The sequence below is a fragment of the Anolis carolinensis genome, chromosome 3, assembly GCF_035594765.1.
Source record: "Anolis carolinensis isolate JA03-04 chromosome 3, rAnoCar3.1.pri, whole genome shotgun sequence".
Lineage (NCBI taxonomy): Eukaryota > Metazoa > Chordata > Lepidosauria > Squamata > Dactyloidae > Anolis > Anolis carolinensis.
This window is the reverse complement of record NC_085843.1, coordinates 34506422-34650600: the sequence shown is the minus strand read 5'-3', so window position 1 is coordinate 34650600 and position 144179 is coordinate 34506422. Positions and strand designations below refer to the sequence as shown.

General features: G+C 41.2%; 1 long non-coding RNA gene across 1 annotated transcript; it reads left to right on the top strand.

Annotated features, from left to right (window-relative positions):
* Window positions 1–66296: 66296 nt before the first annotated feature.
* Window positions 66297–125745, top strand: LOC134298053 (uncharacterized). The gene is made up of 3 exons (XR_010005035.1): window positions 66297–66571; window positions 94414–94560; window positions 125381–125745. It is a non-coding gene; the product is annotated as an uncharacterized LOC134298053 (long non-coding RNA).
* Window positions 125746–144179: the final 18434 nt, after the last annotated feature.

Below are 144179 nucleotides of genomic sequence, written 5' to 3'. Positions count from 1 at the left end.
CAACATGCCAGGATTGACTGTCAAAGCAGTGGGCTGTTCTGCTTTGTGGGGGATGACTTTTTGATCCTTCCCCTTTTCATTTTGTTTGTTTTAATTTTGATATTTGACCATTACTCTCCTTAGTGATTATGTGAAGGTTTTCTCTCGGATAGGCTGACATTTCCCTTTTCCCTAACAGAAACAGGACTATGGATATTCTGAACATTTTGTTTCGAGAAAAACTGGAGAGTCAAAAACACACTGTAATAATCTATGCTGGAGGCTTTATTGTCACAAGTGCAACACAGTGCTTATGATGCAGCCAGTGTATACAATCACTGATAGTTGGTTCTGTTAAGAAGTGTCTATGGACTTTATTGCATTAAGTTGTTATCCCACAGCAGTCATACTATCATGGATAGTGGCCACATACTGGGATGAACATCTTTGCTATCACAGCTTTTGGCATTTATGGAACTGTACTGATTTGCCCATCTGTGGTCCTCCATCTGTACTTCTGCTTAGCCTCATAATTTCACCCACCTACAATTCCACTGCTCTATAATATTGCTTACGTAATTTTAGAAAAGCAATCTTGCAAACCTCTTTGTATTTGTGTTTTCATTTTGTTTCATTTTCTACATTTTTATTGTTAAAAAAATTAGCAACAGTTACAGATAAGATTCTTAATGGAGCTTGAACTGTGGACTCAAAACTGTAGCATTCCAATGCATTTGTGTTGCTAGACCTATATGGTTAATAACCCCCACCTCCACCCCCCCCCCCCAGCCCGGAATATTCCAGATTCCTCCCAATATGTCATTCTTGATTAGAATAATCTGAGAGCTGTAGTCCACTTTTTCCAGGTTCTTGAAGGATCTCAGAATTTCTTGGATTTGTCTTGCATCTTGAATTTTATAAAGAACATGTAAAGAAGGAGAGATGTCCTCTGTGCCTTTATGAATTCCTCATGGGTGAACTCAAACTTCTCAATAATTAAAATGCTATCTATTTATTATTTGTTTATTTCATACATTTGTATCCCGTCCTTTTCACCCCCAGGGGCGGGGACGGGGGCCGGAGGGGGGGAATGGGACGGACCTCAGGACAGTTTCACAACTGGCAGTATTATAAAAACATCATTAAAAAATTTCACAAGTCTAAATCATAGTCCAGGTCTGTTCATTATCAGTCACATAAATTGTTATTATTATTGTTGCGTTTGCTGCTTGAATACCTGTCCCACAGCCATGTTTTGAGTTTTTTCCAAAAGGATAAAAGGGAGGGGGCTGACCTGATTTCATTAGGGAGGGAGTTCCACAGATGAAAGGCCACCATTGAAAATGCCCTGTCTCTCATCCCCTCCAATCTGGCTTGTGATGGTGGTGGGATTGAGAGCAGGGCCTCCCTTGACGATCTTAACCTCCGATGTGGATCATAGAGGGAGATATATTCGGACAAGTAAGCTGGGCTGGAACCATTTAGGGCTTTATAGGCTAAAACCAGCACTTTGAATTGTGCTTGGGAGCAGACTAACAGCCAGTGGAGCTGGTGTAAAGGGGGGGGGGTGTTACGCTCCAGTGAGCAATTTGGATGCCGCCCATTGAACAAATTGAAGCTTCTGAACAGTCTTCAAAGGCAACCCCACATAGAGCGCGTTGCAGTAGTCTATTCGGGATGTAACAAGAGCATGGACCACCATGACCAAGTCAGGCTTCCCAAGGTATGGGTGCAACTGGAGCACAAGTTTTAATGGTGAGACCTGTGGTTCCAGGCTCAGCGATGAATCTAGGATCACTCCCAAACTGTGAACTTGTGTCTTCAGGGGGAGTATAACCCCATTCAGCACAGGCTGTAACCCTATGCCCTGTTCAGCCTTACGACTGACCAGCAGGACCTCTGTCTTGTCTGGATTCAATTTCAATTTGTTCACTCTCATCCAGTACCACACAGCTGCCAAGCACACTGTCAGCATATTTTTTTTAGTCTGTAGAGACATGAAAGCTACAACCAGCCATGGGCCCTTTTCACACTAGCTCCCTCCAAACCAGGAATGGATGTGATAACAGGGAAAGAGCTTTTAAAAAATAATTGTTGTCCTATCTCCTATTTGGGGGGATTCTTAACACCTTTGATTATCACAATTCATGAGTGTTAAATACAATGAATATTTGATGAGCTATAAACTGCCCAGTGAAACAATTTCCCACCTTAGAATAAAGAGTTAAACTGCTCCCTGTTCACTCATACACCCATGCACCAAGTAAAACCTGGCAACATGCGATAACAGACTGTCATGGTGACTTGTGATTTCGCGTAATTAAAACACCCATAACGAAACTGCTAAACATAATGACATATTGATAGTGGGATCTTCTTCTGTATATTTTCCTACCACACCGGAGAGCATCTCTAGTGCTGCAAAGAAGCATGAGAAAATAATTAGCAACAGATTTGCATCACTGAGTTCATTTCAGCAATGTCCCTTGCCCTCATTTGTATGTGAGCTGGTGAGGCCTCAGGAGAAAGCGAGTAGACACGTCTATTCTTGAACCACTCTTTCTGTTTTCTTCATTTGTCACTGGCAGCTACAGAAAGTGTTAAAAGGTTGGTTGTCCAATGTGTGGGAAAAGCTTGTGTTATAAGAGTCTCTGAGAAGGTGGATGGAGAAAAGCAGCTGTGATCAGACCTGGGACTTACAGCTCATCATAAGGAACTAAAGTAGGCAACATATGTGGTCTAGCCCTGGTCATCCATGGAGTCAGTTGGATTCCAACAGACAATGTCATGCTGGCTCCATGGGTGAAGGAGGGTGGAACTGGTACGTTGTCACTTCTCGTGTTGCTATTAAATCTACGGTGGGAAGCTGCGTGCTCCACGTGCAGTCACGCTTCCCTCATGTGAGCAGCCTCCCATAGATATGGGTGATGTGAGGTGTGGGGTGGATTCTCCATGTCCTACAGCAAAGTGGAGGACTACTGATTCCTGCCGCTTGCCATCTGATGATATAGTTAATCTCATGAGGCAGGCAAATTGGCATTGCAGTTGGGCCATCACTTTGGTGATGGTGCCTATCACAGAATGACATATGTGTCACACTGTCAGACTGCCTCCCCGCCTAGGTGAGTCTCATCTCTAGCTATTAACTGGTAAAACCCATCTATAATTCCCAATCATGCTATGTTCCCATCACCTACCTTGGTGCAATGGGTTCCTTCTGCATGTCAGATGTAATGTGATGTCAGGGGTAGTGGTTATTCCACTTTTCTTTCCCTCTCTGCCCTCTCTCTTGCTATTCCCAAACTGTCTGTTTTCCTTTTATATTCTATTTTACATTTATCTTTGGAATTGTACAATTGCATTAAAATACAAATATAACAAATAAGGAACAACAGTAATGTGGGAAGGTGGAGTGACGATAGTTTGCAGAAGTATAATTACAAGACCATGAATTAGTTAACTGGAGCAATGATAATGCGACTAATGTTTTTCAATAAACCTTATTGATTGACCTAACCTGATTCAAGACATTTTGTTGCCTGATGTACGTATGCCTTTCCCCTTTAAATACATACAGTTCCATTCAGATACAAGTTCTTGCCATCATATTTTCTCAATCCACTTCACTGGAGGATCACTTCAGAGACAGAAATAGAGCCCATGAAGGGCAGTTATCTCTCCTGGAGATAGGAGGAGTGCTTCTTGAATTAAACCACCAAGTGTTTCTTTTTATCTTGTAAAGAAAAATTATGACAGTGAAAGAAGTGATATAGATTTGTTAGGTCACTAACATTTTGGAGTTGCTGCAACATGTAGATTGTTACCTAGTAGCAGTTTTGAAATGGGCAATCTCTAGAGAGCCAGCATGATTCAGTGTTGGATAAGAAGAACCCTGGGAGACCAGGGTTCAAATCCCCCCATAGTCACAAAAATTCAGGTCATATTCTTTGAGCAAGTCACATTCTTTCAGTGTAGGAAGAAGGCAGTGGAAAGCCTCCCCTGAGCAAAATTTCTTTCTTTGAATTTTCTTTAAGCTATAATTGAATCATAGAGTTGGAAAAGACCTTGTTGATCATCTATCCCAACCCCCTATCAAGAAGCAGGAAAGTCTCATTCAAAGCACCCCCAACAGGTGGCCATCCAGCCTCTGTTTAAAAGCCTCCAAAGAAGGAGCCTCCACCATACTTTATGGCAGAGAGTTCCACTGCCGAACTGCTCTCACAGTTCTTCCTAATATTCAAGTGGAATCTCTTGTGAAACAGTAAACCACTCCAGAATTTAGTATAAATTTTAAGAGTACTATACAAGATGATCAACTGCCCCCACTAAATAGGTTCAGCACCTTGGATAGTGCCTTGAAATTAGGAGTAAATCCTGGAGTAAATTCACCACCCAATTGACATTGGCACCACTAACTTCCATTGACCAAAGCCATTAATTATCCTTAAATTATAATCTGTTACTTACTTATATTAGATTAAGCCAATGTCATTTGTCTAGCTAAGAGAAATGCCTGCCTCTTGAACCCTGCCATCCACAGTTTAACAGGCATTAGTCTCTAGCTATATAACAGCTAAATCCTTTCTTTCTTAACTTAGAGTAAGTACAGAAGATCTGAGTCTGATCACAACTCTTGCATGGGTGGTAGAGGAAGATGTACACCCTCCACCACATGCAGTGCACTTAATGTGACTTGAGAACACTGCACCTTCAATTTATGTCGAAAAATAGCGAGTGATGGAGAAATGTTTTGCAATATAAACTGCAAGCATGACAGAGATAGAATCCAGATCAGAGCCACAGCAAAGAGCAAAGTGTTAAAGCTCCTATGCACCTTTCCCAGTCTGGATTGGGCTCCAGTATTTAATCTAGATAAAAATGCAGGGAGAGGGGAAAATAGCTGTTTGCTAGCAGTTCAAGCCTAACTAAAATATATACTGGCTGTAGGGAAATGGGGGTATGCAGAAACTGCTTCTGCCCACTGAACTGGCCTTCTGTTGTCTGAACTGACCTGAAGCCAGCACAACCCTCTTTGGCTGGCTGAACTGAAAGATGGGCCAACAGAGCATACCAGTGCCCAGAATATCATGAATCCATTTCTCACCATAGCTGCCTTCTTACATGTGAATTTTGTTGTATCAGAAGTAGCCTCAAGAAAACATATTTATATTTAATAGTATTCAGTGATTTTGGGAGAGTGTGGGTTCTTTGTGGATGAGCATATTTATTTCGGTGAGTTAGCTTGTCCTTTGGAAATAACACAATAACACAAAAGGTTAGTAATTTCAGAGATTTCATACATTTAGGAAAGCATTAGGTGTATAGATCTTTACTACTGCGAATTCTTTAAATGAAAGATGGCAGCTGAAACTTTTTATGCAGCTTCTCTCCGCAGTGTGGCTGCATAAAAATTAGGGTAATGAAATTTAGCCTTAAGCATGTTTTATACATGAAGGATACTAAGAATAAGGACTACACCACACTAATTCCCATAACTGCTATATGATTTGTATATAAGAAGATATACCAGTAGGATAATGAATTCTGGGCAAATGAATTTTAGTGTGTAACAAGTTCAGGTGTAATTATTTTTATTTTGTGTTTTCTCATGTATTTTAGACTCAAATAAAAATGGCTATCTGCAAAATGAACTCTGGCATCATAAACAGGCAATAACCAAGATTTACCAGGGGCAGAATAGTACATTGTCATACCATAAAATGACTGTTAATGCAATAAAAGAGGGGAGTAATAATACTTTCTGAAACATAAGAAGGTCGAGAAACAGTTGCCCCCTTTTCAGGATGTCCGTATAATGAACCACCAAGGGTGCTAGAGCATGTCTGTATGAAGAAACTGCTTCCACCAGCAGACTTTTCAGGGACCTAACGACCTCATCAAATGGGGTTAGATTTGGTGGCAAACGTCACCCATGGAGCTGTCTGGCTCCATTCACACGACATCATGCCAGCTCCGTGGGTGCAGAGGGGCTGAATCGGCATGCTGCCACCGCTGCCCAGGCAAAACAGGAGGCTTACCGTGTTGCCAAGTTTAAGGGGGGAAGCCACGCACACCACACATGCTCTACGCTTCCCCCATGTGATCACCTTCAAGGTGGGTGAGGCAAGGTGAGGCGAGAAGTGGGTCTCTGGATTTACCACACCCCATGGCGAAGAGGAGTGCCGCCGCTGGCTGCTGCCGGATGTGTGAAGAGGTCCTTAGACAGCTACTGCTAATCAGAGTAGCTGTTAATAAGCTAGATAGAGAGAGAAATGTTCTTTCAGGTCAAAGCGAGTTGCATTCCTGTCCTCTTTCCTTCTGACATTGAGATGGGGAACCAAAGGGTCTATTCCAAGGTTCAAATGTGACCTACAATGCTGGGCTAAATTTTTTGCAGAATCTTGTCTCTTCTCAGGGGAGTGGCTGTAGCAGTGTGGACCAGTTGCCTTTCTCAATGCAAACAAAATGAAGATCTGACTGTAGAAGTAGCAGACAGTCCAAGGCACCATTTAAAACCTGATCTTATGATTAATTTAGTTCAGTGGTTCCCACTTTTTTTTTAACCAGGGCCCATTTGACCAGGGCCCACTTTGAACAGGGACCACTCTTCAACATTAGTACCAAAAGGGTTACAAAACAGTTTTTGGTCAACTTTAGATTTGGTTTGGTTATTTGGGGTGCTGCTTCAGAAAATTGCATTGCATAGAGCACATCAGCTATAGTTTCTGATACAGAACATATGCCATCCAGTAGTCGCCATCTGCTCACCCACAGAAAATCATCTATATATATAAAAGAGTGATGGCATCACGGCAATTCACAAAACAACAAAAGTACAGGCCCCCCAACCTCAAAATTTGACAACACAACCCATCATCCACGCCTCAAGGTTGATACAACAAAAAGAAAAGAAAAATAAAGTCCTAATTAGAGGGAGAGCAATAATTTTTTTATCCAATTGCTGCCAGTTTAGAGGGCTAATCTCTGCCCACTTGGTTGCCTAGCAACCAGCCAAGGGACAACCAGGTTTCAGTTAGGGGACAGGCAGATTTAGGCCTCACTGAGTCTTCTTCCACAGATTATCTAATTTGCACTGGATTATATGGCAGTGTAGACTCAAGGCCCTTCCACACAGCTATATAACCCATTTATAATCTTATATTATCTGCTTTAACTGGATTATCTTGACTCCGCACTACCATATAATCCACTTCAGTGTGCATTTTATACAGCTGTGAAGAAGGGGCCTCATATAATCCAGATCTAAGCAGATAATATAAGATTAGAAATATACAGTAGAGTCTCACTTATCCAACGTAAACAGGCCGGCAGGATAAGTGAATATGTTGGATAATAAGAAGGGGTTCAGGAAAAGCCAATTAAACATCAAATTAGGTAATCGTTATACAAATTAAGCACCAAAACATCATATTATACAACAAATTTGACAGAAAAAGTAGTTCCATGCGCAGTAATGCTATGTAGTATTTACAGTAGAGTCTCACTTATCCAACATTCGCTTATCCAACGTTCTGGATTATCCAACGCATTTTTGTAGTCAATGCTTTCAATATATTGTGATATTTTGGTGCTAAATTCATAAATCCAGTAATTTCTACATAGAATTACTGTGTATTGAACTACTTTTTCTTCCAAATTTGTTGTCTAACATGATGTTTTGGTGTTTCATTTGTGAAATCATAACTTAATTTGATGTTTAATAGGCTTATCCTTAATCCCTCCTTATTATCCAACATATTCGCTTATCCAACATTCTGCCGGCCCGTTTATGTTGGATAAGTGAGACTCTACTGTACTGTATTTACAAATTTACCATTAAAATATCACAATGAATTTAAAACACTGACTACAAAAACATTGATTATGAAAAGGCAGACTGCGTTGGATAATCCTGAATATAAGCGAATGTTGGATAAGTGAGATTCTTCTTTAATATGAAATAATTACTGGGATAGAATAATGCAGAACAATATAATCTCTAAAACCAGGACAGTAAATAAACAGGGGAATTCCACACAGGAAACAATCAGGGCCAGCTAACACCTCCCAACAAAGTATTCCCATCATCAAAGTCTGGCAAATCCTGTTTTCTCAGGGCCACAGACAGTAGAAGCACATAAAATATCGCAAACAACACCACTCTGAAAACAAGGGAATTCCAGACAGGAAACAATCAGGGCCAGCTAACACCTCCCAACAAAAAATTCACCCAGGGAGGAAACAGCCGGGCTTTAAAGCTGCATGGCCATTACATCCTAATCATTTTTCCTAATTGCAGCATTCATACTTGCCTCCAACAAACAAAAAAAACCAATCAGAAATACTGTATATTCACAACCTTTAGGAAATAATATCCCCTGATGGCGCAGCGTGTTAAAGCGCTGAGCTGCTGAACTTCTGGACTGAAAGGCCGCAGGTTTGAATTGGGGGAGCGGAGAGAGCCCCCACTGTTAGCTCCAGCTTCTGCCAACCCAGAAGTTCAAAAACATGCAAATGTGAGTGCATCAATAGGTACTGCTCCGGCGGGAAGGTAACGCCGCTCCATGTAGTCATCCCACATGACCTTGGAGGAGTCTACGGACAACGCTGGCTCTTCGGCTTAGAAATGGAGATGAGCACCAACCCCCAGAATTAGACATGACTGGACTTAATGTCAGGGGAAAACCTTTACCCTTGACCTTAACTACCACCAATTCCTCAATACTTTATTTCCCATACCACCAGACTTCGCCACAGCAACGCGTGGCCGGGCACAGCTAGTATTTAATAATAAAGAGCCAGTGTGGTCTATCCAATGCCATGATCAGCTCTGTGGAAAGGAGAGGAAACAAAATAAATAAAATAAAATGAATAAAAAGGAAGGAGGTTCACAGACTGGATTTTCATTCTCGCAGCCCACTGGTTGAGAACCATTTATTTAGTTCCTCAAACCATTATGGAGTTTGCATTATCCTTTATTTCCATGGTGGCGTGGAGGAGTCAAAGTAGGAGTGAAGCTTCCATGATAAAAGTGGTGACTAGAGGAGTCCCAGAGAGTACTTCACACAGGGTCCCAACAATTTCAGAAAGTGAACCCACATCCTGACTTGTCATCTGGCCATGTGGTCCCAGCCTTTCCTAAGCTTCCTACTCAGGCTAAAATGAAACAGCACACTGAAATATTATGCTAGATCTGCAGATTGTCATTGTAAGTCCCCACATGTACTTGGGGCATTCCATCTTACACTATGCCCCTTCAGTGATCTTTGCACACTCTATATAGATATTTGGATTATCTTAGACTTTTCTATGCTGATTGCATCCCTATTTTTCTCATACAGGAACTATGGGAACTGTCTGTGTGGAAAGAAGACTTGATGCTCTGGCTTTTTACATTAGGTTCATTTCATCATCTTCATTGTAGTGACTACTGTGAATTTGAGGCAGTTACTAAAACTCTGAAGGCATCAATCCATATATCTTTGATATGACCTGCAGCCATGATCCTATTGACCAATGCACATTCAGAATATATATTTATTTATTTACTTCACTTCTATCCCGCTCTTCTCACCCCGAAGGGGACTCGGAGCGGCGTACAACATATATTTAGACAAAAATGCAATGCCACATTATACAATGCAAATAAAACATAACAAAAAATCAATAGAAACAAATAAAATATAAATATAATTTAAAACCATTAACATTAAGATATTAAAACATAAAACATTGACTCTCTTGGATGCAGTGGGCCCTTGCCAGCATCCTCCTTTTATGCCCCAGCCTCAGGAGGCAGCAGGTGTTTCTGCTGGGCCTTTCTTCAGCCAGGCAGTCAGGGCCAGAGTCTGCAAGGAGCCAGTCACCAGGAGCTGAGGTCAAAGGCAGCCTGCAGCAAACAAACACTGCCCTTTCCTCCAAGCTCCTCGTTGTTGATGTTCCATGGCTGTCTAAGATGGTGCTGGGTGGTCCACTCTTTGGAGTTGCCCCTGAAATTCACAAGGGTGACTCTTCAACTGTTGCTGTGTCTGCCACCTTAAAGAGGGACAGAAGGTTTCTGCTGAAGTGGATACAAAACGGTAGGGGGATCAGGTGCTCCATGGGTTATGGACTGTTCATCCCTGGCATACTCCTTGAACCACTTCAAAGTTACAAATGGGGGATTCTTATGTCTGTTGTAAAATAGTTTTCAAGAGTCCATTTCCTTGCTGCAACGGCATACTGAAGACAAATGAGAAACTGTTTGTATCTGTAAAAGAGCAAGCTAAGCATGTTAGAAGTTATCAGATTTATAAGAGCAAACATCAGTACCCCAACCCTGCATCAGATTCTCACAAAAAAGCATCCTCCTATTCCAAGCACATATCCAGATTTCATTAACTCCAGCTAAATCGCCTAGTTTTCTTACTCTTTCTCTGCCTAAATTGCTTCTTTTTGTGCCACACATGAACCCATAAATACTCAGGACCACTGCATGCACACACAACCAGAGTAGATTGCTCACCGAGAAAACATCCTCTGATATTATCTTCTAGTAACAAAAGACCAAACAACAACCCCTGACCATTCAGAAGCAAACAAGGAAACGAAAGATAATTACTCAGTTGTCCTTGCAGTTTAGTCACTACTAATGGCCTTAAAACAGAAAGATAAGGAACCAAAGCTAATGCAGTTCCAGAGTTATTGTCTGATCTCTATAGCACCAGAATACATGTGCTTGTGAACCATTTTAAAAATGAGAATATTCTTCAAACAGTGCTTATGCCTAGTATTAGTTTGATTTTTCATTATGGATTTCAATGTTGTCAGCATTTCTAAGAAACTCTATTGAACAATGCATATTTTTCTTTTAATGGGTGAAATTCCTTTGATGGCTAGATGAATTCCTAGATCCATTAATTAAGATTCAGTTGTGACTTTGTAGTGTTTAGATGACAAGACAAGGACAACCCAAAAATGTGGCTAGCACCCCTCTATACTGTAGTGTTCACTACGAAATACCTGCTTAGAACATTTTGTGAATGAAAACCAGGGAGGTATGCAGCCAAAGAACATCAGAATGTGTCAAAATGGGGAAAGTGACTGATGAAAAAGAAGTCACAATCTAATAGTGGAATCTTGTCCTTCCCAGTAGGCTCACACAAAAAGTAAAAGACTTGGCCTGAGCCTGTTGGGAGGACAATATTCCACCACCCCCATATAAACCCGTGATAAGGTAAAGGTAAAGGTTTCCCCTGACGTTAAGTCCAGTCATGACCGACTCTGGGGGTTGGTGCTCATCTCCATTTCTAAGCCGAAGAGCCGGCGTTGTCCATAGACATCTCCAAGGTCATGTGGCCGGCATGACTGCATGGAGCGCCGTTACCTTCCCGCCGTTGCGGTACCTATTGATCTACTCACATTGGCATGTTTTCGAACTGCTAGGTTGGCAGGAGCTGGAGCTAACAGCGGCCACTCACGCCACTCCCGGGGTTTGAACCTGGGACCTTTTGGTCTCCATCTCAGTGCTTTAAATGCACTTTGCCACCGGGGCTCAAAAAGTTAACGACGAGGATATAGATGTTAACCCGTGATATAGAGGTATTATTTGGATTCCCTTATACTTTTCCATATGTCTGTATGGAAAAAAACTGATGCTCTTGATTGTTTTATTAAGGTTATTTCATCATTTTCATTGTAGTTATATCAGTTACCAAAATCTGAAGTCATCAAACGGTACATCTGTACTGTGGCCTGCAATCATGATCCCATTACCTCTTATGCACATTCAAGGTATTTATTTATTTATCATGTCAGAAGCTAATTGAAGGTACAGTTATCATGTATTTAAAAACACAAACAAAGTTAAAAACTTGGAATTATATTAAATGTCCTTTGATCAGAAGCTGGCCACTTAGAGTGCCTCTGGTGTTGCTGTAAGAAGGTCCTCCATTGTGCATGTGGCAGGGCTCAGGCTGCATTGTAATAGGTGGTCTGTGGTTTGCTCTTCTCCACACTTGCATGTCGTGGACTCCACTTTGTAGCCCTATTTCTGAAGATTGGCTCTGCACCTCGTAGTGCCAAAGAGCAGTCTGTTCAGCACCTTCCAAGTCACTCAGTCTTCTGTGTGCCCAGGGGGAGTCTCTCATCCCATATCAGCCATGGATTGAGGTTGCGGGTTTTAGCCTGCCACTTTTGGACTCTCACTTGTTTAAGTGTTCCAGTGAGTATCACACATTCATGGTAAAAGAATGAATCACTCTTTTGGGAACTCACTAGGACCACACCTTTTTATGGCTGCTGTGTCTGCCACCTTAACTGGAAACAGCATCTATGATGAACTGGGTGCAGAAAGATAGGGTGTCCAAGTGTCTCATAGCCATTTAAGTTGTTGCATAAGGACTGAATAGTTCAGTAATAATAATAAAACTTTATTTATACCCTGCCCCATCTCCCAAAAAAGGACTTGGAGTGGCTTGCAATAATAAAATAAAATATAGTCAATAATATAAACAAGGTAAATAACATATCAAATTAAAACAAAAATATACAAGACAACCAAAACATCAGTAAACAATTATATATATAAACAGTTTTAACAGCATTAAAAGTCCCAACTATTGCTCTGGCAAAGATAAACCATAAAACTTCTCAGTGCTCTGTAATGTCTGTTTATATCCCTAAACATCGGAAGACCAGTCACATTAAGATTTGGTGATGGCTCTTGCATGGAGCCAAATTCAACTGGACTACATCATTTATATTTGCAAATCTACCAGTAGTCTGTGTGCCTAGAAGGGATGGGGTTGTCCAAACACTATAGAATGAGGCCATTAATCACTATTGCTCAGAGCATATATAGATTTCTGGCTGGTTTCACAAATGAAACCTCCTCCTCTTTTAGGACTGTTAAACAATATGAGAAAGAAATATTCACATCCTTCTATTCTTCTATCCCAGCCCCCCTCCTTTGTTGCATTTGAGGCTTGGATTGCTCTCATCTGGAGTACTGGTTGCTATTTGTGAGGGCAATTTGTGTGCCTCATATCAAACATTAGGACGAAAAATGATCCATTTTGAAACCCAATTTTTGCTTTTTATCTGTTGTGGAATTACCTAACAGTTGTTATAATACTGTGAGTGACTCAGTCAGCAAGGCCCAGGTGCCTTTATAGAATCCATAATAATGATAATTATATGTGTGTGTCAGGCACACAGTACTGCAGCTTCAGCAAGGCAGAGCCAGACAGATCTGCGAACAGAAGTAGATTATAGGATACAAGAGCTGAGAGAATTTCAGAACACAATGGTATTGCTTAGCAGAGGTATGAGGGGCCTTTGGTGTTGGAGACATTCAGACGTACAGCTCCCACCATCCTGATTCAGCATGATCAATGGCAAGTGGCAGGGGGAGTAATAAGGCAAAATATCTTGGGCTCAGAAGTTTCCACCATTAGCCCAGCAACTTCTCTAGATGGCATTAAAATCTCTTGAGAGTTGTAGAAAAAGAAGAGTGAGATGACTGGCTCTTTTACACCCCCAACTTCCTGGAAAAGAAGTCAATCCTAAAATTGTTGTTGTTGCGTGCCTTCAAGTCAGATGCTCATTGCCCTCCTTTCAGAATGAGAGAAGAAAACTTGCTCCAGAGGACTCAATGTGGTTCCATGGTTGATCAGAGCTTTAAACCCTGGTCTCTTGGAGTTCTATCCTAACAAACTACTATGGTTTACTAGCTCTTCAACAAGGACGGTGAATGTATGGACTTCCAGCTGTTGTTGGAATGCTTCTCACAACATTTCTCACTATAGGATACGTTGGCCAGGGGAGACACACTTTACCAAATGAATGAATTCTGCCAGATTTTGTCTACTGCCTTGAAAGGTTTGAAAATCCCACTTCTCTTCTTCACTTTCCTAACTACAGCAGTGGTGTCACTGGGAAATTGTGTGTGTGTAATATGTGCACACGTGCAAGCTTCACTCCTTTTGTCTCATAGAATCATAGAATAGTAGAGTTGGAAGAGAACTCATGGGCCATCCAGTCCAACCCCCTGCCAAGAAGCAGGAAATCGCATTCAAAGCACCCCCGACAGATGGACATCCAGCCTCTGCTTAAAAACCTCCAAAGAAGGAGCCTCCACCACACTCTGGGGCAGAGAGTTCCACTGCCAAACAGCTCTCACAGTGATGAAGTTCTTCCTGATGTTCAGGTGGAATCTCCTTTCCTGTAGTTTGAAGCCATTGTTCCGCATCCTAGTCTCCAGGGCAGCATAAAACAATCTTGCTCCCTCCTCCCTATGACTTCCCCTCACATATTTCTACATGGCTATCATGTCTCCTTTCAGCCTTCTCTTCTGCAGGCTAAACATGCCTAGTTCTCTAAGCCGCTCCTCATAGGACATGTTCTCCAGACCCTTGATCATTTCAGTTGCCCTCCTCTGGACACATTCCAGCTTGTCAACATCTCCCTTCAATTGTAGTGCCCAGAATTGGACACAGTATTCCAGGTGTGGCCTGACCAAGGCAGAATAGAGGGGGAGCATGGCTTCCCTGGATCTAGACACTATACTCCTATTTATGCAGGGCAAAATCCCATTGGCTTTTTTTAGCAGCCACATCACATTGCTGGCTCATGTTTAACTTGTTGTCCACAAGGACTCCAAGATCTTTTTCACATGTACTGTTGTCGAGCCAGGCATCCCCCATTCTGTATCTTTGATTTCCATTTTTTCCACCTAAGTGGAGTATCTTTCACTTGTCCTTGTTGAACTTCATTTTGTTAGTTTTGGCCCATCTCTCTAGTCTGTCAAGATCGTTTTGGATTCTGCTCCTGTCTTCTGGAGTGTTGGCTATCCCTCCCAGTTTGGTGTCATCTGCAAACTTGATGATCGTGCCTTCTATCCCTTCGTCTAAGTCGTTAATAAAGATGTTGAACAGAACCGGGCCCAGGACGGAACCCTGCGGCACTCCACTTGTCACTTCTTTCCAAGATGAAGAAGATGCATTGGTGAGTACCCTTTGGGTTCGTTCGCTTAGCCAATTGCAGATCCACCTAACTGTAGTTTTGTCTAGCCCTCATTTTACTAGTTTTTTTGCCAGAAGGTCGTGGGGGACTTTGTCGAAGGCCTTACTGAAATCCAGGTACGCTACATCCACAGCGTTCCCTGTATCAACCCAACTCGTAACTCTGTCGAAAAAAGAGATCAGATTAGTTTGGCATGACTAGTTTTTGGTGAATCCGTGTTGACTATTAGCAATGACCGCATTTGTTTCTAAGTGTTCGCAGACCACTTCCTTAATGATCTTTTCCAGAATCTTGCCTGGTATCGACGTGAGGCTGACCAGACGGTAATTGTTTGGGTCATTCTTTTTTCCCTTCTTGAAGATAGGGACCACATTCAACCTCCTCCAATATGCTGAGACTTTTCCTGTTCTCTAAGAACTCTCAAAGATGATTGCCAGTGGTTCTGAAATAACCTCAGCTAGTTCCTTCAATACTCTTGGATGTAGATGATCTGGCCCTGGGGACTTGAATTCGTTTAGAGTGGCCAGGTGTTCCTGGACAACTTGTTTCCCTATTTGGGGTTGAATTTCCCCTACTATGTCCATTCCATGTTGCTGAAGTTGAAGACAGCTTTCTTTTTGTGAGAAGACCAAGGCAAAGAAGGCATTCAATAGTTCTGCCTTTTCTCTGTCCCCTGTCACCATCATCCCACCTTCTCCTCACAGAGGCCCTATCACCTCCTTGTTCTTCCTTTTTCTACCAACGTAAGCAAAAAAGCCTTTTTTGTTGTTTTTAATGTCCCTGGCAAGCCTGAGCTGATTTTGCGCTTTAGCCTTGCAAACGTTTTCCCTACAGGAGATGGCTATACATTTGAATTCTTCTTTGCTGGTTTCTCCCCTTTTCCACTTCTTGTGCATGTCTCTTTTGAGTCTTAGCCTGGTAAGAAGTTCTTTGGACATCTATTCTGGCTTCTTCGCACTTGTCTTATTTTTTTTCTTTGTTGGCACTGTTTGCATTTGTGCCTTGAGTATTTCACTTTTTAAAAACTCCCATCCATCCTTAACTCCCTTGTCATCAATGGAATCAATGTGGCATCAATGGAATGCTGCTCAGTAGCTGATCCCCTTGTTGCCTCTTCTACCTTCTGGACCATAAAATTGTCTGCAAGGCAAGTGAGGAATTTGTTGGACTTTGTACTCTTGGCCGAGTTTGTTTTCCAGCAGATTTCAGGATAGTTGAAATTGCCCATGACTACTATATCTCTTCTTTGTGCCTGTTTGGTCAACTTCATCAAGTCATGACTTCATCAAGTCATTCATCCTGGCTCGGATGTCTGTAGTATACACCCACAACAAGATCTTTTTGACTCCCGGTTCCCTTGATTCTTATCCAGATGCTTTCAAGCTGGTTTACAGTCTTGCATTTCTTCTGCAATGTAACTGCTTTTGACATATAAAGCTACTCCCCTTCCTCTCCTCTTTGTTCTATTTCTCAATGGCTACATCCCAGAATGTTTCCATGCAATCTCCTAGCTTGAGGCCTTTGGAAATGACATCAGTGGTGGGAGGAGGGGAGCGAGGTGTGGGGATGAATGCCATGTTTTTTGCAGAAATGTGTTTCACAATGTGCCACCTGCTCAGTTGGCAGGAGAGTAACACCATGAGTTACCACACTGGGTGACACCAACCCTAATGATACCACTGTCACACCGTTAGTATATTATGGGAATTTCAGCTTTGTAACTTTTGAATAAATACATCAGTTTGTCAAATCTGCTGTACCAATGTCGATTTCATTCGTAGGCTGGTTTGAGTGTTGGACTAGAAGTCTTTGGAGTTTGCATCCTTACTCAGCCATTGAAATCACAATCTCTCGACCTCAGAGAAAAGCAATGGTAAATGTCTTCTGAACAAATCTTGTGAAGAAAACCCTATGATAGGTATGTCTTAGGGCTATCATAGTAGGAAATGACTTGAAGGCACATTACGAGATACTCAAGATGGCTTACATAGAAGTGCCTAATCTGCAATACAAAAAGTCCCAGAAACAATTCATCTGAATATGTTGGCCATAGTCTAGTTGGCCAGCACAGCTATTCTTGTATGACAGCAAAAACATAGTTGGCAGAATGTGGGTGCCATAAAATGACTGTGGGTAATGTGATTGTATTGACATGGCAGTGAAAATCAGCTGTATGTAGATAGAAAGTTGCCCTGTTGGAGCTATGTGGCAGCTTTCTCTGCTATTGGAGATGCTTTTCTTTGTCATCCTCACATTGCCATTATGTGTGTGTGTGCCTCAACACACACACATGCCTTTATGCCTTATGCCTGTACATTGGCATAACATATCATTAGACTGACATACATTATCAAAATGATTCAGGTCACTGAGTACAACTCTTTAGGTCATAAGTAAATATCATTAATATATTTTTATTTTAGGACACACAATATCAAATGTTAAATAATTAAAATCCCTTAAATAATTAATCAAAATATAGCTAAGCACAGGATCAATAAAACCAATGATGTATGCCAATTCAGTTTCTGGGTCATAACCTTAAACAAATTGTTGTTTTAAGGCTGGGTGTTATCCATTTGCAGTTGACAGTCAACTCTTGTGATACCTTTGATTCAGACAAATTGGCAGGAGTGGGACATTGTGAGCTGGAGGCTCATTTGTTGGTTTGTGGTTCATATATTCACTGCAGTATCATTCAATGTTTGCCAAATCTCACTAAAGCAGAGATGGGGAAATATTTTTAGTTTTAGTTTAGCCTAAATTTCAAATTGAAATGTCTGTTGGTGAGCACCTATCAGATAAAACCATGCTTTTAACATTCCTTCGACTAGATTAGAAATCTGGGGTGTCTAGAAAAGTTGGTGTTCATAAAACAGCTTTTTTTTGCGGGGGGGGGGGGGGGTGTATAAGCTAAGCATGATGTGAGTTTTAAACTAGAATTGGACAAGTCACTCTTGGACAAATCTCATTCTGTCATCCTCAGAGGGAGGCAATGGCAGATCCCTTCTGAATGTTTCTCCCGCCCCCCAGGAAACCCCTGAAATGATTTTAAGCCACAGAACAATAACAATGGCCCCAAGGCCACACTTTGCTCATCCTTGAGTAAAGGAAGGTCTGAATATGGAGAAACTGATACCAACAAAGAATATGTCTTAAGGATTAACAGAAGGTTAGAAAGATCAGATTAGATAAAAGACAATCTAGGGAAGCTGAGCCTCTTTGCATCTCCTCGTGTTTAATTTGCACCATAGATGTAAATTTATATTCCTACAATAGAAGAGGCTAAATTAGTCAAAGGTGTAAACAGACTTTTTCCCTTCCCTGGTGGAGACCAATGTTTCATTCATTTGAGAATAATAAGTCTGCATATTCTTTTAAAATGCAGCAGAAAAAAGGGTCTATTGCCTTCCTAAAATGATTGCTCTTTATCTTCAGTTTTTAAATAACATTAGAATTGCTTAATGCATAATTTTACATTTCACATCCTTGGGTTGAAAAGAATATCTCTGATAGAGAAGAACGATTAAAAACATGTTAGCGACGATTAGGTATTCAGCTGTGTACAATAGAGCTGACAGACAAATATATCAGAGACACAGAAAATTGTGGGATAAAAAGAGAAAAAAATAAATCCGCATTATGCATTATCATTATCATTCAAAACATCCTGGGGCCATATTCAGCCCTGGTATAAATTGAAAGCAGTGTTCTCTGTGGGCTGACTTTGGTTAAGCTTCAGTATGCAATTACAAATTGAAAATATAAATTAAATTTGCTACTTAAATTTCAAAGTCAAGGGTTCAAACTTGAGGAAATGACACTCTGAAAGTGCATGTATAAATTCAAAAGCAGACGAAAGGAGAGAAAAATCTTTGAAATATCAGATTCCGTCTCACCTAATCTAAAAAACTGTCTCAGAAACTCTGGAGGTTCTATTGATTGGATTCTTCTCTGACCATGTCAACAATCTGAATATTATTTTTATCATCTTTATATTTGTACCTCCTGCCTTAGATTAGGGATCACATGCAGCACTCCAACACATTGGGAATCCCCAGGTCCACCTTTTTGTAGTCAACAAAGGAAAGTACATTGCTGCTTTCAGAATCTTCAATATGCAATTGTTAACTTTTAAATAAATTGGGGTAAAGACAAAGCTGTTGGACTCTAGGTCACATCATCCTAATCATATCAATTGGATATAGCTAAAATTAGACAATATATTGCTCACCCCTCTTTAAGAGTTTCAATAACAGATTAGGTGAAATGCTGAAATAAGGAGAACTCTTGTAAATATGAACTCAAACATTACTTCCCTTGAGTACCTTATAAACTGAACCAAAACTCTGATTCATGACTGATCACTATAGTATCATTATGCCCTTTGTCTTGAAAGTGACCAGATATATTTCCTAACACAAGGCCTCTCTTCAAGGCCTCCATTTGTCACAGGTGTCTGGAACACTCAATTGGCAACATCCTAGCTGACAGAAACCATAATGATTTTCCAGACTGCCCAAGCACCTTCAGGCTGCCCTGAAAAATGTCCACCCTAAGGCTCCGTGCCTGTGGAACGGTGTTGTATATATACACAGCTGTGTCCCCCACCTTAACACCTGCGGAACCGTGAAGCCAACAGGAAATTGAAAGTTACTTGGGAAGGCCAAGAGCTCGAACACTGTTTCCATCCTAAATATCTTGGTGTCACCTTGCTAACTGTGAGAGAAATAAGGTTTAACACTGTGAATGGCATCTACTACATGACTATCAGCCTCCTCCCAGTAGACTCAAATCAAGGAAAAGCTTCTTGAGGACCACCACTTCTCCTAATGTTTCCCCAGCAACAGCAGCTAAGCCAGGAAATCCCAAATGGATGCCTCCCCCCAAATGTGGGTCTGGTGCCAGGGGCAAACCAAAAATGGGCAACTTGGAAGTCCCTGAACAGACTCAGAAGTGGAGTGGGCAGATCAAAAGACAGCCTGGCAAAATGGCACTACCTAGAAGAATCCTCCACCGTGTTTAACTGTGGAACAGAACAAACAACTCAGCATCTGTATGCTTGCCCAAAATACCCTGCCTCATGTACAGAGGAAGAATTGTTTAAAGCTATAGACAATGCGGTCACTGTTGCCCACTTTTGGTGTAAAACTGTTCAGCTGCTTATGATCCTTTTATTTTATCAGCTTTAAACTTATTTATTATGTAATGCTTTTGACACGAAATAAATAAATTTACAAGAAGTGGGGAAAATATGGTGTGACCCCCATACCCACAGCAGATTTATTCTTGAACGTACTATAAGAACTGTAGATGACTGTGAATCCTACTGAAATGAACAACTTCAGCTAGAAGTAATCATAGCTATGCTTGAGGACCCAGAAAATTTCTAGAAAGGTACCTTTCTAGGAATTTTCTAGGTTCCCACAGGCAATTCTATGTAACTTCCAGTAGAAACATACCATAGAATTGCCTGGAGGACTTCAAAAAATTCCTAAAAAGGACATGGTTCATTGGGTACAAGCAGCTAAAACTACTGGTGCTGGTCACACAGGTACAGACTTTGCACTGTGTATTTAGATCACGTTGTGCACTTTTGTTTACAGATTACCAGGCAAAGATGAAGATGAAATGAAAGTTTTCCACTTTTAGCAGCCTATAGGAATCAGCTCCAGTGACATCTATTCCCAGATTTAAGGCAGGCATAAGCCTCCTACAATAACTTGTTCACAAGGCAGTCATATGTGAAGGCCCATTCAGATCTTAAGCCTTTTTTTGGCTTCCCATTTATGTTTCTTTGGTCATGATATTAAACTCTTTGTTATGGTTCATTACCTCTCCTAAGGGCAACTGTGCTTTTAGGGTGAAAATAGAAAGGAAGAGTTCTTCCTTTCTTTTCCTCTTTCAGAGCGAGAATGAACTGTTCCCCACTGCTATCTCTTTGCATGCGGCTGAAATCACTGGGCAGACGTGTTGCCACTGGAGATAACTATTAGCAGAAGTCCAGACAGGATGATATTTTCTTGAGGGAATTGAAAGACATATTATTCTACAAGATCTGTATCTTGTTACACTGGGTCAGGATTTTTCTTACTGTTTTTTGTCTTTAAGCCTCGAGTTCATGAAAATGTAAATGGGAAAGTAAGAAGAGGTGAGTTAGCTGAAGCTCTATGAAGAAAAAGCTGTATTATCACCATCTCTTGTGAAGGAAGGATAAAGGTGAAACTTGTTAAGAGTCTTATCAATCTGCCCTCCTGGAGACAATGCAATTTCTTTTAGCCAACATCCAGGAGTTGCACAGAATATTTTCTGCCTGAGGTAAAAGACATGGAACCTCTCCCTGCTCTATTCTACATATGGAAAGAAACTGGACTTGCAGCTGAATCTTATTTCAACAGAAGCAAAATGTGACAGTGTCCTGAATATAACTCTACCTTTCAAAGCAGGGAACAGACTAAGATACTCAATGGTTGAGCCTTGTAGATAGTACATAACATTTCCCCTCTGTTTCCTTTTTGGTTCCCAATCTCACCAACCTGGGTTTTTTTTTTTCATGTCAGGAGTGACTTGAGAAACTGCAAGTCACTTCTGGTGTGAGAGAATTGGCCATCTGCAATGACGTTGCCCAGAGGACGCCCAGATGTCTGATGTTTTACCATCCTTGTGGGAGGCTTCTTTCATGTCCCCGCATGGGGAGCTGGAGCTGACAGAGGAGGCTCACCCGCTCTCCTCGGATTCAAATCACTCACCTGTCAGTCTGCAGTCCTGCCAGCACAAGGATTCTTTAACACATTGTGCCACCGTGGGCTCCACCTACCTGGGTGATTCCCATATCAGTGTGAGTTGGTGAATCTGCTCTGAATTCTACTCTGAATTTTAAAGGAGCTCTCCAAGGTATTGAAGCAATTTCAGGGGTGGGGTGCAACACCTCAAATAGTTGTTTTAAAGTTCAGATTAAACCTGACATAAATGCCATTGATATCCACTGACTGGTGGATTGCCACTCTTGCTGGAGAGCATCTTATGTAGGACACAAATATTTCCTTCTGCCTAATGTCCGGGCTTGTCTTTTCTTAAGCAATGGGTAAGATTCTGATCCATCCCCATATCCAAGCAGAGATTAACAGTTCCTAGTTCTTGAAGCTTATTTCAACACCAATAATGGGGAAACAAACATCTTTCACTACACCAGGAAGAAAAGTAATGTAGGGGAGCCTAAGATAGGTGAACAGAGATGTCTGTCCAAAGAATTTGCTACTGTTCTTCTCCATCCCAGCCCAGCCACCTGAAACAATCATTTTGCTTTATCTAATGGTAAGGTTGGGTTTGATTTCTTAAGTACCTCTGGATCGAGTCTGGAATATATGCTTTCCTTGTCATACCTATTAAAGTGATATACTTGATTCACATGAGACATTCCCCAAAATTGTATCTTGATTTTGGTCACTGGGTCTGAGAGTCCTAGCTTAGCTCTGAGCTAAACCCACCTCAAGTATGTATAAAGTGACCGTCCTTGATCTATTATTATTATTATTATTATTATTATTATTATTATTATTATTATTATGCAGTTTTCTCTATTCTATTAGCACAACACACCCACACACTGTGTTAGAGTACATGTTAGAAGAAAGAGCACAGAGCAGCTGCATTTCCATCTCTCTTTTTAGATCTGTGAATTATGAATTAGGAACTAGGCTGAAGGGTGGACCCCATGTGCTTAGATGTATTTTAAGTGATAATCTTCTGAGTATAGGGTGGAACAACTGAAACATACATGAATGCACTCTGCACTTGCAACTTTGCATTCTCATTACTGTATGTTGGAGTCACATCAGGCACCAGCTTCCGCCATTTTGCATTTTAGATTAATGTTATTCACTAGGATTCTTTAAAATATGCTTGGCATTATACATGATAGTGCTGCTGTGGAGAGTTTATTGAATCTCACCATGCAATTATTTTGGAAAGTTCCCCAAATGTGGCTGTGCATTACAAAAGCATTTGTGGGAAGGGGCGTGCTGTGTGATAATGCTAGAATTCTACTTAACACAGTATCTGCAGCTGTTTGAAAGTCATACACAAAGAGATTATTTCCTTAGCTGGTTTTTTCTCTACCTGTATTCTTGACATCCTCTAATCAGTGACTAATTCTTTTAGCAATATCTGTAGCATGAACAAGGGTGACAAATGCTAGTGAGCATTTGCCAAGGAATTAAAGAATGTAATGTCTGTCTGCATGGGGTGTTTATTATACCTGATGCATTGCATCATGTTATGGTTTCAGGTTCAATTAGAGAGACGGAGGAGCAATTCTGAGAGTCACTGAGGACAAATAATTGCTGCAGCAGTCATGTTGCCCCTTTTACTGGAGCAATGTCATAGAAACATGTATTAGTGCATTTCGTTATGAACGTTTACCATTTACAGCAATGAAAATTAAGGGAAAAGGTTAAAGTTGGAATACAAATTGCTTAGCAAATATTTACATATTTTTAAATGATTTTTATCATTTTAATAAAGCAGGATTTCCAGGCTGGAATGCATAGGCACTTATTTCCATTTAATATGAAAAGCTTGGTAAGCCCCAAAAGCTTGCACCTTGCGTGTTAACCCAGAATGACTTTGTGAAATATATAACATGAACTGCCTATCATCAAGACAAGTTGCTAACAGATCTGACAAGACCTTAATTAGGACAATTTTAGAAATGGAAGGCTTTAAACTGTAAATCGTGAAGAACATAATATCTTCAAAGCTCTGTTAATTATGAGTAGTATTTATTTATTTATGTATACCTCATCAAATCAATCTGAAGGACTGAGTAATGTGTCAGGATGATAACTAGGTTGAAATAGAATCAAAGAATCATAGAATCTTAGACTTGAAAGAGACCACAAAGAGCCATGGTGGACCTCATCACATTGAGATCCTTGATGCAGGGGACAGCGGGGCAAATTGTGGGGCAGTGGGATGAATTTGTTGCCCAGTGCCCCACATTGCTCATATTGTTTGCTTGCCCATCATATGTCGGAAGACATACCTTTCCGGTGTGCACCCACACTGTCCCCATAATTTCCTATCTGAACACGGGTAGGCTCCTATGTTCAGAATTCCCTCTCTTAACACACTTTGCCAACTCAGCCAGCAAAGAGCCTCATCAGAAGTAGACGTGTACCATGTGATGTGTGTTCTAGGACAGGGAATCTTCCCCATGTGATGAGGTCCTTAGTCTACACCTCTGTCTTGCAGAAATACACAACAAATACCTCCTGCACAATGGCCATCAAACTTCTGTTTAAAGACTTCCAAAAATGAAGAGTCCATTACACACCAAGGCAGTCTATTCCAGTGTTGAAAAGTTCTTATAATAAAGAGGTTCTTCCTAATGTTTAGGTGGAATCTTTTGTCTTGATGTTTGAATCCATTGTGTTATGTCCTAGCCTCTGGAGCTGCAGAAAACAAGATGGCTCCATATTCGATATGACATCCTTTTAGTTTTTTAAAGATAGCTACCATATCTTTAAGGGGCCGGGCTGTGGTGCAGCTGGCTAGTAACCAGTTGCTATAAATCACTACTGACCAAGAGGTCATGAGTTCGAAGCCCGGGTCGGGTTAAGCCTCCGACCATTAATAGCCACGGCTTGCTGTTGACCTATGCAGCCCCGAAAGACAGTTGCACCTGTCAATTAGGGAAATTTAGGGACGCTTTATGCGGGAGGCTAATTTACAACACCATAAAACTGCCAGCAAAACACGAGGAAAGGAATGAGGAAGTACAACCACTTCTGGACGGTGAAGCAACAGCTCCCCCTGTGGCCGGAATCGTGAAGCTGGAAAAATGTTAAAAATGCCTCTGAGTCTGTCTAATGTATGTTGTTTGTCTGTTGGCATTGAATGTTTGCCATATATGTGTTCATTGTAATCCGCCCTGAGTCCCCTTCGGGGTGAGAAAGGTGGAATATAAATACTGTAAATAAATAAATAAATAAAAATGGTAGGCAAAGTGCGTTAAAGCTCTGAGCTGGAGACCGAAAGGTCCCAGGTTCAAACCCCGGGAGTGGCGTGAGCGGCCGCTGTTAGCTCCAGCTCCTGCCAACCTAGCAGTTCGAAAACATGCCAATGTGAGTAGATCAATAGGTACCACTCCGGTGGGAAGGTAACGGCGCTCCATGCAGTCATCCCGCCACATGACCTTGGAGGTGTCTATGGACAACGCCGGCTCTTCGGCTTAGAAATGGAGATGAGCACCAACCCCCAGAGTCAGACATGACTGGACTTAACGTCAGGGGAAACCTTTACCTTTACCTTTTACCATATCATCTTTTAGTCTTCTCTAAGGTAAACATATCCAGTTCCCTCAGGAATTCTTCACAAGGTTTGTAATGAAGGATAGGCAAAACAGGAACATAATTTTTACAATGGGTTTTGTACATTTAATGTAAACATTGACTGTTCCCTTGAAGAAGAGCGACCAAAATGATAAAAAAATATCTGGAAGCCAATTCCTATGAGGAGTGGCTTAGGGAGCTGGCTATGTTTATCCTGGAGAAGAGATGGTTTGATAGAGCAGTGAGTCACATTTTGTTATACTATTCTCACAGAACTACATATACACTGTAGGAATTCTTTGGGATGCCTAATTGAAGCAATGTAAAAAGAAAAACATTCCCTAACTGTTGCATGCGGTTGACCCCATTGACAGAGACACAGACATTATTTTGTGAGGAGCAGAAAATATATGCAATAACATTAAATCTTAACCCAGACCTTAGATCAGTGGTTCTCAACCTGTGGGTCCCCAGATGTTTTGGACTTCAACTCCCAGAAATCCTTACAGCTGGTAAACTGGCTGGGATTTTTGGGAGTTGTGGGCCAAAACACCTGGGGACCCACTGGTTGAGAATCATTGCTTTAGATCTAATTGTAACCCTCAATACACTGGAATTATCACTGTGACAAAAGTACTCCAAACTCACATAGTATAAGTTGTTTAAAAAAATCATTGCATCTAAGCATTTTCAGTATAAAGCTAGATATCCAAACCTATGAATTTCTTCTGTCAGGCGCCCCACCACATCAAAAAATCATAATAAAAAGGACAAGATACGGGAAGGAACTTTATAACAGAGTGGTACTGTTGAAGATTTTCATGGCCAGAATCACTTGGATGTTGTGATGATCTGATCCTCTGAAGATGCCAGCCACAAATGTAGGTGAAATGTCAGAAGAAAATGCTGCTAGAACACTGTCATACAGCCCGGAAACCACACAACACCCAGAGTGGTACTGTTTGTTCTCCAGGTGGCATTCTGGACAAAGTCACAAAGTCATATGAGCTCCAACCGTCAAACATGGGAGGCAAGGCCTTGAAAAACTATGAAGTCTTGTGAAAATATATTTTAAAAAACATTTTGTGGCTAGGAGCGAATTACAGGGAGCGGTCTACACCCCTGTTCAAGGAGCTCCACTGGCTGCCGTTCACCTTCCGGACCCAATTCAAGGTGCAGGTGCTGACCTACAAAGCCCTGAACGGTTTGGGACCCACTTACCTTTCTGACCGCATCTCCCCCTACGAACCCGCACGATCTCTTCGTTCATCGGGAGAGGCCCTCCTCTCGCTTCCACCTCCGTCACAAGCGCGGTTGGTGGGGACGAGGGAGAGGGCCTTCTCCGTGGCGGCCCCCGGCTCTGGAATGCGCTCCCCAGGGAAATTAGGCAAGCTGCCACCTTGGAAGTGTTCAGGAAGAGCCTGAAAACCTGGCTCTTCAAATAGGCCTTTGAAGAAGTACCGCCCAATGTTTGCTAAACCCTCGTACTAGCAGTCTCTTCTGACCAGTTGTACCTGTTGGTTAACTCCTTGACATAGCCTCAGTGTTCACCCCAGTTTAAGGCTCTTCCCATGACCTTGTAGCACCTTAACTTCATTCTTGTTTACAAGTTCCACTCAGTGCACTTTACCCAGCACATTTTATGTTTTTATTGCTGTGTTTCTCAAGTGTTTTATAATGATTGTGATTTTTAATGCCTTTTAAATTTATTTGTGTGTTTTTGTATTTGATATTATTGTATGCTGGTTTTATACAGTAGAGTCTCACTTATCCAACATAAATGGGCCGGCAGAATGTTGGATAAGCGAATATGTTGGATAATAAGGAGGCATTAAGGAAAAGCCTATTAAACATCAAATTAGGTTATGATTTTACAAATGAAGCACCAAAACATCATGTTAGACAACAATTTTGGTAGAAAAAGTAGTTCAATACGCAGTAATGCTATGTAGTAATTACTGTATTTATGAATTTAGCACCAAAATATCACGATATATTGAAAACATTGACTCCAAAAATGTGTTGGATAATCCAGAACGTTGGATAAGCGAGTGTTGGATAAGTGAGACTCTACTGTATCTGTAAGCTGCCCCGAGTCCCTCTGGGGAGATGGTGGCGGGGTACAAAAATAAAATTATTATTATTATTATTATTATTATTATTATTATTATTATTATTATTATGTAATGTATCAAAGCATCACAATTTACTAAAAAACAATCACTTTTATTCTTCAGTATATTCCCATCATAAATACTTAGCCTTTATTTCCCCTGAAGGATAGACTTTAACCTAACCAATTTCTAACCCTCCCTCATGAAGCTAGCATGGAACTAAAATGTGTCGGGATTTTTAAAAGCAAAGATTCCACTCCTAAATTTAATATGCATGAGAAAAAAGCCAATCAATAGTCACAGTTCCTTCACCAATTCTAGTGCTTTTAAAAGTAATGGTTATAAAATGTGTTCTCCTCTTCTGTGCTATCTTTATAGCATCATCCTTTCCGTCTTCCTTCTTCTTCTCATTTTCTTGGGCTAGTGTGGTAGTAAAGCTCCAAGCAAAAGATTTAAGCAAGCGAGAAAATGTGGAGGTGCAATGTGAATAAAATGGGCAAAACAGTTAAACAGTAATGGACTCTATATACAATGTGGGCATACTGATCAATAGTTTTAATTATAAAGCACTAGCTTTGCTTTCAGCTGGAAGGAGACAAGCAAACCAGCACAAAGCCAGTTTGCACAGGCAGATCAAAGCCATAAATTTTGTTTTAGGCACAGGCTACTTCCACATCTCGTGGCAGTCTTTTAATATAAGCAAGTAGTTTCACTGGGGCAAACATTTATACTGGGAATTGTAATCTTGCTAAGAGTGATCATGCCTCATGTGTAAGAGCGAACATTCATTCTGCTTTAGAGAGGATGAGTTTTTGTTTGAAGAGCACTTTTATCTTTTCTGAGTACCCTTCATTTGAAGAACTGTCCAGTCCAAAGATCTCACAGAATCAGAGAGATGGAAGAGACCATAAGGACTATCCAATCCAACCCCCTGCCATGCAGGAATACACAATCAAAGCAACCCCAATGGATGGTCATCCGGTCTCTGCTTAAAAACCTCCAGAGAAAGATACTCCACTATGCGCCAAGGCAGAAACATATTTTTACTGTCAGGAAATTCTTCCTATTGTTTAGGTTGAATCTTTTTTACTGCAGTTTGTGATGTCTGAAAAAAACAACATGGTGAGCAGGAACCAACAATATTAACATCTCTCAGCTGTATGAACAAGCAGATAGGTGACACAGGGTTTATTCATGACCATTCATCATTCACTGCACCCTCACAGTGAAGTTGACCAGCTATATCTGCCTAGAAGATCTGGTGGCAGAGGACTCTTACAAGTAAAACAAGCAGTCAAAGAAGAAGAACATGCCCTGGCCCATTCTGGAGAGTCATCCCAGAAGGATACCATGATCAATGGCATTGAAAGCCGCTGAGATGTCCAGGAGAACCAGCAGGGTCACACTCCCTATCTAGTTCTTTGTGGAGGTCATTCACCAAGGCAACCAAAGCTGTCTCAGTACTGTACCCAGGTCTGAAGCCAGACTGCAATTGGTCCAGAAAATCAGTGTCCTCCAAGAATCCCTGGAGCTGAAAGGCAACCACCAGCTCCAGAACCTTGCCCAGGAAACGGAGGTTAGAGATTGGTCTGAAGTTACTTAGAACGGTGGAATCAAGGGAGGCCTTCTTCAGAACTGGCCTCACTATAGCTTGTTTAAGGTATGATGGAAATTTGCCCTTATTTGATTATCCTCACAAACCAATCTACTAACCCACCGCTGGCCTGTTTTTTAGAAGGGCAAGGATCAAGGGCACAGGTGGTCACCCTCACAGCTCCGAGGATCTTGTCCACGTCATCGGGTTGCACAAGCTAAAATGAATCCCAAAAGAGCAAACAGACAGACACCTCAGTTACCTCCTCTGGCATTGCATCAAGACCAGCGTCCAAGACAGGGCGAATCTGAGCGACATTGCCTGCAAAACGGTGAGCGAACTCGCTACACCGAGTTGCTGAGTCCTCGGGTGCCCCTCCAACCTCGGGAGGGTGGAGGAGCTTCCCAACGACCCAAAACAACTCTGAAGATCTATTCGTTGCAGACATGATGTGGGCAGTTGAGAAAGTCTTCCTGGCTGCCTGCAGCGCCATGGAGTAGGACTTAATTGCGGCTCTAGCCCGTGCACGATCAGAGACACCATGAGATTTCCGCCAGGAGCGCTCTAGTCTCCTTCTCAAGCATTTCATCTCTGCCAACTCCACAGAAAACCAGGGCGATGGAGTGACTCTACGCAGTGATAAAGGACGTTTGGGGGAGATCGTGTCTATTGCCCTGGTCATCTCACTGTTATAGTGATCCACCAAGGCATCAACAGGATCGTCAGCCTCCAAGACAGGCAGATCCCCAAGAGACCTCAGGAATCGATCAGGATCCATAAGCCTCCTGGGGCGGACCATCTTAATAGGTCCACCATCCCTGCAGAGGTTTGAGGTCACGGTGAGTCTTAAACTGATCAGATAATGGTCGGACCGTGACAATGGAAGAATAGTTTGCTCTTCCACTCTGACTAAACTGTCACTCGCTAGATCAAGTGTATGTCCAGCTTGATGAGTGGGACCCGATATTACTGGGGACAGCCCCATGGTCATCATGGTGGCCATGAATTCTTGAGCTGCACCTGTTAAGGTAGCCTCAGTGTGGATGTTAAAGTCCCCTAGCACTATTTATTTATTTATTTATTTATTTTTCAAACTTATATGCCGCCACTCCCCTAGGGCTCGGAGCGGCTATCAGTCACTGGGAAACCAACACCATGCCGGAGACCACTTCTGCTAGCTGCTGGTGCACCCCGAAATCCGGAGGACACAGCTGAATGAGATTTACCCTCCCAGCTCATCTAACCAGGTCTCAGTGATGCAGAATTAATATAGTCTAACCCCACTTCACCAAGCTACGTCTCCCATGATTCTATATCATAGAACCATGGCAATTAAAGTGGCATCAAATTACAATAATTCTACAATGTAGATTTGTATATGCTGAAATGGATTATATTACAGTAATATTGTCCAAATCTGAATCCACACACATATATTAACATGTGCGAATATAGTATCTGTGTCATATTATTGGTGATGTGTAATTGTCCATCCAATTAGTTTATTGCATTATTTGCCAAACTGCATTAAATGTGAGTCAACATTTGAAAATAGTTCAGAAGCTACAGCCAGATGACGCAGTAGGAATACAGTTGTCAAATGAGAGAGGTTGCAGGAGGCACATGAAAGCTATTCTGCCTCTATTGCTTTGTGGTTAACTGCAGTCAAGTTGACTTCAATTTATGACAACCCCATGCTTCCTGCTGGGAAGCTTTTCTCATGTCCCCGCAAGCTAGAGCTGACAGACAGGAGCTCACCCCTTCTTGCGGATTCGAACCAGCAACCTTCAGGTCAGCAACGCAGCTTTCAGATCAGCAGTCCAGCCAGCACAAAGGTTTAACCTATTGCGCCACCACAGCTCACCCTCTTAATGTTTGGATGGAACATATTTTCTGGTAAATTGAATCCATTTGTTCGTGTTCTAGCTTCTGCAGCAGCAGAAGATAAGTTGGCTCCATCTTCTATGTGACATTCCTTCATATATTGAAAGATTCATATCATGCCACATTTCAGTCTTCTCTACTCTGTACTAAACCATTCATTCAAAGGGGTTGGTTTTCAGACTTTTTATCATGCTGGTTGCCCTGCTCTGGCCTGATTCTGGGTGTTAGTTATGGTATTGAAATAGTCTGGCAATGAATTAATATTTTTGGAGTCTTTTTCAGTAAGATGCTTTGTACTTTTAAATGTGCTAGAACCAAAAGCTGTAGCTCAGAGGGAAAGGATGTGTTCTGGAGAAAAAGATCCCAGGTTCAATCCAAGAGTAGTGCTAGAAAACCAAGAACAGATTCTTTAGCCCAGGGGTTCTCAAACTTTTTCAACAGTTGAGCCCTTTTTGAAGCAAAAGTTTCTTGTGGAACCCCAATAAATGTTTATATATTATATAACAGGGTTGCTGTGAGTTTTCCGGGCTGTATGGCCATGTTTCAGAAGCATTCTCTCCTGAAGTTTCATCCACATCTATGGTAAGTATTCTCAGATGTTGTGAGGTCTGTTGGAAACTAGGCAAGTGAGGTTTATATCTGTGGAAGGTCCAGGATGGGAGAAAGAACTCTTGTCTGTTTGGGGCAAGTATGAAGGATGCAATTGGCCACCTTGATTAGCATTGAAAAGCCTTGCAGCTATATAAGATATAATGTATATATATCAGGCATGGGCTGGGCCAGTGGCAAATGGATGGAGAGAATTCACACAGTCCAAAAAATAGAAAAGAAATAACAGTACAATGTTTAAAATGAAGAACAATCTTAACCAAGATAAACTTAACAGTATTTCAATGGAAGACCCCAGGGATCATCCAGCTCAACCCCCTTCTGCCATAAAGGAAAAACACAATCAAAACACCTCCAACAAATGGTCATCCAGCCTTTGTAATAATGCTGCTGCTTCTGCTGCTGCTGCTACTACTACTACTACTACTACTAATAATAATAATAATAATAATAATAATAATAATAATAATAACAACAACAGAAACCCCAGAGGCCATCCAGTCTAACCCTCCTTCTGCTATGCAGTTAAAACACAATCAAAGCACTCTCAGAACGGTGGGAGAGAAATAGGGTTTTGGAAGCAAAAAAACCAGGGGTGGGGATCTGGGTGGCAAGGAAAAGAGTCTGAACAGAGCGGGAGTGGGAGGGTCTGTGCTCCTGCTGTTGTTTCCAGCATCTCAAAACTTTAATTTCCCTGCATTTCTCAGGAGGAGGAAAGAGGAGAAGATGTGAAGCAGCATGGTGCCATGGAGCCCCTCAGTATCACCCGTGGAGCCTCAAGGGATCCTACACCTTAACCCCTGTGAATGTGAAGGGCCGACTGTAAATTATTATTATTATATATATATACATTAAATTGTGTAAATGAATACAACACAGTTCCAGTTAGAGATGTTTATGGCATGTGATAATACTGGTGAGGCAGAGAAGAATGGAAAGCAAATGGAATCAATAGTAAAAGAAAATGGAAGCCGTCTTGTTACTGATCGGTCATGTTGATTGTGTGACTTGCTTCTTGCGGAAAGGTAAGTGAGGGTTATTCCCAGGGCTGAGACCACTTCATGCTTTCCATATACTCTCCTCAAATGAAGTAATATGGAGTGCCTAAGTGGGAATAGCTGTGAGAGCAACTGTGGAATCTTAATGGCATCTCTTAATCCTCACCTCATCTCTTGGTATTTATTTTGCAGGCATGTGGTTCTTTTTGCTCTCTGAATAGTTTCTAGAAGCTGTTGTATTCCCCATTCCCCAGGTGTTTCTGGGGTTAAAAAAAATCTCAGGCCAACCATGAATCTCTCAAAATATAAGAATACTCACCAGCTCTGTTTTTTTTTCCTGTTAGAAAAAAACCCCCCAAAATTAGTTATTTCTTTATCGTATCAGAAGCGAATCTAGGATACAGTTGTAATGTATTTTAAAACACAAACACAGTTAAAAACTTGGAAATGTTCTAAATGTGCTTTGACCAGTAGCTGGCCACTTGGAGTGCCTCTGGTGTCGCTGTAAGAAGGTCCTCCATTGTGCATGTGACAGGGCTCAGACTGAATTGTAGTAGGTGGTCTGTGGTTTACTCTTCTCCACACTCACATGTTGTGGACCTCCACTTTGTGGCCCCATTTTTAAAGATTGGCTCTGCACCTCGTGGTGCCAGAGAACAGTCTGTTCAGTGCTTTCCAAGTTGCCCAGTCTTCTGTGTGCCCAGCGGGGAATCTCTCATCCAGTATCAGCCATGGATTGAGGTACCGGGTTTTAGCCTGCCACTTTTGGACTCTCACTTGCTGAAGTGTTCCTGCGAGTATCTTTGTAGATCTTAGAAAACTATTTCTTTATTTAAGGCATTGGTGTGCTGGCTGATAGCCACATAGGAGATGGGCCAGAGATGTCACTACCTTAGTTCTTTCATTATTGGCTGCTACTTCCCGGCGGATGTCAGATGGTACAATACTGGCTAAACAGTATAATTTCTGCAGTGGTATAAGGCGTAGACATCCTGTGATAGTGTGGCATGTCTCATTAAGATGTGTTCCACACTGGGCATATATACTCATGAGTAGAATAGCAAAGCACAAGGGCAGATGTCTTGACTGTATCTGGTTGTGATGCCCAGGCGTTCCCTGGGCAACATCTTTGTAGATTGCTAATTCTTTCACATTAGAAGCGACTTGCAGCATGCAACCAAATCAGTGATATATTAAAAGAAAGAACCAAGGAGTGCCATTTTTGTGACTGTATGGCCATGTTTTCACCTCTCCATCTTTAGTTTAGCCAGTTGGAATGGGGGATATGAATGCATATCAGATTGTACATCCTAATTAAATAATGGATGGGCATACTGTATCCAGATGTATATCTGATGCAGAGGTTGCCAATTTGAACTTCCACTTAGATGTGTATTTGAATGCTCATCCCCATCCATATCCTGTCGTTAATAATAATATTAAAAATAATATTATTTCTTACCTGCTAGTCATTGTAAAAATACCACATATACACATGTTAAAATGTATTTCTATAAAACAACAAAATTTCTGTAAAAACATACAACTGAAGCATGGAGCAGTTGTGCTGTACAGGATTAGTAGGCAATGAAGCAGAAAGTGCAAAAGGGAAAGTCAGCCAAGGCAATGGGGGTGCGTAACATGAGAACAATGGGCAAGCATCATTTATCTTTAAAAATTACATTAGCTAGTATTTCATATTTATCTTCGTTCTGCCTCATGTAGTACATTAATAAATCAGCAAGGGAAATGGATTTGAAATGATGAATTGTTTCCAGCTCTACCTCTACAATCAATCAGCTTGCCTGTTGTCGTTGTTATTGTTATTATATTTATTTATTTATGTAAGTACTCCACATTTCTCCAAAAATTGGAAGTCAAGAAAGTTTACAATCTAAAAACAAGAAGAAAGTTCTGTGTGGATCTTTAAACCTGTTCTGTACCACCTAAACTGACTGGCTCCCCTCTCATTTGGTGAAAATATATCCCAACACTGGCACTGAATTAATATTTGCTGGAGTTAGTGTGCCTATACTCAGTAGGTGCTAGTTTATATGTCTTAAATAGGTTAGGTAGATTTTTTTTTTAGTGTTAGCCGCTTTGGGTCTCTTTTTAGAGAGATAAAGCAGGATTATTATTATTATTATTATTATTATTATTATTATTATTATTATTATTATTATTATTATTATTATTCATGTTTGTTGGTCTAGTCTTTCATTAGTCCACAGTTCTATTTCTCTTCCATTTTTCAACAAAACAAAACAAAAACAAACCCATGAGATGTTATGAATCCTTCAATATCTGTATGTAAATCTGCTTCATATATTATTAACAAGAAGACTAGAACTACTTTATTACTCTATGTGATGTGGTGAGAGACTAGTTGTTATTCACTTTCTGCTTGTAAATACAAAGTAATCTGTTGGTGAGGTACACTAGTGTCTCCTATATTCCCCAACAGTGCTGGTGCTGAATCAGTCTGTAATGCAGTGAGGATGGAGTACCATCTTTCCTTCACTTTAGGCATTAGAAGCTAGCTCATGGGCTAGCCAGTAAAGTCAAACAAGCATATACTTTGCTTGCCTTTGCTGCATTCTTGTATCATGTTTTTGAGAAGTTACGTTATTTTCCTGTGGTTTGAAAATTCCTGCTGTGAAATAGAGGGACCCAGCAATGTATACGGAGTTCTCTAGTAGTGTTGACTCAGGTACAACCACTTTGTCTGACCAATTATAAAAGTGGTTCAAGAATGTCCTGTCTAATGGGTAAGCAACAACGACAGGTCAGAACCAGAGAATACTGCTGGGATTACCCAGCCTGTACTTCACATTAATTTTCTCTGACAAGAGTTTCTGAGATATCTTGCCTTCTATGCCTTCTAGTTACTGCCAACGATGTGAGCCCCAACAATTTGAGAGGGCAAAGTGATGACTGCCAAGTAACTACAGCATGGCAAATTAGGGACTAATGAGGAAAGAGAAGTTGACTTTGTTAGTGGGACTGGGATAACTGTTTTTGTGTTGTCTGGCAAGCTGCCTCTCTGTCATAGAGAAGGGAACTTTTGATTGTAATTGGGATAAATAAATTACAGAGAGTTGGAAAGTAAATTGTGAAATAAAGAAAGGCATGTTGTTAGCAGCAGCAAGAACCACAGGCTGAGAAACTGTCTGCCATGACCTCCCAACAAGTAGCAAGTGAAGAGAGGTGGGAGCCGGCCAGCAATCATTCAAACAACAAAGACGGGATTCAGAGCCACATGAAACAAATACAGTGATTGTTAAAGGAAGCAAAGCTGAACTTCCAAACTGGACAACTGTAAGGATCACAGATTAGAAAAAGCCTTTTTTTATTACAGCTCTCAGAATCCCCTAAACAAGCAAGGATCAGAATGCAGAATTTCACACAGGTGTTCATACTGGAAGAGGACATTACAGGAGACATGTTGTTGACACTGAAAATCATAGTAATGCAATAGTCTGGTTTAGGTTACAAATAATTAGTAGCATCATTTAGCTACTAATTGAAGAAGAGTGGCAGCATTTAGTTGACTTTTCAAAAATCAGAGAAGAAAATGAAAACATTGGGTTTTACGTGATCATAAGAGGTAGTCACTATTACAGAGATGTAAGATTAACAAGAAAAGAAAAAGGGGAGTTAGCGGCAAGAATAGTAGGATCCCCAATGATATCCATGGGTTCCTGAAAAGTCAGTCCACCAGAAGGAAGAAGATAGAAGACAAAAACAATGGATATTTTGATTTTGAAGGGCAGGAAGTGTTAGACAGAGCTTTCTGTTTTCTATTTCTTAACTTTCCTATCTTCTATATTTCTAATACTCTATTTTCTTTTGTTTTAGACTAGGTAAGAATTTATTTTCTTCTTTTTTTGCTTCTTTTTTCTTCTCCTTTTTAAAAACATCCTTCATCTCCCTCTCTGATATGCAAAATCCGCACAATGATATCACTGGGTGAATAATTTTTCTGCCCCATAAATAACAACCCCATAAGCAGGTTCGCAGCTTGGGATTTCTCCTGGACTCATCGCTAAGCCTGGAACTCCAGGTTTCAGCTGTGGCTAGGGGAGCATTCGCACAATTAAAACTTGTGTGCCAGTTGTGCCCGTACCTTGGGAAGTCAGACTTGGCCATGATAGTCCATGCTCTTGTTACATCTTGAATAGACTACTACAGCACACTCTACGTGGGGTTGTATTTGAAGACTGTTCAGAAGCTTCAAATGGTCCAATGGGCAGCAACCAGATTGATCATCGGAGCGGCATACAGGAAGCACACCATGTCCCTGTTACGTCAGCTCCACTGGCTGCCAGTCTGCTACCGAGCACAATTCAAAGTGTTGGCTTTAGCCTATAAAGCCCTAAACAGTTCTAGCCTAGCTTACCTGTCTGAACGTATTTCCCTCTATGAACCATTTCAGAGTTTGGGATCATCTGGGGAGGCCCTGCTCTCGATCCCACCTCCTTTGCAGGAGCGTTTGGCGGGGATGAGAGACAGGGTCTTCTCAGTGGTGGCCCCTTGGCTATGGAATTCCCTCCCCAGGGATATTACTTTTGTAAGAGAGTAAAAACATGGCTTTGTGACCAAGCCTTTGGAGAACTTGTGCAATAGATATATATAGAATAACGTGCAATGAATATAGGAACTGCCTGAATTACGCTTGTGGATTAAGTGATCAATTGTGATTGTATTGTTTTAAATGTTTTAAATATTTTTAAGGCATCAAATAGTTACCTATGTGTAAAGCCACCTTGAGTCCCCTTCGGGGTAGAAAAAGGTGGGGTAGAAATGTCATAAATAAATAAATAAACAAACAAACAAACAAGCAGACTGGAGGTGGTAAAACCTGCTGTGTGATGTTGTCATTTGTGGTGCATTTTGTGTGCCAAGATGAGATGTGCAGCTTTTATTTTCAATTTCATCCATATATCTTGATGTCTAGTTCTGGATCCAGAATTCTAGTGACATTTCACTGGATTGGAAACATGCTAAGTGATCAGTCATCCCATCTAGTATTGACTATATTGTTTTCTATTCATAGCTGGCCCATGAGAGATGTTTTAATTTCCAAGGTAAATATTGAAAATAAAGAAGCAGTCATTCTTGCTGGTCTTTGATCAATGAAACTAGAGCAATAACTCAAATAATAGATACTGACAGATTCAAGGATGGCCTTTGGAGAGGGACGATGGAGGAAATCATTTACTCAAAAGAGTGTTTGCAGCCATTTTCTAGAATAGCTGGGCAGCAAAATTAATTGCTCCAGGAATATCTGATCTTTCTTTTAAAAAGGAAGATGATGAATAAGAAATAAACACTAAGTTTAACCACTGTCCTTCTCTGTTTGTATCACATGTTGTGCAAAGCCAGGGTTGAGAAGCATGTGGTCCCTATATTGAGCTCATCCAGACTGATGACTCACCCTGATTTGTGCCACCTGATTAAATGTCACAGCATGTTGTTTTGGAGTGAGCTTTGCTTTTCCAAACATTGTTCTTTCTTTTTAAAAGTACAATCTGTGGATTGCAAAAAACCAACCCCCCTCCCCCCCCCCAAAAAAAAACAGTAAATGAGGTGAGGGGGCTGAACGTACCTACACTGAATATCACAAGTCACTTGCTGCCTACAAATATACTGGAAAGTACTGGTTTTGAAAAATATTCATTCAGTTAGTAGGCATAAAAAGAATGAGAAAAGGAGATGGGAAAACTGAAAACATCCTGTAATTAGCAAAACATCACTGGAAAATACAGCAGTAAAAACTGCTACCTTCAGACATATTTGACCAGTTTGAATGGTTGCATTGTTGAACTTTAACTCACAGCAGCCATAGCCAGCATAGCAAATGGTAAGGAATGCTATGAGATGTAATCCAGTTAACACTGTTTCCAATCTCTGTCTGCACCTGAACTACCCCAGATTTCTAGGGGTTATCATATAGCACTTCTTGAAAATCCTGGAAGCATGGGGCAGTATCACATTGTACAATTACAATGCTATGATTCCACTTTGGCTGACACAACTGCATCTTATGGAATTCTGAAGTTTGTATTTTGGTGAGGCATTGGAGTTCACTCTCTGGGAATTTTCTCTCTCAAAATCGCAAATCCCAGGATTTCATAATATGGAATAAGGGCAGTTAAAATTTAACCATAGTGCTATAATTGCATAGTATGAACGGGCACCAGTGCAAAGAATGTATAAAGAAACTGGAAGTGTCACAGTCTCACACTACTCTTTCAGAAATATCAAGTAGCAAAAATATAATAAAATGAAAAATTGCAATGGTGGAGAAGCACTGAGCTTTACATTTTGTATATATCTTACTTTGTTGTTCATGTTTGAAAGCGTCTCAGTTTTAAGCAGGGTATCATGAGATGCAAAATCTCTATGTAGAAGCACTATTGAAATTATTTAAAGCATAAAAAACACCATTTGCCTCCAACCCAGTTACTATATCATATGAGGCTTGTTTTACACAGTGTTCCTTCACATGAATTCTTTCTTGCCTAATTTGGTCTAGTTCATTGGGCCCTTCATTTGGGAGAGTGAGAATCAGTACATTTAAGTCTCAATAGAAAGGCTAGACAGACACATCTATGCCTAATGCCCCTTGTCTAGATATCTTTAATTTTCACAGAAAGATATTTCCGCAAAATATCCTGAACAAAACAAATGATGTGCTTCATATTTTGTGAGGACTATTTTTCTAGTTTGAATCATTTGTCAGACACCCATACGACGCTTTAAAATAAAGTAACTTTTTTATACCTAGGTCTATAACAAGGGGCTAAGAATTCCAGTTACTGAATTGCAAAGCTGTGTAATGGGACATTGGCAAAGGTTCCCGGTGTGCATTGGTGACTAATTCCCATTAGTGATACAATACACATCAGAATCAATGCAACACATAGTAATATCACTGTACATCAACACCATTGGGCATTGGGCACCCAACACACACCAGGAACTGCTGGTTCTGCTATGGGGTAATGTAAGAGTATGCTGCAAGAGCTATCTAACCCAACACCCTGCCACACAGGGATCCACAGTACAACACTCCTGAAATATACCTATCCAACCTTTCTTTGAAGGCCTCACCCTATCCAAGAGTATTGAACATGGTTACACTAGGATTCTTTTTAATGTTTAAGTAGATTTTTTTCTTCTTGATGTTTGAATCTATTGATTCATGCTTCTAGTCTCTGGAGCAACAGAAAACAAGCTTGGTCCATCTTCTAAAGAACGTATCTTCAGATATTCAGAAATGGCTATCATGTCTCTTCTCAGTCATGTCTTCTCCAAGCTGAACATATCCAACACTTAAGCTATTCTTTACAAGGCTTGATTTCCAGACTTGCTTGCCCTTCTTCTTATACAAGCAAGCTTGTTGACATCCTTCCTGACGTGTGGTGTCCAGAACTGGACCCAGAATTCTGTGAGCTAAGTCACATTAAAAGAATCCTCAAAGGTAGTGTAACAATATTGCATCCCAATTAAACAGCATAACAACAAGGAATGATGAAGTTGTATCTATTAGTGGCTTATGTGGGGTGGTATACCTCCTCTATGGCACTTGAATTGTACTCCACCTTCATAGCTTCAGCTTTCAAAGGCAAGCACCCACTTTATCATATCCCTGTAGTGGACACTATTTATACAAGTGCCAAGTAACTGAAATCAAGCTGAAATAATCACATGAGTCAATGAGCTCAATAATAGCACCAGACACTTCCATTTCTTGCATAATGCTATTGGATAAAACCACCAGGGAAATTATCACTGACAGAACCTCATGTTCTCCTTTTGAAGAGCACTGACAAATGCTGATGTGTAATTCAGCAGTCTCACACAGTCTGTCCTCCTCAAGGATCTTTTGCCTTAAGTTAGATAGCATTTCTCCTGAGGTTGAAATACTTGACTGTGACGTGCCGTGCATTGTCTTTTGTGTGTGTTTTTGTCTTTATGTAGAAACCTGCCTTGTGATTAGTTTCTGGCCTTTGGTATGGGTCTGGAGAGTAGAAACAGTGACTCCATTCAGGACTGACTCTGCGACGGCTAATTTTTTTCATGCCACACAGGTGCTAAAGGCACAGGATTCTGGCCAGTACAAAACAGCTGGTAATACTATAGGCCAGTGGTTCTAAATCTGGGGGCTCCAGATGTTTTTGGCCTTCATCTGCAAGAAATCCTAATAGATGGTAAACTGGCTGGGATTTCTGGGTGTTGTAGGCCAAAAACATATGGGGACCCACAGGATGAGAACCACTGCTATAGGCAGTTTGTTACAAAGAGAGATCTGACTCATAAATACTCAAAGGACTGAATAATGTCTATAAATATTCATTATTTGCTTGGTATTTCAAATGTGGGAGAAATCGCTACAAAGCCCAAAACACTTGAGATTTTCAGTTGCGAGAATATTCCGATTCTGGCCAGAAAATGTGGATATTTGTACGTTCCTACACTCAGAAAATACAGGATTTTTATGTTGGTTTGCTTCTGGGTTATCAGTGTCAGTTCCTGGTTAGTTGTATCCTAAAAACATGGCAACAGTTGACTAGAGGGTGAAAACTTTATCCTGGCAAAAGAAACTTCATCCGCCACAGGTTTAACGGAGTTTGTGACACACAAACAAAGGTTTTGCCATGTAATCAACATTCCCCATGTTTTTATGATAAAAGCAATAGAGAACAGACATGTATAACCCAGGAACATCACCCCGTAGTTCCCAGGCACAAGTACACGGCCAAACCTGTCTGCACAGATGGCCATGCAGCCTCTATAACCCAGAAACGGAGCTTATACAATGATTTGCATATTCACATCTTAGGTTTTGGTCATGCAAAAGATCAGTATTCATTCCTATGAATTTTTGTTCTTACTATGTCATCTGCACTTTGTGAGAACTATGCCTATAGTTTATGAAACTGATCTATCTGTGGCATGTTTATTAAGTACATTGTGCAACAGACAAGTAAATGTGACTGACTTGAAATGCCATCAAAACCCACCACGGAATTCAGTAGGAGCAAATATATCCTGTTCAAAAGGGATGGTATCATTGCAATGTTGAGTCACCTTTCCTTCACATAATCTGTGGCTGGTCGGGAAATACCTACACCCTTGAAATTTAGGCGGATATTAACCTAAATATGTGTGGAAAATATTGCATTAATTTGGACCAAGAATTATGAAAGCGATGCAAATCAAGAGACGGAAGAAGAAAGTTTTTGTCTATACAAATGCATACAAGGTCCATTTGCAACTGACAAGCAAAGCCTAGCTGGGGGGGTGGGATATAAAGACCCCCTTGAAGGATGCCAGACTTGGTGGTGCTGGTTAGCTTCACCGGCTCCAATCATGTGACAAAGGCAGAGATACAGGCTCCTCACTCCTTGTAGGAAAAGGTGTATTATTTTTGCACATAATTTTCCACCCAAAAGCTACTAACATATTTTAAAAAAACAACTAGGAGGAATGTTTTGTATATAACAAGGGTGATGAGACCACCTGGTCTGCTGAAATATGTAAAGACAGATTATATTTGTTTTGTTCTTCACTGTCAGTAGTATTGAAATTATCCCAAAATGAGGCATTTCACCACTTCCCAGCTTACATATTTTCAAACTGGATCAGATTGTGACCTTTCATGACCACAAAAAAAACCCTGATAAAAAGTCTTTCCTTTGCAAATTAAAAAAATCAATGACATTCACATTCACATCAATGACTACTATCTAGTGTGATAGTACGAGTGAGAGAAAAGTGGTATCAAGCCTTTTCACTTTGGCAGCTCTGAGCAGAAGTGGGGAGGTGATAGAAATAGTATGTTATATATAACTCTGTGCCATGACTTAGCAATGATGGATGAGCAGAACATCCAGTATGTACAACTAAATATCAGTGGCACCCTGAACAAGAGCAGAGTGGCTCCTGTCTTTTCTTCTATGAAATACTGTCAGCACCACTTGCAGCAAGAAATAGCACAGAATGTTGCCCTGAGGAACAAAACAGAAAAAAAAAACTTGTTTGGAAATGCTTCATGCAGGAACAACACTTTAGAGCCAAGAAGATTGCATGCTCAGATTTTATTTTGGAATTTTACTGCATCGAGAGGAACTAATGCTTCTGGATTCCTTTGATTTACATGTGCGGGTGTGTTTACATTCTAGCATAGAATAGAGGAGTGGTTCTCAATCTGTGGATCCCCAGATGTTTTGGCCTTCAACTCCCAGAAATCCTAACAGCTGCTAAACTGGCTGGGATTTCTGAGAGTTGTAGTCCAAAATACCTGGGGACCTATAGGTTGAGAACCACTGGAATAGAGAGAAGAAATTTATTTCCGCATAGAAGCTGTCACACTTTAAGTGATGTATGCAGGCATAAATCCAGCATATTCTTGTGGTGTGTCTCTTTTGGGTCTTAGTGAAGGAGGTTGCTATTCTCTTCATCCCACTGCAATGACCAATGTCCCCAAGACTCATCATTATGCTGTGAACTCCTTCCCTTCAATTGCTGAAGGAAACTGGAGAGGGTCAGACAAGCATATGGCCATGTCCTCATAGCCAGATGCAGATATCAACTGCTGAGACCTCTGGAAAAAGGATACAGCTGATCTTGGTGGAAGATGTCCTTGACCTGTGTCAGGCTATGGAAATAGAGGCAGTACCTCCTGTTCTCCACCAGCAAAGGAACTACCAGAAGTGGGACCGTCACAGAACAGTTTTCAGTCCTGGGTGTGGTAACGAATTCTGCCTATGGGGAAGCAAAGTTCCCCATAGGCAGAATATTACACTATGTTTGGACATATTAAATCTTTGTATAATTATTAGCATGTATTACTGCTCTTGTGTTGCAAAGTAAAAGGTTGCTGCTATGGTGTGGAGCGTGACTCTTTGGTGGAAATAAGAAAATCAATAAATCATGATTAAAGAGCATTACACGTGCCTTATCAGTTCTCCCAATACATCTATATATTGGGGAGGATGCTATAAGAAAGGGGAGAGCCTACAGTCCATATGGAAACCCTCAAAGGCAGGGATCTCCAAGCCTTTAAAGTGGAGGGCTGGTTCACGGTCAGACAGTTGTTTGTGTGTGTGGACTTGCATTGTGTGTGTGTTGGCCATGCCACACACTCATCACCACACACACACACACTTACTGCCACCACTGCCACACACCTGTCACCGCTGCTCACACTCACTCACCCTCATTGCACACCTGCCACTGCTGCCATCACTCACGTGCACTAACTGCTGCCTCCAGCACACACCTGCTACCACTGCTACCACTCACATTCACTCACCACTGCCATACACATACATTTGCTACCACCGTGAGCATGTATGCATGCATGGGCACATGGCAGTAGTGGTGGGGGGGGGGACCTTGGCAGGCTGGATTTGGCCCATGAGTCTTAGTTTAGGGACCCTGATCAAAGAGCTCAATGCAACACTTTACCATGGGGACAAGTTTGGAGAACTCTTGGGATGTTTTAGACCTAGGATGTCTTCTTTTAAAATTGGAAGCGGCTTCTGGTCACTTCTATTTTCAAAGAGAAAAAATAAGTACAGATTTTTTTCAAGTAAAAGACCTTGAAAATCCCACACATAGCATTTTTCAGGAAAAAACCAAATTGGGTGAAGGCATGAGAAGAAGCACATTCCTCTGAGGTCTGCAGAGGGAAATGTGCAGTCACCTGGCCTTGGGAAGTTGCTTATGTCTGTCCTAAGCTTGATTAGACACCCCCTGCTTTTATTTTCAGGAATGTGTCTGTCATTCATTATAAGGAAAGTAATTCTTTAATATATCTATATTATAACTTAGGCTCCAAAAGAGCTTTTGGTGGTACCAAATGGGCTGCCCTGGGAATTTTGCATCAACGCATTTAGAGAACCTAAGTCACCATAAGTCAACAAGCGACTTGACAGCGTAAACACACATGCCCTAGATGGGCTAGTCTACAGAAGCTTTACACATTGGCCAACATTATCAACATTGAAGGAAAAGTTCAAACATAACACAATGTGGAGTTTATTAATTTTTAAGAATTTATTTAATGTACATTTAATCTCAACAGTCCATCTCAACACCCATAATAAGAGAACCAGACAATTAATTTCCTTTATTTCTATCCTGCTGTTCTCAACCTGCAGGGAACTCAGAACGATGTCAAGACACTGCAAAGGAGGTGATCTCTCCATCCCATTAAGCATCTAACAGCAACAGGAGATTCCCATGAAGTTAAGAAAGATTTAAGAAAGATAACTCTGTTTTGAAAGTTTTGATTCCCTTACAGCTCCTGTGGATCTTGAAGTATTTCTTTCCAGTATTGATTCAAGTTCAGCCTTCAACATTTTCCCAAAACAGATTCACATCTTTACTGAATGTAGTGAAAATAATGTTCATTTTTTAAATGTAAAATGAGAGAGAAAAACACATATGAGTATCATAATCTTTCAGTCTGAGCTTCCATTTTAGATCTGTTACACTCAGATTGTGAACTGAAAAGTTTGCTTTGAACTTCAAACATCTGCTGTCCTATTGCTGGAATTCAAACTGTAGATTTCAGAATTCTCTTAACTCTCATTTTGAGTTTTTGCCTTAAAAAACCCTAAGGATTGCTTTGAAATTGTCCACTGAGGAAAGAGTGTGGGGCTTTAAATATTTTTATCTTGTGTGAACAAAAGAAGTTAGATTGCCCTCATACAACTAGAGTTTAAGACATAAAGTAATTAAAAATTAATTTATTCTAGCAAAGGTCTGAGCTAGGAAATCTCAGAAAGAAAAATATACAATTCTAGAAAAGAATGAACAAGAGGGATTTGCAAAGGAAGTAGCTTTCAGTAGGTTGTGAAATCTTTTTTATTTTAAGGCAAAAATGGTATTACTTTATAATAAGCTAGAAGGGCTGTAGGAAGCTTTTACCTTAACAGTGCGCTCAAGATTAATGTCATTTTCGCATGGTTTTTATTGCACACATAAAGAAGCTACGGAAAACAATGGAAACAGCAATATTAAAGCCAGTTTTCCAGCAGTTCCTCTTTCTGAAAGTTTCTCTGCAAAGAAATAGGCTGCAAAAATCTGCTGAAGTTAACTCTTCTTTTTTCATTATTGGAGGGCTGAGAGATGGCATTGTTAAAGGGATTAGCACTTGGTTTAGGACTCAACAACAAGAAAAGAAATGAGTTTTCAGGCATAAGGCTGATAAGAGTCAAAATTCAGGTAGGAGAGTAATGCAGGGCATCTCACCACACAACCTGAAATCAGTTTATAGGCTCTCCTATGATGATAAGCTCAGTGTCAGGAAGTATGAGGGGGACCGAAGAGCATGAAGGTTTTAGCCTTAGGACTTGTATGGCTAATCTTCCTCTATTTTTTAAGCATTTGAAACAACTTTTTTTTTGGTAATACAGTGCTGCTATCTTTATGCAGGATATGGTTTCATATTACAGTGGAAGAAGGTTGCAAAATATAACAAAATACAAAACCCACAAAACAGTGATAACTTTATTGGCCCACCTAATGCATCATGCAAGCTTTCGATGCTTCACTGGCTTCTTCATCAAGCAAAGATATAACAAATCATACAGGAGAAGAAAAGTAGGATGGTAGAATCACAGGCCTACATTTTTGCTACATTTGTAGTCTGGTGAGGAAACAGCACTCTTGGGCAGAGAAGTCTAAAAAGATTGTAAAGCTACAATTTCTAAGATTCCATAGCATTGAGCTATAACAATTGAAATGGTGTCAAACTGCAATAATTCTACAGTTAATTAATTAAACTGCTGAGCTGTAGAATTTGCTGCCCGAAAGATCAGCAGTTTGAATCCGGGGAGCAGGGTGAGCTTCTGCTGTTAGCCCTAGCTTCTGCCAACCTAGCAGTTTGAAAACATGCAAATATGAGTAGATCAATAGGTACCGCTCTGGCGGAAAGGTAACAATGCTCCATGCCGTATTGTTAGCCACATGACCTTGGAAGTGTCTACTGACAACACCGACTCTTCAGCTTAGAAATGGAGATGAGCACCAAACCCCAGAGTCGGACACGATTGGACTTAACATCAGGGGAAAACCTTTACCTTTATCTAGATGCACCCTTTGTCACTGATCAAACTTCTGCCATCACTTAAGAAGGTCTGAAGGGAACTCAATGCAGGCAGAGGCCACTACTGTTCTTGGCCACATGGGAACTGGACATAATAAGCAGTAAAACTCAGAGAATAAATTGTCAAATCCATTAGTAGCAGCAATGTAACTTCCACTGAAACCCAAGCCTATGCAAGGCTAACTGCTCCTTTCTATAGCAGAGAAAACTGGATTTCTCAAGAAGTCTCTTTATTGTTACATCTGGAAAAATTAATTTAAGTGCTGCATAGGTAATTGGGACTGTCCCTAACTCACATCAGACATGGATCCCATCATTTTTCAACATCTGTTACCATCTTGTAGAGTCAATATTGGGTACATTTTTGGGGATAAGCTGCCTATTCAAACTTGCTTCCCTGCCAGCTCTTTGAATGAAGTTAAGATCTAAATAGAATTATTTCATATCTTTCTTTCATAACTGTGTTTGATCTTAAGATACTAAATACATGGAAGTTTTGTATCTAATACCATTACTTATCTTTCTGTACAATTTTAGTTCCAAACTCAGGAAGAATTATATAAGTTGAGCGATTTCAGCACTGATTCATAATGAACAGTCACTTTGGGTGTACTTAGTAGAAAACGATGTGATGTGAATTCTAAGGATCAAGGCTGCAGACTAGTTGCATGGGGCTTCTGTAGTATAGCACTCAGTCACTTCTGAGGACTGTAAATGTCTTAGATCAAAGGAAAAATAAACACACACAGAGAGGGAGGGCCATCCATGCATATAGCCATACTTCTTTCTAAAATATACTTGTCCTGGTCAGATCTTGATTCTTGGTTTGGATGATGGAATTGTGCCCAGAAATGGGGTGGCAGCTGGTGAAGCCATTATACTGGCAAGATTTGTTGAGAGGACTTATAAATAATAATAATAATAATAATAATAATAATAATAATAACAACAACAACAACAACAACAACAACAACAACAACAACAACAACTTTATTTTTATCCCACCACCATCTCCCAGAGGGACTCGGGGCGGCTCACAAAACACTCAAAGTGTGACACAAAATACAAAATACAACAAGTGCAGAACAAGACATAGGCAATAAAGAGTCAACACAACATCATAAATTCACTTGCACTTCTTGCACTTCTCTGAGGGTAAAAGAATATGACTTGCTCAAGGTCACACAGTGGTGCAGTGGGTTAAACCCTCGTGCTGGCAGAACTGATGACTTGAAGGCTGGGTTGTTGACCTGAAGGTTGCCAGTTCGAATCCAACCTGGGAGGGTGTGGATGAACTCCCTCTATCAGCTCCAGCTCCATGCAGGGACATGAGAGAAGCCTCCCACAAGGATGGTAAAAACATCAAAATATCTGGGCATCCCCTGGACAATGTCCTTGCAGACGACCAACTCTTTCACACAAGAAGTGACCTACAGTTTCTCAAGTCACTCTTGACATGAAAAAAAAACCCAAGTGGATTTTCATGGTCAAGTGGAAAATTGAACCCTGATCTCCAGAGACCCAGTCCAGCACTCAAAACACTATGCCATGCTGTCTGCCCAATATCAAGATGTTACCACAAAGTGCTTGGATTCCAGAATAATTTCCGTCCCTCCAGAGAAACAGTGGATATGATTTTTACTGCCCAACAGCTCGAAGAAAAATCCAAAGAACAAGATCAATCTTTGTACATGGCATTAATCAATCTTGCAGAGGTCTTTGACACTGAATTGTAATACTCTCTGGACCATCTTTTTGAAAATCAGATGCCTTGATAAATTTGTGAACATCATGACATGACAGCAACAGTCTTGGACAGCAATGGTTCCCAAAGTGACCCATTTATGATGGGATCAGATGTCAAACAGGGAAGCGTTATTGCTCCAGAACATATTTTCCATCTACAAACACCACTCTTGAATTCTGGAAAGATACCACCAGCACTGAAGCGATGATCCTCCATCATCAACTTCGCTGGATTGGCCACATTGTCCAAATGACTGATCACTGACTCCCCAAGCAGTTACTTTACTCTCAGCTGAAGAACAGAAAACACAGTTTCAGTGGACAGCAAAAGAGATTTCAAGATGGGCTTGAAACTAACTTTAAAATGTGGAATAAACAATGAGAACTAGAAATCCCTGACCCTCGAGCATTCTAACTGGAGGTTAGCTGTTACCAACTATGCTATGGATTTTGAAGAGGCACGAATCAAAAGTGAGAAACATGCAAGAAGAAGGTGCATCAAACAAATCCCTGCTGGGACCACCTTCCATCTGGAAATGTATATTATCATTGTAAAAGATCATGTGGATCCAGAATAATGGCCTCATTACATTAAGGCTTTAATGTGTACAGTCCCATTCTTCTTGTACGAACACAATTCTGAAATGTAGTTTGGGAAGGCGAGGACCCCTGTGGCAGAAAATTCAAAAGGCCCCTTCTTAAACTACATTTCCCAGAATTCTGCTCACTTCAGGAGACTGAGGCTGCCTGTGTTAAAACCCCAACATAATGTGGCTGAATGTCTCTACAGTCACTTCCAAACCCACCACCAAGACTCTATCCTTGGAAAAAATCAAACTCGACCTCAAGTTCTCATCTCTGAAGATGATGATATTACCCTGCACATACAAACCCAATGTAAAAGAGAGTCTCGGGATTTTTTTTTCAGGCACATCTCTTGGAAGTCTGCTTTGAGTCATTCACAGCCTAATATGCATTCCTTATGACAAACCATTCTAGACAATACTGATATTGTTTATTAGTTATTTTTAAAATCTCATCATAAGCAAGATGTGAGTCAATTGTTATTCCCAGAATTTCTTAGCAGTAGTGACGTGGAACTGGATGAACTACAGGAACCCAGACTATGGCAATTAGTGAGTTTGAGAGAGATGCAGCCATAAGTCTAAACTGGAAAGCTTTGAGGGAGATGTCTTTAAAGGTAATTAGAAGCCTCTCAATGATGTTAATAGGTGTACATCCAGATTAGTGACTCATTAGACAACAGAATAAATAACGGGAAATTAAGTTTAGGAGACAGGATCTCCGAGTAAATTATTTTAAACATGAAACAATCTGAGGTAACTCATAAGAAAGATTGCGCATGTAGAGCTATTTCAGAAATGGTAATTCATGCTTCAGTTGGATAGTGAACTGGGCATTATGCGCTCTAAGACATCTAAATGATAGAACACCCACACTTTACCAGGTAGATGCATTCAAAACTTTTGCTCTTCTTCCTCTACATCCACCCCCTATATTGCAATAGCTCTTTATAATTTAGAAAAGACTTTTCCTCTTCCCTTTTAGGGACCTCATCCCAAAAGGGGGAAAGTGTTTGGAATTGCCTTCTTTTAAAGGAATTCCATGACATTCCATCTTTAAAGGAACCAGAGAATTTACTCACCTTCAACACACAGTATCATATCCTCCCATTTCTAGATTAACCATAAATTTAACGGATTGAAGATAGAGAAATACAACACTTTCCATGTTAAATTACCCACTTTTACCCATTTCTATGCACATAGGGACCACTAGAGTCAATTCCTGCCCATCTTAAAAACCTCCAATTTCTATATCCTTAAAAATTAAGTCAACTGAGCAACTCACCTAATGATCTTGCATCGTCTGATGGGCTCCGTGGGAGTCTGTTTTTTAAGTGTATAGAAACAGAGGAAACACAGGGCTTCATCACACTAGAGCTTGAATCCACTATAAATCCACTTTAGAGGGGGCTTTTAAACAGCTCAGCCAGACAGGTCCTGGGCCTTACCAAACTACAAACCCCAGAATTCTGCAGGAGGCAGAAACCAGATTTAAAGTGGATAAAATGCTCAGGTGTGATGAAGCCTACAGAGCCTGATGAGGTCCTATGACAGATTTCCAAAGATTGTCATTTCTTGAATTTTTCCTAACGACGTTATGATACAAGGAAGGCAAACTGATAATGATTATTGTCCCTATTGCATGATGTCACACACATCCCATTGCTGATCTGTCTCCTTCCCATGATTGATCCATCCTCCATAATTGACAGACAAACTTGTTGATAGCTGTCAAGCTCATCATGTTCCTGTCATTTACCTTGTGTGAGTGGACAATTTTACTTCTGTGCCAGCATGCCAGCAGTAAAGGGACATCAAGAGGCACAATTCTTCTACTTTTCCACACTTCCTTTCTACAGAGCTTTTAAAAAAATCAACAGTATTTTTAATTAACCACTACTGGAACTAAATAATTGCTTTAAAAACAGATAAAATTACAGAGCAGTGAAAGTGCAGATTATGAGGGTGACTGCAACAGAATAGCAGCTTTGTGTGATAAAGTCCTAGGTCTTTCATTTCAATGCGCCCATGCCAGAACAAAGCCCACCACTCATTCTTTTCCTCCACTCATTCTTGACCCCTTATTCTGGTTCAGCCTTCAATTTTGAAGTTTTTGCACTTTTCCTCCACCTTTTATCCTATTCAGCAGGCTTGTGTGTACAATTCCCACACTACCATATTTGGTGGGAAGAGAGTGCAGCTATGTTGAACTATTTGATGTACTGTAAATGAATGTACTAATTGAAGACATGCAAACTTAAGGTTTTTATGCATAATCAAAATAACATCATTTGATATCTCAAGATTGTTACCATAAAGTACTTCTTTTTCTGCAAACAGGATCCTTATAAACAAGGAAGACTTAATAGTTGTTTTTCAGTCATATCTCCTGGAAGCCTATTCTGAGTGAATATATATTCCTTATTGCACAACAGACCATGCAAGACAGCCCTGATATTATTTTTTTTTGTTATTTCTAAAGTTATTCAACTCATTTAGATTTTCAAAGACAGAAGTAGCTGGGTTATGAGTACATATGATTTCATTACACTGATTTACATATATGTCATTAATTTATTGTGGCCCATTTTAGAATCTGTCTCAAAATTATTATAACATGTATTTAACTCACTTTAATTGAAACATTAGCCTCTTTGGGTGGGTGGACAACGCACAACCTTGACACAAACAAAATACCCTGTTGCCCCGAAGTGGGGGGAAATGTCAGTTTTGAGAAAACGCAAGTCTTGTGTTTGCAACTGTATTCCTAAAATGTATAGTTGGTGGCTATGTATTCTTGTGTGCATTCGACCGATCTACACAGTGGTTGGACAGTATCCATTTAATGTACATGGTACTAACTGCTTTGTACTCCCATAGAAAGGAATTATTGGGATGTGTTAGATTTCAAAACTAAAGAGAATTCTTATGGTTTTGAATACATGTAATTCACATCTGTCAATCTACTGACATCAGAATCAGTAAATACATGGACTGGCATCTGATTAGCAGTACGTGCTGATATAACACCAGTGGTGGGAGTCATTGTGAAGGGAAGAATTCATCACTTGCCTCACACAACAAGATCCAACCCAAAGAGCTCAGTTGTTGGATGCAGCCCCCACATACTCACCCATTGATGGATGGAAAGTAAGGGCAGTGGAGAAACATCTCGCTATGACTCTAAAGCTAGACAAACAGTGATAATGTCATTCTCTTGGACTGCCAGAGGATTCCCAGGAGGTACCAGAAAATGCTTTTGTCATTGTGTGTCTAGCTCTAGGAACATAATTTACATTTCTCTTCTGCCTCTCACCACTAAATGGCTATGTTTAAGGCCCTCCTGGAAGCATCAGGGAAGACCCATGGGAGAGAGAAGCAAAATGAAGCAGAATTCATTTGAGTAAGATTTTAGATAATGTTCTCCCATGCAGGCTCTCAGCCATAGTTTAATTAAAATTAACATGTTTACTTAGAATACAGAGTTAAAGTAAAGACAGAATGCCAAAGACTACAAAGGATTTAAGACAATGCAAGAATACAGAAGGAGTACGTCTGAAAGAACATACAGATTCAGATAGAAAGGAAGACATTGCATGTTTCACCTTCAGTTGTACATTTTACAGTCTTCTTGAGATGGTTGACAAATGTCTTCTCAGATGCAATAGTTTAAAAAAAGAAATCAACTCCTTCTTCCTCCAAGCCTCTCAATTATAGAAACTGACAAGAACGTATTTTAAGCCTTTGATTTAGTCGTGTTAGCTAAACCTAAGGTAATCAGGCTTTATAGATAGAACAAGATTGCCAGAGAAAGATGGAAAATAAGTTGTATCTAAAAATTCTAACAAATCTTTTGGAAGAACACCTAGGGGAGGCTCCACAGCATCTGCTAATGAAAAATGTTTCCTCACTTGGCCTAATGGTAGAACTAAGGCAGCTGTTCCATGCTGAGTCTTGGTCAGTAAGAAGTAAAAAGGTAAAGGTTTTCCCCTGACATTAAGTCTAGTTGTATCCGACTCTGGGGGTTGGTGCTCATCTCCATTTCTAAGCCGAAGAGCCGACGTTGTCCATAGACACTTCCACGATCATGTGGCTGGCATGACTGCATGGAGCACTGTTATTTAAATCCAATGTGGGAATTGTGCATGAGCACAGGTTGCCCATCAATATGTTTTGGTAGCCCCAAATGGATCCTTATGGTCCCAGAGCTTCCCACAGCCTAATAATGATGATGATGATGATGATGATTATTATTATTATTATTATAGCCAACACTTGAAAACAATCTATGCTGACAAAATTACCATCTGTCAGATGCAAAAGGCCACCCTACTTGGATCTGCACACATTATTCGCCAATACATCCCATAGTCCTAGACACTTGGGAAGTGTCCACTTTAGCTCCCTTAACAATATCCTATATAATCATAGGATTTGCAGTTTAAGGAAGAATGCTTAGAATTCCTAGCCAGGAAACTTTAGTTTGCCTCTAAACCCCAGGATTCCATAACATGGAACTTTAGTTGTTACACTGAAATCATAAAGCTATAAATTATGTAGTGTGAAAAGGCCAAGTTTAAATAACAACAACAACAACAACTACTACTACTACTACTACTTTATTTTTATATTCTGCGACCATCTCGCCGAAGGGACTTGGGGCAGCTTACATGGGGACCAAGTCCAGCATAAAGAAACAAATCTAAGACACAATTTAAAACATAGTAACAAATAATAAAATGTAAAAAAAAACCTAATTAAAACAATTTAATCCAGCAGAGTATAAAAACATTAAAATGTATCAAAACCAACATCAACCACCAATAACCTGGAATATAGTGGGCATGATCAGAATTGAGAGGGCAGGGCAAGGACTTCAGAAAAACGCAGACTATAGGGCTGAGCTAAAGTGCTGAATAAACCTTATCAGTGAACTAGGGCTGGGCAGTCATGATCAGGGATTAAGCCATCATTAAAAAGCATACCGGAACATCCAGGTTTTCAAGTCCCAGCAGAAGGCAGACAGAGGGAGTTCCAGAGCTGGGGGGCCATCACCAAGAAGGCCTTCTCTCTTGTCCCCACCAACTGTGCTTGTGACAGTGACGGGAGCAAGAGAAAGGCCTCCCTGGCAGATTTTAGAGCTTGTGCCAGTTCATAGGGGAAGATACAGTTGTGAAGATAGGCAGGGCTTATCTTAGGGATTTGTAGGTAATAACCTACACTTTGAATTGGGACTGGTAACTTATCAGCAGCCAGTGAAGCTGCTTTAGTAAAGGCGTAGTCCACTCCTTATAACTAGCTCCAGTAATCAACCTGACTGCCGACCTTTGCACCAGTTGCAGTTTCTTCAAAGGCAGCCCCAAGTAGAGTATGTTGCAATAATCCAATCTAGATGTAACCAAGGCATGGACTACTGTGGTCAAGTCAGGCTTCTGGAGGTACAATTGCAGCTGGCACATGGGTTTTAATTGTGCAAAGGTCCTCCCGGCCACCTCCAACACTGAGCATCAAGCATCAGCGCTGAGTCCAGGAGGACCTCCAGACTGCGAACCTATGTCCTGAGGGGGAATGTAACCCCTTCAAGCACAGATTGTCACCCTGTACCCCGATCAACCTTGTGACTGACCAGGAGTCTTGTTTGGATTGTTTCAGTTTGTTAACCCTCATCCAGTCCATCACAGCGAATTTGGGGGGGGGGGGGGGGTCTTCCTTGGAATTCGGTGGAAAAGAGTAATAGAGTTGGGTGTCATCTGCATAGAGATGGCACTGAATTCCAAAACTCTGGAGTTCAGTTATGGTTGCTTTTAAACTAGCCTTAGAGAATTGCTTCTTAACCACTCATGATTGTTCTTATTGTTACCTACTTATATCCCATCCTTACTCAAAAGAACATGGGGTAGTCAACATAGTGTAAACTAAAACACAATATGAAGTTGAAAATTACAAATCTCTAGAATTACAAATGTCTGTTAAAATACAATAAACACAATACAAACATGAAGTAGTAAGAGTCAAATGAACACACTCCTCCTCTAAATGGTTGTACACATGAAGAATGGCCATAAGGAGACATTTGACCAAGACATATCCATGCTGCATTATATAGTGACATTGTGTTCACTAAAGTGGTTGGAAGCTGCAAAGAGAGGGCATAAGATGCTACATTTTTGCAAAACACAAAACAATATAAGATGCCCCTTGCAAGGAGAGACATATGAAACACATTGCCTCTTGAGTTTCTTTTACAAAGGAATTAGTGCAGCTTTGTTGGTTCCATTTAACAGTAGAATATAAAGTATTCTGTGATGAATAATTGAAAACAAGCAGCCTCCACATTTATGCAATGAACGATTTGTAAAGAACAAAGGGGCCACTGTGAAAGCGTTAATCATGCCAACATTCCACTTCCGTTGTCATATAAAACTGAAAAGAAATCAAGCAAGTAAAAGTTTCTGGGTATTCCACCCTCTCTCCCTCCCTGCCTCATTTTGATAAAATACAACACACCATGGCTGTCACCCTGTTGACATCATAAGCTGGTGTCAGCATGCAAACCTATACCTGGCCATGACTCTCTCTTTTTATTTTGCGAAGAGGGGTCATTGCTGAACTTCCAATTCATACAACATGCAACCTCCCCTGAAATTCACACAACACACAACATCCCCCCCCCCCTTGGTGGCCATTTAGTAGAGAACAAGTTGTGACTGAGAAGCAGCTTTCTATGTGTCTATAGCCAGGCACATAATGGCTTCATCTTCAACCTCCCCCACAGGGGTTGGAAGACAACATTGCTGTGCATTTGGCTACCATTAAATAGCCAATTACTTACTTTACTTACTTAGGCAATCCCTTGTTGTCTGAGTATGATGGCCTTCCAAGTTCTTAGAAGACACATGTGTGAGAGTTTTTTTTTTTAATGTGTGGAGGTCGGTGCAGAGCTGAACAACACACAGTGTTCACAGAGTGAGGGTCCCAACCAGTAGCATGTCTAACACGATGATGGTGGTTTCTCAATCTGTTGTTTAACCATTTTTAACACTATGTTTATTGTTTGTATAGTATGTTGTAAACCGCTTTGGGTCCCCTAGGGGAGGAAGGCAGTATAGAAATGATATAAATAAATCTATATATATAAAAGAGTGATGGAATCGCGGCACCGAGCAAAACAACTAAACTACGGGCCCCCCAACCTCGAAATTTGACAACAAAACCCGTCATCCACGCCTTAAGGTTGAAACAACACAAAATCACTTCACGCACCTCCACATGGACAGAACCCACAACGCACCTTCGGGAGCCATGCCGGGAGGGAAACAGAAAGTATAATGGCCGGCCGGCAAGAGGGAAAGCAGGCAATGGGAAAAAGCTGTCCCCTAGGTCCTAGCGCCTGCCCATCATCCGAATCATTTATCTCCACTCCAACCTTCTACAATATCCAACCAATTTTAATACTCTATATTTTAAATATATGCTATGAACCATGACAATCAACACAATCTGACTCCTAATATTTTAACAAGCTTAAAATCACAACACCAAATAAAAAACAATACTCTTAAAACACAGGAATGCCAGACACTAAACAATCAGGGCCAGCGAACACCTCCCACGATCTGCCATGCAGGACACAATCCAAGCACTCCCAAAAGATGGCCACCCAGCCTCTCAATAATAATAATAATAATAATAATAATAATAATAATAATAATAATAATAATAATAATAACAACAACATCATACAATCCTAAGGTTTGCAGAGGCCTGACTATTTCTGTGGCCCTTACATGTCACATCTCTTTTTATGTTTGGAACCTTTAGAGTGTTTGCTTATCTCTTCGACAAACTCCTGACAGATGGCCAGCCAATATCTCCACAATCTCCACCATAAAAATAATAATAGAATCCTATAGTCACAGAGATAGCAGAGACCCCTAAAGCCCATCCAGTCCAACCCCTTCCTGCCATGGAGAACACAATCCAAACATTCCCAACAGATGGCCATACAGCCTCTTGATAATAATAATGCTAATAACAATATCATGGAATCCTCATGTTTCCAGACAGCCCTAAGAATCATCCAGCACAACCTCCTTCTACCATGCAAGACCACACAATCCAAACACTCCTGACAGATAGCCGTCAAATATCTCCACAATCTCCACCATAAAAATAATTATAGAATCCTACAGTCACAGAGATAGCAGAGACCTCTAAAGGCCATCCAGTCCAACCCCTTCCTGCCATGATAGAACACAATCCAAACATTCCCAACAGATGGCCATACAGCCTCTTCATAATAATAATACTAATAACAATATCACGGAATCCTCATGTTTCCAGACAGTCCTAAGAATCATCCAGTACAACCTCCTTCTACCATGCAAGACCACACAATCCAAACACTCCTGACAGATGGCCATCCACCCACTATATAATAATAATAATGATGATAATAAAGATTATAATCATGATGATAACAGCAACAATAATAATAATAATCATACAACTATACCATCCAATAATTTGGAGACACCCCTAACGGCCATCCACCCCAACCCTTTCTACTATGCACCAAGACACAATCTAACCATTCACAACACTTCGACAACGTATGCATACTATACAACACTACACAGCGACAAAGACCCCCTCTACTCTCACCACTTTCACATTACACAAACAACCAAATATAGTAGAGTTTCACTTATCCAAGCTAAACGGGCCAACAGAAGCTTGGATAAGCAAATATCTTGGATAATAAGGAGGGATTAAGGAAAAGCCTATTAAACATCAAATTAGGTTATGATTTTACAAATTAAGCACCAAAACATCATGTTATACAACAAATTTGACAGAAAAAGTAGTTCAATATGCAGTAATGTTATGTTGTAATTACTGTATTTATGACTTTAGCACCAAAATATCATGATATATTGAAAACATTGACTACAAAAATGGCTTGGATTATCCAGAGGCTTGGATAAGCAAGGCTTGGATAAGACTCTACTGTATATACTAAACATAAAGACAACCATACAACAGACATTCAATACCACCACTAACTCAAATTTCTCACCAACACCACCAGACAACGCCACAGCAACGCATGGCCGGGCACAGCTAGTAAATGAATAAATACATCAAGGGGGAATAGCCAGTTATAGGAACTATGAGAAGGGAGAGTGACAAAGGGTGGCTCTACCTAGACACTATAATCCAATTTGAATGATAAACTGATTTCATTGTGTAATGCCTACACAAACATCCCAGGAACTGGTTTGATGCTGTGTCCGTGGCCACGGTATCTGCTTATTGCATATCAGAACCAAGCCCAGAAACTGCAGTATCCATGGCTAGACAGCCACTGGGAAATACAGGGGATTTTTCTTAACCAAACTGCTGACATGTGCTAATGCACATATCCATGTCCATTTGGGACCACCTGGTTTCAAACACTACATGGGGTATACTCTGTTGGGCTGCAGCACATTATATGGCTTGTCCCAGACTTTGTGGTGAGTTTTTAAACACACTGTTTCTGGCTTGATGTGTTGGGGGTGTACGTTTTGAGATGGCTTCAAACTGCATTATAGTGTTTATGGAGGACCATCCTATGAAGCTCACCAGATGGAGGATTTGGTCCAATTGCCAGTATTGAAGAAAGATTCAATGGACAACTTCCTCATTTTTCGCAGATGAAATGAGTGTGGGCATTACTCCAACCTTTGCCTCAGGCAGCAAAATGTCACAGGATGGTTCTGTCTTCCTTATGTCAAGATAGCCATATGTTAAATCAAATGGATTTTCTATGAACAAAGAGAACTCTTCTATTTCTGAGATGGCAATACTTTATAACTCTGTCAACTAAGGTCTCGACAAAAACCAAGCACCCAAACTGACAGGCCCTGTTCATGGGCTTGTAGTCTAAATAATAAATGCAATATTTAAAATGCATTAATAAATAATAGAAGTAACCATTGGTCATTGTCTTTTCTTGTAAGGATATAATGTCAATAATCTTGACATGTGCCTTTCTCCACAAAATAGCTCCAGTTTTCAAAACAACAATAGAACTAACTGCTTCATCTAGTGCAGGGGTCCCCAAACTAAGGCCCGGGGGCCGGATACGGCCCATCGAAGCCATTTATCCGGCCCCCACGGCACAAGGGCAGAAGGGGGTTGGGCTAAATGACCCAAGGGGTCACTTCTTCTCTTACAACCATTATTATTATTATTACTGTATAATAATAATAATAATAATAATAATAATAATAATAATAATAATTATTATTATTATTATTATTAACAACATTGAGGCTGGATGGTCATATGTCAGGGATGCTTTGCTTGTGCTTTTGGTGCACAGAGGCAGATGGGGGTTGGACTAAATGTCCCAAGGGGTCTCTTCCAACCCTCTTTATTATTATTTTATTATGACACAGCAAACAAGATAGATATGCTGGATTTCATATCACAAAATCCCAAGTCAAACACTTCCCAAGTGTTTAGGACTGTGTGATGTATTTTCGGATGATGCACGCAGATCCCAGTAGGGTGGCCTTTTGCAGTTGGCAGATCGTAATTTTGTCAATGTCTATTGTTTCCAAATGCTGGCTGAGATCTTTTGGCACGGCACCCAGTGTGCCGATCACCACTGAGACCACCTGCAGTGGTTTCTGCCAGAGTCTTTGAAGTTCAATCTTATTTTTTATTATTATTATTACTATTAACATTGAGGTTGGGTGGTCATCCATCAGGGGTGCTTTGCTTGTGCTTTCGGTGCACAAAGGCAGAAGGGGATTCGACTGAATGGCCTAAAGGGTCTCTTCCAACCCTCTTTTTTATTATTATTATTATTATTATTATTATTATTATTATTATTATTATTATTTATTGCTCAGTGGCCAACTATAGTCCGGCCCTCCAACGGTCCGAAGGATCGTGAACTGGCCCCTTGTTTTAAAAGTTTGGGGACCCCTGATCTAGTGCAAGAACTGTTATTCTGATCAAAAGCAATGTCATATGGGCTGTGTGATTCACTAATGAAACACTTTTATTACAGCTTTATTACAACTTTACAACTTTATTATTGTTCTAATAATTAATCTTCTAGAAGCAGAAGAAGATTTTTATGGTGTTACTGAAAAACCCATCACCCACATTTGGGCATTTTGATGATGCTTCTACACTGCTTCACAGTATTAATATCCAGCAAGAATGAATTTATATTGTCTTTGCACTTTGTTTCCCATTTGTTTACCGTCTTGCATGTATCATCACACTATACAAAATTGGTGATACAAATTTGATTTGCTTACCACCAACCCAGAAAATGGCACATCATTTCTATCCTTTAAAAGAGTTATTGCTTCACTGTGTTCAGTTGAATAGTGAGTGTTCAAAATGACTGCAAGCTATCATCTTGAAAAATATAATTTACAATGATTAATTTTCCCCTCAGGGGCTGTTGTTTATTATGTGAAACATTCTTTTTATTATAAGTAGCTTTGAATGATAATGTGTAGGATTGCCAAGTAAAATAAGTGACAGAGCTCCTGTCCCTTTAATGGTTATGGGGAAAAAAAAGGAATTTCAGGAGATATTGTGTGTTAAAACAGTAATCCTACTTCTATCTCAATACAACAGAAGGTAAATATCAAACAATGACCAAACATGGTCATTCTTCATGACCATGACCATGACATGCCCTACTTTGCTAACTCACTCTATTTCCAAAATCCCTGAAAAAACACATCCAGTTTTAAATGAACCTAGATGTGATTAGAAGGTCACATGTGGTTTCATATAAAGTGGTTTCAATAAAAGTAATATTGAGGAGATAGAATAAAACATAAAACTTCATCCCAGTGAACATGTCAAGTGTTTGGAAGAGTAGATTATCATATAGCTCAGGCAGACTCTGTTTTGAAATTAAATGGATGATTTTCCTATCTCCACCACACACTAGCAAACTATCTGTTTTATTCAGGAGTTCTCAGTTGATTTGCCATCACATTGCAGAGAGTTGTTCCTGCCCACAGTCCCTCTCCTGTTTTCTTTGTGAAAAGAAACACCACTTCTCCTGGACTGTTATTTTTGTTCCTGGATTATACATTTAATTTCCTAATTGGAAATTAAACACATGGGAAGAGTTTATTAAACTTCAAAAACTTTGTCTTTGCAGGAGGGACATCCTGCTATAGCACATTTTGCTCTGGTTTCTCAATGATTGAATGCCTTGTAGAGTTTCTGCTAATTTAACATAGTTTGTGGGCACAAAAAATGAAGTTTATGGAGCACAACAACTACTTTCAAAGTAAGGACTACACAATTAAACAGGAAATAACACTTGCAAACTGGGAACATATTTCAATTATTATTATTATTATTATTATTATTATTATTATTATTATTATTATTATTATTAGGAGTCAGGATGGCCACCTGTTGGGGGTCCTTTGATTGTGCTTTTGCTACATGTCAGAAAGAAGGGGGTTGGACTAAATAGCCCTTGGGGTCAACCAAAGGAGAGAAAGGGGAAGGAGGCATCTGGGAGCTCTCTCTTCGTTCCTGTGTTGGAAGAAGGATGGAAGGAGGGAAAGAAGGAGAGGAGGTAACAGGGCACACATAACACAGAAAAGAAAGGAAGGAAAGACAAAATGGAACACAACATATTGCCAGTCTTTTCTCCTCCGTGAGCAAAAGGTAATGGTGGAGCTTTTTCTCAAAGGAACATTTCGGCTCCTCTCACAAATTGCCTAACTGTATCATTTTAAAGCTGAGAACAATGAATACCATCACATGATAAAATTGACCAATTTGCCCATCTTTATCCAGATAATTAGCAAAAAAAGTTACTTCCCAACCAGCTTAGAAAGCATCTGAGTTTTATATATCTATATATATATAAAAGGGTAATGAAATTTCGGCCTAGGACAAAACAACAAAACTACACATCCCAGAAACACTAAACTTGGCAGCACAACCCCTCATCCATGCCTCTACAACAAAAAGAAAAGAAAAACAAAGTCCTAATTAGAGGGAGAGGAATAATTGTTTTTATCCAATTGCTGCCAGTTAGAAGGCTAAGCTCCGCCCACTTGGTCTCCTAGCAACCCACTCAGCCCAGGGGACAGGCAGAGTTAGGCCTCACTTAGGCCTCTTCCACACTGCCTATAAATACAGATTATCAGATTTTAACTGGATTATATGGCAGTGTAGACTCAAGGCCCTTCCACACAGCTATATAACCCATTTATAATGGACTTAATGTAAGGTAAAACCTTTACCCTTTACCTTAACTACCACCAATTCCTCAATACTTTATTTCCCATACCACCATATTTCGCCACAGCAACGCGTGGCCGGGCACAGCTAGTGTGTGTGTGTGTATGTGTGTGTGTTAGTGCCAAATCAGGACATCTAGATACCACATAAGATATTTATTTATTTATTGTGTGTTTTAATTTACATGAATTTAAATAAGAAAAAAATTAATAAACAAATGGTTGTATGCATAATGGTAGTTGTTCCAGTGACAACGGGCAAAGGATCTGGCTGTTATCTGAAAATTCAGTACCAACAAATGATATTAATAGATACCCTTTTCTATAACAAAGTGGCCCCCCTCCTTTCCCTATGTCCAGGAAATAAAATAAAACTAAAGAAAGGGCTACAAACTATTTATCTAGCAGAACATGTAGAACAGTGGGCAAGCCCTTTACTTTCCTAAACAACTTCCATACTTCAAAATTGTTCAAAGGAAGACTCCAGAGTGAGCCTTCCTTTGAAAATGGCAAATTCCTTGCCAAATCTGACCATGAAATGCTACTTCAGTACACATTTGTAGTGGTTAGCTCGCTACAGAAGGCAACTGTCCTAGCTAAAGTATTTGACCACACTTGCTATATCTATTCATCAGTGGCTGATAGTCAGGAAAAGGTCACATCTGTTTTACTGTTCTTGTATTTGTTTGATGACATATCAAGTTCATTTGTCTTGTCATGGCAATGTGACTTTACTACTGCTTTCCTTCACACAGCTTAGCATTAAATTTAGACTCTAAATATACCCCAGTCCCTACTTCTTCACTCCCTTCTCCCATCACGGGTTGAATCCACAAAAGCCCCATGAGTCACCCCAAGAGTAGAATCCTGTTGCTTAGTTCTGAGCAAAAAAGATCCATTGAATCAATGGTTGAAAATTGAGTCAACATGTAGGTAAATCCAATTAGGCCAATGAATTTACTGTATTCAGGGATGAAACAAAGTTTGGGCCCAAATTTGCTTAGAAAGTTGGGGAATTTTCTAAAACAATATAGGAATACAGACCTCCACATGTTCTTGGGCTCCTGTAATTGCTCAACATTAACTGTGCTTTGACGGGAAATGAAGCACATACATAAATAGAGAACTGGATAAGCTGCTCCATTAACCACTGTGTTATGTGTGTGAATGTACTTTGAGATAGCTATACATTGTAAGTTACTGAGCAGTGCACTAGTTAAGACACACACAGAAAGGCCAAGAGATTTTTATATTGTTTCACTAAGGAATGACTCCTTGGTTTTCTTTATTTGTCCCAAAGAACTTTGCATTACTAGAGCGGTTGGGCTTTTTCTCCTCTATGCTTTTTTTACACAGGAATTCTAAAAAAATAAAACTGTTTTCAATGTTATCTGTTATCTGTGTAAGAGTGTCTCTATGAATTTACTGATTGTCTTGTGATTCCATGGCTGTCAGCAAATCATTCATGTTGTGGAGATTACTGTTGAAAGTCTCAAAAGATATAAAGGTCTGTACTTCTTTGCTTGTCTCAACATACTGCCTCAGGCAAAGATTCCGCTCACCTGAAATGAACGAGAATAGACTTCAGTAAATTTCCTACTGTAAAATTGACTTGCTATGAATGTAATTCTTTCCTTGAGAAAAATACAAGCAATACATGAGTTGAAATTTGTGGATGGTAAAGAAATATTTCACAGGAAGGAAATGGCAAACCACCTCTGAGGAATACCTTAGAAAACTCTATGAAATTCATGGAGTCACCATTGGTGAACAGATGGCTTGAAATTAGACACATGCATACACATAGACACACACACACACACAAATAAATTAGAAAATTGTATCTAATAGCATCAGTATAATCTCTGGTATAATTTACATATTCATGTTTTTAAAGCTATTTTGATAGGACTGAAAAAATCTGAGTTGAAACATATTAATTTTGTATCAGTTACATTCACTGACAGTTTATTTACATTACCAAGTTATATTCATTTGATACCAGTTTAAGTGTAGTGGTTCCATCTTATGAGATTTGTTTGTTAATCTATGATTCTGTTTGCTTATTTATTGCATGTATGTTCTGGTATGCAGCTTTCTTCTTTTGCTCTATGTTTCCTGAGAGGTTGTGGGAGGGGCTGCTGACCATATGATCTGATCTGAATCTGCTCAGACTTCATGTTAGATTCTTCTTAGACTTTGGACTGCTAAGAGCAAACACTTGCCTGCTATTGTTGTAAGAGAGATGCCATATGTCATCTGCACAGAGAAACTCTCTCAAACATGTCTGTAACTGGACTGATAAGCTATGTACCTGTGTTATGCTGAACACATTAAGGTTGCGAGTAAACCAAATATGTTATTTTACCAAAGCCTAATCCATTTTGTGAGGGTAGATATATATTTTAGGCACTGAAAAACACTTCTGAAACTCTGCTGTTTTTATGCACTGGTGTGACCTCTGTTTTCCTAATAGATCAGAGACAATAGGTTCAGTCTAACAACTAAAGACATTGCCTTGCATATTACATCTGGTTGTATACCACTTGAGAAGATTCTACTCAAAATTGGCTCTTCTCATGCTTTTCCAAAAGGTTATGATCTTCAAATGGTTATTAATGCCATTTTCCAAAATATGATTAGAATTTTCTGTGAGAGAGATTTGGTCTATTCCTCTGAACTACTAAAGCTCACTAACAAATAATTCTAAGTATCTCCACAAACTACAAATCTTTGAAAACCTATGCTAGATAATTGTCCATGAAAAGAATTATCAGATTAATCGTGTTTGTCATTAAAATGCCACAAGACTCTGCTTTTTTTTTAAATTCAGCATCTTCCCAGTTCCCAAGTTAGGAAATCTGTTAAACCCAGAGTAGATCCTTAAACATATATTTTGGACTCTGGATTTTTACTCCTGAGCTAGGTGGACCTTAGGTTGCTCAAATAATTTTGTTTTCTAACATACCCTTGAGCTCTGAGAGTTGGTATCAGAGGCGGTTCAACCACCAGGCCAACTAGGCAGTTGCCTGTGGCGCCATCTTGTTGGGGGCGCCATCGAGGCCTCCTGTCTCCTGTGGCCTGCCTCCACAAGGTATTGAACTGCTTTTTCTGTTGATTTGTTGTAAAACATGTTTTAGTGCTTAATTTGTAAAATCTTAATATAATTTGATATTTAATAGGCTTTTCCTTAATCTCTCCTTATTATCAAACATTTTTGCTTATCTAACGCTTTTATTTTTTAGTGATTGGTTTTGGGGGGGGGGGGTGCCAAAATTCTGTTCGCCTACACTTGAAAAATACCTAGGGCCGGCTCTGGTTGGTATGCATATAAAACTGAAGAAAGGGACATCTCTGAATACATGCTCATCCTCCAATGATTTTTTTCATTATTGAACAGAAAATGCCCCAATATAGAATGTTTTTGTGGAGTTGCTTCAACCAACCTACCTTCCTTCCTTCCTTCCTTCCTTCCTTCCTTCCTTCCTTCCTTCCTTCCTTCCTTCCGAGAAGTTTTTCTACATTCAGTGAGTATTACAGTAATGAAGCTTTTAAAATGATTGAAATGTTTCTTTTCAGAAAAATACACATTTTGGCTTGATTGCCTTGGTGTTTTGTGGTATATTTTCAGTAAATCTTCACAATATGTGTTGCCTAAATATAGTGTTTTTCCATAATCTATTGGGAAAATATTTTAAAACCCCTCACTACATGTATTCCCTAAATGCAACGTTTTTCTGTAATCTATTGCTTTCAAAAAAAAAAAATCCACAGTTACACAACGGATTTTGCTTAGCCCACGAAGTCTGGTTTCTGTTCCATATGTTCACCTGTTGAGGCTTGTTCAAATGCCACACATACATTTCCCCATTTCATCCCAAGACTGTTGCTGAAATACTTTCATCTCACACTGTTAGGATTCAGTACACTGCAGCAAAATTAGATCCTTTATGTGGCTGGCAAACACATTACCATTATGTAAATACCTACTTTTTAAAATGTCAGGCACATTCAAATTGGTTTTTAATAGAGATTATATTTTACTTGATGCCATGACTTACACTTTAAATACATATTTTAAATATGCATTTTAAGGGAAGTAACAAAATGAGACTGATTAGTGTCCTACAGAAAAACTAGGCTTTAAATTTTCTCTGTCACGTCCTTGCTCAGATTTTACCATTTGCTGAAAAACATGTTGTGTTGATAGCCAGAGATCAGAGCATTCTCTGCCATTTTTAACTTCTGGCGTGATCTCTTAAAGAAACATGACTGGTAAACAGAATATTGTGGATCATTCCTAAAGCTCCAGGTAAGAAACATCAATCTGTCATGATCTCTCTTCTCTTTGAGCATTTCTGAACATGAGATCTCACCTATCATTTCTTTAAATGTAGGTTTTTAAAAATAATGTCAGAAGCGAATTGAGAATATACTGCAAGTCTCTTTGGGTGTGAGAGAATAGGCCATCTACAAAGACATTGCCCAGGGACACCCGAATGTGTTACCAACCTGTGGGAGGCTTATCTTATGTCCCCACATAGAAGCTGGAGCTGACAGATGGGAGCTCACCCCATCTCAAAGATTCAAACTGTTGACCTTCAGGTCTTCAGGTTAGCAGTTCAGCCGGCACAAGGGTTTAACCCATTATGCCATCACAGCTCCCTTTAAATGTGTTAAAATAAGTCCAGAGAGAGTCTGTCTGACCTCCATTGGTTTTACTTCCCCTTTGTGTAACAACATCCATGGTTCTGATGAACCTTGCTCCATGAATATATTGAACATTATTGGAGGTCTCTTATTGCAAGGCTTCATATTTATCTGAACTGCTAAACTCCATTACTCTGACATGATAGAAAAAGTAAATATCACCCATTTGCTTCAGCATTCTTTATGTGGTTTTCGTTCATATGCATGTGTATGTCCATTCATGGTATTTTCTATCTGTAATTAAATGAAAGACCTGCTCATCCAAGCCTGTGCTAATGATGATCTGCCAGACTGTCATCACAATGAACTGATGATCATGAAAATGAAGTCTCCCAACAGTTGGCTACCATTTCATCTACCATGTACATGCTCTTATGGACTTATGAGTTCTCTCAACATGCAGAAATCCATAGATGGAAAAGCATGTGATTAAATGAAGAGAGTTAATTCTTCATGTCTGAATTATTTATCATAAGCCATGCTCATGATGAGTCACTTTACTCCAGGGTGTCCTCAGAGAATTATAGTGATGTGTGGAAACTCCTACAGCTGCTGAAATTAAAATAACATCTATATGGAATTGTGTGTGTATACTCATGCATTTATTATGTATCACTTCATTGATACGAAAGAAACGAATGCCAGAAATCCAACATTACTCTAAACATCATGTGTTTGTTCATTGCTCATTCGTAAATCATTTGGAGACGTTAAAGTTTTTATATTTCCCTTAAAGCTACGGTGATGATGGTTGCAAGGAGGGGGCAGGAAGAGGGAGATTAAAACTGCAAACTCTTTGATCTATAACTCAGAGAAATTTTTAGTAAGACGTGTCAAATATTCTGATACATCTTCTTTCTACATATAACCTTTTAATCACAATAAAAAGAGGAGAAACCGATGTGGAAGTAAAAGGGGAATTAAGGTTCTTGTTATTTTAGTGGTTATTTATAAGTTCTTGTACTAGTTCTTTTTGTTTTATCATTTTTAATCCTTTTTCACTCAGTTATCTCTTATGGCATCTATCAATTCAACCTGGGTTTCAAAACTTTTTAAATATTTCATCATATTTTATTTAAAGTTTGTAAACTGCAGCTTAAAGTCAGCATTATTTGTCTTGTTGAAGGCTTTCATGGCTGGAATCAAAGGTTTGTTGTGTGTTTTCCGGGCTGTATGGCCATGTTCCAGAAGCATTCTCTCTTGACGTTTTGCCCAGGAGTTGTGGGCAAAACGTCAGGAGAGAATGCTTCTGGAACATGGCCATACAGCCCGGAAAACACACAACAACCCTCAGCATTATTTAATGGTGTGACCTCCATTGGATGTTTGAAGATCTATTTCCTCATCTGTCTGAAAGTGATGCATGGAATAACTAAACCAATAATCTTTAACTTAAAAAACTGAGGAGCGCTAATGTGGTGCGATGATTCTGGAAACCATGGTTTGAATCCCTGCATTGTCATGAAGACACACTAGATGATCTTGGGCAAGTCATATGTTTTCAGCCCCAGAGGAAACCCATGCAAATTATCTCTGAACAAATATTGCCAAGAACACCCGGTGAAAAGTTCACTTTAGAATTCCCATAAATCAGAAATGACACGAGGACACTCAACAACAAAACTGAACAACCAAAAAACATATCTTCCCCATCCCAGCTGAATACAGTCTTCAGGATATGCTTATAAGAATGTCTTGAAGAAAAATAATAAGTGAACTGCAAGCTAAACCCTCATTGGTTCTTTTTCTTGTTGACTTTCCTTTTTGTCTGGAGGTGTTGTTTATAAATGCCATGATGGTCCCCCCCCCCCCCCAAAAAAAAAACCAGTTCGTGTCTACAGCCTAACAGTGATTAAGGGGCCAATTTAATATGCATTCCTGGTACCTAGATAGATCAATTAGACTAGTAAAGCTTTGTCCATTTATATATGTACGATACTAGACCAGTACTCGGTTGCATAGCAAGTGGCATTCTGTGCACATCCATTTGAAAACTGGGATTGTTATTCATGTGAACTGTCCTATTTGTATTTAAGAGAATGCTTGTAGAGTATCTTTAAGGCATTATTCATTGAGGGAGCAAGAAAATGAAGGGGCAAAGACCACTACCATGTTTCCCCAAAAATAAGACAGTGTCTTATATTAATTTTTGCTCCCAAAGATGCTCTAGGTCTTATTTTCAGGGGATGTCTTATTTTTTCGTGAAGAAGAATTCACATTTATTGTTGAACAAAACAATGAACATTTATTGTATACTGTACAGTAGTTGTCATCACAAACCAGCATAACCAGACAAATGGTAATCCTATCAAGAATTTCTTGTTACTACCATTATTTCCAAGTACAACACTCTACGTACATTTACCGATCCTGCATGCTCTGGTGTTCTGTTCAGCAGGCATGCTTCCAAACAAAAACTTTGCTAGGTCTTACTTTTGGGGGAGGCCTTATATTTAGCAATTCAGCAAAACCTCTACTAGGTCTTATTTTCTAGAGATGTCTTATTTTAGGGGAAACAGGGTACTGAAGCCCAGGGATTTTGGGCTGGTATGGGGATTCAAATCCACTTTAGCACAGATTTAGGGCCTGTGTAGAAGCACCCCCAGTGGTTCAACTATGAGTCCTGGTTCTATTATACTACTGAGTGGTACACATATAGATGCAACAGTATGATACCTCACACATTTGGTAAAACATTTGGACAAGACTGTGGATGTATTTTAATTCCCTTAGTTTTGTCAGGGTTGGGTTTTGTGCTATATTTCCACATAGTTTTCTCCTGTGAAGTATTTTATCTGCCAATTAATGTAGCTAATTTTTAAATGGAAGAATAATAATTTTGCTAACATATGTAATGTGCCTGCTACTAATATTGTGGCTTACAATGGCAGAAGTCATAAGGCAGTCATAATTTCTATAAATCTTAAACCAGCAGATAAAATCTTTTTGTCTTGGTGTTTGATCTCATGGATACTGACCCTCTCTGGCCTCCTGTCAACTTTTTATTTAAATTTAAATTGCTTATTGTTTTTCTTCTAAAACATTATCTACATTTATGCATTGATTATCCTGCCCCCTTCCCTGGCTATGAGAGAAAAAGTAGCCCATGGTTCATGGTCATAACCATGAAGAAGAAATGTTTTTCATGTAGATTCATAAAGAGGATATAACTAAATAGGAATAATTCAGGAGTTGATGTTTTAGCATTCAATATAAGTTAACAGTGCTACTATCCTTCTGAAAGGTCTAGTATTTTTAAATGGAATTCAATACACTCCTACCTAAGGGGAAGATTCACTGCATTTAATGCTACTTGCTTTTGAGAATAAATTGCCCAGTCAATATCATACAGTCATCAAAATAAAACTATCATAAAATGGCCCATGTATATATATGCACAGTGAGTGAATTCACATATAAACAATCAACTTACAACTTCAAATAATGACGAAGTGGCCAGCATAAATTGTATGGCATTATCTTTTATGGCAGAAATATTTGCAATCTTGATATGCAATGGCTTGTTTATGATCATCTGTTGTCTATTTAAACAGTGTTATGTTCCATACTTGTAGGTTGCTGATAAGAGTATAGGATTTAAGCAAATAAAAGCACTGGCTGTCACTGTACATCAGACAACACTGAAAGAAATTTCTTTATCACCGCACTTCACCTCAGAAGGAATAGTTGACAATAGAAGTAGCTGACAAGTTCAGCTATGTGTCAGTGAGTAAGTGATGCATGCATGTGCTTCAACCAATCTTTAGAAGAGGGAAGAAATGCATTACATATCTTCCTGTAATGCAGAACATAGACAAAAAAAGAGAGGTGCCCATTTGGGGCACCTGAAAGCATCAGAAGTGTCAGAAGTGCAGGAAACCAAATTTTAATAGCTTATTCTGAAAGCAATTTTCACACTTTTTATTGGTAAACACTTACTTACTTAGGCGGTCCCTCGTCTGAGTATGATGGCCTTCCAAGTGTAGTGTCTCGAAGGTGGATATGTAGGTGATTGTAGAGCTCTATTCTTGACCTGCATGTTCTTCCACAGTAAAGTCATCGGTTTCCAGGTGGAAGGCGGTCCTGGTCAGGATTTTCTTGACACTTCTTCCTCTTGGCACGTTTCTCCTTTACGCCCTCCATTTGTGCCTCTTTAAATTCCACAGTACTGCTGGTCACAGCTGACCTCCAGCTAGAGAGCTCAAGGGCCAGGGCTTCCCAGTTCTCAGTGTCTATGCCACAGTTTTTAAGGTTAGCTTTAAGTCCATCTTTAAATCTCTTTTCCTGTCCAGCAACATTCCGTTTTCAGGCCTGAGTCAGGAGTATAGTAACTGCTTTGGGAGACGGTGATTGGGCATTCAGACAATGTGGCCAATCCAGAGGAGTTGATGGCGTAGGAGCATCACTTAAATGCTAGTGGTCTTTGCTTCTTCCAGCATGCTGACATCTGTCCACCTGTCTTCCCAAGAGATTTGCAGGATTTTTCAGAGGCAACGCTCATGGAATTCCAGGGGTTGAATGTGACATCTATAGACAGTCCATGTTTCGCAGGCATACAACAGGGTTGGGAGGACAATAGCTTTATAAACAAGCACCTTGGTATCCCTATGGATGTCCCAATCCTCAAACAATCTCTGCTTCATTCAGAAGAATGTTGCACTCGCAGAGCTCAGGCAGTGTTGTATTTCAGAGACAATGTTGACTTTTGTGGAGAAGTTGATGTCAAGCACACAAGCCCCCGCACTCACATTGCTTTGACACACAGGAGTTCCACAGACAAATAAAAAACTCTGTATTTCCACTCTATATAAGCTTCCCCTCTTCAAAACAGCTACACTAGCTGAAAACCGCAGGCAGCCATTCTCAATCAAGGCTCCATTGTCCTTTGCTACATTTTAACCAAGAGTAATAAATTATATCTGCTTTTACTTCCAGCCTGCAAAAGAGCTCCTTTTGCAGGCTCCTTTTGCAACTCAAAACTAACAATAAACCCCTTTCCGAGCCGCGGATCTCGGGAACAAGGGAATGGGGTTTTTCCAACCACAGATACGGAAACCCACTGGGCCCCCGTATCCGCACCTTCACAGATTCGCTCCGGACCAATTCCATTTCACTCCGGAACACTTCTTAAACTAAACTGTTATCTTGCTTTTTGCTGCAATGGCCCTGGTTCCCCTCCTGACAGAGTAATTGGCTCCCCTCTATGAATGAGTTGCGTTTTATGAATGAGCATGGGCAATGCAATCTGAAATGTTTTTTGTGTGCCTTCCTATGAACTCCCAAGGTATCAGGGATGCATTTCCCCCTCTTGCATGAACCCCTTTGTATCCTTTGTGCCATCTCCCAGTTCTAGGGGAACCCCAAAAGCCTTTTGCCTGCTGGGCTGCTGGGGAACCTCTGGAATCCCTTGCTTTGTCCCCATAGGAAACATGGGAGAGATCAAAGCCCCTTGAAAGCCTCATGGATGAAACTTGTGTTTGTCTCCCAACACAATGGGGATGCTGGATCTCCTTTTCTCCCCCATTGTGAGCCCCACATGTGTCTCCTATCAATTATATATATATTATTATTATTATTTATGATATCTTGCCCCTATGGCCAGCATTCCATCCTGACCTGGGTGCCACCAGTCTACCTCAGGCCATATCCTGACTCAATGGACTTATCATGTTTATCATCTGGAAATAACACAATGGACTCTTTCTTAATCTTCAGAGGGCAAAACCAGACCACCTAAGAATGGAGCAACCTTTGGACATTCCAATCATTCCACGTAAATGGCATATCTCCTCTGCAGGGAGGCAAGGTATGCCACAACTGTCAAGACAATGCCATTTCCCCTTCTCGGACTTTGAATCACTTAATCCCATCAAGACTGCCGGTGCTGCTGCCTTTTGGACAATGGAACTGACATCTAGGTGTCAGATTCCTATTAAAGGGACTTATTATTTCAATCAGTGTATCAATAGAACAGGTCTGGCTGGCAGGGCCCTATGGCTCTTGCTGGGCTGGTTGACAATAGACTCAGTATAGGGTCACTCATTAATCCTTTCATCAACGTATGATTGCCTTTGTTTCGCCTGCTGTCACGCCTCCATCTCCCCCATTGGCCAGCCAGGGAGAGACATCACAGGTGGGGATCTCGCTCTCATTGGCTGAGGCGCACAAGCCCCTTGACCACTCCTCCCAGCCTCTGACATCAGGGATTCCACTGACCAATCAGTGCAAAGCCGGTCGGGTGGGCGGGAGCAGAAAATTCAAAAGGTAAAAAGTATAAAATGTGGATTTTCTTGTATGCCGGTTCTTTTCACATCTTATTACAACTATCATCCTGCTCCAGTTGGACCAGAATAAACTTGGTGGCCTTTGCTTTGAAACTTGGTGAGCCTTTTTATTGGGGAATAGGGAAATCTTAGTTTGCTTCTCGTAAGCTCGCCAGGTGTTGCGCAACCCTCCTTCTGGAGTCTTCTGCTGGTCTCCATTTCTAGCGAGACCCCCGAATCTTTGATCTCTATGATAAAGTGGCTGCCAAGGTAGCAGAAATGGTCTACATTTCCTAACATTACACCATTAAGCTGTATTTCTGGCATTGCAGAAGGATTGGCTGGTGATTTCTGGAAGATCTTTGGTTTTCTTGATGTTCAGTGAGAAGCTGAGCTTCTCCTATACTTCTGCAAAGATGTTTAGAGTCAAATTTTCATTCGAACTTCAGGAATCAAATTTTAATAGCTTATTCTGAAAACAAGATGCTCACTTTTTATTAGTAAACATTTGCACAATGCAGCACCCACTATAATAAAGTGTTACTAAGGTCTGGATAGTCTAATGTGATACTATCAGACTTGCAAGACCTGCTACAATTTCATGGCATACATACTATTTATTCTCCCATTATTCATTGTATGCATTTGACATATATAGTGAGTAATTTATTAGGTTGAATACATGATATGTTCTTGTAGCTTTAATCATTGACAGATCTTTGATCAGAAAGAGGAACCCAGAAGTTCCATCAAGTGGAATCATGGCATATCTCTTCTCTCACGAACCAACCCATGCTTCATCTGCTGCAGTCCTCTCACGAACACTCCAATATAGCAGTTAACTGGCCAGTAGATGCGGGTGTGGTGAAGAATCCAACTATAAGTAGATACACAGCAGTATTTTTTACCCCATGAATCAAGGATCTGCTGATGATTAAAGCTACAGGAAACCTGTCTTACACCCAACTTGGCAGTGCTAGGCATGTTTTTTAACCCAAACAGTTGCAAACAGTTTTTTACTTCTTGATTCAACTGGCATGTGCAAAAGGAATGGTTCATAAAGACTTAATCAATTTACTCAGTTGTGCTGTGCAATGGAAGAAGCAAGGGACCGAAACAAGGAAAAGGCAAAAGAATAAAAGGCCCTCAGATGCAATGAATTATCATTAAATCATGAGCAAGTAGGGTTGGTATCTGTAGAGGTGGTATCTTTTTCTGGGACTGAAAGCTGATATTAAAGTGTGTGTGTGTGTTGTGAGGAAATTATTGCTGAGCCATTTCCTCCAAATTCAAGGAAAGAGGGTAGAAAGAAACAGATGATATTTATTACTAGCTAAGAAATTTCAGTCACACCAGCATTGACTATGAACTCAGAATTGCTGGCAAGAAATGGTTTTAACAGATGGTTAGTAGCAATTGTCATAGGAAACAGTTCTAAGCATGATTTTAATTGAGTGGTTTAGACTTGTATAAATTAACATCTTTAAAGCCTTAGTCTCAGGTGTATTTTCTAAATATATTTCTGCAGCTTGCTGAATACTGTGAAACAAAGCCTAATTTCTCCATTCCAGAAATGAAGTGTGACCTCCCCAACTCCATTGTAGTGTATGCGCGTGTGTGTGTGTGTGTATATATATATATATATATATATATATATATATATATATATATATGTCATGGAGCCAGATCCCAGGGCTGAATTTCCGAGCCCTGGACCTGGCGTCATAACATAAATAACCCTGAAAGCACCTGGCGGGAGAAGATAGTATGAGCCTGGGAACTCAGGGTTGAAAGTGTAAACAATTATAATTGGTATAGTGTGTGGGAATAGTAGTAATGTGATCCAGAGGGTGGGGTTTGATGATGATATTTGCGTGTGGTGTTACGTTGCATCAGAGGTGATAAAAATGGATGTATGTAAACATTAGGTCATTCTCGACTTTTCCAAAGTCATGAATTCTTCAATAAAGATTGGATTTGAGAGCAGCTATCTTTGATCTGCGTTCAGACTGGTCCTTTGAAGTGAGCCTGACATTTAAGTCGAGAATCCCGTTCTCACCCTCCTGCGGATTCGCAGTGAAGTGATAATGAGTGGAGAAGGAGATCAAAGCCCAAATGGAGCAGGGGCCCGGCCGTTGGGAGAAGAGACGTTGCAAGCCGTAGTTTCCTCTACGGGGTACCCCAGGCCGAACGGCGTGACTCAGAGGATTCCCAGAGGAGGAAGAGGCGTCTCTGCGGCTGCAGAAACCAGTTGGGGATCTGGAGGAAGCATGCCAGAGACCGTAGCCCTGCGGTTATCCATCCTGGAAACTAATTTATCCAGGCTGTCGGAAACCGTGGGGAGGTTGGTCCCACTATTGGAAGAGAATCTCCAAAAGGAGCCCATCCGATATGGCGCCGAGAGAGAGCCAAGTAAAGAAGGAGATTGGAGCCAGAGGGGCCAGCGCGCATCAACGCAGAGTCCCGTGGCGGCGAGGGACGAGGGAGATGAGGAATACTGGCGGGAGCTGGAGTTCCGAGACAGAATGGCCCGCGAAATGGAGCGCCAGCGAGCTCTGGGAACTCTGAGGCCGCCAACTCCAACAGAACTTCCAACCCCCCGAATGGGTGTCGGGGTGGAAAGGCCACTGGGGCCAGGGATCGGGTCCAGTGGATTAGCAGACGAAGGCGGAGAGGAGCCGGAGATCCAGGAAGAGGAGGAGGATATGCCGTACGACGAGGAAAGGCGAGGTGCGGGGACTACAGCGAGGCCCGCATTCGGATGGGTGGAAGGGCCGACAGCAGCGGCAGAATGTCGGGAGCCGCGCAGAACGACTACCGGAGTGGGGCGCGGCGTGTTCAAAGGGGCCGCCCAAGGAAACCCGATGCAACCCTTCCCCATGCCCCCCAGACAGCATCAACGGGCCGCAGAGTGGATGCAAAGGAGGGAAGATCTCAAACTAGAATACGGAGGGGAATCATCTGAATTGAACTTTTTTCTCATTAGCATCAGAGGATACATGGAAGATAATGCACACACATTCCCCTCCGAAGCAAGCATGGTTCGAGCCATCGGCAACACACTAAAGAGAGGAGCTGCCAGCTGGTATGTACAACTACATGCCAGACGCGACCCATGCCTGAGGTCAGTGCCCCGCTTCCTCGCCGCACTAGAAAACCGGTTCAGAGACCGGCTAGAGCAACTGAGGGCTCGAGACCAGCTTAAAGGAATAAAGCAGAGGGACAAAACGGTGCCCGAGTACGCAGAGGAATTCCTCCACCTCGCGGAAAGGGTACCAGAGTGGTCTGAAGTGACCAAAGTGGAGATATTTAAAGAGGGACTACGCCCCGAGGTTTTTAGCTGGGCAGCGCACAGAGATGACCCCGAAACACTCCAGGGCTGGATCCAACTAGCGGGGCGCGTTGAATCCACCCTGGCCCAAGTAAAGCGCTTCAGGGGCAGCGGCGGCCAGCAAAGACCGGTGGCGAGAGGTCGAGGAGAAATGAGGAAGCAAGAAAAGCCCGGAGGGAGGCCGGGGATCCCCTTCAGAGGAGATGACAACAAACCCAAACCGGGATGCTTTGTATGTGGGAAGACGGGCCATCGAGCAGCAGAATGTTGGGCCCGGAAGGGGGAGCCGCCAAAACCCTCAAAGCCCAAGCCAGCAACCGGGAGGCGCGCGGAGGAGGAGGTGCAAGCCCCAAAATCTTCGGAAAGGCTGGTGAGTCGAGACAAACGCATGCTAGTAGTGCCAATTTGCCTATCGGGGCTAGAGAACCGGGCCACCTGCAGGGCATTCGTGGATTGTGGTTGCTCTAGGAACATTATAACTCCGGAACTAGCAGGAGCGCTGAAATGCCAGCAGATGTTGCTTGACTCCCCAATTGCATTTTCACAGCTAGATGGATCAGTTGCGGCTGGGGAAGTATCTACAAAGGAAATACGGGGGGTCCCATGTAAAATAGGCAAATGGGAAGGAAGAATATCCTTTGTGATAGCCCCTATCGCCACATACCACGTAATATTAGGGATACCGTGGCTCGAACAGGCAAATCCTGAAGTAGATTGGAGAGGAAAGAGCCTAGCATTTAAAGAACAACAGACGCAATGGGAGATAAGCAAAATTGCAGGAGAGGAGGACGAGGGAGATGGAGCAGGTGAAATAGACCCACAGCTATTGCCTCCTGAATACAGAGACTTTGTGGATGTTTTCAATCAGAAAGAGGCAAGTAAATTACCTCCCAAGAGGAATATAGAAGTAGAAATTGAAATAACCCCAGGAGCAAACTTACCAAAACCAAAAGTGTATCCCATGTCTGTTCAGGAGAAGGAGGAATTGAGGAAATATATTGATAAGAACCTGGCGCGAGGCTTCATTAAGCCATCCAATTCTCCTCTCGGAGCCCCAGTGTTATTTAGGAGAAAGAAAGACAACTCCCTAAGATTGTGCATTGATTATCGAAATTTAAATGCAATTACTAAGGACAATAAATACCCTATGCCCTTAGTAAAGGATTTAATCACCGTATTGAAGAAAGGGAGCATATTTACTAAACTTGATTTAATTGAAGCATATCATAAATTAAGAATCAAACCTGAGGATACTTGGAAAACTGCATTTTCCTGCGCATTCGGCCATTTTGAATATAAAATTTTGCCATTTGGATTAAAAAATGGCGGGGGTTGCTTTATGCAGCTTATAAATGAAATACTACACCCATTGTTGTACCGAGGGGTATTCATATTCCTTGATGATATCTTGATCGTGAGCGAAGATAAAGAAAAGCACGTGGAATTGGTCCGGGAAGTTTTGCAGAGACTAAGGGAAGCAAAGCTGTACGCAAAACTGTCCAAATGTGAATTTAATAAAACTCAAATTGACTTTCTGGGGTATCGGATATCTCCAGAAGGGTTAGCTATGGATCCGTCTAAAGTATCAGACGTAAAAGAATGGGGAGTACCTCAAACGAGGAGGCAATTGCAATCATTTCTGGGGTTTGCAAATTTTTATAGATCCTTCATAAAAGGCTTCGCGCAAATAACCGCACCCCTTACTGAACTTTTAAAAACAAAAGGGAAAGGGGAGACAGCAAAAGTGAAAGCTCCTGGCGCCAAACTGAGTTGGACGCCAGAATGCCAAAAGGCATTTGAAACCCTAAAAGGATGCTTCACAAAAGAACCCATCCTAAAACACCCCGATATAAGGAGCCCTTTCATAATTCATTGCGATGCTTCAGACTGTGCATACGGGGCAGTACTATTGCAAAAGGATCAAAATGGGAACTTAAAACCTTGTGGATATTTGTCCCGGAAGTTCAGTGAAACTGAAAAATGTTGGCCCATATGGGAAAAGGAGGCATTAGCCATATTAAAAGCCTTAGAATGCTGGCGACACTTCCTCGAAGGAAGCAGAATCCCATTTGAAATTTGGTCTGACCATAAGAACCTCCAGTATTTAAAATCGCCTCGGAAATTGTCCCCCAAACAAATTAGATGGGCACAATACTTCAGCAGGTTCGATTTCCAATTAAAATTTTTCCAAGGGAAGCAGAATGTCTTGGCAGATGCTCTTTCACGCATGCCTCAACACGAAGGCGTAACCACAGCCAAAGAGGGAACAATATTCTCTGATAAACAATGGGGCTTAGTTGTCAGGACAAGAGCGCAAACCCAAAAAGAGAACACTGCTATTGTTGAAATCGACGGGGAAAATAGTTGGGGAAACGAACTGAAACAGTCTTATGAAGGAGATCAGTGGATCGAATCCAACGCAGAAAAGGGGGAGCAGAAGGGGGGATTTTGGTTTGTGAACAAGAAACTGTATATCCCAGCAATATTAAGGATTAAGATTTTGCATCGTTTTCACAATAACCAGAGCGCTGGTCATACAGGAATTACAAAAACAACAAAGGCAATAGCAAAACATTGTTGGTGGCCAGGAATGAGGAAGGACATAAAGAATCATGTTGTTCAATGTGACGATTGTGCCAGAAATAAATCGAGAGGAGGGAAGCCAATGGGATTATTACAAACAGTAGCGGAACCTACCAGACCTTGGGAATGTGTAGCTATGGATTTTGTGGGGGAACTGCCGGTTAGCAAAGGACATCGTTATATTTGGACGGTATTAGACCTGTTTTCTAAACAGGCCCACTTTATAGCACTGACGAAATTACCATCGGCAGAGAAACTAGCTGAATTATACATAAACCATATTTACAAACTTCATGGATGTCCCAGTAGAGTGGTCAGTGACAGAGGAGTTCAATTCACAGCAAAATTTTGGGAAAAATTCTTGGAAATGCTAGGAGCAGAAAGGAGTCTAAGTTCTGCTTTTCACCCCATGACAAACGGGGCAGTAGAACGTACTCAACAGACACTGGGGCAGTTCCTTCGAATGTACTCTAACATGAGACAAAATGACTGGTCTAGGTGGCTGGCTTTTGCGGAACTAGCTTTTAATTCGACTATACATTCAGCAACAAATAAAACTCCCTTTGAAGTAGTTTACGGGTATGAAATACAGCCTTTGCCCCAGTTGCCAAGATGGACAGAGGATGAAGAAACAGGGGCAGGGAAATGGAAAGCTCAAATGCTAGAATGCTGGAGTCAAGTGACTGCATCCTTAAAGGAGGCACATAAAAAGTATAAAACGTTCGCAGACAGAAAAAGAGTGGAAGGCGATAAATTGGGGAAGGGAGATCTAGTGTGGTTAAGTACCCAAAACATCAAATTGGGGCTACCTTCGAGAAAATTGGGCCCCAAATATATTGGACCATTCAGAATACAGGGTGTTATCAATGAAGTAACTTTCCAGTTGGCATTGCCAAAGAGTTTAGGGAAAATACACCCAGTATTCCATCGCAACTTACTGAAAAAGTATATGGGGACTTTGGACAAAATGGACACATAGAGTTATTGTTTGATTTATTTCAGGATTGTGATGAAAGAAGAACCGAAGAGGAGGATGAAGAAAACGAGGGCGCCATGTCATGGAGCCAGATCCCAGGGCTGAATTTCCGAGCCCTGGACCTGGCGTCATAACATAAATAACCCTGAAAGCACCTGGCGGGAGAAGATAGTATGAGCCTGGGAACTCAGGGTTGAAAGTGTAAACAATTATAATTGGTATAGTGTGTGGGAATAGTAGTAATGTGATCCAGAGGGTGGGGTTTGATGATGATATTTGCGTGTGGTGTTACGTTGCATCAGAGGTGATAAAAATGGATGTATGTAAACATTAGGTCATTCTCGACTTTTCCAAAGTCATGAATTCTTCAATAAAGATTGGATTTGAGAGCAGCTATCTTTGATCTGCGTTCAGACTGGTCCTTTGAAGTGAGCCTGACATTTAAGTCGAGAATCCCGTTCTCACCCTCCTGCGGATTCGCAGTGAAGTGATAATGAGTGGAGAAGGAGATCAAAGCCCAAATGGAGCAGGGGCCCGGCCGTTGGGAGAAGAGACGTTGCAAGCCGTAGTTTCCTCTACGGGGTACCCCAGGCCGAACGGCGTGACTCAGAGGATTCCCAGAGGAGGAAGAGGCGTCTCTGCGGCTGCAGAAACCAGTTGGGGATCTGGAGGAAGCATGCCAGAGACCGTAGCCCTGCGGTTATCCATCCTGGAAACTAATTTATCCAGGCTGTCGGAAACCGTGGGGAGGTTGGTCCCACTATTGGAAGAGAATCTCCAAAAGGAGCCCATCCGATATGGCGCCGAGAGAGAGCCAAGTAAAGAAGGAGATTGGAGCCAGAGGGGCCAGCGCGCATCAACGCAGAGTCCCGTGGCGGCGAGGGACGAGGGAGATGAGGAATACTGGCGGGAGCTGGAGTTCCGAGACAGAATGGCCCGCGAAATGGAGCGCCAGCGAGCTCTGGGAACTCTGAGGCCGCCAACTCCAACAGAACTTCCAACCCCCCGAATGGGTGTCGGGGTGGAAAGGCCACTGGGGCCAGGGATCGGGTCCAGTGGATTAGCAGACGAAGGCGGAGAGGAGCCGGAGATCCAGGAAGAGGAGGAGGATATGCCGTACGACGAGGAAAGGCGAGGTGCGGGGACTACAGCGAGGCCCGCATTCGGATGGGTGGAAGGGCCGACAGCAGCGGCAGAATGTCGGGAGCCGCGCAGAACGACTACCGGAGTGGGGCGCGGCGTGTTCAAAGGGGCCGCCCAAGGAAACCCGATGCAACCCTTCCCCATGCCCCCCAGACAGCATCAACGGGCCGCAGAGTGGATGCAAAGGAGGGAAGATCTCAAACTAGAATACGGAGGGGAATCATCTGAATTGAACTTTTTTCTCATTAGCATCAGAGGATACATGGAAGATAATGCACACACATTCCCCTCCGAAGCAAGCATGGTTCGAGCCATCGGCAACACACTAAAGAGAGGAGCTGCCAGCTGGTATGTACAACTACATGCCAGACGCGACCCATGCCTGAGGTCAGTGCCCCGCTTCCTCGCCGCACTAGAAAACCGGTTCAGAGACCGGCTAGAGCAACTGAGGGCTCGAGACCAGCTTAAAGGAATAAAGCAGAGGGACAAAACGGTGCCCGAGTACGCAGAGGAATTCCTCCACCTCGCGGAAAGGGTACCAGAGTGGTCTGAAGTGACCAAAGTGGAGATATTTAAAGAGGGACTACGCCCCGAGGTTTTTAGCTGGGCAGCGCACAGAGATGACCCCGAAACACTCCAGGGCTGGATCCAACTAGCGGGGCGCGTTGAATCCACCCTGGCCCAAGTAAAGCGCTTCAGGGGCAGCGGCGGCCAGCAAAGACCGGTGGCGAGAGGTCGAGGAGAAATGAGGAAGCAAGAAAAGCCCGGAGGGAGGCCGGGGATCCCCTTCAGAGGAGATGACAACAAACCCAAACCGGGATGCTTTGTATGTGGGAAGACGGGCCATCGAGCAGCAGAATGTTGGGCCCGGAAGGGGGAGCCGCCAAAACCCTCAAAGCCCAAGCCAGCAACCGGGAGGCGCGCGGAGGAGGAGGTGCAAGCCCCAAAATCTTCGGAAAGGCTGGTGAGTCGAGACAAACGCATGCTAGTAGTGCCAATTTGCCTATCGGGGCTAGAGAACCGGGCCACCTGCAGGGCATTCGTGGATTGTGGTTGCTCTAGGAACATTATAACTCCGGAACTAGCAGGAGCGCTGAAATGCCAGCAGATGTTGCTTGACTCCCCAATTGCATTTTCACAGCTAGATGGATCAGTTGCGGCTGGGGAAGTATCTACAAAGGAAATACGGGGGGTCCCATGTAAAATAGGCAAATGGGAAGGAAGAATATCCTTTGTGATAGCCCCTATCGCCACATACCACGTAATATTAGGGATACCGTGGCTCGAACAGGCAAATCCTGAAGTAGATTGGAGAGGAAAGAGCCTAGCATTTAAAGAACAACAGACGCAATGGGAGATAAGCAAAATTGCAGGAGAGGAGGACGAGGGAGATGGAGCAGGTGAAATAGACCCACAGCTATTGCCTCCTGAATACAGAGACTTTGTGGATGTTTTCAATCAGAAAGAGGCAAGTAAATTACCTCCCAAGAGGAATATAGAAGTAGAAATTGAAATAACCCCAGGAGCAAACTTACCAAAACCAAAAGTGTATCCCATGTCTGTTCAGGAGAAGGAGGAATTGAGGAAATATATTGATAAGAACCTGGCGCGAGGCTTCATTAAGCCATCCAATTCTCCTCTCGGAGCCCCAGTGTTATTTAGGAGAAAGAAAGACAACTCCCTAAGATTGTGCATTGATTATCGAAATTTAAATGCAATTACTAAGGACAATAAATACCCTATGCCCTTAGTAAAGGATTTAATCACCGTATTGAAGAAAGGGAGCATATTTACTAAACTTGATTTAATTGAAGCATATCATAAATTAAGAATCAAACCTGAGGATACTTGGAAAACTGCATTTTCCTGCGCATTCGGCCATTTTGAATATAAAATTTTGCCATTTGGATTAAAAAATGGCGGGGGTTGCTTTATGCAGCTTATAAATGAAATACTACACCCATTGTTGTACCGAGGGGTATTCATATTCCTTGATGATATCTTGATCGTGAGCGAAGATAAAGAAAAGCACGTGGAATTGGTCCGGGAAGTTTTGCAGAGACTAAGGGAAGCAAAGCTGTACGCAAAACTGTCCAAATGTGAATTTAATAAAACTCAAATCGACTTTCTGGGGTATCGGATATCTCCAGAAGGGTTAGCTATGGATCCGTCTAAAGTATCAGACGTAAAAGAATGGGGAGTACCTCAAACGAGGAGGCAATTGCAATCATTTCTGGGGTTTGCAAATTTTTATAGATCCTTCATAAAAGGCTTCGCGCAAATAACCGCACCCCTTACTGAACTTTTAAAAACAAAAGGGAAAGGGGAGACAGCAAAAGTGAAAGCTCCTGGCGCCAAACTGAGTTGGACGCCAGAATGCCAAAAGGCATTTGAAACCCTAAAAGGATGCTTCACAAAAGAACCCATCCTAAAACACCCCGATATAAGGAGCCCTTTCATAATTCATTGCGATGCTTCAGACTGTGCATACGGGGCAGTACTATTGCAAAAGGATCAAAATGGGAACTTAAAACCTTGTGGATATTTGTCCCGGAAGTTCAGTGAAACTGAAAAATGTTGGCCCATATGGGAAAAGGAGGCATTAGCCATATTAAAAGCCTTAGAATGCTGGCGACACTTCCTCGAAGGAAGCAGAATCCCATTTGAAATTTGGTCTGACCATAAGAACCTCCAGTATTTAAAATCGCCTCGGAAATTGTCCCCCAAACAAATTAGATGGGCACAATACTTCAGCAGGTTCGATTTCCAATTAAAATTTTTCCAAGGGAAGCAGAATGTCTTGGCAGATGCTCTTTCACGCATGCCTCAACACGAAGGCGTAACCACAGCCAAAGAGGGAACAATATTCTCTGATAAACAATGGGGCTTAGTTGTCAGGACAAGAGCGCAAACCCAAAAAGAGAACACTGCTATTGTTGAAATCGACGGGGAAAATAGTTGGGGAAACGAACTGAAACAGTCTTATGAAGGAGATCAGTGGATCGAATCCAACGCAGAAAAGGGGGAGCAGAAGGGGGGATTTTGGTTTGTGAACAAGAAACTGTATATCCCAGCAATATTAAGGATTAAGATTTTGCATCGTTTTCACAATAACCAGAGCGCTGGTCATACAGGAATTACAAAAACAACAAAGGCAATAGCAAAACATTGTTGGTGGCCAGGAATGAGGAAGGACATAAAGAATCATGTTGTTCAATGTGACGATTGTGCCAGAAATAAATCGAGAGGAGGGAAGCCAATGGGATTATTACAAACAGTAGCGGAACCTACCAGACCTTGGGAATGTGTAGCTATGGATTTTGTGGGGGAACTGCCGGTTAGCAAAGGACATCGTTATATTTGGACGGTATTAGACCTGTTTTCTAAACAGGCCCACTTTATAGCACTGACGAAATTACCATCGGCAGAGAAACTAGCTGAATTATACATAAACCATATTTACAAACTTCATGGATGTCCCAGTAGAGTGGTCAGTGACAGAGGAGTTCAATTCACAGCAAAATTTTGGGAAAAATTCTTGGAAATGCTAGGAGCAGAAAGGAGTCTAAGTTCTGCTTTTCACCCCATGACAAACGGGGCAGTAGAACGTACTCAACAGACACTGGGGCAGTTCCTTCGAATGTACTCTAACATGAGACAAAATGACTGGTCTAGGTGGCTGGCTTTTGCGGAACTAGCTTTTAATTCGACTATACATTCAGCAACAAATAAAACTCCCTTTGAAGTAGTTTACGGGTATGAAATACAGCCTTTGCCCCAGTTGCCAAGATGGACAGAGGATGAAGAAACAGGGGCAGGGAAATGGAAAGCTCAAATGCTAGAATGCTGGAGTCAAGTGACTGCATCCTTAAAGGAGGCACATAAAAAGTATAAAACGTTCGCAGACAGAAAAAGAGTGGAAGGCGATAAATTGGGGAAGGGAGATCTAGTGTGGTTAAGTACCCAAAACATCAAATTGGGGCTACCTTCGAGAAAATTGGGCCCCAAATATATTGGACCATTCAGAATACAGGGTGTTATCAATGAAGTAACTTTCCAGTTGGCATTGCCAAAGAGTTTAGGGAAAATACACCCAGTATTCCATCGCAACTTACTGAAAAAGTATATGGGGACTTTGGACAAAATGGACACATAGAGTTATTGTTTGATTTATTTCAGGATTGTGATGAAAGAAGAACCGAAGAGGAGGATGAAGAAAACGAGGGCGCCATGTCATGGAGCCAGATCCCAGGGCTGAATTTCCGAGCCCTGGACCTGGCGTCATAACATAAATAACCCTGAAAGCACCTGGCGGGAGAAGATAGTATGAGCCTGGGAACTCAGGGTTGAAAGTGTAAACAATTATAATTGGTATAGTGTGTGGGAATAGTAGTAATGTGATCCAGAGGGTGGGGTTTGATGATGATATTTGCGTGTGGTGTTACGTTGCATCAGAGGTGATAAAAATGGATGTATGTAAACATTAGGTCATTCTCGACTTTTCCAAAGTCATGTATTCTTCAATAAAGACTGGATTTGAGAGCAGCTATCTTTGATCTGCGTTCAGACTGGTCCTTTGAAGTGAGCCTGACATATATATATATATATATATATATATATATATATATATATATATATATAGAGAGAGAGAGAGAGAGAGAGAGAGAGAGATAAAGGTTTCCCCTGATGTTAAGTCCCGACTCTGGGGGTTGGTGCTCATCTCCATTGCTAAGCCGAAGAGCCAACGTTGTCCATAGACACCTCCAAGGTCATGTGGCCGGCATGACTGCATGGAACGCCATTACTTTCCTGCCGTAGTGGTACTTATTGATCTACTCACATTTGCATGTTTTCAAACTGCTAGGTTGGCAGAAGCTGGGGCTAACAGCAGGCACTCACTCCGCTCCAGATTCAAACCTGCGACCTTTCGATATGCAAGTTCAGCAGCTCAGCGCTTTAATACGCTGCGCCACCGGGGGCTCCATATATATATATATATATATATATATATATATATATATAAGAAGTCATCATAGAAAAACAGAATTAAAACTTGCAAATGTAATATAATATTCTGTTGATATCCCTCCAAACCCTTATATAGAAAAATTAATTGAATATCATTTTGTGTCTGATTTTATTTCATACAGGTAGTACAATTATGCTCCCAGTTCACAGATGCATTTCTTCACATTGCTTTTAGTCCAGAGAGGCATCTTTTCAACAGAAATGATAACGAAGTCATTTAGTAATATCAGAGATTGTAGTTGGTCTTTTAAGCAGAGCATTTGATGTGTTAGGCAGACATTTGAATGGCTTGGCAGCCCATTCCACCCCACACACAATATCTAGCAAATAAAAAAAATAAAACTTTCACTCCTTCATACATAAATGCAGTTTTAGTTTTGAGTACCTGTTTATAATCAGCACAGCTTTATCTTCTTGATGAAGGGTAACAAAAGAGTACTACATCATATCAGGAGAGTTGGAGCATCTGAAGATTGAGAGATGTTATCACACAATGCTTCAGGAAGGACAGGCAAGGGGAGAGAGAGGTGTGAAAGCAAATGAGACCCCAGAGAACAAAGGAAAGGCTACTTGAAGCAGAGAGAGTGGGTGTCAAGAAATACATAAACAAGCAAGAAGTAAAGTTAATGTGCTGTGCCTAACATGCAAAATGTGCATTTTTCAATTATTTTCCACTTTGGTTTTTTTTTTGTTGCAAAAACTTCTTTCAAAATGTATTTAAAAACCTATCTGTGTTCAAATTGAGATTTTTTCCCACCAAAGGAAAAGACACAGCTTTGTGCATAATTGCTTTGTCTATTAAAAACAATTTTGAACACAAATGAATTTTTCACAAAAAATATATATCTTGAAATGAGATGTCTTGAGGTGTTTGGACAGTCTCTGTCATACAGGATGTATAAGACCTGCCTATGTGTAGTGGATAGGATTCTGACTGGACTGTGGTTACCTGCAAACATGGATATGACCAAACTTCCTGTCCTGCATACCATAATATTGCACTGGAGGACCTAGAGATCCCTTAAGAGATGTCCTCACTATGAATTTTCCAGGTCCCCCAAAGCAATTATATGGTAATATCCAGTGGATGTATACCATAGAATCACCTGGAAGACAAAACAAACTCCCAAAGACCATTTCCCCCTGGGCACTGGGAAGTGAAACCACGGATATAGTTTCTGCAGTTATGGGAATCTTACTGTACTTTATATTCTAAGATACCTCCAGTGTCTGAACCCTATCACAGGCCCAGAGTGCCATAGTCAGGCTCTTCCTCCTTGTTCTCCATGACAGTTTGCCTGCTTTCCACTAACATTCCACTAAGAGCAAAGAAAAGAAGCAGAACTCCCCATCTGCCTTTCATCCTTCTACAGAACATACATAATTTCTCAAGGGTATTCTGCCCAAAGCCCACAAAACTCCTAGGGTTGGCACTGTGAGCTCCTACATGTGATTTATGCATGATTTCTAGTAGGCATGTCAAATACTCCTAGTTACAATACATTTTTACATCTTACGTGCATTTTCCCCATTCTCCAACATGGCCGTTTCTGGGTTTCTAGAGAATGAGGAGCTCACTGATTATGCATCCAGTTGCTGGATGCACTACAAGGACAGGATCATCAGAGACTTTCCAAAGACCAGCAAAGGTCCCTAAAGCTTGTCACATACAGGCTTCCTTAAAACAGTAATTATTTAAGATAAACAAAGCAAGCATTCAATATCATGACTGTTGTCAGTACTGCTACATATTCTAAGCATATTTTATAGGCAACACGGTTTGAATAATTCACACACTTTAACCCTATTTGTCGGGATACAGTATATGCTACATCCTTCAGTCTTTTCCCCTATTGGACAGGTAACGTAAACATATTTTATTCCTCCCCAAAATGCTCCTCACATGGGAAAGACTTTCAGTGTCCAGTTCCCATAGTAAGCCCACAAATCATCATAAACAGCAATAAATAATCATAATTAGTGAGAACTTGGACCTATAAGACTGTATTCAAGCAATGGTAATCAAATAGCACAACCCATTATCTCTTGTACATTTATGAAGCATGAACATTCATACAAGTGAACAGGAACATACTTAGCTGTAACACTGATACAATATAGTTCAATATGAAAGCAATGTGCATATACAGAATAGCAATATCATATCCCAAAGCAAGCACTACAGGACTTAGCCAAGGTCAAAGCATGTCCTGGTAGAGGTTGGCTACTTTGCTACTGAGCCTCTGGCTCTAAAACAACATGGAAATGTCCATGTGGGGTATGTGTGTACACGGATTACAAAATTGTTTTGGATCACATCCTTGGAAAACATAGCTATGGGGATGTCACTATGTGAGACAAATGCTTCGCCAAACAGAGGATTTCAGCCTGGGGCTTCATTTTCCCCATGGAAAGCCATGCCCACTTTGATCAGATAAACATTTGTCAAGCTATTTGTCTTAATGCGTGCATTTTTGTATGCCTTTCTCCCACTAACTAAAGTTTGCATTCCTTCATTTTTTGAAGATGTACATTTTTAATTCTATGCAGATAATTCAAATGGGGAAAAGTAAAAAATAAAAATAAAAATCTATAACTCATAGTTTCTTCCCAGTAACAGGAAACCAGAAGGTATGCACACATTTTTGCTAATAGTCTGTAAAATTCATTAAGAAAACTAGTTAAAATGAATTTATTTTCTTTTCTTAATTCTCATCTTGGGAACCATGGATTAATGTGATCTCAAAATCCAAACCCCCACTTTCTGCTATTCCCTTAATCATGGGAAAGCATAGCATATTGGGGAAAAAACACCCAGACATTGCAATAATCCAGATCTTGTTGATAATGTAGACTACTAAACATAGCATATGTTATCCTCTATCAGGTCTTTGATTAGATTAAAGATCACACACTTAGGGGTCTTGGATGACTGGAAAGGTATTAGTACTGTGAATATAATTTCTTCTGTTTGGGAGCCAATGCAGACATGAGTCTGGTTTCCATGGTGTTAAATGCATTTTATTTGTTTATTTGTTGCTCACTTCTGCTTTTTGTGAGCTCCTAAGGGCAAACATCTGCCTCTATGATGTTTTATTAGGAAAATAAATTCATTTGCATTTTCACTCGATGGCACCTAATGCAAATGTGAATATATAAAAAACAGACAATAAGAAGGAAAGCTAAATAATTGGAAGGCTAGAATTAATTCTTTTTTTAGACTTTCGAATAAGAATGTGTTTATTCATTTAGTGTAACTTTGGATCACCTTTCCTCCACTTGAGAAGAGCTGGAGGTGATGCACAAATAAGAGCAATGTAAAAGAATAAAATACATAAACTAGTAAGCCACCAAACAAGACCAGCTGGAAACACAGCGATGAAACTAGGGATTCATAGTAGTAACATCTGGCAGCAGTGCTATTACAAGCTTATCTGAACAATGCCATCATTTGCAGCCGTCTAAACCACTGGAGACAGTAGCCAATCTATCTGCGGGGGGAATTCAACAACCAACAATTTACCCTTAATCTCAGTCCTCCAGGAGGTAGGAAATGTAACAGAGGGAGCACATGCATTGTAGATTTGACACCACTTTGTTTATCACAGCTTAACTTTATGGAATCTTGGGGTTGTAGTTTTGCAAGGCCTCAGACTTCTCTGCCAAAGAGTACTGATGCTTCACTAAACAACAAATCCCAGGATTCCATAGCACTGAGCCATGGCTGTTAAAGTGATGTCAGATTGCATTCCTTCTACAGTGTAGCTGCAACCAGAGTCTAAGAGGGCTTTTACACAGATGCTATAATGCTATAATGCAGCCTACTGCCTACACCAGTGGTTCTAAAACTGGGGTCCCTAGATGTTTTTGGCCTACAACTCCCAGAAATCCCAGCCTGTTTACAAGCTGTTAGGATTTCTGGGAGTTGAAGGCCAAAAATACCTGGGGACCCCAGGTTGAGAACCACTGGCCTACACAAACACCCCAGGAACTAGTTCGAGCCTGGGAGAGTGGTCACACTATCCACTCATTGCAGATCAGAATCAAACCCAGGAAGCTTCAGAAAATGCAGAGATGCTAAGATGCACTAATACGCATATCCATTCCTGTTGAAGATCAGTACTGGACTGTGGCAGGGCACTGTAAATGAGGGGGGAAAGGGTGGAAAGCACGGGTCCCCTTGGGAATTATGTGACTCTTCCACAGTAATAATTGTTTGCCTTCTAATCAGCGGTGTTTTGATATTTTTTAAAAAGTACTGCTCCACATTTTTCAGTCTCCCTGCATGGAATATCCTCTGGTGTGGCTGCAGTGCAGTATCTGGCTTATTCTGGATGTTCTGGTGAATTTTAGTGTGTACTTTCTGGCTTGATCCAGCTACAGTATGCATTGAAAGTGTACATTTTGTGGACAGTATAGTGTCTGTGTAGTAGCACCCTAAGATGATGAATACAAATTCCGATCAACATCATAACAAAATAAATGGTTTCTCAAATTCCCTCATCTCAAGCCACTTGGTGGAAGCTGATTTCTCACTGGGACGGTGAATAAGGTTTAGCCTGAACTTTCCAAGGAATGGATCCTATTCTGAGGATAGTGCCAGTGGCTCCTCGGATACCTCCTGTAAAGTTGAAACTAAAACCATAGTGGGTTCACCAGTCCCACTGAGATTGACATCAGCAGCCTCCACAGTTAAATGTTTTCCCATTAGAAAGAGCACTTTGAAATAAGCTTAGAAACAAAATATAACCCAGTGCAGCAGTCTAAGGGCCCATCCAGACAGGGCCCAAAATGCACAAGCTTTCGATCTTTTACCAGATGTGTCCAAATGACCCCTCCAGTAAAACCAAATTAATTTGAGACAAAGTATGAAAAACCTGCTTTGTCCTAAATTAATTTGATACCTGGTAAGACCCAGATCTTTGATAAGATCCAGGTCTTTCCAGGTATGAGCCCAGTGTGGATTGGGCCCAGAGACCACATCAATCCCTGGGCCCAATCCACACAGCCATCTTGGCTTTTTGGGCTCTGTAAGCCTGAAAAACCAAGAAAGCACCAATCCTCCCCCCAAAAACCCCAAAAGAAGCTCTTAAAATTAAAACAACATACTCAGCTGCCATTAAAGTGTCTGTACCAGGAGGGCATCTAGACACCTTTCCCTGGAAAGAATGGGTTTTGTGGGGAGGTGTGGGAACTTAAATGAGCACCTAAGCAGGTTTCTTAAACCCTCTTCAGCACATGTTTAAATGAAGTCTGGAAGCATCTGAGTCTTGGTGTCATATGGTCTGTAAAATGCATGGCAGTCAATTGGTTTTTTGTTTCAAGACATTTTTTAAGGAAAGGCCCACATACAGCATGTTAAAGTACTTTAATCTCAATAAGTAATAATGAAAATGTTGATAACTGTAGCCAGAACCACATTTCCCTTGAAAGTGTGGTGCTGGCACACTAGCCAAAGCTGGGCAAAGGGACCCCCTAGCCATCACTGTCACAACACTCCTGAGTTACATATGCAATGATTTGGAGACAGTGCTATCAAATGCGGTACATTCTGGCTTAGTTACCCACATCTAATCTCCCACTGCATCCAGGCCTCAGGGCAGGATATCCATGATCTCCTTGAAATTGATGGTAAAGGGCAGACCTGCTTTTTTTGTGCCAGTAGCAACACAATGATGAGACCGACCATTCAACTCTGAATGACCTCTCCCTGTGGCTTCATGTAGGGACTTTATAGGCCAAGGGGCACAGTGAAAGTCCCTGGTACTACCTTCTGGGAAGTCCTATTCAAATAAAATGACATGATACCTCAAAGCCACATATAGATGAAGCACTCAAATACAATATCATGATCAATGTATATCCCATTTAAAGATCCAGGATGTTCTTGTAGCATAGCTTCCATAAATTCAAAAGTGGACAGCTTTTCCTTTAAAACTTGTTCTAATAGCTAAGTGGTGGACTGTTGGGATACTATGGCTGAAAGAAGTAGAGATATCATGTATAATAGAGTTCAATTGCCTGTTGATGCCCATACTCTCCCTTCCCATGATGTTCCCCATCTGTTTCTGCTTCATCTTCAGTTCCTCCTCCTTTTGGGTATGAAAAGTCAGGTGTACACCAGACTTCTGGGCTCAATTTCTCTGCACTGCCGACACACTGCTGGCACGGAATCCAGGTGGAAGTAGCCCTGTGTCATGTGTTGGGGTCTGGGGACTTCATACTGGCAGCTTGCCAGCAGCACAGAAGATGCTTCTCGGCCTTAATGTGTTGAGGTCCTATGACTCTGGAGTTCAAATCCATGCTCAACAACAAAATCCCACTAGGTGGTCTAGGGGAAAATCTTTTCTCCCAGCTTCAGAGGAATGCAAAAGTAAACTCTCCTGAACAAATCTTAACAGGAAAACCTGTGATAGGTGTGCCTTAGAGTCACTATAAGTAGGAAATGACTTCAAGACAAACAACAAGCAACCTATTCAACCAGCTGTCTCCCTTCAGGTATTATCTCTGTACCAGTATTGAATTACAATTCGACGGACAATTCAGTCAACTTCTGTATGTAGAAGTGTGGAGAGGGTGCTATCTTATCCTTTTTCTCAGCCTTGAGTCAACCATGCTGTTGTGTATAGAAAAATATTTTGTCTCTATGGAGGAAGCCTGAATCCCAGATCTCTGAATGGAAGCTGTATCTATGCCTGAGGTAAGACATAGAATCCTATTGAACTAAATAAACACTTTTATTTACATAATGTAATTGCATTGACTTAATTGAAATTTATTATTCTTTGAGAAAATGAAAATCTCAGTCTATATCAATTTATACTCAGCATAGATAGTTCTAATACAAAAAAACAATAATTAAAATGGAGCATGGGCTTTTAAAATGAAATGAAAGAAGGCAAAAAAAAGCACACAGCCAAGTCTGTAAGCAAACATTGAATCAGGTGGAGTGTGAGCAAGCTTCCTAATGAACCAAAAGAAACACTCATTAAAAGTATTCAGCTCTCTCAAAATTCATTATTTCTTATCAAAACCTCTTCCAAGTGAATCACTTTTGCCATCTTGCATATAACCTGATGTAATTTGGTCCCTGTTCTTATCTGTGAAATATTGGATGCAACTCTAAAGCAGAGTTTCTTAAACTGGGCTCCTCAAGATGTTTTGGACTTCAGCTCCCACAATTCTTAACAGCTGGTAAGATGGCTGGGATTTCTCGGAGCAGAAGTCATATTGTCATGTGTGCTTTTATTGATTTGTTTTCATGTTTAGTTACAATAAATTGTCATTTTAATTATCTGTATCTAATTTCTTATGTATTTGTATTTTCACTGTGTATTGTATGGCATCGAATGGTTACCATTTATGTTGTAAGCCTACTCAAGTCCCCAAGGAGAAATGGGACGGGATATAAATAAACTTTACTTGACTGAATGTGGAAATAAATATACATTATTACTGGATACTGAGACCCATAGAAATATATGTATGAGATAATAAACATTGGAATCTGTGTTCTTCAAACTGAGTTTAAAAAATAATGACAGTAAGCTATATTTGCCTCTCTCTTGGAGATCTGGAAAGTATTTATTGATGTATTTATTTATTTACTGTATTTATATTCCGCCCTTCTCACCCCGAAGGGGACTCAGGGCGGATCACATTACACATATAAGGCAAACATTCAATGCCTTAACATAGACCAAAGACAGAGACAAATGCAGGCTCCGAGCTGGCCTCGAACTCATGACCTCTTTGTCAGAGTGATTTGTTGCAGCTGGCTGCTCACCAGCCTGTGCCACAGCCCGGGCCTTGAGCAGCAGTTCCTTAAGGATTAATCTAAACTTTGAGACCTGAGAAACTCAGCACCACATCAGACGCCCCTCTGGTTTCTACACACTTTAAAAACAGCCCAGAAAACATACAACAACACTTTAAAAACAGTTTACAAATGGAGTCCGATGTAGCCCATCATACAACGCAAAATTACTTTAATCAGTCACCCGTGGGACTACAGTGTTCCCTCACTACTTCGCAGTACACTTTTTGGGGATTCGCTCTTTCACAGTTTTTCAATAAACTCTAAAAGACTATTATAAATAATAAAAATTTACAATTTACAGCCTAAGGAAGGGAGGAAGGAGAAGCCAAAGAGAGAGAAAAGGAGCCCAAGCAACAACGGGAGGAAAAGGAGGTGATTTATCAACACACGATTGGTGGTTCTTGCAGAAGTTGAGGCAGCAAGAGGAAAGCTTTGTCCCTGGCTTCAGGTAAGCTTTGGCTAAGATTTGGTCAAGATTGGAAACTGAGTGTGGGCTTGGCTTCTGTGGTCAAAGTCTAACTGTTGTGTGACTGTTGTATTGAAAGAGAGCCAGTTACTTAAGTTGATTGACATCAGGCATGGTGCCCTGTTAATTGAGTGATTGGGGGAGCTATTTTAGCCAGAGGCTGAACTCAGGGGGCAGTTGGTTCTCGCAGAAGTTGAGGCAGCAAGAGGAAAGCTTTGCTCCCTGGCTTCAGGTAAGATTTCTCAGTGTCCTAGGAATGCTCAGACTTCCTGCTCTCCAGATATGTTCATTATGATTTCCTAAAGAAAGTAACAGTATACAGTTGGCCTTTTGCATCAGTTGCTCTACATCCATGATTTCTACCATGCATTGCTTGAAAATATTTCATCACCAAAGTAAACCTTGATTTTGCCATTTTATGTAAGAGGACACCATTGTATAAATCAGCACTTGAGCATCCATTTTCATATGCATGAGTCCTGAAATCAAACCCTACCTGATACCAAGAACCCACTGTGCATGAGACTAAGTGGAGTAAAACGCATCATTATTGTATTTTATTAACCAGGAGTGGGAGAGATATTTTGGGGAATGAATGTTATATGTGTCAAGGCAGCTTTGCTTGGGTACTCTGCACCTCTCTCTGTCTGATTTGTTACCTTTGTGGTCAGGCAGCAAATTGTTTAGGACCAGACTTCTATGTACAGGAAAATAAACATGAAATGTGCCATGGTTTCTCAGATTAAAAATGTGGCATATAAAAAGGAAAAGAGATTCCACTTAAACATTAGGAAAAACGTCTTGATGGTAAGAACGGTTAGAATAGGATGCCTTGGAGTGTGGTGGTGACATCTCCTTCACTGGAGGTTTTTAAACAGATGCTGGATGGTCATCTCTTAGGAGTGTTTTGATTACATGATCCTGTATGGCACAATGGAGCTGGACTAGAGTTTTTTCCAACTCTAGATTGTATGATTCTAATTTATTATTTTGTTGATTTACTGAAGATATTTTTACTCCACCTTTCTCCACAAGTGGACCCAAGTGGCTCACAACATATAAAACATACACTACAGAAGTTAAAACATAGTTAAAATAAAATATTTGATATAACCAATTACCATCTCCCCAATATAAAAACCCCATTGACATAAAAGCATTAAACCTTAAATCTTAACCCAGCCCTAAAATATATGGTTCTGTCTTTAGTTGAAAACCTTCTTAAATAAGAAGGTCTTTACGCTCTTCTGGAAACTCAACAGGGACAAGGCAGATCTTAATTCTTCCAGAAGGGTTTTCCAAAGTGCTGGTGCCATCCTGAAAAGGAGCCTTCCCTGGTCCTATTTAGATGCATGTTAGAGGGGGCCACCTTTTGTCAGAAAAAAACTATTTTTGTTACTTGATCACCTTTTTGCCTACACTTAGTTGTCTCTGCATGAAATGCATTTATTAGTCACAGAACAGTTTATATCACTCTGATGAATTCCAGGTTTCATAATGGGAAGAAAATAATTTCAGAGTTGGCACTGGTAATAAAGTTTTATAATGGCATTAATTAAGGTTGGGATTGTCAAGGGAGCTTAGGAGAACTTACACTGTTTGTGTAAACATATCTATCATGTTGCTTGTAAAGATGCAATGTACTAATGCATTATTAAGCTTATGTACACATTCACAATTAGCCAGATTGAGCCAAGCGCCATGGAAACTCAAGAAGAGGAGTTGTGCAGGTAAGGGTGACTCTTTTATGCTTAGAAAGCACTAGAGATTACACTGAGAAAAATATTGGGGTTTCTTACTAAATGGCATGATGCTTTTATTTGGCAAAAGTTATTAAAGACTTTCCTTTAGTTAGTCACTAGGGCGTTTTTGCCCTGTTTTGGCACTTTGCTTTGCAGCAAGGATGACACCCGGCAGGCCCTGCCCACTGTCCATCCAAGGTCGGGGGGGGGGGAGTCCACGATTACGGGGAGGAAAGTGTATTTCCATCAGAGCTACCCACACTTTCCCACACCGGGCACTATGATCCCTTTCACCAGCAATTGCTGGCACAAAGTGTTGTATTGGTCATGAATTGGATGCCCAGGTAACAAGAGGATGATAAAAGGACCCCAGACAGATACAAATTGGCTGACAAAAGACAAAGAACCTTCAGCTCACTGAAGAAATGGGGGTAATGCTTTCTATCTATTTTTTTTATCATTCCCATGCACATTTTCCCAGTTCTACTGATTGAGCAGGAACAGTCCCAATTAATCTTGTCTTCCCAGTTTTTTGGTTGCTTTTAAAATGCCCCACTTCATTGATTCTCCCACTTTACTCCAACTGTATTTCAACTGCTGTAACATGAGTTCAGTGTTCAAGAGTAGTTTGCACTCAATTAGCTCAGGATGGAGGAGATGAGAGGAGAAAATGTGTCCTGGTTTGCATCTGTTAAAAGTTGGCAGGTGTGCTTACAAGATGCAAAATAAATGCAGCCTTTGCTTGAATTTTCACACCTTTTCAGGATTTAATTGGTTTGAAATTCGATTCCAAATAGATATGTACAGGCCTCAAACAATTTACTGATGTTCTAATGATTTAATGAACCATCATATTATATATTGCCATAACAGGTTTTTATGTGTTCTCCTTTTATTCAGCCCCTGAACTTGGTTTTACAAGCATGCACAGGTTGAAAAAAATAGGTTTTCTTGCCCTGTCTTTTTCTTTCTTTCTTTCTTTCTTTCTTTCTTTCTTTCTTTCTTTCTTTCTTTCTTTCTTTCTTTCTTTCTTCCTTCCTTCCTTCCTTCCTTCCTTCCTTCCTTCCTTCCTTCCTTCCTTCCTTCCTTCCTTCCCCAATAAGAAAACCATCTTTTAAGTATCTTGAGATGCATCTCCAATTTCTCTTGCCTATACATTGTGGGATATTAAATGTATACTGTACATGCCAAATCCTTAAAATATGGAGCAGAATCTTTTTGATATCATATACATACCTGATTCCCTATGGAAGTGGAACCCTGAGCTGGAACTGGTTACAATTCCAAACCTCTCCAAGATTTTATTTGATTCTGAAAACAGATACACTCCAGTGCTGTAAGATAAGCTTTATTGGTAGGAAATGATGCAGCAGGTGATGTACAGCAGAGGAAGCATCCGAATCCCTTAGTTGGTGGTTTCCACTGTAGCAAGTGATAGAAATTGGCCCCTCAGCAACTAATTCTACTCAGACTATACTATGGCTGACACTTCATTTCCCCATGGCTGACTAATGGGTTGGAGTACACCACTCTCCCCAGCAAGACCAATGGAAGATGGATCTCTAAGGTTTATATTGTGCAGAAGCAAAGAAAATCAATGTGCACAGTTGTGACTCATCCCCACCTTCATGATGAGAAAACAGGAAAATTAACTCCTCCAGTCTTTTGCCAGCCAATATTTTTGCTGCCTTGAAATTTTAAGCTAAGGCAAAACAAGTTGGAAATGCAGCAATACTCAGAACTAAGGTGTGAGGAATGTCTCACAGTGAGTTGTAGTAATAGGGTTAAATAGTTTGAATGACCTGACCCTAGTTTGAATGACCCTGTATGCCTACTTATCCTGACCCCACTGTGATGTAAACTGTTAGGCCCGGCCTACACTACCAGTTTCAGTTCAATGCTGTTCAATATGAGTCTACACTATTATAACACAGTTCATTATATGCAGTTATATGGCAGTGTGGATAGGGCCTTAGGGATATTTCTCCATCTCTTCTTCTTCCCATGAGACCTCTCTTGACCTTCCAAGTTGTAGCTAAGTTAGATCAGCAGAATAGAGTACCTATAATAAAACTTCATTTCCTTCTCCAAGCCACTTAAATCAAGATCTCTAACCTCTGCATGCACTCTAACAAAACTAATCCTTTCTCTGGCACAGGTCAGATGTTAATGTTTAGCTGTGATGCTGCCAAGGACTTTAAAGCCCATCTGCCTAGTGGGAGAGTTGGTATTCATTGCAAAAAATTGAACATTTTTGGTCCAATATGTAATTTCTTGAGAAGAAAACTGTTTATCTGTGATAGAAATACCCATGTGAATGGGCATTTTCAGCTGATGCATTTTGTCTGACACTGCTGAAATTGGCAGTAGTGCTCCTTCAGCTGTAGTTAGTGTTGCCATTCAACACAAAAATCATGTAGCACAATCAATGCATAACTCCACATGCACAAATATATATTTTGCAGTCTTAATATAGGCTCTCACCATGATGTTCTCCTCAGTAGAACAACCCAATTGCTTCATGATGTTCTGAAATTCTTAATGAGGCAACAATAATAGTATTGATGCTTGAATGTAGACTTCATCCTGTGAGATTTGGCACTAGGCAAATATATATGTGTGACCACATTTATGTTGTGCCAACAATATTAGATTGCATATTGTGGTATTGCAACAATACTATGAGGGAATCGAAGACTTGCTGTCTGAAGAACCTTGTTGGCCAATGCCCCTCCACCAACCACAAAAATCTCAGCCAAGATTCAAATTAATGATAGTGCCCAGTGATTTTCTGTTTTGGGCAATGCCAATAAGAGAGATGAAGCCACAAAATTTGGCAGAGCACTTGGGTAACAAGAACCTTCCTTGTTCTGGCAAGCAGATGGCGAGATAATGAGGTCTGAAAGTTTTCGTATTGCTTGAGACAGATTAATATACAGGAAGTCAGAGAATGGGGTAAACAGTGAAGCTGAGGCTGGTAACTTCATTTCTCATCTTTTTCTGGGGCTCCTACTATATTCAAGCAAGAGTGCTTACGTTTATAAATAAGTAATGGTGGTTATCTGATTGCATTGCAAAGGATGAAGATCTTCTGTTAAAGTTCAATGCAGTCAGCAGCAGGCAGCCATGGAGTTAAGTGGAATTCACATCAAAATGCATAGGACTAGTCATGCTGATCTTAATGAAATAGATGTGACGCTATGTATTCTTATTCTTTGTCTGAGCTTTATGTGTGTGCTTCTGTATAAAATTGTAAACAAGTACACTGTAGCCTGATTCTTATTATTGTTCCTAGATAGAGTAGACCTATTGAATCAGTAATGTTTATCTCCATGTTGACTATCCATTCAACAAGTGCTTCAATGGGTCTACTCTAATGGGATCCAATAGGATTCAGGTCACTGTGTTGTCGAAGGCTTTCAAGGCCGGAATCACTGGGTTGTTGTGCATTTTCTGGGCTGTATGGCCATGTTCCAGAAGCATTATCTTCCGATGTTTAGCCCACATCTATGGCAGGCATCCTCAGAGGTTGTAAGGTACCTCACAGCCTCTGAGGATGCCTGCCATAGATGTGGGCGAATTATCAGGAGAGAATGCTTCTGGAATATGACTATGCAACCCAGAAAACACACAACAACCCAATCAGGTCACTGTTAGGATGAGCTCCAGCACTTCAAAATTTACCATTACGACACTGTGGGTGGCAATAGCTAGATCCCTTTGTTAACCATTTCTATGAAAGACTGACCTACTTCTGCAAGCATGTTTTGGTTCCAGGAGAACAAAAGATCAACCAAAATTGGGACAATTACTGACCTTGTTTGTGTGCCAAATCCATTAAGACCTCATCAGAAGGACTAAACAATGCTAGCACAAAGCATGATAGAAAAAAAACCCCTCCCTCCCTTCCTTCCTTCCTTCTTTTCATTTCTTAATGCTGTACAGCACAAATAACGTATATAATCTATTTCTCATCTGATTATTCAGTGGACTGGTAATACAATATTATGGTCGCCAAATTAAAGACTTGTCATGACATAAATGTGTTTTTTCTTTGCTGTCACATTTTCCCAGCAGAAAGTGCTCCTACATCGTAGACAAATGTTGGCTGCATGGGAATGCCCAAATGGTTACTGAAGATGATGGGAGTTGCAGTTCATCAGAAATGGAAGACACTATGGGCCCTTCCACACAGTCATATAACCCAGAATATCAGGGCAGAATAACCGACAATATCTGCTTTGAACTGGAATATCTGAATCCACACTGCCATATATCCCAGTTCAAAGCAGATAATGTGGGATTTTATTCAGCTGTGTGAAGGGGCCTATGTTGGGAAAGGCTGATGAAGGCACTGACTCATTGCAAATGTTTTTCTAGGTCTCTTTCTCATGTCCACAGACTGATTAGACCAATTAGATATATTTTGCCATGCAAAGCATTTGTACAGGAGCAGGAACACCGTAATTGGCTTTCTAATTCCTATTGAATTAGAAAGATTGACTGCTAGATTAGGATGCATTGTCACCTTTTTATTACCCCATGCCTACTAAAAATAAGACATGAGCAGGATGCATGCACATTTAACCAATTAAAATGTCAGTCAGTGTTCTGTTACAAGAGCAATGTCACAAGAGTGATTTTAAAAAAGCAACACTGCCATTTACATAAATATTAGTAGTCCTGGGTTTTTACGTGAGCACCAAAAGCACGTGAACATCTTTAAAACAATTATAACTCACCTCCCGCATATACCTAAAATTGTTCCAAAAGGATATATGAACTTCCTAGAATTCTGGTTTTTGATTTCTACTTGCTGTACATTCAGGACCTTTTTAAGAGGTGGCATTGTGGATATAGATTTCTCTTGCATGATATTCCTATGTCAAGAGGCAATTTCTTTTAATTTTTAAATGGCTGATGTTTTCTATTTGAAGTTTATCCTGTTTTAAAATCCTTTTTGAACATTGTTGTCTTTAAATACAGTTGGGTTGTGTGAAAATACATATGTTTTTAGAGTTACTCTTTGTGTATATAAGGTTGGGTATTTTTAACAGGCAGTTGTGAAATGAAGGCAGAACTGGGTGGATTCTGGCTTTGGACTTCTAAGCCAGCAATCCAAATCAGCCATTAAACCAATTTGATCTAAAATTATTCCAGAAGCATGCAGTGGCATGGACTCCACAACAGAAACCTATAACAGATATACAAACTCAATACTCTTTTGCATGCTTCTTTGCATTTCTCATTTCAATCGGTTCAATGATGGGAAAAGTGAAGGACTTATGTGACTCCTGAACTTTTTTTGACAATCAGGAAATGACCACCATACTTCCCAATGTACAGGGAATAACATTTTTAGCAGTGGTATCTGATGTATGGACTAAGTTTCCAAGAGTAGTTTATGACACTTCCTCTTAACCTGCTTCGAAATGGGATGATATAATATTTTAAGTCTACTATTGCTATTCTTTGCATAATTCTGTTTTATGTTTCTGCTGCTGTTCATCCCATTTGTTATGTTATAAGCATTATTTTTAATTTTGTGGTGACTTATAGTGTCATTTGTATGTATCGTTTTATCATAGATAGGCAGGAAATAAATGTTTGAATAGCAAGCAAACAAACAAGCTAACACAACAGAGGCATTAATTGCTCTGCCCTGTGTTATAATCTCTTATAAATTGCCTTTGGGGATTATTTGATTAAATAACAAAATGAAGGCTTCAAAACAGAGCAAATGGAGAAATTAAGGAAACCCCACTATTGGGGGTGGGGGGCAATGGCGACACAGTCTGGTGCATGTCTGAGATCACTTAAACATATGAAATGAAGTTGGAGCAGGTTCAAAAAGGGAAACAAGGATGATAAGAGGATGATAAGAATTGAGGAAAGGCTGAAGGAAATGAGTGTGTTCATCTTGGTGAAGACTTGTCATATCTTGGGGTAGGTGGGTTAGGTGTCAAGAGTTGACATGGGGAGTGGAGGTTTGTCCTTTGCTGACCAAGAGGGTAAGACCAAATCTAAAGGTTTGAAGTTACAGGACAGAGGATCTGAATTGAATATTAGGAGAAACCTCTTGATTGTATGGGAAGTTTGGCAGTGGAACAAATTACCTAGAGCAGTGGTGGGATCCCTTTCCCTGGGGGCTGTTCCAGACAGGACTTTAATGTGGGCCCAATTGAGTTTTAAAAACCTGATTGGACCCATATTAGAGTCTGACACTGGCCCAACATCCGCGCTTTCTTTGGGGGGGGGGGGTCCAGATGTCCTCCTGGTACCTTCTGGGAGAACACTGAGACACTAAACCACCCTACAAAAAGACTTTAAAAATTAACAACATTAATTGTTGCCAGAGTTCTCCTGTCGCATAGAAATTGCACCCCAGCAGAAGGGGGGCCAGGAGCGATTTTCCTCCCCCCCCCTTCTCCTGGTGCATAATTTCTACATGCCAGGAGAACTTCAGCAGCAGTTTAATGGTGGCCAGGTAAGTAATTTTATTTTCAAAGTCTTTGGGGGGGGGGGGGGTTAGGGAGGGGGTTAGAGCCCTCTCGGGTATTTTGGACTGATTCAGCCCGGAAAATGTGAGAGGTCTGTGCGGAATTCCAAGGGGGCAGTCCAGACAGTGGCCATAATGAGTTAGACCAAGGTCTTTCAGGAAGACCCGGATCTAATGTACTATGAAATTACTTCAGAACAAAGCAAGGTTTTCCTGTTTTGTCCTGAAGGAAATCATTTTTATGTGGGGCATTTTTTGGATGCCTCATGTAAAAACGAGGGAGCTTGCATGTTTTAGGCGCTGCCTGGATGCACCCTGGATTTCTTTAAAAACAAAAAAGGCTGAGTAACCGACTGCATAGAGCAGAAGGATGGTCCAAGAGGCCTCTTCCAAGTCTGTGATGCTATGATTCTGTAAGAGTTGCCCTGGAAAGCATGAAATAATTCCATAGTACAGTGATTCTCAACCTGTGAGTCCCCAGATGTTTTGGCCTTCAATTTGCAAAAATCTTAACAGCTGGTTAACTGGCTGGGATTTCTGGAAGTTGTAGGCCAAAACACCTGGGGACCTACAAGTTGAGAGCCACTGCCATAGTAGACCAAGACTGGGGAAGGGGTGGCTTGCAGCATGCATGCAGACCCTCAATATCACTTTTCCTAGCCACTTGAGTTCCCCACTCAGAGCCAGTCCAACAATGAGGCGAATTAAGCGGTCGCTTCGGGCGCAAAACATATGGGGGCGCAGTCGAGACTGCTTTTTCTGTTGATTTGTTGTAAAACATGATATTTTGGTGCTTAATTTGTAAAATCTTAATGTAATTTGATGTTTAATAGGCTTTTCCTTAATCTCTCCTTATTATCCAACATTTTCGCTTATCCAATGCTTTTATTTTTCAGTGATTGGTGGGGGGGGGGGCACGCCAAAATTCGGTTCGCCTACAATTGAAAAATACCTATGGCCGGCTCTGCCCCCACTCCTGGAAAACTCCGTAATCCCTCTAAAATTCAATTGTTTTTCCGACCCATCCCAATTCTGTTGCCCTCCCCTATTGCAAACAGGCTTCACAGGGATAGGGCCCAAGTCCTTATAGATTATATCAATGTATCTAAACCTGCTGCTTTAAGAACTGTATGATCTACAAATTAATAATAAAATACCTTTAAAATGACAGGCAGGTAACTGCTAACCATTTTTAAAATAATGATTCCTTGTGCTTCAAAGCTTGCCTCACTTCCCTTATATGAATTTATCATCTTTCAGGTAGTTGAAAAATCTTCATTTTCATTATCCAAAGTAGCCTACCAAGATAATCTAATACTTTTCATATTGCCTTTTGATGCAGAAATGTTCGCAACAGTTTGACTACTTTTTTTAAAAAAAGGAAAGGGAAGAGAATAGGGAAAAAACCCAGCTAGGCTAAATGTGCTGAGAAAATTGTGGAGGGAAGGAGAGAAGGGGAGGGAGATCCCTGGAGAATGGTCTTTTAAAAAGACTTTCATTCCAGATATTGCTTCTTTCTATTCTACTTCTCTGATGGCTGGTCACTTAGAAATTTCATTTTCTATCACAGGAGATAGATTGAAAAATAGTTCCTTAATGGAAAATGAAAATCCTAAATGGTTCAGCTACTGCACAAGTTGATGCTGAAAATAACTTGGCCAAGGCCAGGAGGGAAAATACCAAGAATAATGGGGCCAAGTTCAGTTTCTGGGGAAAAAAGTGATCAGCAACAACAGCAAGATTACCTCTCTCTCGCTCTCTCTCAAGTTTGAGTGTATGTATTGATATACATCTTGGCCAGCTGTATTTCTTTTTAAAAGAAGACAGTTGTTTACAGGAGGCAGCAGAAAATGATTCCTGAAAGCTGAAGCACAAGTTACAAACATTACATGAGAGCACTGCAAAAATCATGTCTGATGTCTGCATTTATCTTTACACAAAAATAACAAATAGGATTATCATAGGAATTTATTTCAGAAGCCAATATTATATAAAATATTATTTATTATGCTATATTTATTTAATGGTAGTAGTGAGGAATCTTGATTTTTTGCTCATTTGTTTTGCACTCTGGTGTTGGGCTGCTTTTTAAAAATAATTTGAAATGTGGCGAGCAGTGAGGATTCAGTTTTGCTAACAAAATCATGGTATCTTTTACACGTAATGTTATCATGATCTGAAATTGATTTATTTGGATACTAGGAGTGTGCTGAATTGCAATGCCAAGGAGCTAATGGTAAATTCTCAACATTTTCATCTTAACGTTGTATGCAATCATTACTGTAGTTTTCTCCCTGCTGCAGGTGAAAATGATCAACCACAAAAAGTCTTTCTGTTCAGAAAATGCTGTTTTCTTGTGGAAAAAACAGGGGCAGGGAGGTTGTGCAGGAAACCACAGGCACTTTTCTACACACATAATAATTTATCAAAGTGTACATGATTCCTGCTGGTCTATTACTTCATCTGAAGAAATTTTCAGACTATCAGGAATTTCACTTTTTGACTTGGAATATTTATTTATTTATTTGCGGTATTTATATACCATCCTTCTCAACCCCGAAGGGGACTCAGGAGAGTTCACAGTGTTGGCAACAATTCAATTTAATAAAAGCAGTATAAAACATCAAAATTAGCCCTCCCTTAATAAAACATTAAACATTATTAAACACATCACATAAAATAACATCATATATCACACAAAAACATAGTCCTTTTGCTTTGGCTCAGCACCAAGATGACCATATGACACGTAATGTGCACCCTCATTTTGGCAGGTCATTTAGCCCAAAAAGTTGAGTGTTAGATTCGGGTAAATAGGGTAATATCAGGCTTCTTGGTGGTCCTTAGCCCCTGGACACAGCCCCTTCATGCTTCAGCTTCTCCTCCAGAGGAGAATAAAGCAATAACAAATATTCTGTCCATGCCTACTAATTGCTAAGACAAATGGTATAGACCTCCTATATCAGTGGTTCTCAACCTGTGGGTCCCCAGATGTTTTTGGCCTTCAACTTCCAGAAAACCCAACAGCTGGTAAACTGGCTGGGATTTCTGAGAGTTGTAAGCCAAAACACCTGGGGACCCACAGGCTGAAAACCACTGTCCAATTATTTTAAAGTTATTTATGGTTCACAGATGTTTTGGCCTACAACTTTCAGAAATCCCAGCCAGTTTACCAGTTGTTGGGATTTCTAGGAGTTGAAGGCCAAAACATCTGGGGACCCACAGGTTGAGAACCACTGACCCAAACAACAGTGTTAATTGACATGCTCAAAGCTAAAAAGTAACTAACAATATGGAATGTTTTTTATCAAACATAATAGACATCTCCACCTCTCCTTTCTGATTCCCTTAAATTGGCAGTGGCAACACAGGTTCATGGAGAGAAAGTTTCCCCCTTTCTTCCCTCTTTCGTCCACTATTGTGATGGATAACTGTGTCAAGGGAGGACTATAGGAAATGAAGTGCTCCCAGTGGTTCCTGTAAATACAAATGTAAGATTATGGTTTCCTTTAGAGCAGTGGTTCTTAACCTGTGGGTCCCCAGGTGTTTTGGCCTGCAACTCCTAGAAATCCCAGCCAGTTTACCAGCTGTTAGGATTTCTGGGAATTGAAGGCCGAAACATCTGGGGATCCACAGGTTGAGAACCACAGTTTTAGAGTTTGGCTGCTCTCTTCTTGTTCCTTTAAAGACAGTAACTTTGAGATATTTTAGGTCATTCTTTTTGGTCATAGATTCAGAGGCTTCTCTTGATTCTGGACTTCTAAATATAAGATGCCAAATACCAATAAATGCCAAAAGGCATGTTTTAGTTGTTATCATTGGATTTTCTGTTCATAGGGTCAACCATCAAGGGAACACAGAGTTTCTGCTTTTCAGAACTGATTGTTTTCAGAACTGATGCTTCTACCCAGTTATACTTATTATAACACTAAGAGGACTTTCCAGCTCTCCTTTCAGAGTTTTATTTTATTTTATTTTATTTTAAAAAAATAAGATCACAACTAGCCAGTTACAAAAGAGAAAGGATTTTGTTCCTTCAATAACTGTGCAGAAGAGGGGAAATAATCAGATTCAGCTTTCCTTACTTTGCTGATCAGCTGAATTTGTTCACAAATCCAAATGTCCCTTTGTCTCTTCTGTTTGTCCTCTATTGTCTCTTAATGAGATATTTCATCTTTTAACAGACAGCAAAAATACTAGAGTCCTTCTCACACAATGTGTTTTATTAGAACAACCCTTTAAAATTCCTTCCAGCCATGGGATGCAAAATACAGCTGAATTATAGAGAAATCTCAGCAGTGTTTATCAGCGTGTGGTCATCCGAAGGTTCTTTCTGTCAGGAGTTGTTGACTTTTTGGTGACATCCTGAACTGCTCATGTATAGCCAGGCTTTATTCCTCCTCCTGTCTATTATGTTAAAATTACTGATGCTTTGCTGGAGCATCTGACACTGCCACTTAATATTTCCTATTTGGGGATCAGCCTGTTTTCTGTCTTGTCACCTTCAGAAGAGTGCAAAATCATATTCAAGGAGCAGGACATGGATGCACTGTCCTATCTTCGCTAGCACCGAATTGTGATGAGTGGAAATCAGAGCAGTGGAAACCTTCTAGCTCAGTAAGTCAGTACCGTTCCTCTCTAGTCAGTTCTTATAAGAGTTGATGCAAGATGCATGCAGAACAAAGTGCTCTATTTGAATGAAAGCTAGCTGCCAACTGGATTTTTTTATTACTACCTACTGGGGGAAAGACTTCGATATGCATTTGAGAAATTCAAAAGGTTGACAGCTAACCCAGATGCCTGAGGTTGTAGACGTCATTAAGGTTTTAAAATCCAAAGTTTCTTCCATACTTTACAAAATTGTTTTTGAAATACCGGTAGTCTCTGGTTTGAAAATCCTGTGCTCCCATCCTCCACGAAAGCCGACTTCTGACAACCCTCTCAGACCAAACTCCTTGTGAAACAATGCACACTCTGAAGCATTAGAAGACAAATAGCCTAGTTAGAAATGTGAATTAACAAAGGAATGGGCCAAGGTCCTGTACTGAGGCCATGATCCTACACCAGGCATGGGCAAACTTCAGCCCTCCAGCTGTTTTGGACTTCAACTTGAGTTTGGCCTTCCAAAACACCTGGAAGGCCAAAGTTTGCCCATGCCTGTCTTACACTCACAGAGTCATGCAATGGTTGCTTAATAGCACTTTATTAGTTCATTGTGGCATTGAAGAGCTAAATGGTACAAGCCCTTCTTCAGCACATACAAATTATTGCAGTGGTATTGGGGGTCTTTCATGGCAGCGAGTCCAATCCAGATTGCAGTCTGAATTTAACAGGACTAGGATTTCACAATGGGTGAATCCTAACTCCACCACATGAGATGAACTGCCACATTGACATAAAGGCCACCAACCACAATTGAATGAATGCTTGGGAAGGTTCTTTTCCCCTCGAAAATAGAGGTATATATTTCATGGGGGGGGGGGGGGGAACTTAGCCTACATCATATATTTGCTTTTTTAATCGTGTCAGAAGCATATTGAGAATATACTGCAAGTCACTTCTAGTGTGAGAGAATCGGCTGTCTACAGAGATATTGCCCAGGGACGCCCGAATGTATTACCATCCTGTGGGAGTCTTCTCTCATGTCTCTGCATGAGAGTCTGAGGCTGACAGACAGGATCTCACTCTGTCTCGCAGATTCGAACTGCCGATCTCCAGGTGAGAAATTCAGCTGGCACAAGGATTTAAACCATTGCACCATCACGGCTCCTATATATTTGCTCCAATGTTAACATTAGATTTCAGGATTACAGGTATATGCTATGCCAGAAGTTCCAAACTCATTTTAATCAATGGCCACATCAACCTTATGGTTGCCTTCAAAGGGACATTGCATCCATGGACAGAAAATCTGCGAATAAAGAGGGCTAACTATATATTTTTTACAAAGTGGTTGGTTTTCTTTAGTTTTTACTCATTTTGGATTCCCAGATGTTATTGAATGACAATTCCCATCACTTGTGATTATTTGCCATGTGGCTAATGAGAATTGCAATCCAACAGCTCTTGTGGCTCTGAAGTTGGGGAAAGGTTAAAGGATATTGTCAAGGCAGACATCATATCCACAAGCTTTGCATCGAAATTAAAACCCCACTATCTTGATTAAACAGAACAAACTATGGCCCCCAGATGTTACTGTATCACAGCTCCCCTCAGCTCTAGTCATGAAAGCTGTGATGATGAGGAGCTATAGTCCATGATATGGAGGGCCACATAAAATCATATGGTGGGCTGGATTCAGATTACAGGTCTTCAGTTTGACACATGTGTCCTAGGTAAAAATAAAAGTTTCCGCCTGACATTAAGTCTAGTCATGTCCGACTCTGCGAGTTGGTGCTCATCTCCATTTCTAAACCAAAGAGCCGGCATGACTGCATGGAGCATCGTTACCTTCCCGATGGAGCACTGCCTATTGTTCTGCTCATATTTGCATGTTTTTGAACTGCTAGGTTGGCAGAAGCTGGGGCTAACAGCGGGAGCTACCCTGCTCCCTGGGCTTGAACCGCCAACCTTTCAGTCAGCAAGTTCAGCAGCTCCGTGGTTTAACCCCATGCACCACCGGGGGCTCCCTACATGTGTTCTATGCCATCCTAAATTAAAGCCTTAAAACAAGGTACTAAAGAAGCATTAGCTGATAGTTTTACAATAAGAAGAGATTCCTCCCCGTCATGCTCATAGTCTGAAGTTTTCCCCCCTAGCCAATATGATTTCAGTATAAATAGTTGTCCATATTACTAATGCACCAATGGGCTTTAAACAGCTGTGAACCCTTGCATAATAGATAATGTGCCCCTAGCAGGGTGATGTTGGATTCTGTAAGAGCATTTTGAAAAACATTTTCGGCCAAAGTAGAAAGAAAGCCTTCCCTTGCCCACTGTTTCCTTTTTCTTTACTTTGTTTGGACCCCCCCCCCCCACTTCTCGAAGTAAGCCCCAGTAGGCATGACTCTGCTTTAAATTCAGAAATACCCATCACACCATTATCAATCAGCAATCTCCATGCCTTCAGCAATGCTGGTAATATTATCTTATTCATGTTATATTCTTCTAAAAATAAAAAGCACCTTCCAAGCTACTTCCTTCCCCAGGTGTGCTTGTCCTTTCCCCATTCATGTTCAATGGAACCATGAAGATTTAAGGATCAGTAGGGAATGGTAAAGGCCATTTTAATTTTTTTTTCTTGCACCCCATCAATAGCAACGCTGTGGCTGCCCTCAGCCAACTCTTTCCAAGTCACAGGCCTCAGGCTGATTGCTGCCATAGTTTGCAAAGGCTCGTGTTGTTTTTTTCATACAGTATGCAATTCATGGCCGTTGCAGCTATCTTTTCAGCCGTCATGTTCTGAAACATTACCCTTTAAAATGGTAACTTTTTTTTTTATCTCCAAAGGCTTCTGAGCGACTGAATTGCTTTCATGCATTTGCAGACCTATTTTAAGCAACCTCCCACCTTGTGTGTAGTCATATGCTGTAGGCGCCTACTGGCCTCACTATTAAGAGAGAGAAACGAGCAGTGAAGGCAGCAATGAACAAGTATTCCAGTATGTTGGAGAGGGGTAAGGTGGGAAACACTGTTCACAAGTGCTTAAAAACCCCATCCTATCAGCTCTACGATTATCTCCTTCTCTTCTTAATTGCACTGCAGCCTCTGTCAATCCATGGGTATGCTAGGGATTCAATGCTGCTCTCTGACACATTACAGTAGCTTATGTTAAAGGAAATGTGTTCTACTACACCCCCCCCCCCCCACACACACACACACAAAGCCAATGTAGCAGTTTGAGGGAAATTGATTTAAGTCCTAGATGAATCAAAATAAAAGCTGACCAATAATCAATCCACAAAAACACAAACACAAGGTCTAAGGTAAAGGTTTTCCCTTGACATTAAGTCTAGTCGTGTCTGACTCTGGGGGTTGGTACTCATCTCCATTTCTAAGCCAAAGAGCCAGCATTGTCCATAGACGCCTCCAAGGTCATGTGGCTGGCATGACTGCATGGAGCGCCATTACCTTCCCACAGGAATGGTACTCAACTTTGCATGTTTTCAAACTGCTAGGTCTACACAAGGTCTAGAAGAACAATTAAACAAGTTTAGATTTCTTTGTAAAACATAAGAAAGTAGCTTTACTCACTAAACCTATCCATCATCAAATGCATGACTTAATGGAAGTGAAAGAAGTAGGTGGATAAGAGAAATAAGGGAGATGCACAAAGAGGGAGGGTACAGAAAAGCAAACAAAGGGAAGTTATAATATATGTTTTGTCTAAAAGCATATATTATAACCCGCGGTAGCTCAGCGGGTTAAACCGCTGAGCTGCTTAACTTGCTGACTGAAAGGTCGACGATTCGAATCCAGGGAGCGAAATGAGCGCAGGTGAGCCCCCGCTGTTTGGCCAGCTTATGCCAAACTAGCAGTTTGAAAACATGCAAATGTGAGTAGATCACTAGGTACTAGGCTTGCTCAAATAATTCGTTTTCCCCGTTTACCGTTATTGATTCGTTATTTTCGATTGTTTTGAAGCAATATCGAACCTTGGTTGTCCACACGTCTGGATATCGCGGTTTCGAATCGCGAGAGGCCGTTTTTTCTAATTTCTTCGTTTTTTTGTTAAGAAAAAAAAGCTTTTGCAAAGCACCCAAACTCCTTTCCTTTTGCCCCTCAGCCAATGGGAGGCTCAGCCAATGGGAGGGGGCGAGGGGGAAGGAGGCCGAGGAGGAGGAGGAAGACGGAGGGGGGAAATGGCCGCCGCCGCCGCCTCGCCTCAGCTCAGTGCATTAATTAATTGGGCCTTAATGAGCCCCCTTCCAAGCCAAACCCACCAGAGAAACACCCTCAATGCAAACCTTGCAACGTCCTTCTCTCCTTCTTGGACACAAAGGCAAAGGGAGGAGGCACTTCGGGTTCCCAAGCGACCTGAAAAGAGCCATAGAGAAAGGGAGAGCCAGTGCGCATGCTCCACCCTCCAAGGCACACAAGGGGGGAGTTCGCATGGGAGCCGGAAGTGTTGGGGCCTCCGTCCCTCCCTTGCTTTTCCTCTTTGGTCTCCCTATCTTGAACACAGAACACGCATGAAAAAAAACACACCATAATTTCACAATATATAGTTTAAATAACAAAAGGAAGAGGAAGGAAGAGGCCCGGGATGCGAGGGGGTGTGGGCCAGGCCCGTCCTCGGCTGCTCCCAGGGGCCCAGATTCGCACCCTCCCTCCCCCCAATACAGGTCTCCAGTCCATACCACGCTACATGAACTTGAATGGATACTGTGGTTGTGTTGTCGAAAGCTTTCATGGCCGGGATCACACTGTTGTGGTATGTATTCCGGGCTCTATGGCCATGTGCCAGAAGCATTCTCTCCTGACGTTTCACCCACATCTGTGGCAGACATAGAGGTTTTGACGTCTGTGCGAAGCTAGGCAAGTGGGGTTTATATATCTGTGGAAGGTCCAGGGTGGGAGAAAGAACTCTTGTCTGTGGGAGGCAAGTGTGAATGTTGCAATTGGTCACCTTGATTAGCATTGAATAGCCTTGCAGCTTCAAAGCCTGGCTGCTTCCTACCTGGGAGAATCCTTTGTTGGGAGGTATTAGCTGGCCCTGATTGTTTCCTGTCTGGAATTCCCATTTTCTGGGTGTTTCTGGGAAGGTAATGGCACTCCATGTAGTCATGCCGGCCACATGACCTTGGAGGTGTCTATGGACAACACTGGCTCTTGGGCTTAGAAATGGAGATGAGCACCAACCCCCAGAGTCAGACATGACTGAACTTAACGTCAAGGGATACCTTTACCTTTACCTACACACACACACACACACACACACACACAAAAGCAGGGACTATATATATATATATATATATACACAATATATATCACACACACACCAATTTAACAAAGTTTCAGCCACAAAAACAAAGTTTCTGAAGTAGAACAATGACTTTCACAGTAAAGACAACCCAATTTAACAGGAAATAAGACTTTCAAACCAGGAACAGATTACTGCAATTATTAAAAAAAGGTTTATTATAAAAGCTATGAAAATTTGCCAAAAATCAGAGGATAAGGGAAACGTTCCACATTTTGGTGAGCTATCAGTGTTAAATGTGTTCTACCACTGTACCAAGTTTGAAGAAGATCACTCAAAAAATGAGGGCGGGAGAGCCCCCTAAGTCCCCCCCCCTTCGGGCTGTTTTTGGGCCACCGCGCATGCGCGTCCGCCATTAACGAATTAATTTCGAAAATAACGAATTTTCGTTAATTTCGAAAAATTTTGGGGGCCAAATTCGTTATTAGCAACAAAAACGAAAAACTGCCCCCTCTAGTTTTGAAACGAGTTTAGAATCAAATTTTTCATGGATCGATCAAGCCTACTAGGTACCGCTCTGGCAGGAAAGAAACAGTGCTTGATGCAGTCATGCTGGCCACATGACCTTAGAGGTGTCAGCATACAACCCCGGCTCTTCAACTTTGAAATGTAGATGAGCACCAACCCCCTGTCACGACCCAGGCTGCAGAGCACCAATAACCATACACAGAGGCCAGAATCTAACTAATATCTTTATTGAAGGAATATATAAAGTTAATAAGAACAAGTGTAGAAAATAGTCCAGAAATAGACCTTTCAGGAAAGGTCAGAAATAGTCCAAAAAAGCAATGTCCAATAGGAAATATTAAGGTCCAAAGTTGTAATCCAATAACCGAAACACTCACTTTGCCAAGCAAAGTGAGGGGAGATGACAAGGTCCTTTAGTCCATAAAACTTGAGCGTGGCTAGGAAATAACTTGATACTTGAAACAAGGCTTGAACGTGGAACAAGGTAACTAGGAACAAGAACAAGGTCCGTGGAATAACTTGGTAAAATCCGTGAAACAAGGCAAGGATTGATCCTGGGAAACAAGGCAAGGTCCGCAGATAAACAAAGGCTGGGAAGCAAGGCGAAGGCTGGATAGCAAGGCAAGGCTTGGGCAGGAGCGAGGCTTGAATCGGAGCGCGCTGTCCAGACACAACTCGCTCCGTAGGCTGACGAATTGACTCCGCGAAGTTACTACGCGGGCAAAACACCTATATAGAGTCTAACTTTCTCACCGAAGCCGTTCTCTGGGAAACAGAAACGAAAGCTAAACTCCGAGACCAGATGTTAAACTCCTTAAAGATTCTCACGAGAAACAGTCTTAATTGGCAACATTCTTAGCTGCTATCCTCGCACTCCTGCGCGAAGCTGATTCCAAACTTCTCTGTTGTTTACAAAACTCCCGGCGCAAGAACACGGGAGAAGTAGGCTCTGGGGTTGTTTGACATACTTCTGGGACACAACTTTCTTGCAGGTGCAAGGTTCCCAGATCTGCCTGGGGAAGATCTGGCTGAGAGGAATCCAGTTCAGACTGGGAAGGTAAAAAACCCAAGTTTTCATCTTCAACAGGGATTACAATGTCCTGAGCAGGACTACAAGGCCCATGGGTCATCACACTATCCCCCTCCTCAAGGCCCCTCCCAAACTGGGGCCCTCTCCCCGAGGCGCGAGGTCGCGGCTTGGCGGGATAGGTCTGATGAAAGCGGCGGGTTAGATCAGGAGCATGGACTGTGGAGGCGTCTTCCCAAGAGCGTTCCTCAGGGCCAAAACCCACCCAGTCAATGAGATATTGTAGGCGGCGGCGATGAAAGCGAGAATCCAAAATGTCCTCAACCTCAAACTCCTCCTCCCCATTCATCAACACAGGAGGGGGGGCCGGTTGGTCTGAATCAGGACGCACACCCTCCGCCGGAAGGAGCAGGGAACGGTGAAACACTGGGTGAATGCGCATTGAACGCGGAAGTTGGAGTTTGAAAGTCACGGGGTTTAATTGCGCCACCACTGGATAGGGGCCAATGAAACGGGCATCTAACTTCCGGCAAGGGCGGTGGGAGGGCAGAAAGCGAGTGGACAGGAAAACCCGATCTCCTACCTTGATTTCGGGGCCCGGCTGGCGATGTTTGTCAGCGTGGCGTTTATAGTCCTCCTTGGCTTGGTCCAGTTGCTGGAGCAAAAGGTGTTGCACCGCTGTGAGTTCCTGCAGCCAATCCTCTGCTGCGGGAACTTCTGAAGTTTCAATGACAGGGGGGAAGAAACGTGGATGGAAGCCGTAGTTTGCAAAGAACGGCGTTTCTTTTGTAGAAGCTTGAACTCCATTGTTGTAGGCAAACTCAGACAGTGGTAACAGAGAAGCCCAATTGTCCTGTTGATAGTTTACATAACAGCGAAGATACTGCTCCAAAGTGGCATTGGTGCGCTCCGTTTGCCCATCTGTTTGGGGATGATGAGCTGAAGATAAGCGAGAGTCTATGCCCAATAGTTTTTGTAGTGCCTTCCAAAAACGAGAGGTGAATTGAGATCCACGGTCTGTGACTAAACTCTTGGGCAATCCATGTAGTCTGAAAACATGTTGAAGGAATAGATCTGCAGTCTCTTTGGCCGTGGGAAGACCTTCACAGGGAATGAAATGGGCTAACTTGGTGAAAAGGTCCACCACCACTAGGATCGTGGTGAAACCACAGGAAGGTGGTAAGTCAGTGATAAAATCCGCAGAAATTATTTCCCATGGCCGAGATGGGGTAGGAAGGGGATGCAGAAGCCCTGAGGGCTTCTCCCTTCTTATCTTGGAGCGCTGGCATACTGGGCAGGTGTTGACATATTTTTCCACATCCTTGCGGATCTTGGGCCACCAAAAATCCCTTAGGATCAGATGCATGGTTTTAAATAGTCCGAAATGCCCAGCTGGTTTGCAGTCATGACACAGACGAAGCGCTTTCTCCCTGCCCGGTCCGGGTGGGATATAAACATGATTTCTATAGCATAGCAGTCCATCTTTAAGCGAAAAGGGAAAATGCAGACCTTGGCGAAGTTGGTCCTGCGCCCAGGCATCTGCTTGCTGACTAGCCCGGATTTCTTGAGCACAGATGGGTCCTGGAGTAGGGGAAGTTGAACCAATGGGAATGGATTTGGTGTTCCCTTATCCACATCCTGGTGGGTTCCGACCACTGACTTACGGGGCCCGTCTTGAGGGGGCGGCTGTCTATGGCTTGCACCACACGGGCATTCTTGAAATCATGATATTGTAATCCCAGAGAGTCGGCATACTCTCTATCGATGAAATTGTTGGTAGCTCCAGAGTCTATCATGGCGTGGATCATGACGGGTCCTCTTTTTGCTGACCATAAAGTGACCACGAGAAGGAACAGGACCCCGGTTGGCGGCTCTTGGATGGATTTTTTGACCGGGTTGGCGAGCCTCTCTACACCCGGTCGTTGGCTTCCCCCGCCGGCTGTGTACCAGTCGGCTCAGACGCCTTCGTCTCCGTGGAGGACGCCGCCGCAAGACGGGCGGCCGGCTTCCCTTTGGCTGGGCACTCTCTGGCGAAGTGGCCCCCGTTCCCGCAGTACCAGCAGAGGTTTAAGCGTTGACGACGGGCCTTCTCGGCGGCATCTAGTCTGGGACGCACATTGCCCAACTGCATCGGCACCTCCTCGCCTCCTCTGGGGTATGGGGTTGGTGGTGGGGGTCTCCATACTGGTCGTGGCTGAACGCTGGCGGGAGCGGGGGGATTTGCCCCGGCTCTACTGCCCTGGCCTCGAACCCACTGTTTCCTGTTGGCAATCATGACTTCAGCCCGTAAACATTGATCAATGAGTGCCTCGAGGGTCTGGGGAGGGTCCACCTTGGAGATTTCTTCCAGCATTTCAATGTTGAGACCCTCCCGGAATTGTCCTCTGAGGGCTACATCGTTCCAGCCGGTATTGTGGGCCAGCACTCGGAACTCGGCTATATACTGAGACATAGGTCTGTCTCCTTGGAAAAGGCGACGGAGTTTGTGACCGGCTGCCTCCAAATTGTCCTCGATTCCCCAAGTCTCCTTGAGGTGGTCCAAGAAGTGTTGCGCTGATCTTAGGTGTGGAGAGGCTTGGTCGAACAGTGCCGTCGCCCAATTGGCCGCTGGCCCGTCTAGAAGACTGTAAACCCACGCCACTTTGATGTCTTCTTGGGGAAACTCGGCATCTCGGGCCTCTAGATAAGCTTGACATTGGCGACGGAAAACATGAACCTTAGAAGCTTCTCCAGTAAACTTGGTGGGCAACGCCATGGCCGGGAGGCGGACTCCGCGCTCCCGCAAGCCCTTTATTTCTCCATCCTGGGCGTTGAGTCTGTCGCGGATGCGATCCACCTCTTCCTTGTCGATGGTGTAGGTAATCGGCTGGCCGCTCGGCCCAGGTACGTCTCCGGTGGACATTCTGGCCGAGGTTAATTGGTGCTTAGGGTGGCGGAGTCAAACTGTCACGACCCAGGCTGCAGAGCACCAATAACCATACACAGAGGCCAGAATCTAACTAATATCTTTATTGAAGGAATATATAAAGTTAATAAGAACAAGTGTAGAAAATAGTCCAGAAATAGACCTTTCAGGAAAGGTCAGAAATAGTCCAAAAAAGCAATGTCCAATAGGAAATATTAAGGTCCAAAGTTGTAATCCAATAACCGAAACACTCACTTTGCCAAGCAAAGTGAGGGGAGATGACAAGGTCCTTTAGTCCATAAAACTTGAGCGTGGCTAGGAAATAACTTGATACTTGAAACAAGGCTTGAATGTGGAACAAGGTAACTAGGAACAAGAACAAGGTCCGTGGAATAACTTGGTAAAATCCGTGAAACAAGGCAAGGATTGATCCTGGGAAACAAGGCAAGGTCCGCAGATAAACAAAGGCTGGGAAGCAAGGCGAAGGCTGGATAGCAAGGCAAGGCTTGGGCAGGAGCGAGGCTTGAATCGGAGCGCGCTGTCCAGACACAACTCGCTCCGTAGGCTGACGAATTGACTCCGCGAAGTTACTACGCGGGCAAAACACCTATATAGAGTCTAACTTTCTCACCGAAGCCGTTCTCTGGGAAACAGAAACGAAAGCTAAACTCCGAGACCAGATGTTAAACTCCTTAAAGATTCTCACGAGAAACAGTCTTAATTGGCAACATTCTTAGCTGCTATCCTCGCACTCCTGCGCGAAGCTGATTCCAAACTTCTCTGTTGTTTACAAAACTCCCGGCGCAAGAACACGGGAGAAGTAGGCTCTGGGGTTGTTTGACATACTTCTGGGACACAACTTTCTTGCAGGTGCAAGGTTCCCAGATCTGCCTGGGGAAGATCTGGCTGAGAGGAATCCAGTTCAGACTGGGAAGGTAAAAAACCCAAGTTTTCATCTTCAACAGGGATTACAATGTCCTGAGCAGGACTACAAGGCCCATGGGTCATCACACCCCCAGAGTCGGACACAACTAGACTTAATGTCAGGAACAAACCTTTACCTTACTTACCTAAACCCCTAGAGGGTAATATGTGAACTAGCAAACAGTGAATTGATAACTCAAATAATAAAATCAAGTCTCAGATCTCAGAGGAGCTTTGAACTCTTATGAGAAGTTCTCTTCTCATGAAATTTGAGGTGGGCTTTATATAGGACTGCCTCATGCCCACCAGCCAGCCTTGAGCTGGCTAGGCACCACCTGTATTTAGGGTTAGGAAAACCAGCAAACCTATTCAGACTCATAAACTCGCTGCTGCGGGATTACCCAGGAAACATAGACAGATGTCTTATACTGAGTCAAACTTTTGCTCTATCTAGTTTCGTATTAACCATGTTATCTGGCAGTGTTTCAAATAGAAATGCATATGTGGAAATTTGAGGAATTGAATCTGGGACATTTTACACTAGAACATGTAATTGCAAAAGCTTAAGAGACTGTGGCCTTGACAGCTACAGCTCATTCCATAAATGCTCAGCTTTCTTACTCGTCCCCTAAGGCAGGTGAAAAGTCATTTTACTATATCCATTTCCCAAGAGGTTTTAGGTCCAATAAGAACCTTTATTTCTCCAAAAATTGAACCAAAAACTTTATTTTTAAAAAAGTGTTGAAAAATGAGATGTGTCAGCAGATACAATAATGTCCACGGTACACACTTATATTACATGCACAACATATATATCCTACCACTAGGTTATACACAGAATAGTTAGATTGTCTAGAGTGGAATGGGAGGAAAAGTAATGCACAAATAAATAGGCTTCAATCCATATGTGAGAAAGAATAGAACACTTCTGCTTAGGAAAAGAAATAGCTTTAATTGGGCTTGAGGAGATCAATGAAAGTAGCCTTTTCACACTTCCTGAGACATGCTGTGAGAAAATGCACACCTTTCCCCCATCATTCACACAGTTGGAAGATTTACAAGGCATTTGCCAAAAACAACAACAGCAGCAATTAAGCGATTCATAAAGCAAAATGAGGAGGGCCAAATATTGTCAAACCTTCCTTAGGTTTATGAAAGGAAATTGCATAAATTCAATAAATAAATACACACATTGAATGCATGTGTGCTTTTAATGAAAAATGATGATGATGATGATGATGATGATGATGATGATGATGACGATGACGACAACTTTATTTTTGTACCTTGCCTCCATCTCCCCGAAGGGACTCGGGGCAGCTTACATGGAGACGAGCCCAATCAACATACCGTATATACTTGAGTATATGCCGACCCTAATATAAGCAGGAAGCACCTAATTTTACCACAAAAAATTGGGGAAACTTATTGACTCAAGTATAAGCCGAGGGTGGAAAATGCAGTAGCTACTGGTAAATTTCAAAATGAAAATAGATCCCAATGAAATTATATTGAAGCATCAATAGGGTAAAGGTTTTTGAATATTTACCGTATTTCAAAGAAAAACAGTAAACGTGCTCTGTAAGTGGAAAAGTAGGGTCAAACAAAAACAATATGGTATTAACAATGGCTTAATAATAATAATAATAATAATAATAATAATAATAATTTGTACCCTGCTGTATCTCCCCATGGGGACTCAGGCCAGCTTCCATCATAGTAACAGACAAACATTCAATGCCTACATAAATAATGCAGAGCTAGATATAGATCTATAATTATATATACTAATTTCACATATGCATTTCCCCCTGAAACGTTTGCAAATCCTCTCTCTATATATGTGCATTTCACTCCTGCAATATTTGCAAGCCCTATATATCTATGTTTCTATCTTTCTAGAAATCTCTCTGTGTGTGAATTTCCCCTGCAATATTTGCAAGCCCTATATTCATAGCCCTATATTCATACCTATCTATCTAGACATCTCTCTATATATAGATAATTATATCTGTATAGGATTTGCAAAGACTTGCAAACATGTGAGGTGAAAATTCATATATAAAATAATGTATACACATAGATACAGATATATAGGTACATGGAAGTCTCTAGCTATCATATGTATATAGGATTTGCAAACATATGAGGGGGAAATTCATTATAAAATTAATGTATATAGATAGATAGATACAAATATAAAGGTACATAGGGATTGCAAAGGCTTGCATGGGGAAATGCCTATATATCTGTAGCAGAGATTAACAAATATTTCAGGGGGAAATGCTTTTATAAGATTAATGGGTAAATATATATTCTTCCTAACTTCCAAGGACTTCTTTTCCTTTTCAAAACATTCCCTTGGTTAAGAGCGAGGGAGGCTATGGAAAAGGAAAAGTAAACACTGATAAGGGAGGGCAAGATGAGAGAGAAATATAGCATATATTGCAAGCAACAGCCTCAAGGCTCCGCTGCCGGCTTGACCTTGACCCGATTACAAGCCGGGGGAGACTTTTTCAGCTCATAAAAAGGGCTGAAAAACTAGGCTTATCTTCGAGTATATACGGTAGTTAAAATATGAAATATGACATACTAAGTACATACATAGTACATAGTATTGAAATGTGTTCAAGATGTGGTTGCAGCAGATTTCCTATTTGTTGTGATGTGTTCACTTTTAAAGTTAGGTTTTCTAATTTTAACAGTGAAAGGAGAATCAACATGGCAGAATGAAACATAGCAAGAGCTATTCTGGACCAGACTAAAGGTGTAACTAGTCCAACATTGTGTTGGCAAAGTGGCCAACCAGCTGACCATGGGATGACCACAAACTGAATCTCCTCCTCCTCCTTCTTCACCTCTGACTTTATTGCAGGTTATATATCATCCAATTCTCCTCATCTCCCAGTTTGTCCACTTGTGGTCCCCAAGCTGACATTTATCTTACTACATTGGTTCTGATACTGGACATATATTGTACTGGAGTGCCATACATAAGGAAACAATCCCTGGGGAGAGGGAGAATTTAATTCTCCTCATCCACTTATACTTTTTGGAATTAAAATTAGATTCCTACTTTCACTTTACATGTGAACAGAGCAAACATATTAGTAAACAGAATGGCTGCTCATCAGTTTGTTAAGCCTTGGCCGCATAAACACTTTGTTACCTGGTACAAGGCTTCTTCTTCAGCCATGGAGAATTAATGTGGATGAGGTCACTAGCAATTATGAACTAGAGCAGGGGTCCCCAAACTAAGGCCCGGGGGCCGGATGCGGCCCTCCAAGGTAATTTACCTGGCCCCCACACTCATTTATAATATAATATTTTTATATCAGTTTTAATAATATAATATATTGTATATACATATAATATTGATAAGAATATTATCATTTTATACAATATAATACTAACAATAATACAATATAATAATATTAATTATATGTTATATATTACATACAATATTACAGTATAGTGGTATAGTTCAATATAGTATAATGCTAATATTGGGCTATGCTAATAATATAATATATTGTATGTACATACAGCTGCTCTGAGTTCCCTTCGGGGTGAGAAGGGTGGGATATAAATGTAGTAAATAAATGTAGTAAATGAATAAATAAATAATTTTGGACTTAGGCTCGCCCAAAGTCTGAAATGACTTGAAGACACACAACAACAACAACAACAACAACAACAACAACAACCCTAATTAACCTGACTATCTCATTGGCCAGAAGCAGGCCCACGCTTTTTATTGAAATCCTGATAGGTTTATATTGGTTAAAAATATTTTCAATTTTAAATATTGTATTGTTTTTCATTGTTATTGTTGTTTTGCACTACAAATAAGATATGTGCAGTGTGCATAGGAATTTGTTCGGTTTCCCCCCCCAAATGATAATTTGGCCCCTCAACAGTCTGAAGGATTGTGGACCGGCCCTCTGCTTTAAAAGTTTGAGGACCCCTGAACTAGAGGCTGTATGAGTAATCTGATTACAGGGTGATCTGAAGATTCTGGCCAAAGGATGTCTCTATTATGAAGTGGTGAGATAATTTGCTTCATAAGAAAGCCAACTGCAAAAGCCAAATTGGGAAAATCTGCATGAAACTAGTTGTGAAAACTTGCTTTTGAGAGCAAAAATGGCCCATGTCCATTTTAGCTGAAGGATTTTGGAAGTCGCAGTGCCCACAGGTAATTTGCCCAAGGTGTTCTATCAACATTTGTAATGGTCCCATGAAGAGTTTTACAATGATGTGCTATTGAGAGCACTGGCAAAACAGTCGTGACTAAAACCTCTTTCCCTGCTGCTAACAGCATTAACTTTCCTTTAATTATTTTGAATGATATCTTGTTTTCAGCAGCCATTAAATTCTTTTATTTATTACTGCAAATGAGATGTGAATTTCACTGCAAAGGTTTTAATTTCAGTTTTGGCAGAGGGCGAAGGTGATGTGGAGTAGAGTGTTCACCACAAGGAATAGAGTGTTCACTGCAAGTCACTTCTGGTGTGAGAGAATTGGCTGTCTTCAAGGACGTTGCCCAGGGGACGCCTGGATGTTTTCGATGTTTTACCATTTTTGTAAGAAGCTTCTCTCATGTCCCCACTTGGAGCTAGAGCTAACATAGGGAGTTCATCCGCAACCTTCCCGGGTTGGATTTGAACCGGCAAAGACAGCAGTCAGCAGTCCTGCTGGCACAAGGGTTTAATCCATTGTGTCACCGGGGGCTTCCACTATTTCACTACATTTCATATTGTTCAAAACCATTACTACCCTCCTCCCCACTCAATGAATGAGATAGTTTATAAAATAAATAGGCAAGTGTTCAGGATTTTTGTTAGAGAAGACATGGAGGAGGAGGAGGAGAGAGGGCCAATATTGATTTTCCACTTCTGGCTGCTGCTTTTGTTGTTTCTAAAACAGACTTCAGTAGTTAAAAGAGCTGGAAGGGCTTTCCAAATCTGGGTGAGGTCTGGTGGGGAAAAGAGGTGGGTGCTAGGACTGTTTGATAGGCAAAGATCTGTAGTGTAGCATACATGTTCAGGAGAGGGGTTTAACAGAGCCGGCCCTAGGTATTTTTCAAGTGTAGGCGAACAGAATTTTGGCACCCCCCCCCCCAAACCAATCACTGAAAAATAAAAGCATTGGATAAGCGAAAATGTTGGATAATAAGGAGGGATTAAGGAAAAGCCTATTAAACATCAAATTACATTAAGATATTACAAATTAAGCACCAAAACATCATGTTTTACAACAAATCAACAGAAAAAGCAGTCTCGACTGTGCCCCAGTATGTTTTGCACCTGAAGCGACCGCTTAATTTGCCTCATTGTTGGACCGGCTCTGGGGTTTAATATTCACAGTTTTCCACTTTGACAGGAATTTTGCACCCTTAACGCCCCATGAAAGTGAGGGCCAGGGATATACCTTGCATGTATGGCTATTTCATTGCCCATCAGTGTTGCACAGAAATGTTTGCACTAATTCAGTTCAAGTTGTGCAACATGGATAGATGGCATCTGTATTTAGATGCATATCTGGATATAGATCCATGGGCATTACACTACTTCCAAAGGGAGGTAGATTCATTTGAATGCTTGGATTTAAATTCTCAAAAATATTCCATCTCAATTAGTTAATAGTGACTGCAAGGCATGAAGGAGCACCACTATCAACACCTTCCCTTTATTAATGGTCTTGAAACTATGCAATTTTTGACTTGACCACCCCCATTTCATCCATGGATGGTGATTTTTTTAAAAAAAATTACCTTTCTTCTTACTTGGTCACTATGGTGTTATATTGTATTTTGTGTTTTAATTTGTTTTTATATCTGCATGTTATGATGATACTGTTTTTAGTTATTTATATTGGTTCTAACTTGTCACATTTTGTTTCTGTTTTGGGCTTGGCCCCATGTTAGCCACCCCCGAGTACCTTTGGGGAGATGGTGTCGGGATAGAAAATAAAGTACTATTATTTTGAACCAAGTTTCTGATTAATAAGTTCTGCCCTTTCTCACAAGGTGGGGACTTTTCTCAGGGTCAAAAAAGGTGTGTGTCTGTGTATTTTCACAGCATTGGAAAATATTCAAGCGCTCGGCATCAGTTTTATCAAGATGGGTTATTTTGTCATTTGGCTTTTTTTTTTTTTTGTTGATCGTAAGCATTAAGGTTTACCATCAGCTTTTACAAGGCTTTCTTTGAGCCTGGAAATTGCTATTCAGTGAAGTGAAGTGTTAAATCTGGTCCCATCCATGATGTGATCAGACTACAAACTGGAACACTTTTGGCTGACATTATTAAAAAGATATATAACCCTAATCTATTTTATTTTCACTTTTCCTTGTCTTCAGTGATGTATGAAATTTCTTTCAGATTATTACAAATCTTCATCAGTCCTTTTTTTCCCTTTAAAGTTGTACTAGGAGAGACTTCTATTATTTTGCTATTTTTACCCATAAGAGGATCCAAGACTTGTAGCTTGATTTATTGAAAAGGTTTCCCTGACTTTGGAGCCAGCTGTGCCTTTGCAGTAAGCCGCTGGTTACAGAGATACAGATGGATGATGAAATTCTTGAGAATTTCACTGCAGTAAAATAGAACACAGCATGAAGGACTGACATCTATTTAAAGCCCAAAGGTTGACTTCTTCCCTTGTGCTGTAATCCTTATGCACAATTACTTAGAAGTAAATGCCATTTGATTGAGTGAAGCATAACCTCTCCTGATATATGAGCTAGGAAGCAAAGTACCACACTTACACTGCATGGGGCCAACCACGACAAACTGTATTATTTTTGTACACATGCCAGTGTAGAAGGTGGTAGCTGGGGAGAAGGAGAAATAGGAAACAGCCATGGCAAAGGCTTGCTGCTATGACTGTGAATGTAGCAACTGAGGCCCCATGTTGTAGCTCAGCCATCAGGATCTGGCCGTCCACAGGAGACGGAGTTTGACTCAGATTCTGATTCGGATTTTGGGCCTCTCCAGGACTTGGATCAAAGCCCAATGGCTTTGCAGGTGCCTGAAGTTGTGCTTCCAGAAGAACCACTAATTGGGGAACATTCCTATATTCAGTCAAGGTTGGGTTTGCCAGATGGTGTTGTTGTAGAGGAGGATGTGACTTTTGATCAGAGACAATATTTTGCAGAGGATAGGACTAGAAGGGAGGGTGTGAGAAGAAGCTGGCGCTTGGCTCTCAAGCGCACTAATAAGTAACTTTCCCATGTGAAGTTGTAAGTGTCCTGACTCTCACTGCCTTGTAGCCTTGAGAACTCCTTAAAGGTGCCTTGTTCCTTGTTCTCGTTGCAGTGTCAACATTGCCATCCTTGGGAGAAGAATCTCCGTTCCAGTCTCTTGCTCCTTGCTTCATTTCCGTGCCTGTTCCAGGAACTCCAGGTGGAGTTCGTGCTTTGTTACTCTTGGGTATACCTTGCCTTGTTAACCTTGTTTCCACTACTCCTTAGTGGATGCTTTCCATGTGGATTACAGTTGGTGGATTTACCGCGCCTTGTTCCTGATCCTTGCAACCTCTGGTTGTTTACCGATTTTGACTTCTTGGTGGAACTATCGAGTTCTGTTTGTGGATTACAACTTTGAAAGACTTTGTTGGACTAACTATTGAACAGTTGCAGACTTTACATTATGGACTATTGACTTTACTGGCTTTTTACACTATTTGCTTGCATATATATATATATATATATATCTCCTTCAATAAACTGTTTTGCTTATGATTCTGGCTCTAGTGTGGTTTTCAGAGTGCTCATGCAGTCTTGGGGTGCAATACACTGTTATTTAATGTGTTGTAGGAGCTCATTATCCTGGGGTGTCCAAATGACACACCAGCTTAATGAGGTTTACCCCAGAATAAACCTGGAAATCCAGGTTTATTCCGGGTAAAAATAATACCTGCAAAGCTATTTTGGTGAGCATGGACTCAATGCGGGCTGCCTCCTGGGATTACCATGTGCAATCCTAGGGGGCAATCTTCATAGTCATCCCACCTCTGTGGGTCCAGGGAGCCACCAGAGATGGGATGGCAGTGCCACCCTCCCCTCTCTGCCTCCCCAGCCTCTTGTTTCATGTGAAAACATACCTTAAAAGTGTTGTCGAAGGCTTTCATGGCCAGAATCACAGGGTTGTTGTATGTCTTTCGGGCTGTGTGGCCATGTTCCAGAAGCATTCTCTCCTGACGTTTCGCCCACATCTATGGCAGGCATCCTCAGAGGTTGTGAGGTATGGATAAACTAAGTCAGGAAAGGAAAAAATATATATCTGTGTAGAGTCCAAGGTGTGGCAAGAGTTCTTTGTCACTGGGAGCCAGCATTAATGTTTCAGTTAATCACCCTAATTGGCACTGGAAATGTTTTGTCCCTTGCCTGGGGGCATCCTTTGTTCAGTCAAGTCCTCATTGTGTTGGTTCCCATCTACTGTTTTGATTTTGGAGTTTTGTAATACTGGTAGCCAGATTTTGTTCATTTTCATGGTTTCTTCCTTTCTGTTGAAGTTGTCCACATGCTTGTGGATTTCAATGGCTTCTCTGTGTAGTCTGACATGATAGTTGTTAGAATGGTCCAGCATTTTTGTGTTCTCAAATAGTATTCTGTGTCCAGGCTGGTTCATCAAATGCTCTGCTATGGCTGATTTCTCTGGTTGAATTAAACCACCAAACGCAGCGCCCAAACAAGAGTCAAAGAACATGAAAGGCACTGCAGACTAATTCAACCAGAGAAATCAGCCATAGCAGAGCATTTGATGAACCAGCCTGGACACAGAATACTATTTGAGAACACAAAAATGCTGGACCATTCTAACAACTATCATGTCAGACTACACAGAGAAGCCATTGAAATCCACAAGCATGTGGACAACTTCAACAGAAAGGAAGAAACCATGAAAATGAACAAAATCTGGCTACCAGTATTACAAAACTCCAAAATCAAAACAGTAGATGGGAACCAACACAATGAGGACTTGACTGAACAAAGGATGCCCCCAGGCAAGGGACAAAACATTTCCAGTGCCAATTAGGGTGATTAACTGAAACATTAATGCTGGCTCCCAGTGACAAAGAACTCTTGCCACACCTTGGACTCTACACAGATATATATTTTTTCCTTTCCTGACTTAGTTTATCCATACCTCACAACCTCTGAGGATGCCTGCCATAGATGTGGGCGAAACGTCAGGAGAGAATGCTTCTGGAACATGGCCACACAGCCCGAAAGACATACAACAATACCTTAAAAGCCTTAATATCGAGGCACGAGGCTTCTCCGGAGCTCTTGGCATTTCAAAATGGTGCTTTGGAGGGGTTCTATCCAAAGGTTCTCACTGCATTTTCAGCAGTATTGGAGCAGGGGGCTAGGCAATAACATTGCTACATGCGTGCACACATAAACACACGATCATGATCCTTATTTATGTGATCTTTGGAGTTACTAATTACTTAATCTAGGACTTTCTGCATGCAAAACCTGGCTCCCCCCTTCTAAACCACTCACAGCATAAGAAGAGATTAAAATCTATGATTTTGTGGGCACAGAGCTAGCAGAAACATAAAGATGAACCACTGAACTATGTGAAATGGGAAATAGGCAAGAAACATGCTGAAGACTCATATTAGCTGCAGCCCCTAGATATCCTGGGCCTGTGGTTCTCAAACATTCCTAGATGGCTTGGATTTAAATTCTAAGAATTACCAACTAGTCTGGCCAATGGTGATGATTGTGGAAACTGAAGAACAAAACAAATGAAGGGTCAAAATATCAGAAGCACTATAACTGCTATCCAAGTTATATGTAGTTTGACACATCTGGAAGGTCGCTAGCTTGGAGAAGTACATTGGTCATATTCTGGCCAAAATCTTGGCATAGTTCAAATAATGGAACTATGGAATTGTATAGTTAGAAGGTAATTTAGTCCAGCTCCTACCAATGTAACTTTTCATAGGACATAAATATTTGCATTAGAGGTTGTGGAAGGGGGCCAAACCAGCTCCCTGACCCATCCAAGTTGGCTACATCTATTGTTGTGTTCCTTCAACTTCTTTCCAACTTACGGCAACCCTAAGGCAATTCTATCCTGGGGTTTCTCAGCAAGAATGATAGGGAGTTGCCTTTGTCTTTCTTTGAAGTAGAGAGAGCATGACTTGCCAAAGGTCAGCCAGTAGGTTTCCAATAGTTCAATGGGGATTTGAACCCTGGCTTCCAGAATCATAATCCGGTGCTCAAATCATGACACCACATGAGCTTTGTGGACACCTCTGTTTTTATTTAATACATTAAAAATAACATTAGCAATTACTGTGTTATCGAAGACTTTCATGGCCGGAATCATTGGGTTGCTGTGAGGATTCCCCCAGGCAGGAAGCAGCCAGGCTTTGAAGCTGCAAGGCTATTCAATGCTAATTAGGTCTGCCAATTGCAACATTCACACTTGCCTCAAACAGACAATAGTCCTTTCTCCCACCCTGGACATTCCACAGATAGATAAACCTCACTCGCCTAGTTTCCAACAGACCTCATAACCTCTGATGATGCCTGCCATAGATGTGGGTGAAATGTCAGGAGAGAATGCTATTGGAACATGGCCATACAGCCCGGAAAACTCACAGCAGCCTAGCAATTACTGTTATGATGAAGTGTCAGACTGGTCCACTATTTTTTTTAATGCACCATGGATGCCATATCTAAAGTAGTAATGCTGGTTGGCAGGTTCTGCCAGGTGGCAAAACTGGCATCCATTGCTAGGCATGTAGGCCTTGAGGCAGCCTCTTCCAATCAATTCATCATGTCTATTAAAGAAGTGTGAGGTTGTGACACTGCTGTGATTTCTTTATGAAATCTTCCCTATGGAACATCTTTTCCTTGTGCCTTTGAATGACAAGCCACATCTGTTCTGCATTGTTTCTTCATTTCAGTATATAGAACTGGCTGTAAAGCTAATTCAGGATTGTAGACAAAGAAACTCAGGCTGGTATTTATTAATACAATTTGTTATCGCCCCTATTTAAGTGATGATGCTTCACCTTGAAGCTGTACGGAGATTAAATGTATGCACTTTCCCCCCACAACATCATTCATAATTGAATAGGATATTCTTCTGCCTCTGCCTCTCATTCATTTTGCATTAATACCACCATTCCGTTTTTCTTTTGTTCTCATACTCACCTTTTATTATGCCCCTCAAATCTACAGAAAGGACTGCCTTAAAATGTAATGCCAATTTTAATGGCACCTATTTTGAAGGTGCATTTACTAATTGACGGGACTTTGTGAAATGTGTAATTCTTTGGTTTTTTAATTAGAAAAGCAGCACTGCGATGGGCTAATCATTTTGTTTCCAATCCATGTCAATATTCCTTCTTAATCCATTCTGTCCTAATTCTTCATGCATCTGCATTTTTAAAAGCACCCAAATTTTCATATTTAAAATGGCTTTTTTAATGTCTTCACAAGACATTATTCTAAAGCCATTTCAACATAAAAATACATATTTAAAAATCCATTTTATTATACATTTTTGATTGCAAGAAAAGTGAGACTATTGTGTTGAAACCTGGGGGCTCATTAGCGCTGCAGTCCCGATCACCAGGAATGAAATCCTTCACCAGGTTTTGTCATATTATTTCTGCTTTTGTTGAATGGCATTATTGTACAACTGAGATTTAAAAGAAATATGTATGAAGAATGAAAGCTGGGCAACCAAGAAAAAAGAATACAAAGGACTAATCAACACTTAGAGGGAAGGCTAGAGAAGCTAACACTCAGAATGATCCCCAAACTTGCTAGGAAAATTAAAAAATAATAAGAAGTGTGTGTGTGTGTGGGGGGGGGGTTAAAAATGTTTGGGAACAATAGTGCCACTGCTTAGAGAATATAGTAAAATACCAATGAAATAGAGAGAAGACTGAATTGTTTTTTCAAAAAAAAAATCCAAAAGGAATACAGTGCTATAACGGGTGAAAATGGAATAAATTACGCTGTAAAAGAATAGCCCAGAATAGGTCAAGAGGAAGTAAAGGAATATCTAGGTACTCTAAATAAATTCAGGTTTCTGGGGCCAGATGAGCTATATCCCAGAATACAAAAAGAACTTGGACTATTGGATTATGACCTGTTAGGATCACAACCTGATGCGAATTATGACCTGTTAGGATCATAACCTACTGGGCAGAAGAGTTTCAGAGGTGTTCCTTTAGTTTAATTGGGTAATGGAAGATCACTAGGCACATAAATATCTTGTTTCTATTCAATGCTCTCACCAAACAAAGATTCAAGTAGACTTCCTTAAAATTACATGTTTGTTTTACTCATAACTTCATACATATATAGGTGCATTTTTAATCAGGTTAATTTTTAAAACGTTTCTGTTTGTATCTTTAACTTATAGTATTTAACAGTTTCTTCAAAACTATATTGCTCTATACAGCTCTCTTTCATGACAGTCTATTTCCAAGGGACTCAAGCCTCAACTGTCTTCTAACTCCTAACACTAGCTTCTGCACTCAAACAGATTCAAGCTCAAACTGTCATTCCTCAATTGTCATCCTTTTAAAAAGCATTCTAAACAGTCACTGAACCAGTCACATAGTCTGAAGTCCCTCCCACTGCTTGAAGTACATAGAGCTAAGAAAACTGCAAACCAAAGTAGACATATGCTTCAGGAAATAAACCAACACATTATAAAACAGATAAAACATTAAATAGAGGAGACTTCAGAAGGTTGCTATCTTCTACACAAATATAATCTTAGCATCACTGTGAAAAATCTTTGATATATATACTGCAAGCATATATATTTTTGAGAACTAAAGAAGTTTCAGCCTGATTCAAAAAGGGCAATATTGTCTCTGTGTTCAAAGAAGATTTGAGCAACTACCAACCAATCAATTTGACGGTTCTAAGTTCTAAAACAAACCATGAAACAGTCATTTTTAACACACTTGAAAAGCAATGTTGTGATTACTAAGGATCTCAAAAACAAGTCATGTCAACTAATCTCTCTCCTATTTTGACAGAGTTACAAATTTGTTAGATCAGGGGAATGCTGTGGATGTCATATCATGGATAATCACTTGTGGTCAAGTATCATTGTCTTTCAGTGGTAGAATCTTGGCAATGGATCTGTAAATGACTGTGAAGACCTATTCTGGATCCACATGGTCTTTCACATTGAGGACATGGACTTCCAGTGGAAGGCAGTCATGAGAAGAGTTTGCTTGACGCGCCTTCCTCTTGGCACATTTCTCCTTTTCACTTTGTATTCATGTCTCTTCAAAATCCATAGCACTGTTGGTAACAGCTGACCTTCAGTTAGAATGCTTGAGGGCCAGGTTTCCCAGTTCATACCACATTTTTTGAGGTTAGCTTTACATCTCTTGTTGTCCACTGATATTCCATTTTCTGTTCTTAAATTGAGAATAAATTTACTTTTGGGAGATGGTGATCAGACCTTTGGACAATGTGGCCAGTTCAGCAACGTTGATAGCAGGGAACCATCATTTTCATGCTGGTGGTCTTTCCTTCTTCCAGAACACTATCTTCCCAAGAGATTTGCAGGATTTTTCAAAAACAATACTGATGGAATCTTTCCAGAAGTTGAGAGTGATGTTTATAGATGCTCCATGTTTTGCAGGCATACAATAGAATTGGAAAGACAATAGCTTTGTAAAGATACATCTTGGTATGAATGTACCAATCCTCAAACACTCTATGCTTCATTTGAAAAAAATGCTGTGCTCACAAAGCTCAGATGGTCTTCGATTTTGGCATCGATGTCAACTTTTGTGGAGACGTGGATGCCAAGATAGCAGAAGTAGTCAACATTTTTTAGCATTACACCATTAAGTTGTATTGCAGGCATTGCAGATATAGTGTATCTTGATTCCAGTAAGGCTTAGAAAAAGGTCTCCCATGCTGTTCTTGCAAGCAAGCTGGTGAACTGTAGGCTAGAAAGTGTTATATTTAGGTGGATTTGTAACTGACAGACCGACCTAACCAAAAGAGTACTCACCAATGGGTGTTCTGCATCCTAAAGAGAATTAACGTGACTTGCTCAAGGTCACCCAGTTGGTTTCTATGGGATTCATACCCGGATTCCTCCAACATTTTGTATAAATGAACATTAGACAAGCAATATCAGAGTGCGGTCAGGATGACAAGAGTCATTAACGATGACGAAGAATACATAACCTGGAGCACCTGCAGCACTTTGCTTTGCCAGAGTCTACTGGAAAGTCTCTTGTCTCTTTTCCCACCTGCTGCATTTAATGTAAACTACTCTCGCACTTTGAATTCAGCTTTCTCCAATGGAAGTAAGATTAGGACAAAGGGAGAATGTGGGAGGATGTGAGAGAAATGAGACATTTTTAAAACAGTAAAAAAAAGTGAGATGACAGAAACTGGAGTTAATAATCAGGATTATCCCTTACAAATTGCATCAAATGGAGAATACAGCATTCACAAGCGTCCATGGGTCCGGGATGGTGGAGGTTATTCTACCCCTTCTTTATTCAACTCGTATTGTTAATTCTAAATCTCCTGAGAGAGAAGGTCCTACACAGGATGTGGGCACAATGGTAATTTGTAGTTCTGCTGGCAGCTGAGTTGACTCTGTTGGGATATTTCTCATTACCTCTCTCAAAAGGTTCACACAGTCATTCAACATCTTCTCTTGTTTCTCAGCAGGTGACAATTTACTTGATCCCTCCGTAAAATAAAAAGTCAGGCTGTGTAAGTGGTGACTGGATGTCTCAAATTATTCAAATCTGGTTATAGACATGAAAAAATTCATAAGGCCGTCTGGACCATGTATTGCAACTCAGGGTTTACACAGTTTTGGGTGGGATTCAAAATAAACAAAAACAGAAAATAATAACTAAAAACATAAGGAAAAAGACAGTGGCATATGCTGCCTTGTAGGCTTGCTCAAATAATTCGTTTTCCCCGTTAACCGTTATTAATTCGTTATTTTCGTTTGTTTTGAAGCAATTTTGAAGCATTGGTTGTCCACACGTCTGGATATCGCGGTTTCGAATCGCGAGAGGCCGTTTTTCGTTATGTCGTCGGTTTTTTCGTTAGGAAAAAACAGCTTTTGCAAATCTCCCAAACTCCCACCATTCAGGCCCTTTCCTTTTGCCCCTCAGCAAAAGGGGCGTCACGGGCTCAGCCAATGGGAGGGGGCGAGGGGGAAGGAGGCCGAGGAGGAGGAAGACGGAGGGGGGAAATGGCCGCCGCCACCGCCGCCTCGCCTCAGCTCAGGCCTGGTGTCTCTCTGTGAGGCGGGAAGGCGGCGGATGGAGCCGGGAATGGAGAGACCGAGAGAGACAGAGAGGGGCCCGGCGGTGAGGTTTTGACGTCTGTGCGAAGCTAGGCAAGTGGGGTTTATATATCTGTGGAAGGTCCAGGGTGGGAGAAAGAACTCTTGTCTGTGGGAGGCAAGTGTGAATGTTGCAATTGGTCACCTTGATTAGCATTGAATAGCCTTGCAGCTTCAAAGCCTGGCTGCTTCCTACCTGGGGGAATCCTTTGTTGGGAGGTATTAGCTGGCCCTGATTGTTTCCTGTCTGGAATTCCCATTTTCTGGGTGTTGTTCTTTTACTGTCCTGATTTTAGCTTTTCTGTAGCTAAAAATGCATATAAAATTGATTCTATAGGGAGGATAAATGATTGGATTTCAACTCCTACAGCTTAGCTTTCTCTGCCAATAATGGTACCATATCAAACTAAACCTCCCAAGATTCTGTAGCAGTGAGCCATCTTGGATATTGTAAGGGATTTTTATTATTATTATTATTATTATTATTATTATTATTATTATTATTATTATTATTAGACCTTGCTCCCAGGAAGGTGCCTTCGCTGTGGCTCCCAACTTATCTATCTACCTTTCCACATATTCTCCACATTGTGTGTATGTGTATGTGTATGTATATTATATATACATGAGCCCCGATGGCGAAGTGTGTTAAAGCACTGAGCTGCTGAACTTGCAGACCGAAAGGTCCCAGGTTCAAATCCCGGGAGCAGAGTGAGTGCCCGCTGTTAGCTCCAGCTTCTGCCAACCTAGCAGCTTGAAAACATGCCAATGTGAGTAGATCAATAGGTACCGCTCTGGCGGGAAGGTAATGGCACTCCATGTAGTCATGCCGGCCACATGACCTTGGAGGTGTCTATGGACAACACTGGCTCTTGGGCTTAGAAATGGAGATGAGCACCAACCCCCAGAGTCAGACATGACTGAACTTAACGTCAAGGGATACCTTTACCTTTACCTATATACACACACACACACACACACACATTATGCAGGGACTGTGAGAGCTGTTCGACAGTGGAACTCTCTCCCCGGGGCCGTGGTGGAGGCTCCTTCCTTGGAGGCTTTTAAGCAGAGGCTGGATGGCCATCTGTCGGGGGTGCTTTGAATGCGATTTCCTGCTTCTTAGCAGGGGGTTGGACTAGATGGCCCATGTGGTCTCTTCCAACTCTACTATTCTATGATTCTATGATTCTATGACTATATACACAGTATATATCACACACACACCAATTTAACAAAGTTTCAGCCACAAAAACAAAGTTTCTGAAGTAGAACAATGACTTTCACAGTAAAGACAACCCAATTTAACAGGAAATAAGACTTTCAAACCAGGAACAGATTTCTGCAATTATTAAAAAATGGTTTATTATAAAAGCTATGAAAATTCGCCAAAAATCAGAGGATAAGGGAAACGTTCCAAATTTTGGTGAGCTATCAGTGTTAAATGTGTTCTACCACTGTACCAAGTTGGAAGAAGATCACTCAAAAAATGAGGGTGGGAGAGTCCTGTAAAGTCCTCTCCCTCTGTGCTGTTTTTGGGAATTGCGCATGCGCGTCCGCCATTAACGAATTAATTTAGAAAGTAACGAATTTTCGTTAATTTCGAATTTTTTGGGGGGCCAAATTCGGAAATACCATCAGAAACGAAAAGCTGCCCCCCTCTAGTTTTGAAACGAGTTTAGAATCAAATTTTTCGTGGATCGATCAAGCCTACTGCCTTGGCATGTGGTAGAACAGTAGTTCTTAACCTGCAGGTCCCCAGGTGTTTTGGCCTCCCAGAAATCCCAGCCAGTTTACCAGCTGTTAGGATTTCTGGAAGTTGAAGGCCAAAAACATCTGGGGATCCCAGGTTGAGAACCACTGTGGTAGAGGCTTTTAAACAAAGGCTGGATGCCAGTTTGTCAGGTGTGCTTTGATTGTGGCAAGGGGTTGGCCCTTATGGTTTCTCCAATTCTATGATTCTATGTTTCAATCAAGCATCTTGAATTCAGAGTCTAGAAGTGTTACCTGTTTTTGGACTACAACTCCCATATCCCCCAGCCGGCATATTCTCAGAGTTGTAGCAAAAAATATATATCTGCGTGGCTCCCAGGAACATTTCTATTGTTTGTTTTACCAGCACTTCTCCCCTTCAAACACTACTTTATCTTCCTCCAAAGATTGAATGCACAAAAAACCAAAAAACAAAACAAGCCAAAAACCCAGATCAGAGAAATGCCTAATTTAGCAGTAATAGATTTCCTGAGCACATTCAAGTAATGGAGTTTCGTCCCTAAAGAATTTAGCAGTCAGGCCTGTTTTTATTAACTAAACCTAGCTTTATTGAATCTTTTATGCTTTGACTCAGAACAATGTGCTAAGCTCACAGAGACAGAGACAGGGAAACTGGCACACAGATTGAATCTGGCCCAGTGCTCCTTTGGGAACATTTTAACCTGAATCGACATTCTAATTGTGGACCAATATGGGAACACCATATTAAAATGTTAAGATAGTTATATCTGTATAGAAGGAGAGCGTTTGAAAAGGGGCACTGAAAAAGGCATTGAGAAGCCAGCGCTCCCTGCAGTTTTGGTTCGTACAAAGCAACAATGCTGGAAATGAGCAGATGTGATGGCTTCTCACCGGCTCCCATTTATCAGTTCTAAAGAGCACCTCTGAGCTCAGAGAGTGAAACAGAGATCAGCAATCATCAGAGAGGCAGTTTAGAGAGCAAAGATAAAGTACAAGGAAGGGCAGCCCACAAATGGAGACAGGAACTGAAAGATCAAATAGGTTAGGTAGCTGGTCAATCGAGTCTTGACTGAGAAGTGGCCAGATAGCAGAGGAGCTTTAGATGTGACCTAGGAAATTTATATCAGATTTTCTGTCACTCAGAAGGTAAGAGGCTAATTGAGACCCTGGGAAGGTTAGCTAAACTTTCGTGCCGTGAATCCTGTTTGAGAAGCTGGGTGATCTTTTGGTCTTCTTATGGCAGGGACAGCGGTTTTGTACACAAATGAGAAGCACCACAATTTGATTTGTATTCTGCTAGATATTCGGGTGTCAGATGTAGCAGTCTTGGATTAAAGGCGTTCACTATCAAAATTGACCTTGGAAGACTAAAACTACACAGCCTTGTTTCCAGCAGCAGGAAACATATCATGAGAGAGCCTTATGCAAGTGTGAAGTACAGAACTGAATGGATGAGAAGGAATGACTGAGAGGAACTTTACTTGCTTATCATCCTTCATGACAGCAGCAATATAAACTGCCAGAGGTGTGGAAAGTCATCATTGATTTAAAGCACTGGATGCATTGGTCTGAGAGTCACTGAGGAAACATCAAGGGGATGCAAATGAAACCCTGTGACAACCTCCAGCCATTTATCAGGACTTGAAAGGAAACAGCAAATAATCCACCAAGCATGATAATCATATCAGCTGAAACAGACAGAGCAAGAACATGATGATCAACTTGCCCTGTGATGCTGCCCTCAGGTATCATGCGTGGCAAAGTCAAGGGGGGAAAATAATCTCAGCGACAAGCTACCGGCATACAAGTTCAGAGTGGGAAGGAAATTAAGGAATGATTAAAAGGTCACAGAAAATGTTCAAATTCCAACATTTCCAATGAGACAGTGGAAAGTAATATAAGGAACAGTAGACAGTAGAGAGAAAGGCAGAAAAGATGGGAAGGAAGGAAGGAAGGGAGGGAGGAAGGAAGGAATTGTGGCTTAAAGAGACAAGTTCGTGAGTTAGCGTCTTTTTTTCAAAATATAGCCAAGTAACAAGGTGGATTCTGAAGATCAAGGTTTGACTCTCTGCTCAGCCATGAAAACCCCACTGGGAGACCTTGGGAAAATCCCAGCCTCTAGCCTCAGCTGGAGGCAAAGGCAACCCCTCCCTGTACAAACGTTATCAAAAAACAAAAAAACAAAAAAAAACCCAACCCTGTGATATGATTGCTATATGTCAGAAATGTTTTGAAGACACACAACAGCAACAACAACAACAACAACAACAACAACAACAGGTAATAGATAAAGCAAATATGAAAGATAAGCCTCAAAGATAAAGGTAAGTATTTAAAAAATACAGCAGCAATTACTCATAAATAGATGACCAATGGATATTTAAAGAGACATCAGATGAGCTGCAAAACCAAGAGCAAGCCAGGAGAGTAAAGACAAAGATCCACCCAGAGGAAAAGTGTTATTACCATACATCAACTGAACTACTGACCGCATAGGGAAGCTGATGAAGAAACACAACCTACAAACTATCTACAGACCCACTAAAAAAATCCAACAAATGCTCCACTCAGCAAAGGGATCCTCTCACCTCTGCAGGAGTCTACTGTATACCATGCAGCTGTGGACAAGGCTACATAGGGACCACCAAACGCAGCAGCATTGCCCAGACACGAATGAAGGAACATGAAAGGCACGGCAGACTAACTCAACCAGAGAAGTCAGCCATAGCAGAGCACTTGATGAACCAATCTGGACACAGCATATTGTCTGAGAACACAGAAATGCTGAATCACTCTAACAACCACCATGTCAGACTACACAGAGAAGCCATTGCAATCCACAAGCATATAGACCATTTCACCAGAAAATAGGAAACCATGAAAATGAACAAAATCTGGTTACTAGTATTTAAAAAAACTCTAAAATCAGGAAGGTGATTAAAGAACAATACTCTGAAAACAGGAGAATTCCAGATATAAAACAATCAGGGCCAGCTACCCTGAAAATAAAAAATCCCCAGAAAATAAGACCTATTAGAAGTTTTTCTGAATTGCTAAATATAAGGCGTCCCCCGAAAGTAAGACCTAGTAAAATTTTTGTTTGGAAGCATGCAGGATCGGTAGATGTACATACCATAGATTGCTGTACATGGAAATAAAGGTAGTAACAAGAAATAATAATAATATAATAATAACTTTATTCTTGTATCCCATCTCCATCTCCCAGAAGGGACTAAGGGCAGCTTACACAGGGACAAGCCCAACAATAACATAAATTTACATACAAACAGAAATTTAAAATAGTAATTTAAAAACAACATAGCAATAAAATATAATATAGAAATTCTTGAAAGGATTCAAGTTTGGTTATGCTGGTTTGTGATGACAACTACTGTACAGTAGATAATAAATTTTCATTAAAAAAATTCAACCATAAATGTGAATTCTTCTTTGTGGAAAAACAAGACAGCCCCTGAAAATAAGACCTAGTGCATCTTTGGGAGCAAAAATTAATATAAGACACTGCCTTATTTTTGGAGAAACAGGGTAACACCTTCCAACAAAGGATTCCCTCAAGCAGGAAGCAGCCAGGCTTTGAATCTGCAAGGCCATTGAATGCTAATCAAGGTGATCAGTTGAAACATTCACACCTCTCTTAAACAGATAAGAGTTTTTTCTCCCAACCTGGATTTTCCACAGATACATAAACACCCCTTTCCTAGTTTCCAAGAGGCCTCACACCTCTGAGGATGCCTGCCATAGAAGTGGGTGAAATGTTGGAAGACAATGCTTCTGGAACATGGCCATACAGCTCAGAAAACTCACAGCAACCCGGATATTTAAATATTATCATGAAAAGATTCCATAGATTACTTATGGGTTGCTTGTTCCCCTTTTTGAGGCCATCCCCTCCCCACTGCTTGGCCCATGAGTTCCCACTGAAAGAATCTTATACAAGCTTTATTCAAACTTTGAGAAATATCAGGTTTGTTAACAAAGACTGGAGCAATTATAGCTTAAAGTTGTTTAAAGTTTGGTGAGGCTTTCTACCTCATCTAAATATGCTTAGTTTCTCAGGTATATGGAAAGGGAAAGTACAAGAGGCACTTTGTTTGAAATATGCCCATGTGATGTACAGAAAAGAGGTGAGACATCCTGCACAGTCTATTTTCTTTCATGGAATCATCGCAGTCCATTGATGTGTTTCACATTTGGAGCATCTGGGATTACTGAACAGTTAAGGCATAAAATGAGGTGCATAATTCTGAGTATGAATAGTAAGTTGGAAAAATATGAGTGACTAGCCAATTGGATAAGCTCATTTCCAACTTTCCTTGCAAGAATTCTAAGAATACACAATCACAAAGCAGTTCAGTGGAAATTCCCATTTGCTTACCATTGAACTGTGTTTTCCACACCAATGTCTTAGAAAATAATTTGCCTTACCTATTATATGGTTTGAATGAATAGATTGGTTCCAGATTTGTGTATGTGAAAATGGTATTTTTGAGAATTCATTCCAGCTCTTCTTTCCAATGGAAGCCTTTCCAACCCTCTGGAAATCATAGAATTGTAAGGGACCACAAGGGTCATTTATCTAACCCTCTGCCACACAAGAATACACAGCTGATTCATGCCTAAGAGATGCCCATCCAACCTGGATTTTAAGAACTCCAAAAGTGGAGAGTCTACCACTTCCGAAGCAGTCTGCCTCTGCTTCATCACACCAGAGCATGGATCCACTTCAGATCCGGTTTCTGCCTCCTGCAGAATTCTGGGGTTTGTAGTTTGGTGAGGCCCAGGACCTGTTTGGCTGAGCTGTTTAAAGGTCCCTCCCTAAAGTGGATTTAAAGTGGATCTCATCACAACTCTAGTATGATGAGGTACAATCAAGAAAATCTTCCTTTTAGATAGAATCTCTTCTTGTAATTTGGAGCAGCAGAAAACAGTCTTCTATATGCCATTTCTTCAACTATTTAAAAATAGCTGTCCTGTCATCTCTTGGTCTTCTCTCTTTTCCAAACTAAACATATCCAGCTCTCCAAATTGTTCCACATAGGGCATGGGTTCCAGACCTTTTATCATGATGGTTTCCCTCACCTAACAATATGTTCCAACTGACCAATATTGTTCTCAGACTGTGCTGTTCATAACTGGAAATAGTGTTCCAGGTGAGTCTGACCAAAGCAGAACAGAGTCCATTGTTTCTATTCAGTTTAGATACAGTACTCCTGTTGATGCAGCCTTGAATTACATTGGCTTTTTTTTTTGCTATCACAATGTTGGCTCAGAAGTCATCTACATTGCCCATTTAAAGCAGTTACAAACCAGTATTGAAGAAAATGGTTTTTACTGTGTACATGATTGTATAAAAAGTCCTGAAATCAGCTTGAGATCCAGATGGTGATTACACAAACCACAGAGCACTGGTGTGCATTAAAGGGTTGTTGTTATTTTCGTGATCATTAGTGAGTGCTTGTTATCTGGTTTCCATAGTTTGAAGCTAGTTTCAAACTTCATTCAATGGTCAGTGTAGATGTACACAAAAAGGCTAGCATACCCTATTGTATGGGGTGAGCTGGAGCAGGAAAAGAATATTTTAAAACGGAATGGGGACATTTTATCTAAGCAGGGCCCTTCTCTTTGTGGATCTAACTTGCTTAGCTTTCAAAAGAGTAGTTGAACTTTTATGATGTTTCATATTTCACAATAAATATTTAACTGGCCAGAAGGCATCTTGAAACTATATTAGTGGAATGCTACTTTCAATTTGGGATTGTAGCATATATGCAAACAGGTGTTGTTTGTGGGTTTATTTGTTTTCAAAATGAAGAGAGCACATGTGCAATGCTGAATAATAGAGAAAGGAAGCACCATATGCATTAGGCTTGCTCAAATAATTCGTTTTCCCCGTTTACCGTTATTGATTCGTTTTTTTCGATTGTTTTGAAGCAATATCGAACCTTGGTTGTCCACACGTCTGGATATCGCAGTTTCGAATCGCGAGAGGCCGTTTTTTCTTATTTCTTCGTTTTTTTCGAAAAGAAAAAAAAGCTTTTGCAAAGCACCCAAACTCCTTTCCTTTTGCCCCTCAGCCAATGGGAGGCTCAGCCAATGGGAGGGGGCGAGGGGGAAGGAGGCCGAGGAGGAGGAGGAAGACGGAGGGGGGAAATGGCCGCCGCCGCCGCCTCGCCTCAGCTCAGTGCATTAATTAATTGGGCCTTAATGAGCCCCCTTCCAAGCCAAACCCACCAGAGAAACACCCTCAATGCAAACCTTGCAACGTCCTTCTCTCCTTCTTGGACACAAAGGCAAAGGGAGGAGGCACTTCGGGTTCCCAAGCGACCTGAAAAGAGCCATAGAGAAAGGGAGAGCCAGTGCGCATGCTCCACCCTCCAAGGCACACAAGGGGGAGTTCGCATGGGAGCCGGAAGTGTTGGGGCCTCCGTCCCTCCCTTGCTTTTCCTCTTTGGTCTCCCTATCTTGAACACAGAACACGCATGAAAAAAAACACACCATAATTTCACAATATATAGTTTAAATAACAAAAGGAAGAGGAAGGAAGAGGCCCGGGATGCGAGGGGGTGTGGGCCAGGCCTGTCCTCGGCTGCTCCCAGGGGCCCAGATTCGCACCCTCCCTCCCCCCAATACAGGTCTCCATTCCATACTACGCTACATGAACTTGAATGGATACTGTGGTTGTGTTGTCGAAAGCTTTCATGGCCGGGATCACACTGTTGTGGTATGTATTCCGGGCTCTATGGCCATGTGCCAGAAGCATTCTCTCCTGACGTTTCACCCACATCTGTGGCAGACATAGAGGTTTTGACGTCTATGCGAAGCTAGGCAAGTGGGGTTTATATATCTGTGGAAGGTCCAGGGTGGGAGAAAGAACTCTTGTCTGTGGGAGGCAAGTGTGAATGTTGCAATTGGTCACCTTGATTAGCATTGAATAGCCTTGCAGCTTCAAAGCCTGGCTGCTTCCTACCTGGGGGAATCCTTTGTTGGGAGGTATTAGCTGGCCCTGATTGTTTCCTGTCTGGAATTCCCATTTTCTGGGTGTTTCTGGGAAGGTAATGGCACTCCATGTAGTCATGCCGGCCACATGACCTTGGAGGTGTCTATGGACAACACTGGCTCTTGGGCTTAGAAATGGAGATGAGCACCAACCCCCAGAGTCAGACATGACTGAACTTAACGTCAAGGGATACCTTTACCTTTACCTACACACACACACACACACACACACACACACACACACACACAAGCAGGGACTATATATATATATATACACAATATATATCACACACACACCAATTTAACAAAGTTTCAGCCACAAAAACAAAGTTTCTGAAGTAGAACAATGACTTTCACAGTAAAGACAACCCAATTTAACAGGAAATAAGACTTTCAAACCAGGAACAGATTACTGCAATTATTAAAAAAAGGTTTATTATAAAAGCTATGAAAATTTGCCAAAAATCAGAGGATAAGGGAAACGTTCCACATTTTGGTGAGCTATCAGTGTTAAATGTGTTCTACCACTGTACCAAGTTTGAAGAAGATCACTCAAAAAATGAGGGCGGGAGAGCCCCCTAAGTCCCCCCCCCTTGGGCTGTTTTTGGGCCACCGCGCATGCGCGTCCGCCATTAACGAATTAATTTAGAAAATAACGAATTTTCATTAATTTCGAAAAATTTTGGGGGCCAAATTCGTTATTAGCAACAAAAACGAAAAAACTGCCCCCTCTAGTATTGAAACGAGTTTAGAATCAAATTTTTCATGGATCGATCAAGCCTAATATGCATATCTGTTCGTAGAGAACCAAACAAGGTTGATAGAAAAAGATCAGTAAGCTGATGCATTCAAAACATCTGTCCTGGCAATTGTCATCACAGAAGCTTTTTCACATGTATTTCAGAGGTGAGTAGAAACCTTAAAGGGAAATGCTTGAACTGGCAAAAGAAAGGGGGGGGGGTGAGGGGAGATACATACAGATGCTGAAAGATCAAGGAACCTTTCGCTCCACTTTAGCTCGTTTACAGGAAGTATGGCTATGTCTAAGCCATACCTTTATGATATCTAGTTTCCTCTGATTCATGGTTCTCACATTCCATATTCCTACTACATACATTATGTAGCATTGAACTTTTCCCCTCCATGAATCTCTTTTTTGCTTGAGTTCACTTGCATCATTAGACACAGCCTCACCTGTGCTTGTCCTCTCCTTAGTCCCCTGTAGCTGGTTCAGATGCTTCTAGGGACTTCATCATAAAGGCTCATGGATTCACCATGCATTGTGACAAATCCACGAGGTCCCGGCAGGGGGCAGGTCGTTCCACAGTCTTAGGCCATCTGTCGGGGGTGCTTTGAATGCGATTTCCTGCTTCTTGGCAGGGGGTTGGACTGGATGGCCCATGAGGTCTCTTCCAACTCTACTATTCTATGATTCTATGATTCTTCTGGGTGATGGTTGCTAGTCGAGTTCTGGCTGGTAGGAGTAGACGCCCACCAAAGGACCTCAGTGTGTGAGGCAGATTGTATGGGAGAAGGCAATCCTTTAGGTAACCAGGTTTGGTCCAGGACCCAAACCATATAGGGCTTTAAAGGTTGAAACGAACACCTTGTACTTTACCCAGAAACTAATTGGCAGTCAGTGGAGTCACTTTAGAATAAATGTGATATGTACACTCCTGGATGTTCCTGTAACCAATCTGGCTGCCATATTTTGAACCAGCTGGAGTTTTCGAACTTGGTACAAAGGTGGCCCAATGTAGCGCGCATTGCAGAAGTCTAGCCTCGAGGTTACCAGTGTGTGCACTCCCATTTGAATGTCTTCCAAATCCAGGAAGGGGCACAGCTGGCATATCAGCTTAAGTTGATAGTAAGCTCTCCTGACTGTCATATCTACCTGGGCTGACATTTGGAGTTACAGATCCAGGAGCACTCCCAAGCTGCAGATATGGTTTTCAGGGGGAGTGTATCCCCATCCAGGACTAGTTGACACACCTCCATCCCCAGATTAGGACCCTTGATGGCAAACAACTCTGTT